The sequence below is a fragment of the Aquila chrysaetos genome, chromosome 5, assembly GCF_900496995.4.
Source record: "Aquila chrysaetos chrysaetos chromosome 5, bAquChr1.4, whole genome shotgun sequence".
Lineage (NCBI taxonomy): Eukaryota > Metazoa > Chordata > Aves > Accipitriformes > Accipitridae > Aquila > Aquila chrysaetos.
The window spans coordinates 42,049,557-42,190,079 of record NC_044008.1 but is presented as its reverse complement, the minus strand read 5'-3'; the positions used below and the strand labels follow the sequence as shown (position 1 = coordinate 42,190,079).

Genomic DNA, 140,523 nt, shown 5'->3' with positions numbered 1-140,523 from the left:
ATTTTCTAATAATTGGATTTGAGTTTTGGAGCTTACTCTCAGCTTCTGTTTCTGTTAAGAAATTTCTAATACAGGTTTCCTGGGAAGCTTCAAAATGTTGAAGAAACCTTCAAAGCCACAGCAAAGATTTTGGCAGATTGCAGTAGGCGTTGGAACAGGCCTTTTTTAAGGAGGAGATGAGAGGTAATTTGGCTGGGTGGAGCAAATTTCAGGCTGGATATCCGTCTCATCGTTTTACTTGGCTTAACAGTAGTGGTGCTAACACCACTCAATACTGTGATTCTGAATATATGTATTAGCAAATTCAAAATTACAATTTTAGAATTGCAAAAGTAAAATATTGATGCTATCATGATGGTGGTCTGCCTGTGATGTTAGAGTTGAGTGCCGCCAGCCTCCTGTTAGAGCTGTGGTGTCTAAGAGGCTGGAGGCTTGCTGTGTTCCTTTCTCCCCAGCCGGCCGAGGTTTTCTGTGCTTAGGTACTTTGCCATGCAGTCAATGTCCTTGGGCCTGGAGACCCCATCCTGCAGAGAGCTAGGGAAATGGGAGTTGCAGTTCCACATCCTCTGCTTTGCAGCATAGTCCTGAAGAACAAGATTGCAAGCTTCCCTGATGAGATCAGATTGGCTGAACAACACGGGCTTCTGACAGGAGAAGCATGCAAGCTGACCTCTGAACAGAAGTGCCCCCCCAAACAACATTGATCTTTTTGTCTGCGGATTTCAAAGTCTGAAAATCTGTGTGGCTACAGTATCTTTTGATGGATAGTGTCAGAATCTTTGGAAGACTCAGTTGGGGTTTTTTTGGCCCATCCCTACCCTAGATACAGTGCAGTTTTTTGCTACTGCTGATGTGCTAGTTTAAGCTGTTTCACTGCTTTGGGGCTTCTGTGGATGGTGGGCTTGGACAGGATAAAAATTTAATGTTACACAGAGCTCACAGGAGAGCATTTCTGCACACCCGCTGTTACTGAACTCTCTCCACATAATTCGGACTGATTAGGATCTTCTAGTTTGCATTGCCCCCTCTTGCTCGGGGTGCCTTCACTTATCTTGGAATGTGACAAGGGGAGAGAAAAACCATTTGAGTCAATACTAAGTACCTTTCTACACTGGGTCTTGTTCTTTACAAAGTATTTGTTTTGGGAGAGCTGCTGTCAAGTTTCTGTTTTCCTTTCCTGTATGAGTGGCCCCGTAAGTATAAGCCAGAGCACTAAAAGGCTATGCCTGTTTAATGAGAGGCAGGCAGAACCAAAGAACTGGCCTGCAGTGCCAGAAAACCTGGACTTTATTCCTTCCATCCACTGTTTGAGCAGCCTTTCCCTATCAGATATCTGCCTAGAGGGCAAACAGTTGCACAAAGAGGTGAAGTTTTTTCTCCCATCTCCAAAGCGACTTGGAGCTTTAGAGAATGCCATATCTGAAGTAAGCGTGTCCAGCCTTCTCGGTAAAATGAACTCCCTCACCTACAGACCTGCCAAGCACGCTGCATTTTGCTACATACCAGTCACTGCAAGGTGGTGAAAAGCAGGGCAGTGTCTCATAGGCAGGCTGTCAAAGTGCAAAGGAGTTTTTCAGTTTGAAAACCTAATTGTGGGAAAGGGCTGAAGAGGGGAGGCTTTAGGCAGATGTTTTTCTCACAAGTTATAAAGACTTCCCCTATGCCTCTTCTAATTTTTAGAAATTTTGTATCTACAGATAAAGCACAGGGATCCTTCAACAGTCATGCAAGGCAGTGCATTTCTTGCTTTGGAACATAAATGCATAGGGCTTTTTACCTCCAGCTTCATCCTATTTCGATACGGAAATTTTAATCTAGTTACTAAGATTTGAGTGTTTGTACCTCTAATTTGCTTATGAATGTGCAGTCCAAACAAGCCCTGCTGTGAGACGCCCTTCTGAAAAGACTCAGTATTTAGTTTAAATCAGGTTTGCTTACCCCACACCTTGCTTCTGTCAGTGAAGGTGAGGCAGAAGTTGTTCTGGGTGAATATAGGATTACTTAGACTCTTTGTATGAATCCATTTGATGAATCCAGCCCAGAAAAGTCACCTTGTTGCAAAAGCTCGCTCTGATATAGGGGACAAAAAAAAAGAAAAAAAAAAAAAAGTTGTTTGGTTGAGCTTTTTGTAGTCAAAACTCTTTTAATGTCTGGGTAGAAGTTGGCTGCCCTAACTTTTTTTCAGAGTGTGCTCATGCAGCTGGGCTGTCATGGGTCTTGTTGCAAAGACCCCTGAAATGGGATCCCCTTTCCTGGCAACAGACAGTACTTGCCCCTGCCAAGTCCTTCTGCTGGGCCCAGCCAGCCTGCAGCCAGCTCCTGCACTTAGGTTGCCTGTTTTCTTGATAGCCCCCACTGTTGCCAAAAGTGAACCCTAAAAGTCTGCTGATGACCCCATTTGTTAGCAGAAATGAATTTCCTGGGCAAGTCCCTGGAGTGAGCAGCCCCATGATCTTGCTGCTGTGAGATGCTGCATGCAAGAGCCATGTGCTGCATCAGGCTGTGTAGGAAGCCTACAATGTATTTCCCAGGAATGGATAAATCCAGTGATGTTCAAGATCATCTTCTTTGTACTGCTAAAACTTAGGCTGTGAAACTTCTTTGTACTGGATCCCTGATTAAAACTGTCATGTCCTTTTAGTATTTCAAAGCATTTTGTATTTACCACTGTAAAAACTACACTTCTGGAAAAATTCCTAGACAGTAGAACTGGATTTTCCCTTCTTAGTTACAAACTAGGCTGTAGCTTGAGCTTGAAATTCCTGCATTTCTTAAAGGATCTCTAGCGTTGTTCTGCTAAGCACTTAAAGAACAGTTGCCTCAGAGAAGGGGCAAGAGTTTTACTGCATTCTTTGTGAGCTGCTTAAATTCCATATAAGGTTGAGGTCAGTTTGCTAGAGGCAAGTGAAAGATTTTATTACTGATTGAAGGTGTGTGGAGTCAGACTAGAAAATAGCTTTCTTAACAAATGGTTAATTAAAAAGCAAATGTCTGATGACCTGAACAGAAAGCTGTCCCGTCCCAGTCTTTACTTTCCACTGTACTATGGTCACAGATGCTCCGTATTCAGAGAAGCTGTGCCTGGTTGCAGCTCTTCCCTTGCCCCTTATTGTAAAAAAACGCAAAACAAACCCAAAGCTGTGACATCAGGGAACTGAATCCTTGTTGCTGTTGCACACTTGATACTACCCTCCTTACCAGGTGGCCATTTGAACAAGCACTTTTCCCTTGTGCTGGGAGGTGATCTGGATGATAGCTTTAAGTACATATTCCTGTTAACAGCAGACTGTGTGTTGGCTCAGACCCGTAATATCCTTCTCAATGTATTGTCCCAAGCAAGACAAGACTGAGTTAGCAGAGTGGGCTGCGTGCAACTCTGTATCCAGTGTGCTTGTGGGTTGAGAGTATTTTTGTAGAGAAAGAGCAGCATAGCATCAGGATCTGCTGTCAGGCAAGTCACTTGATTTATTCGTCTAGGAATGAAGCCCTTTCTTTGAGTTCTGACATACCTCAAATTCAAAGAAAATGGTAAGATAACGAGATGTCCTTTTTTCTCCGTTGTCAGTTGTAGCGATTTGGTGCTGTGCACGGCTCACTGGTATATCTTGTTCTAAGCTAAGCAACATCTTCAAAAATTGTCAGCAGGGAGCAGTGATTTAGGATCTGTTTTCTTCAGCCTATGGGGAGCGTGGATTACTTCTCCAAGCAATGGCAGAGGATAAACATCACAAGGAAAGGGGAGTGGATAATATTGGCATAAGGTTACCAGCTGGAGGCAGGCCTTACTGGTAGTAGAAAAATTACCAAGATAGGCAGTATTGTTGCCTGCCTAGGAATTGTAATACTAAAAGTGAGTGGGCTGGTGAAACGGATGTGGCTCTGCAGTAAGGTATGAGTGGTGGTGGTGGTGTCTCTTCTTGGTGTGGTGACCTGGCTGCTGTACATGTACAGCACCAGCTTCAGACGTCTCTCACTGAGGAAAGAGCGGAACCTAGAATGTCATACCTAACATCTATGACACATATGAAAAGTAAGACATGGGCAGAGATGGACCTAAAATGGATCTAAATTTCCCAAATATTTCTTTGCAGAGCCTTGATTTAGCTTATAGGTAGAAGGCCAGTTGTTAACAGTTTATTAAAATGTTAAACAAGTGAAGAAAGGCAATGCACATTTGCTGAGCACAGTGGTGCCTTTAAATCCTGACAGGCATATGTTTTTGTTTACTCAGTTCACTAGTTCAATTACTCCATGCATAGATCGAAACTCCAATAAACAAATGGATGAATCAAAAATGCAATTATGCTGTTTAGAGAAATTGCAAGATGTCTTTCAAATATAATCAGCAAGACATGCTCTGCATCGAAGAGAACTTTAAATGCTGTCAGGAAGGTCTAATTCAAACCACATCAACACTGTATTGTGGAAGTTGAGAAGGATAAATGGGGAGACTTTAGGAAATCACACAAGCAACTTGAACTGCTGACACTTATAGAGGAGGCAAGGTATGTGTATTCTGATTTCCTGGGGAAAAGAATCTTAAGTTAAAACTGTTGGGCGAAACTACACAGTGAAAAATTATTAGCCTGCTTGCTGCCAATTCTTCATGCTTGGTTAGCCTCTTCTAGGTCTTCCTTGGACTGATAGGACTGATACTTTTCCTGTCCTTGAAATCCTAGGATAAGATAATTGAGTTATTTTAATGTCTATGTAGGGTACCGCTCTTTTCAAGTATCTATTGCAGTTGATTTCCTCAGATAGACATGACAAAATTCTTGTAAATCCTAGAAAGCCTATTGTAGACAGAACATCATCTGTATGACAATCTGTTCTTGGGCCCTGAGGCCGTTCCAAGACTACCATTACAAACCACAGTGAACTGAAAAAGTAACAGTGGAATAAGATACTGGACTTTATTTTTGTGCAGTATACCTGAGACTGTCATTATGAATTGGGAGCAGAGTATCTGGGGTTGCATCATAGTTCATCTGTGAATCACAGAACAGATTTTTCTTAAGGTGTGTCAGTGTTAGATTAGCTGCTTCTGTTTGTGTATAGTTCATGACAAGTCTCTATTTGAATGATTACTAATCTGCTATACTTCTAAATCCTATCACTAGGGGCTTAACAGGTCTATCCTCTTTTCAGGGGGCATATGCAATAATTCATAGCATGGTAGTAGACTCGTAAATTAAACCTCAAATTCCAGAGACATTTCTATACTTTGGCTGTAAGAACTTGAGTTGTATTCAGGGTCTTTTGCTTGGAATACTTTTTATTTGGTTATTCATGGTTCGTTTTGGATTATATGTTGAGATATATCTGTAAATTAAGGTAGTAATGATACTGGAATTTCTTCAGGGCTATGTAACAGGATAAATAAACTCTTTCGTCCTATCTTGTAATTAAGCAGTTCTCTCAATTCTTCCCTTTTTTCTTCAGGTAGAGCTTCAATTTCTTCACAAATGCATTATTTTATATGAAATGTAATCAAAGTAGAGGGCATATTAGCCATTTGAAACTGGAGCCAGCAAAGCAATCTCCTGAGTTCCCTTACAGAGATTTCTTGTTTAGTTTGGGGAAGTTGATTTAAAAAAACAACCAACCAACCAACCCCCGCCAAACCCCAAGTTTGTAACAGGCCTGTGTTGTTTTTAAGTATTTTCAAATTGAGTAGTCAAAATTTTCAAAATGCTATTTCATCCTTTTGTTAGATTTGCAAAGTATTGTTATGATATGTACATAATGGATCAAATTGAGCTGCTTCATGGATCACCACTGATTCCTCACAGGCTCTTTCTGTCCTGGAGACTCTCTCTTTTGATCTAGCCTTCGCTTCGGAAAAAGTTCTTAGATTATGTTTCACGTTTTTCCTAACTTTATATGGATTGGGTTTCCTTTCAAAGCTATAGCTTGACCACACAAATTCATTTAAAAAATAAAAGTTAATATATTAAGTTCCAGTTTGAGGCAAGAATGTTCATTTTTTCTAGAGGAAACATCTCTAGCTGTGTTTTTAGGAAAGAAGTTTTCTCTTTCTCCTCTGTCCAGAATGGTTTGCTTATAAGGATACTGTGTCTACATAGCTGCATGATTAAGCAAAAAAATCCTAGGTATTATTCACACATTTGTTTTCCTGCTCGGGACTTGAGCCAGTGGCCTTAGAGCAAACAGTGTGCTCTGTGTCATACTACAGCCAAGTTAAAGGTGTTCTGGCAAGTAAGCAGTTACCTTTCCTGCTGATTGCCTGGTTGATCTGGGCTCAGCTGTGAGCCTAGAGGGGAAGCTGGGGCTGAGGTTATCAGGAGAAGGGTGTTCCCCTTTCTTTCCAGCTCCCTAGGCAGGAAGGGCAGACAAGGGAATTTGTTGCTCTGCCCTGTGAATTGGCTTGGTTTAGATTTGAGTATGGGATTGGAAGTAGACTCCAAGGAAAGGGTTGGGAAATGGTTTGTAGTTAGGATTTTTCTTTTTCCTGCCCTGGCTAGTGAACCTTTTGAATGGCCTCCTTGGTATATCTGTTCAAGTTATGGCTGAACGTGGAAGTAAGAGAGGGTTCCCTGAGCTCAGCTCAGTGGCCATGAGGGAACAGAACTGACAGCTTTGCTAGACCACTGCCATAGAATGTAGTAGAGAATAGAATATTCTGTGCAGAATATTAGAATAGAATATAGAATATATTCTATATCACTGCTATAGAATAGAATAAAGCTTCTGATTTCCATGACTAAACTGTAAGTTCAGACAGATGATGATGGGTGCTATTCTGCTTTTCCTTTACTTCTGTGAAAGGAACCCTTGATACAGCTAAATAGGTTAGGACAGCATGTAGCCAGAGGGATAATGTGGAGTGACTTCCAGCCTCACAGTCAGTTTCGACTCTTATGGGTTTTTTTATTGTCTCTGTGTATCTCTGAAGTGCAGCATAACATTGTTAACCTGTAAGGTGTGGGTCATCAGAGAGGAACCACGTGTAATTTATTTATCAGCACAAACAGCGTCATGACATTGACCTCTATAATATGTAGACAGTAAACAATAATGGGAAAGGAAACATAGGAAAGCAGTATGTGTTACTTGAGTAAAGACAATGTCCTGTAAGATTGTCTGTAAATGTTACCAGCATAATAATTTTTGGTGTCTTGTATGACTTTTTTTTTTCTGGGTCTCCATTGTGGGTACATCTTAGAAATCTGGTGGTTGGTTTGTTGGGGTTTTTTTAACCATTTTCTCTGGCCCATCACAGATCTCCAGATATTCCCAGTTCACACCTGTTTCCTGGCCATTTTTTGAGTGCACAAATTGCTATTGTTTTCTGGGCATCTGAGTTCAGTAGTTCAAGCAATTAGCCTGCTTTGTCCCAGGAAAAGCATAAATTTTCAGGAACTCACTCAGAGTTCCACTTTACTGCCGTGACAAACATAAAAGCAGAGAAGCTCAGTGGCAATGACATTTGTAACAGTTTTCTGTCAGGTAGTTCTCCAAGATGTTTGAAAGGTTTAAATTGCCTTGTTATTTTGCTCTCAGCCAGCTTGTTTGGGAATTCCTTTTTAGGCTGATGGTGCATGATGTTGAGATGCTGATTTTCCACAATATCCCTGAAAATACTGATGAAAGAAGCTGCTGGGCTGATTTTTCTGTCTGTTACACTGCTTTTTTGCTCTGTCTGCACTTATCTTTTGAGGAGTTAATTTACAATGATACTGTGCAAGCAGAACATAGTCACAGATGCACAGAAAAATTCATGCCTAAGTAACTTTCAACTGTTCTGTGACCTTCTGTTAGGTTAGCTGGGTAGATGCAGAAAACTTCATAAATACTGTATCTATTTTCTGCCTAGAGACTGCATGGAATGTATCCTACATCTTTTTTAGCTCTTCTACAGTTCATTAATTTGCATGAATGGGGCTAGAGAGAACCTCTGCATAGTGCTAAATGCTGTACAAATCCAGACTGAAGAGATGGCTCTATAATTGTTCCAGCTTTCTGGGCATGGCCTTAGAGAAAATGTATTGCATCATTTGTTGCTTCTGCAGATTAAAGACCATGCCCCTGGAATACACAGGGAGCTACAGAACAGTTTTTCAGTGTTCAGCCTTGGAGTAAAGCAGGATGTGAAGGGTGGATATAAAAATAGAGGCATCCATAGAAAATTTAGGAAATTTGTTAACATGGATGGGTAAACAAGTTTGAATTCCTTAGGTCCAATATCTGTCAGCACAAAGGATATGTAGACCACTTTCAGTGATGTACAAACCACATCTCTGGTCCAGCTGTGTATTTTGAAAACATCAAAAAGCACAAACTTACCACATGCCAGAGATACTTAGCGGACATAAAGTCAGCACAGTTGGCCCTATGCCTTGACATTTGCAGTCTGGGGAGTAATGCATGAGAGAGGTAGACAGTACCTCCATTCTAACTACCCCTGTGATTACAGCCCTTGGGGAGTTAGCACCATCAGGCTGCTCTCAGGGCTGCTGAGGCTGTTATAAAACTGATCTTAGGACTGGGAATTTGTTCTTGGCTCCCTGCCACCTCCATGCTATTGCCCTTCTCAATAAAGCAACTGGAGGCAGAACACAGCAGTGAACATCAGTCTGTTGGGTTAACATCAGTTGTGCCAAACTACTTTTCTGTTTCTCAGGCTTCAGAAGCATCAGTATGTCAGGCATACTTTTCCCTTTTGATTTATCTTCCTAATTACCTCTTTCAGTCTTGTTTCTGCTGTAGCACTTAGTGATAACAAAGCAGGAGTGAAGAATGGCATGAGAATGCTAGTGTTTCCATGCTACTACCACTAAACCTGTGCTTGATTCTTTCATTTGTAACTAAAACAGTATTTGGAGCAGAAATTCACTCACATATGCTGAGGCAGCACCAACCATAATGCAGTATTTTGATTTCTGAACTAGTACATGTAGGCATCACTGTGCAACAGGCAATGGAGTTCAATTATGAAATAAAAACTCCTCAGAAACTGTATCTAAAACCTCAAGTCAGCCGCATTCAGTTAGCTTTCATCTTTCAGGATTTTTTGCTTCTGTGTGCTCCCAAGTTCTGACTAGGAGGTACAGAGCCATAATCGGGCATTGCTATTCTAAAAGAAGAGGAAGTAGGGGAAATGTGAAGAAGGAACTCGAGGCCTTCTCTTGAAGTTTCAGCCTTTATACTAACTGCTACTGAGCCTCTACTTGGGAGTTTGTTTCAGTAACAATCAAGCAGGAGTAGTTATATATGCCCATTCTCAACGGAGAAAGCAAAAATGTAGAACATGGGTAGGAAGGTAGCATTCTTCCTTTTAAAAGGGAGTGAGTCTTGTCCTCTAGATCCTCTAGGGAAGGCAAGTCCCAGGAGTCGTCCATATTCAGGGATGGCATCAAAGCATTGCCAGCATTTTCCTTTCTCTCAGCTCACTGTGATTTAAAGAGCTGGTGATGTCAGAGAGCTGGGATTCCAGGCAGAATTGTTGATCTTGCCTCACTGTGAGAAGTTGCATGGGTTAGCTTTTCCTTACAAGACATTGTCCAGCTTTTCTTACGTGAAGGATTTCTCATATTTCATTTGGGCTAATTATGCTGCCTCCCTTTCCTGCTCTTGTGAATTAATACCACTATGCCTGACTCTGTCCATTCTGAAAATAGCTATTGATACAGCTCACAGCTATTTATATCTGCTAGTGTCAACATGAAGCAGGCACACGTTTCCAGAAGGAATTATGACTTCTTACAGCTTCTGCATCAGCGAAGTTAAAAAGGCTCAGAATGCAGAGGTAGCTTGGACAAAGTTTGAAATGTTCTCCATTCTTGCCTCTCCCCTGAAGAAGATGTAGAAGGTTACACATTGTGATAGAATTTTGAAGTCTTATAGAATCTGGAGAATTTGCCCCCCCTTTTTTTCAGCTTTGAGAACAGGATTTTTTCAACTCATGTTGTGTTTAATGTATCCCCAGTGTTCAGCAACAGGTTAGCTTCATGTCCGGGAATGCAATAAGAAATGTTTATCATTCTGGTGTAGTAACTTCCTTCCCTAGAAGTAAGTCTTCCATATGCTTTGACACTTTGGTTCCTGAACTGCTGCTGTAATAACGCTAAGAAAACCTGAACAGGATTGAGTAACTCAGAGAGCAGTTTGTGCTCCAGAGGAGCTCACAATTTAGATGTCAGAGCATTACGAAGTAAACATACTCATGGACCGGTTAGAAAACAAGTGTGATGTTCCAAGGAGGATGTCTGAAACACTGCTGAGCAGAAAATTGACATTGTATATGTACATCTGCTGACAGGTAGCTGAAGTGGCAATACATTTTTTTCATATGTTCGTGACCCTATATTTATCATTTGAAGTATGAAGACACATTTATATCTAGGGATCTGGGCTTATGTCCAGTAGTGTTGTCCCCACAATGCTTTGTTGAGAAGCTGGAGAGAGAAGAGGATGAAGGATACTTATGAATATATTGAAACACTTTGTTCACTCTCAATTTTTTTAGATTGTGTGTTCCATTAACCTCTAGTGCAGAATGCTGATTTTGAACAAGAAGTATCAAAGCATTTCATTTCAATAGTTCAATATTATTAACATTTCATCCAAAAGAATTCAGTGCAATGCTCTTTATTTTGCTGTGTGCATTGAATTTTGACAGAATTTTTTACTCTGATGAACTGTGACTCACAGTGACTCTGCATTGGAGTGTCATGCAAAAGCAACATACCAGTTTTTTAAATATCTGCAAGAGTCAGTTCCAGGGCTGATGGAACAAGGGAAAGAGTGGGGGAATCAATTCTTCTAACTGCCTGCTCCAGAAAAGCATGAAAGTCAGTGGGAGCAGAAGCCTCTACAGGGTCCTAGCAGCCTTACCCAACTGCAAGAGACCACGTGGAGTAGGTGCTTCTTGTCTTTCAAAGCAGTGCCATATGAACAAGCTCTCTGAGATGGGGAACAGGAGAAGGGATCAATGAGTCTCTCATCTTCCTGGGTTTAAGTGACTTTTGGGGAGCTTCCCTCCCTTCAAAAGTTTCAGGAGCCAATTTTAGTGCCTAGGGGCAAGTTAGAAGCAAGAGAAACTTGACACGGGGCTTTTGGCATTTATGAATTGCAGACAGCAACAATCCTTAAATAAGCAATGACAAAGGAAATAAGTATCTCTGAATCTCACAGTGTGGGGAACTAAACCCAGTTAGCACAGCTGCAGATAAGGAGTGGTGAACAGGACAGTGTTAAAGACTAAAGAGCTATACCATCACTTGTACTTGTGGTTTGTTTTATTTTGTTTTGTTTTGTGATCATGGGTGCAGCTCTCTGGCTAATCAAAGATAAGAAGGAGTTGCATTCTGTGTTGTACTTAACAGGAAACAAAGTTGTACGCATGCATGAAAATCAGCCAGAAAGTGTTCAGACAGGAATTTCTGAGTAGCTGATGAGGTCAAAGGTGGGAGCCAGTTACAGTAGGTTTGATAATCCTACAATATCAGAGATAGTTTTGAGACTCCCTTCCCAAACAGAAGATGAGCTGGGGTTGTGAAATTTGTCACATTGGTTCTATTGTGGTAAAAACAGTCCTTAAAGGTCTTCAGACAGGCAAAATAAAGCTATATAAAGTGGTATTTTCAGGCTGGAAACCAGATCCAGAAAGAACTTAAGGAGCTGGATGTGAGTTTCCTTGTTGTCACCCTTCAAAAAATGCTGAAGGGCTTGGGATCCTTATTCTGTATGACAGGAAGAAGTATCTGACCTTGTAATATGTTTAGTATTTCTTCCTTCTGCTCTTCAAAAAACAAATGAAAATCTCACAGAACCATCACACACAAGAAAATGATGATGTTTAAGTATGGATTTGGGTAAGTATACCTCTCTGTACAATATGTATGAGGTGAAAAATCTGCCCACTCTCACTTTTCAGGTAATTTTTGGAAGCTTTCAGCTCACGCTGTGCAGTAGAGGAACTCTGCTGGAAATAACGAAACACCAGTAAGCCACTAGCTCTAACTGTTCTTGTGATATTTTAATTACAAATTCTGAATTTAAAGCTAGTCAGAGATAAGAGGACTAAGACACACATATTGTAAAAGCTCCTGAGATCCCTCTGTGGAAAACTTTAATTGTATCTGTTTGGAAACGAGTCTGAAATCTCCATCGTGTCTGAAATCTCCATCGTGACAGCCTGTGGAGAGAGGAGTGTGTCTCTACCCTTCACAGACCCCTTCCATAGGGATTTGGAATGTATTTATTTTGTGGAATGACATTCATGGTGCTCTTTAAATGCTAAGTAGCGCTAGTCACTGCAGTCAGGAAAGAAGACCGTAAGAGTTGTGGAAAAAAGTTGTAAATCCTGCAGGTGAATGAATATAACCAGGAAGCATACCTGTTTTTATTAATCTAAACCAAATGGGGCACTGTGTCCTGCAGTTATGCTACAAAGCCACAATTGTTTCATACAGTAGAAATTAAAAGTGATTCAGACACTGCAGTTTGGGTTAAAAATTTAAACACTGAAGGCAGTAATTACAAAAATCACAGTCAGTAACACTCATAATTAGTTAATACTAGCAGACTCCAGAGTAATGGTGCAAGGACTGTAGAAAACGATGAATGTGGTGACAATAAGTTTTTGTGAGGAAAGGCAGCTACACCTACACCCTGCAGAACAGGATATTAAATAAGGATCCATAAGATCATTTGATGAAAGTTTGGCCTTAATGGAGTTCGAGGGTCTTGTTTATTTACACTACTTCAAGCAAGGCTAATGCTTAGTAAAATGAACTAATAACTACTCAGAGATAAGAGTAAATATGGATAAGGGGCTTTAAGCTTCCCTTTCACACCTTTGAAAGTTACCTTTTTTTCCCTTTTTCTTTTAGTGATTAGGCTTCTGCTATTCCACACCATCCACACCAATTCCTGTTAGTACAAGAACAGTTCATTCAATAGCAAACCAGGCAGTTGAAAAGTTGAGCTAGCTAGTGATCATGTACTCATTGCTGTGACTCACTGCTGTGACTTTAGTGCATAAGGTATTTAAGAATGTTGCTTATTGTCCTTCTGGCACGTTATCTCTGCCCTACTTGATTTCTTGTGTGTGTTGGGTGGTGATGAGGCAAACTGTGTTTTGTTCAGAGTAGCAAAATGGCAAGAGTTCACACTCGCAGAAAATTGAAATTGCCCCACATATTTCCAGACATGTTCAAAGTAAATAAAGTCAATGCTGCTTTATTACTTTTGAAATCTAACCACAGTGTGTGTGTCTGACCTCAGTGAAGAGTGAGCAAACAGGTGAAACCTTGTAGCATCTTCTATTAAAAAAAACGAATATCATTGAAGAGCAAATGAAAACAGTGAATATAACAAACTGAAACATTCCTGTCAGATCTCTGTCCAAGATTTTTAAAAGGTAATCTCCGCTGGTGTTTCTCCTGCAATGCTCACAGACAAACTGTTGTTGTTTCTGAGAGAGATAAGAACAGCAATATGTAGTTCTGATGTGATAAAGCATCCTATATTTCGGAGTTCATTCAGTTGATTAGTCTGTTCAATATCCTTCATGCCTGGGATGACAAACAGCAGAATTCCCATGACCGAAAACTCCGAAACAATTACAGTGCAGGAAATAAATTGAGATGTTGGATAATGCACTTGCGTGCTCTGAATATGTCAGAAGTCCCCTCTCTGACATGGAAGTGTACAATCTGCTTGTTTCTGGGACGCCAGTTTTGTGTCTAGGTTCCATTTACAATCAGGGCAACACTCCTATTTCTTCAGTATGTAATAAACCCGTATTGAGAGATTCATAGTCTCTTGTAACTGGTAAGCAGTAAAGAGCACAGTTGAAACATAGACCCTTTCCCCCTATTGTACCAGATCTGCCAGCTTTCTCGGTTTGAGCATGGATCGTGCATTACAGGATGATTTTCAGTGAGACCCAACCGCTAGAGTAATGTAAGACCCGGCTCCTAGAGTAATGTGAGTGCGTGAGAATCTCAGATTTGTCAGGGATAGGGTAAGGGTGTTTGTTCGAATTACTATGTATGGTGAAAATCTTGGAAGTGTCATGTAAATTAAATATCTGGAGAGAAACCCAACATCAATTTATTATTTCTATGAAGTTGTAGAAATTAGGATATTAGAATATTCACCTCTTTGGGAGAGTTTGACTCATGATTTAGAAGGATCAGAAATATGCCCATAATCTCACACAATTAATTCTTTTCCATATATCCAGCCAACTCTTACTTAGGATCCATAGAGCATAGGTTCACACAAATAAAAACCCAGATAATGCAAAACATAGAAATTAAGTTAAACAAATCTGTCATGAGACTGATGTAGAAGGGAGGGGTGCATGTGCATAGCTAGTCCACAATCTAGGAAATCAGAACCGAGTTCACTTTTTTCCATTCCTTGGAAAGCCTTAGAATGTATGTCCACCAGTGAATCTGTCCTTCAGGTATGTGAGGTCATTCAAAAACAGATGAGGGGAAGAAACACACTCTACAAGTCTTGCCTTGATTTGTTTTTGCAAGGTCACTAGTCGCATTTTACTTTCTTTACAGTTATCTGCAGAGGAATTGATTACAAAGGAGAGAACCCTTTATTTCAGGGCTGTAGCAGCACTGAATCATAGAATCATTTGGGTTGGAAAAGACCTTTAAGATCCTCAAGTCCAACCGTTAACCTAGCACTCCCAAGTCCACCACTAAACTATGGCCCTAAGCACCACATCTACATGTCTTTTAAATACCTCCAGGGATGGTGACTCCACCACTTCCCTGGGCAGCCTGTTCCAATGCTTGACAACCCTTTCAGTGAAGAAATTTTTCCTAATACCCAATCTAAACCTCCCCTGGTGCAACTTGAGGCCATTTCCTCTTGTCCTATTGTTTGTTACTTGGGAGAAGAGACCAACACCCACCTCACTACAACCTCCTTTCAGGTAGTTGTAGAGCAATATGGTCTCCCCTGAGCCTCCTTTTTGCCAGGCTAAATAACGCCAGCTCCCTCGGCCGCTCCTCCTAAGACTTGTGCTCTAGACCCCTCACCAACTTGGTTGCCCTTCTTTGGACACGCTCCAGCACCTCAATGTCTTTCCTGTAGCGAGGGGCCCAAAACTGAACACAGTACTTGAGGTGCGGCCTCACCAGTGCCGAGTACAGGGGGACAATCTCTTCCCTGCTCCTGCTGGCCACACTATTTCTGATACAGGCCAGGATGCTATTGGTCTTCCTGGCCACCTGGGCACACTGCCAGCTACATAGTCAGCCGGATGTCAACCAACACCCCAGGTCCTTTTCTACCAGGCAGCTTTCCAGCCACTCTTCCCCAAGCCTGTCACGTTGCATGGGGTTGTTGTGACCCAAGTGCAGGACCTGGCACTTAACCTTGTTGAACCTTGTACGGTTGGCCTCGGCCCATCGATCCAGCCTGTCCAGATCCCTCTGTAGAGCCTTCCTACCCTCAAGCAGATCAACACTCACACCCAACTTGATGTCACCTGCAAACCTACTGAGGGTGCACTTGATCCCCTTGTCTAGATCGTTGATAAAGGTATTAAACAGAACTGGCCCCAGGACTGAGCCCTGGGGAACACCACTTGTGACCGGCCGCCAACTGGATTTAACTCCATTCACCACCACTCTTTGGGCCCGGCCATCCAGCCAGTTTTTTACCGAGCAAAGAGTACACCTGTCCAAGCCATGAGCAGCCAGTTTCTCCAGGAGAATGCTGTGGGAAACAGTGTCAAAGGCTTTACTAAAGTCCACATAAACAACATCCACAGCCTTTCCCTCATCCACTAAGCGGGTCACCTTGTCATAGAAGGAGATCAGGTTAGTCAAGCAGGACCTGCCTTTCATAAACCAATGCTGACTGGGCCTGATCACCTGGTTGTCCTGTACGTGCTGCATGATGGCACTCAAGATGATCTGCTCCATAACCTTCCCTGGCACTGAGGTCAGGCTGACCGGCCTATAGTTCCCCGGATCCTCCTTCCATCCCTTCTTGTAGATGGGCATCACATTTGCCAGCCTCCAGTCAACTGGGACCTCCCCGGTTAGCCAGGATTGCTGATAAATGATTGAAAGTGCCTTGGTGAGTGCTTCCACCAGCTCCGTCAGTACCCTTGGGTGGATCTCATCTGGCCCCATAGACTTGTGTGTGTCTAAGTGGTCTAGCAGGTTGCCTACCATTTCCCCTTGGATTATGGGGGCTTCATTCTGTTCCCCGTTCCTGCCTTCCAGCTCAGGGGGCTAGGTACCCAGAGAACAACTGGTCTTACTATTAAAGACTCAGGCAAAGGTGCCATTAAGTACCTCACCTTTTTCCTCATCCTTTGTTTCCCCCTGCATCCAATAAAGGATGAAGATTCTCCTTAGCCCTCCTTCTGTTGCTAATGTATTTATAGAAACATTTTTAATTGTCCTTTACGGCAGTAGCCAGATTAAGTTCTACTTGGGCTTTGGCCCTTCTGATTTTCTCCATGCATAACCTCAAGACATCCTTGTAGTCCTCCTGCCCCTTCTTCCAAAGGTCATAAACTCTCTTTTTTTTCCCTGAGTTCCAGCCAAAGCTCTCTGTTCAGCTAGGCCAGTCTTGTTCCCCGACGGCTCGTCTTTTGGCATGTGGGGACAGCCTGCTCCTGTGCCTTTAAGATTTCCTTCCTGAAGAATCTCCAGCCTTCCTGGACTCCTTTGCCCTTCAGGACTGCCTCCCAGGGGACTCTGTCAACCAATCTCCTAAACAGGCCAAAGTCTGCCCTCTGGAAGTCCAAGGTAGCAGTTCTGCTGACCCCCCTCTTCTCCAAATTGAAAACTCTTATCATTTCATGATCGCTGTGCCCAAGATGGCCTCCAGCCATCACATCACCCACAAGTCCTTCTCTGTTCACAAACAACAGGTCCAGCAGGGCTCCTTCCCTAGTTGGCTCACTCACCAACTGTGTCAGGAAGTTATCTTCCACACACTCCAGGAACCTCCTAGACTGTTTCCTCTTCACTGTGTTGTATTTCCAGCAGGCATCTGGTAAGTTGAAGTTCCCCACAAGAACAAGGGCTGGCAATTGTGAGACTTCTCCCAGCTGCTTATAGAATATTTCCTCTACCTTTTCATCCTGGTTGGATGGTCTGTTACAGACTCCCACCATGACATCAGCCTTGTTGGCTCTCTCCCTGATTCTTACCCATAAACCTTCAGCCCTATCATCACTATCATTAAGCTCTAGACAATCAAAACACTCCCTAACATACAGGACTACCCCACCGCCTCTCCTTCCTTGCCTGTCCCTTCTGAAGAGTTTATAGCTATCCATTGCATCACTCCAGTTGTGTGAGTCATCCCACCATGTTTCCATGATGGCAACTATATCATAGTTTTCCTGCTGCGCAATGGCTTCCAGCTCCTGGTTGTTGCCCATGCTGCGTGCATTGGTGTAGATGCACTTCAGCTGGGCTATTGATCCCACCACCTTTTTGGGGGGAGAAGCACTAATTCCTATGTGACCATTCTCAGGCACTTCCATAGTTTCTAACACATAAGTAACCCTTGCATCTTTGCTGCTGCATGGATCTCCGTCCCCTACCTCCACTGAGATGGCAGACCTAAGGACCTTGTTAGCACACTGTCCCTCAAACATTGGTGTGCTGCCCCCAGGCTTATCTCTAGGGAGCCTGGTTTTATCTCTTTCCCTCTTCAAATCTAGTTTAAAGCTCTTTCGGTGAGTAGAGGGGGTCTGCCTCAAGGAGCTTATGCAAACACCAGTAAACTTATTAATAGTCAAAAGAACTGACATCATGCAGTCCGTAAGCATGCAGTCAAGTAAGGAAGGGAGTCCAGATCTTCAGCAGCCCAGTTCAGCGCCCCATACAGTAGATGCCATATCATATACTGTCATTCTCCATGTACAGAAAGACTCAGGAATTAAGTATGCTTTCTGACTTCATCACAAATAACTATTTGTTAAAAACACGTCACAGACTGTTATGTTAGCCTTCACTTAAGATTTTTGGGTGACAAACCTTTTAAATACATTGAGGACCAAGTAAACCATAGGCTACTTGTAAATGTGGAGACACTAATTACAAACAGATTGCATTCATAACTCACAAATTATTTGTCTAGAACGTGTATTTTCATTAATTACTTGCATTGAAATAAGTACTTTCCTTTGAAATATTCAGGTATTCTTGGTATTTTGTAAGCTCATTATGGGAAATAGATGATGTTTGGATGGAGATGACATAACCCTTACAGAGGATTTTGGCAGATGAGTTTTAGGTTTTGTGGAAGCAAGCTAAGAAGCTGAGTCAGCAAGTAAAATGAATGTCAGCCTGCAAGTTCACAGGCCTGTGTGAATGGTGTTTGCTAATGCCTAATTGTAGTGGTTTCATGTTGCGCATCCCCTTTTTCCTATCTCAGTTCAGGCTGGCTCTGGGTTTTGAGGTTTAAAAAAGTACAGGTGCTTTGCAGAGGAAAATTTACTGCTCTCAACAGAGGAGCGCTATGGGATCCTCCTTGATTTCTAACAGCTACATTCTTTCAAGCTTGGTAATGTATTTAGTGATAATGAAAGTAAGTAGCTCATTGTGTTGGTATGAGCCAGGTGTAATGTAAATAGGCGTTGTGCAAACATATTCAGACTACCAAAGCAAATTATTTCAGGTTGATCCTGGCCTTCTATAAGCACAGATTGATAACCAAGGGGAAGATCCTTGTCTAAAAACTTACTACTGTTATCTATAGCCCTGGCATCTGGACATCTTCCCAGAGAGCAAAACGCATGACTGCTTCCAGGGCAGGATCCCTGCCATACTGCTTTGACAGAGCCTATGGCAAATACTAATCAATTGATTAAACCCTTGAAAACAATTGTGTTTAGAACTAAGCTTATCAGGCTGAAGACCTAGCAAACCATTACAGGAGAGCAGCTTACACATGGTGCACATATATTGTTCCCTTCCTAGACATAGAGTTCTTCAGTGGTATGGAAAAAGCATCAGAGGAGATCAAAACACTACCTGTCAATTAATGCGTTTGTGACCGGCAGGCAGGCTGTAGAAGAGCTTTCTGGAGGGGAATCACTAGCATGCTGGTACCTATGTGTTAGCTGAAAGCCATACTGTTTAAAAACATGATTGAATTGATACCAAGTCTTTAGGATTAATGTTAGCCCCAAGCAGAGAAGCATGTTGGAACGCTGGCTTCCACTTCCCTTTGGTCTCATCACTAACCCATCCTCTTGTTATCAGGGCCTGGATGCGTGGAATCCCTGGAGCTGTAATAATAAAGACCTGGTGAGCAAGTAGAACTGGGTGAAGGGGAATTACTGGAAATCTGAGACCCCTCCCTGCATTTGCAGAACAAACATCTCTTATAATTGATATGTGTATTTATTTAGTGTTGCTAGTTACAAATCTTTTGTAAATAATGCCTCGACAGGTCAAACATTTAAGGCATAATGAGTCATTCCCCAGCATTAAATGAGAAGCCTTGATCCCAAAATTTTTGATTGAGGCAAATAAGTGTTTTAAATGTGTATCTCAAGCTGCTTGTTAAAATAAATGCCTGTGGTGTGACCGGGCTGGAAGGATGAAAGAGAAAATTCACTGGGCTTTTAGACTGGAATGTACCTTGCCTGCTCCAACTTCAGGTTTTATTGCAAGGGCTCTGGTTTTACCCAAATTGACAGCAACTTGGCAGAAATTTTCCTCAGCACGTTCTTTTTGTGTAGATTTACCAGCAGTAAACTCAAAAATTGGACAAATTAAACTTGTCAGTGAGCCTGTGGTGTAAGTCTCCCTCTGTGCCCAACGCACAACATGTTATTAGTCAGCTGTTGCCCCAGCCAGAAAGTGTTAGCTCCTTAGTTCAGGTGGTGATAGTTCATGTGTTTAGCTTGGGAGACTCAAGTTCTGTGGTACCTCATGTGTTTAGGTTGGGAGACTCCAAGTTCAATACGCAGAGTGCCAGCCAACATGACTACTCTGTCAGAAACAAAAGGCCTGTCAAACAGAGTGGCCTCCTACCTCTGAAGAAAAGGTAGGTGTGTCCAAGGAAAGAAGGACACAATAGTCTTACACCTGTCTTTTTCCCATCATGTCTTCCCTCCAGCTTTTATCAAGATAACTTGGATATCACCTCAGTGGAGAACCTGCCAGGTGCTTCCTTTAATTCATTGTATGTCTGCTACCACAACATTTTAAGCTCCGTATTTCAGCATAGAATAGTTTGGGTTGGAAGGGACCTTTAAAGGTCATCCAGTCCAACCCCCCCCCCACAATGAGCAGGGACATCTGCAACTAGATTAGGTTGCTCAGAGCCCTGTCCAACCTGACCTTGAATGTTTCCAGGGATGGGGCCTATACCGCCTCTCTGGGCAACCTGTTCCAGTGTTTCACCAGCCTCATTGTAAAAAATGTCTTCCTTATGTCTAGTCTAAATCTACCTTCTTTGAGTTTAAAACCATTACCCCTTGTCTTATCACAAAAGGCCCTACTAAAAAGTTTGTCCCCGTCTTTCTTATAAGCCCCCTCTAAGTACTGAAAGTCTGCAGTAAGATCTCCCCAGAGCCTTCTCTTCTCCAGGCTGAACAACCCCAACTGTCTTAGCCTTTCCTCATAGGAGAGGTGTTCCATCCCTCTGATCATTTTTGTGGCCCTCCTCTGGACCTGCTCCAACAGGTCCATGTCTTTCCTGTGCTGAGGACCCCAGAGCTGGACGCAGTGCTCCAGGTGGGGTCTCACTAGAGCAGAGTAGAGGGAGAGAATCACCTCCCTTGGCCTGCTGGCCACACAGCTTTTGATGAAGCCCAGGATACGGTTGGCTTTCTGGGCTTTCTGTGGCACATTGTCAGCTCATGTCCATCTTTTCATTCACCAGTACCTCCCAAGTCCTTCTCTGCAGGGCTGCTCTCAATCCCTCCATCCCCCAGCGTATACTGATACCAGGGGTTGCCCCGACCCATGTGCAGGACCTTGCACTTGGCCTTGTTGAACCTCATGAGGTTCACATGGACCCACTTCTTGAGCTTGTCCAGGTCCCTCTGGATGGCTAGCATGTCCCTAAGAAATTAAGTCCACTTTCTGGAATAATCAAGATTACTAGAGCAAAAGTAGTTTGATAAATTTAGCAGGTTGTATTACACAAAAGACTTCTTTACAGGTATTTGCCTACAGTAGGGACTGTCTGTTGATTGGAGGTAGCATAATCAGAAATTGAGTTGTTTAATAGCTCTGAAATAGAAGGCCTTTTGTGCAACTGTGCATACGTGAAATTTTTGAGTGAAAAATCAATCCTTTCAACTGCTTCAGATATGACATGCATAATATTTTTACAAACGTCAAAATGTTCTTGAAAGAAAGGAACTTGGGGCCTGAGTTCTTAAAAAGCCCTGCTTTGCTGTAATTGAAAGCCACTTTGACTGCAACTCAGCAGATTTCTGTTGGCTGATACTGTCTTTCTCTGTTTTGTCCCCTAGGAAGTTTTTCTCTTTTTTTTTTTCCTACTTTGTCACTCTTTGGCAGTGTTTTGGTCACCTAAGGAGTATTTGGTTCCTTGCCACATACATGGTGTCCACAGAGGGGATTAAAACTTCAAGCTCTTGCTGGACAGTTTGATGGAAAACTGCACACACAGTTCTAATGGCCTCCTTTGTGGGTAGATGGGTGGTTACACTGTCATAGGGATTTTGGTCTCCAGGGCTAAAAGCCTCCCTGCGTTTCATATCCAGAGGAGATAAACTTGAAGATTGTTGCTCACTGTGGACAAAAGGAAATGCTTTTAACACTAAACAGTGTTTCGTAAAACCTAGGCTATGTCTATGTGTTAGTGACTTTTCTCAGTGCTGCTTGCAAAAGTAATTTCACATTCCAGGTGGAGTCCTGTGATGTGTATATGTGCAATATAATTTGAGGTTGCTTAGGCTATCCACCCTTCAGGTTAGCAAATGGAGACTCCATTAAATTTTGTGAAGACTGGAAAGATGATAGTATTATATCCAGCCAGAGCAGCGGAAGGGGCAGAGTATCATTACATATAAGGGATCTTTTCTCTATGCAGGCATTGTAGTTTAGATCTGTAATAACCAGAAGTGCTTGGAATGATTATGAAGTGGTACGAAAAAGCTTTCATCAGCATCACCTAAATTGCTGCTGTGTCCGCAAATTCTAAAATTTATTGATGCATGCTACCGAATACTGTAATCCCCCTTGCCATTTGCTGGTATCTGTCTCTTACTGCTCTCTAACAGTGACCAGATGGATGTTCAGCCAAAAAACTATCCAGTTATTTCACCTGTGAGTAAGAAGATAACTATACACGTGTGACTAAGCTGCCTGTGTCCTTTCCTTTCAAACCAGTTAGTGTGGAATTTACAGCTCCATTTCCAGGCACTTAGCTTTTATTCTTGTGCCTGCCTGTATTAGAGCCTAAAGCAGCGTGAATATAGATACTGCCAACAAATATAAACAGTTCTGTTCTCTCTCTTTGACACTTCCCAAGTACCATGTTCATAGTGTCTTTGTGTGAAGACTGAGTTAGATACATTGGTGAAAAAGCAGCAGATTTCACCTAGAAAGATAAAGGTGGTAATGTTGGAAGAAGTTAAGAAGAACCGCCACCAAATACTATGGCCCAGATCCCAAAGCACCAAGATAACCTTACAGAGCTCGATACAATGCCGATGAAAGGATAGCGGCAGTCACAATGTATTTCCGCAGTTGTTTCTTTCAGATCCAAAATATCTTCTGAGCTGTGTTGCACTGGAGACCAGAGAACTGCTGCTTTCTTGCAGAATAGATTCCAGAATGGGCTGGATCTGACAGAGTCTTCAGCCGCGGGGTTTTTTTATTACTCACTGGGCAACCATGCAACCATTTCTATTGACCATTGATCAACTGTTAGAGAGTTTGGGGGATAAGCATCAGTCTTAGTTGATCATTAGTTCAACATGATTCTTTCTGTTTCCTGGGTTTATGAAGAACAAGTAAATGGCTTAGGAAGTAGCCCTGTGTAAAAGGAGTTGGGTACGACATATGGGACAGTGGATTATAAACAGTGGTGTTTTGTTTGGGGTTTTTTTAGATCGACAGGTTTTTTTAAAAAGCACAATGAAAATGTTTAATTTAAAAAAAAAATCTATTATTTTGCAAGAAACATTGCCGTAACACACTAGTGCATGGCAATTGAGATAGAAGTGCCCTGGGCTAGAGAAGTCTGCTTTCTTTTTTCAGCTACAGGAAATATAAAAAGAAAGTACAGTTGCCAGTGCAAGAACTAACTCCAGATTTGAAAATCTTCCTGTTGAGAAATACTAGTTTCATAAGCAAGGAAATGTGTTTTTCATAATTACAATCAATTGTTCCACCTAACTCTTTCTTACTAAAGTTTAGGAAATCTAAACAACCTTCTATATAAATGGTAATGTCAGATGCTGTTATTTTTTATACTATGTAAATATGACATGAGCTGGTTTTCCATTTTTTCAAAATCAATCTTTACAATTTCTGTACAATTCCCATACATTGTCTCTCAAGCTAGAGAGTATACGGATGTGCACGTCTGCAGTACTTCTGCTCTGCCAGTTGTGTGGTTCTAATGCATCTGTTAGTGTAGAATCCAGAAATAATATTTTGCTAAGCCAGCTCCTGTTCTTTTCTTTTTTATTTTTTTTCCTCCCTCTCCCTCCTTAAAGCAGTGTGCCATTCAGCACTGGTGGAATTTCCTGAAGGCAAAGCAACGTCATATTCCATTCCAAGTCTTCCACATGTTCCATAGAACATGAAAAAGTTGTGCTGTCAAAAACCAAATTTCCACCTGTTGCCTCTGAAAATGCTGTCTTGTTTTGCCTGGGAAAGGAGGCAGGGCCCCTACTTTATGTTTCTTATGAAAATAGTAATTTGCATAGCGTGCACAGCCCATGCCTCTGATGTTCGTTGCTTCCCATGTTCGTTGACTTCTTCTGAGTTTCACATTGTAACTGTTGGCATTCAGCTTTGAAGTGATGAAAGACTCAGAAAGCATACAGAGGTGTGATAGAAATGGGAGCAGAAAGCTTGCCAGACCCTGCAGCATTTTGTACAGTTAAAAAGCCAATAGCATCCCTTTGCTCTTGGCTACGGTACTTAACTTCCACTGCCCAATGGGCATAAGAATGAGCTTGTTTCTGTTGAAAACATGTTTGAATTGAACTAAGAGTCTTCTCTGTTCTTATTTTTGTAACAATCCTTACAAGACGTCTTGCAGGAATCATATCATAACCTCAGTCAGCATGAACATGAAGAGAAATTTGAGTGTAAGACACACGTGTACAGCAAAATGGATATACTCATGCTACTTTTAGAACTGGATTTCTGAAGAGTCAGGCTAAAATTTCCTATGGTCCCTTCGTTAAAGAATGTGTATATTAAAATGTTCCAGGCCTCTTTTTTTTCTCTCCAGGTTGTTTGAATGGAAGCAACGTGCTTGCTTCAATGCGAAGTTCAGTGGGTAACACATTTCCTGCCATGTGTCCTACTGTGCTGTCTAAACACTGAAATATGAATGTCCTTCATCTGTGAATTACCCTTATGCTATTGTAGTCACAGTATGGTTTTGACCACACTAGTTAGATCCTGAGATTTGGACTTCAGAGACTGAAGTGGTTAGAGTGATGTGATCTTCCCCTGAGTTGTACAGTGCCCCTGTCACTAGATGTAATAGAAGTACCCTTCCATAGTAGTTGTGATGTGTGTTCTGAAAATCAGTGTCAGGAAAGGAGTTGAAAAAGTTAAATGTGAGGACCTGGCCAAGTGTTTTCCTGGCCAAGATCACTCAGTATTCCTGATACCATATAAATAATTTCTGTTCTTGTTGATCATAAGTACTTTTCAGGATATTGAGAAGCAGATTTTTGCATTTGCTTGATCATAGGTACAATATCATGAAGTCCATATCTTCAGACCAGCGGTAAGGTTACGTCTGTACTTTGTTGTTGATTACAAGGTTAAGAATATTTCAACAGCCCCACTAAAGACCAGAACAAGCACATTTTTCGTGAGGGAGTAGACTTCTGAAAGCAGCAGTCAGATTCTTCAGGATATAACTTCTACCCCAGAAGAGGTATAGACTGCTTTCCTGTCTCTAATACAAGACATAATTATGCATTATTGTACTTAATTATGCATTACTGTATTGGGCAGGGAGGGTATTACATCCTCTACCATGAAGCTTAACAAGGTTTACGTTGACTAGCAGTACTATTATTTTGAGACAAACAAGGGAGTAATCTTACTCATTTCCAGTCTGATGCTGTGGTATCTGAAATCAGATTCTGAATCTCTGTTATTAATCGCTTGATGTTCTAATCTCTTTTCGTTTATTGATACAGCTTTGGCTTTACTTAAGTAAGCACTGCGATTCTGAGTCCAAGCTCAGGTAGTGCCTGAAGCAATATAGGCCTTATTTCCTGTTACGTCTTCTTTTCTTGAAACAGACAAAGATTAATCCATGACTGAAGCATTAGTTAGAGGAGAAGGCAAGATGTAACATAAGATTGTTTGTGGTACAGAGTACATATGTTTGCCAACTATGTGTTATGTAGGGCAGAGCAATCATTTAATGGTGGAATTCAGACCTCAATTACAGCCTCTGTGAGGCAGTGGTTGATGGTTCAAGGTTCTTAGCTGTGCACAGGTGCAATAGGGCATCTGCTTGTCAGCATGGATGTAGGAGCTCCTGCAAGAGAAAGGGACAGGTTAGAGAGAGTCCTGCAGGCTGCCAGCTGGAGCACTCTTACCTATGGAAAAGTCTTCAGTGCTTCTTCTCTTAGATTACCATGGCTATAATCAGGCTTGAAACGCCAAAGAAAAATGTTTGTACTGATAGTCCAAAATTTCTACCAATAACATTACAGTAACAGAAAAAAATGCAGAACAAAATACTGCTTCTCTGGCACCTCTCACCATGAATCTCTTGAGTTGTATCTAAGGTGTAGGTATCTTCTACTGAGAATTGAAGGACCAATTTTAGGATCATCACTGTATCTAAGAGGCTCCAGCAATATGTGAAAGTGCAGGAGTGAATGACAGAACTACCAAACACTTAACTTCCTAATGCTGCCTCTTGGCTGTTACACCCTACAAATCTCCACAACATGGTGACAAAGACCTTTTCTTCTGCCATTTTTTAACAGTCTGCAATCCTCAGTCACACAGGTTTTATTTTTTTGCAAAACCAGACCTAAAAATAGCGAGATGGTCCTCATAGTTCTTAATCAAGTGGGATAGCACTGCATGAAAAGAATTCTGTCTCTATAGAGCAGATTATTAGCCCTTGCAATTATAGCAATTGTTCTTAACTTCCTAATGTTGCCTGCTGTCCTGGTTTCAGCTGGGATAGAGTTAATTGTCTTCCTAGTAGCTGGTATAGTGCTATGTTTTGAGTTCAGTATGCGAAAAATGTTGATAACACTGATGTTTTCAGTTGTTGCTAAGTAGTGTTCAAACTAAAGTCAAGGATTTTTCAGCTTCTCATGCCCAGCCAGCGAGAAAGCTGGAGGGGCACAAGAAGTTGGCACAGGACACAGCCAGGGCAGCTGACCCAATACCCAGGGTATTCCATACCATGGGACGTCCCATCTAGTATAGGAACTGGGAAGTGGGGGCGGGGAATCGTTGCTCGGGGACTAGCTGGGTGTCGGTCGGCAGGTGGTGAGCAATTGCACTGCGCATCATTTGTACATTCCAATCCTTTCATTATTGCTGTTGTCATTTTATTAGTGTTATCGTTATCATTATTAGTTTCTTCTTTTCTGTTCTATTAAACCGTTCTTATCTCAACCCATGGGTTTTGCTTCTTTTCCCGATTTTCTCCCCCATCCCACTGGGTGGGGGGGAGTGAGTGAGCGGCTGCGTGGTGCTTAGTTGCTGGCTGGGGTTAAACCATGACCCTGCTTTCAGCTCAGGAGGCCTTTTGTGAAAATACCTCAGTTCTGCTACCTTCTTCATAGGCAAAGCTTCCTGTGTGTCAGGATTTACAGGGTTTTTTTTAAAAGATGTGAATATGTTGGAATCTGTGACTTCTGCAACAGCAATGGCAAAATGCAGGCTAAAGAATAATTTACACTTGCTCAATCTCCTGCTTTCTCATTCTTGATCTTTCGGTGCTGCTCAAACCAGAAGTCCCCTAGCACCTAATTACAAATGTTCAAGGAGAAGTTCATGTTATTTTACTGACAGTGGGCCAGAGTGATGTCTGTGTTATCCTCTTGCACCAACTGTGAGTCTGACCCACAGTCAAGGAATTTTGTTAGTGTGAAAAGAAGAGACTTTTGTCTCATGTTCCCGGTGGTCACTTGAAGTTGTCAAATTTATCCTGCCCCGTCATCTTAAATTCTTTCCAATGAAGTGTGGAAACATAGCTTAAAAATGTCGAAGGTCATAGCTTTTTTTAAGAGTATCTGTTTCCATCTCTTAGGAGGTAATTAAAAAAAAATTAACAACAACCTTGAAAATAGAAAGGGAGCACCTGTACCATGAAAAGCAATCCCTTTTTAAAAAAAAGTACCACCAACATTTGTGTGATCCGGGATAGGGTGGGAGGGGAAGTTAAAGATGCAAATTCTCCTCCTCTCAGTTTTTCCTACTTCTTTGTAACAGAGAGATTTATGTATCTGCTGCTATGGCCACAGAGGGAAAAAGTGGATTAAAGCAAGATATCAGATTGCAGAAAATTAGTGTTCTTGCTGCAGTTACCCCTGTACAAAGACAGGACCTTGGGCCAGAGTCATGCCAAGTCTGGCTTCTCACCCAATGGATTATGTATTGCTGCAGCAGCATGTGTCCGTGCCAGTCTTTAACACACTCGGCAGTTAAATCTAGGGATTTGATTCTCACACATTACCAAGAAGCTTAAACCCATGCCATTCATGACTACAAATATATTTAGGAGCTTTCTGCTGTCAGGAACACTTGGGGAGGAATATCTGTCTGGTCATCTGTTGGGTTTTACGATAATCAATTCTGCTAATAATGGGTACTGTCTATTACTGGACTTCAAGCAGGGAACTGAAAGCATGCCCTATAATGAATAAAAACTTAGTTGGAAAGAATTCTTTTGTTCTTACATGGGTTTGCTGTCATCTCCTGAAATGTTACTAATTTCCTTTTGGAAATGGCTACAACAATCAAAGCTTGATATCCTTGCCAGTCTTTTGGTTTAAATAAACAGCTGTATTGATTTACAGAGATGCTGGGCCTTGTGCCAGTTTTTTCTTTGTGCTTCTACTAAAGTACGAAAGGATCCCTGACACAGTGTACCCTTGACTAAGCTGTATCTTGTCTGCTACATCCTACCGTATTCAGTTTCTTTCTACACGTGAAAGCCGGCTGGCTATTAAGGAATGTAATGATTTATGGTGTGAAAGCTGGAAGTAGCCAGCTAGCTCTTGGCTTGGTTCTTTTCATCCCAAACCCACATGTTTCCCAGCCCCTCTGGGGATCCCAGCATTTCCTTCTAAGCTGCTTTAAGCATGAATCTGCTTCTCCATCTCTGCTTTTTATATTTTAAAAAGAAAATGCCTAGAAAATGGCTTTCTTGGAGACATTCTTCCAGAGACTAGACCAGAGCTGAAATTATAATTAGAATGAAATGCACTGACTGACTGAAGGTTTAATACCTCTGTCCTTAAACAGGCTATTTCACCACTGGGAGTAGTACAGCTAAGGCAAAATAGACTGTAAAATCCATTTAAGAAGCTGGCTAAATACATAAGCTGTGGTCTTGAACTAGCTTTGTACTGCCATGGCAACAGCACTACCAAGCTAACTCAGATGTGTTTGTGGGAACTGATGCCATAGGAATGATGGCAGCATAGCCCAGAGGCTTCCACCCTGCCAGAGAGGCAATGTCCTTTCAGTGCATCAAACAAGACATCCCAAGAAATGGCCTGATAATTTTTGAGGCCCTTCAGCACTTTAAAACACAGTCAGGGAGTGAATAAGCCATCTGGTTTTGGACTTACATGGACATCGGAAAGGTCTGGCATGTGGGAGATGCTGAGGAAGATGTAGATTTTGATTTCTTCTGTTTGTTGTGAGTCAGGATGACTAAGGGCAGAAAGTAGCATCTGTTGAGTCTAGTGGCAGCTGCCTCTTCAGGAAACAAGTAACCTGACTTGAGATCAATGCTGTGATGCAAATGTGATCTTAAATTAGGACTTCCAGTAAATTCAGACTGGCATATAATCAGGTAGGAAAGAGCAATATAGGAATCTTTATTCTAGTGGCTTATGATTAACAGTCAGAATTATCTCAGGTTGCTGAGTTTTGTGATTAGTTGATACTACACTTGGAACTTTCTTTGCCTTACTCTTCTGGACTTTTATCTTATCAAACACTTAAGGTATGCAGGCCCGGCCTGTCTTCAGAACCTTGCAGCATCTCCAGAAGCAACAGTGTCTAAAGCAGCAGCTCCCTTTGGGGTTCTGTCAGCTGATCCAGAAGCTGATTTTTGGAGGTAGGCTATGCTACTTGCTACTCTGCCAGTGGAAACGCTAAGTCCAGTGGATGCGGCGATCTGTTTTTAAATTCCTTCTGACACCAAACTCTGATAGAAAAGGGAATTGCTCTGGAAGCCTTGAAAGTTTTCCAGGGTCTGGGTTAGCATTCATTGACTTCTGGTTCTTGGGTCACTGCAAATGTATCTATCCTTGGAAGAGAGCAGGATGTGCCAGAGCAGTGACACAAACCTCATGCTACCCTTGTTTTTATATAGTTCACCTCTACTAGTTTTATTCTAGAAAACAGGATAGGGATAGTAAGAGCATGGAACAAGTCCTAGGTCGTAGGCTTTGCTGGGAGCTTTGTGATTGGCTTCTTTTGCTAGAAACCCCAATGGAAGAGCAGTGAAATCCTACAGGCAGAAACTTCCCCTTGATCCCTCTGTCTTTCAGTGGTGAACCTCACAGCTGTAGGTGTCTAATACAGCTTGTCTGCCCTTTCTACTATGTGAATCTCCTGTCCTTTGAATAGAGATCAAGAGATCCAAACATTTTGCACTGAGAAGATTTTGTGTATTGCTTAGCTGCTAGTGAACTGAGCTGGAGAGAAAGAAAAGCTTGCAGTTTTTTTGATTCATTCATTCACTCAATCTGTAGCATACTGATACGTCATACATTATTGTTACTTATAGACTCAAATCAGAATTGCCCACCTCATCCCATTTTCTGAGACAGTTAAAAAATTATTCTTCTTCAACTTAACAGGCAGAACTGGAGTCTTAAGCATTTTCTACCAGTATTAGCAGGAAGGCTGGGGTATCCTTTTTTTGTGCAATAATGTAATATTTTATAATGTTCATAGAGCTGTTGCAGCATTTTGGTCTTTATCTGATGCTGAAGTTTGGAACCAGCAATGCTCATGCTGTGTTACATCATCATTGGTTCTTTGTGGCAACATATAAAGCGCCATCACGTCAAAATGAAGTGTTCAGTTACTCCTCTAATCTGGACAAGAGTGATGCCCAGGGGCTGGCCAAGGACAAGACTCTCCTGTACCAGGCAATATAACAGCTCCTCTTCAGAAGTTTATTGGAACAGTGGCCAAAGATGCAGGCAGTGTAAATAATAGAATGCTGACTTGCTAGGTCAAATTTTGAGATGATTAGTATTGTAGTTCAGAATTATGCCATTTTTTTCCACTTTGATCTTTCATGAATATTGGGTTTGTGGCAGACAATTAGATGCCAAGCTGCTTTGGGCTTCCATTCTTTATTGCCAGTTCATATTCTGTATTTCGTCTGAAATAATCTTCTCTAGGTGATGTAAATATTTTATTTCCAAGGTGGGTTCTATGACCATTTGCTCATTGTGCTTATAAAGCCCCCTCCCATTTTTAAAGGGGCTCTGTACTTGTTTTAATAAAGGCATAAAAATGTCCCAGCGGGATTGCAAATCCACTAACAGCTTGCCTTTATCCTTACTCTTTGTGGAAGCAGGAAAGGAAATACCTTTCAAAAGATACTGACATTCCCTGCTTTCCCTAGACTCCAGCAGGGTTGTCCTTTGTCTGTAAATGCTTTTCTGGTCAGGAATTGCAGTTTGCTGTAATGGTGGAAGAATGGCCTCACTCTTCCGACTTTGAGCATAAGGTTCTCTCCATAGTAGTGGATGCCTAGGAGAAAATGGAAGAACAAGACACAGTTGTAGAGATCCTTCCCCAGGTATTTCCCCAGTGTCCAGTAATCTGTGGTGCAAGGATCACCTTAATCAAAGACAGTGCTTTTGTGTTCAGTAACAATGGATTTTTTTTTTTTTCCCTCTGAGTTTGTCTAGTTGCTTTTGAACCCTTAAAGATTTGCTCTCCAGACTGTGTGGAAGTGAGTTCCACACTATGTCTCCATCTTTCCTGAATATGTAAGCCATGAGCAATATATAAGACTCCTCCGTGATCTTCTGTCTCCACAGCTTTAGTTTGCATCATGGTGAATTTGTTTTAATCTCCTTGGTCACACTGGGACACTGTTGCTGCAGAAAGGAATACCACAGCCTGTCTTTCCTCTGGCAAACAGCAGACAGATCCAGGCAGCAGTTGTTGTCTTTTGTGTGTAGGGCTGGAGTAAAGACTGACATCAAGCAGGTAGATGACTGGCACCTCTGCAGGGATGCAGCAGGGTCACAGCATGGCTCTACACTCCCTGGAACTGACAAAGCAAGCTATGTGCTGTGACATCACATACACTATGTACTAAGAGTACATGGTACACTTGGCTGGATCTGCCCAGCATGCTGGCAAATCCTAGAATGTAACAGTGCTCTAGGGCAGGTTTTTCTGTTTGTCCAAGGACCACCAAGTTGTTTGGAAAACAAAAGAATGACCATCTCACACACCACACACATTGTCACCATGATAAACGAGGCTAAATTTGAACTGTTCTTCTGTAGTTCATAGTGCTCATCATTTTGTTTGGTGCCTCGCTCAAGTAAGTACATGGCAATGTGCATATGCATGTTCTGTTTTGTGAGTTTTTTTCCTCCAGTTATTTTGCAGACTTTCTTCTCTTGTCTACCCCAGACTGCCAGTAGTCTGGGGAGCACAGGTTAATAAACACTGGTGTAAAAGTGTGCTTCTGTACTAACATGATAAGTAATAGAAAAGTGATATGCTTCTGAGACTTTTCGCAGTGATATTATTTCCATTCTTCTTTTTTTTTCTGAATTAACTTCTGCTTTTCTGTTCGTCTCCCTGATGCTGTCATACCTGAGTCCCTCTAGCCACCTACAAATTCCATTTGGGAATGGAGTGTGAATACTGAGGAGTTTTTCCATGTGCAGGTATGGGATTTTTATAGAGCAGTGGTTGCTCATTAACCTGAGCTTTGTCACAAGCTCTGTATGCTATAAACTATCTGAAACAGATCAGAATCTTGGTAACTGGTTCAAAAGATCCAGGTTTTCTACTTTATGTCTTCAGCAAAAAAAGTCTCTTGTTGAGGAAGTGGATAGCTAGGGAATCCTGACAGTGTAACAGAAAATTATGCGAAAAGATAAGTGATTATCCTCAAAGCCATGAATAGCTTGTAAGTTAACTTAAATACCTCAAAGGGAGTAAAGCGTGTTTTGCCACCACATTCGTGTGCCTCTATTGCTGTCACTGAGTTTAGAGAGAGACATAATAAATGGGATAATTAATCAAGCAGCTACTTTGTAGTTTTCCTAAAAGTGAATCAACTTTGTTTAGTTTCAAGACAACCAAGTTGAACAGAGGCTTCTGTCAGAGCCATTTTAATTATATTTACAAAACTGCTTAAATTCTCTCCCTCTCTTTTGACCCTGTGCATGAAGGAACAGGAGGAAATCTGCATCGCTTTCTGTGGTCTTGAGTCCTCTGCACTTGTGTTCTAGGCCTTATTCCATGTCTCTAAGGCTTAAAAATGGGGGCAGGCTGCTGCTGCTTCAAACTTGAGATTTTCTATTTTTTCAAATCTGGATTTGTGCAGTTACTGTTTCAGTGTCTTCTGCTACATTTTGGGAAATGGAGAAATTACAGAAATTATTTAGAGAATGAAATTCAGACAGTAAGCATTGAAAAAATGTGGCCTTGGCGAGTTGATTCTATACATGTAATTTTTGCCGCCTTCTTTGCATGTAGATCTCATAAGGAAGGTGACCAGTAGTCCCCATGTATGTGTTACGTATTTCTAAAGGAGCTTTCTTGTTTTTCTGATAAAGAGCACATTCCTTAAAGAACAGCAAAGGCCCACAGGGAGCTGTTTGACATCTCTGACCCTTGGTGAGGTGTTACAGAGCAAGCTAAGGTCATTCCAGAGGCTGTGTTTTGATCCTCTGTTCCTTTAGGTCAGCACTGAGTGGAGGGGATTAAGGGATTGTTTTTAGCAGTCTGTACGAGGGGTCCACTGCTGAGGATAGCCTTGAAAAGAATGTTTGTCATTCCCACTGCCTGCTGTGGGAAATTCATAGGATCACTGCATCAACTGCTGGGATTGCTAGAGAGTCTTAAGCCAGAGAGAGCCTCAGGCAAGATATATCTTTCTTATCTAGCTGTGACATTTCTACAGGAGATGCTGTTTCACAGCATTTTGATTTAAGATACCTGACTCATAGGGAATTGGCACATTTGCTGGTTTTTTTTCAAGTGATTTCTTCCATAATCTTAACTTTAGATTTGGGGGGGGGGGGGGGGTAAGTATTTGATCCCAAGTCTTCCTCTCACTGTTCTTCTTGCTCACGTGAAATTTCATATTTGGCTACCTGGATCGCAATATTTAGAGTAACAGTAGCTTGCCTTATAATTTGCTATCTGTCCCAAAGCCTGCATTAATTAACTAGCTACCGCATTCATGTGCTTAAAAGTCACTTACACAACCTACTGGTGTTAAAAAGTGATATCAAAATGTGGGTTTGGCTTGAGAGAAATCAATGCAGTGGAAACAGGAGATTCTCCTGGGGCACAGCTCTGAGTCCAAGCTCTGACATTCTTCGCCTTGTACTGTCAGCTGGGTGCGAAACCTCCTGTTCTCTCTTTCATAAGTTCAGCCTGTCCAATGCAAAGGATGCACCCACACAGCATGATGCAATATAGCCACAAGAAGGCTGCGCTCCTCCAGGTGTATTAGCTGTGGTGAGAAACACAGTTTATTAGCCGGTGTGGTTCAGGACAATGCAAGTTTTTCCACTTCCAAGATCGGAACTGGCTTATGTTTTGATGAAAGACCGTATCACAGTCCATATCCAAAAGACCCTAGGGGTAAAACCTTTTAATAATTATGGCAGGATTTTAAATATACACATTTTTGTAGCTTCTACTTTGAATGTAATACCCTGTTATTTTATACCAAGACCTCTATGCCTGAAGGTCTCTGAGTACTTTCAGATTACTAGCAAAGTTGTCCACTGTTGTCTCCTTTGTCTGTCTTCTTTCTGCTTGACTTACCTGTTATGTCTCCCAGTGGCCAACAGTACTGCAGTCAATGTCAAAGCCAATAACTTTTGATTGCATTTGCTCTACACTATACTTATATACCCAAAGAATAATGAGAAATCTTCTGAATTAATTCTGCTTACTAAATTCTGTGGTTAAGGACAACAACAGTATGGCATAAAAATCTCTGAATCCCCAAGGAGAATTTTGCACTTGAATATTTGATGAAGAGAAATGTTCTGATTAGGTCTTCAGTATATTGTGGCTTCATGATTTCACATCTTGTATTGCTCAAACCATCAGTTACTAAAAGATATTTGGCACAAAATCCCATTGATACTTCAAAATTAATTGTATTGCTTGAAAACATAGTATCACCCTCAGAACAGCCAAAATGAAAGAGTTTTGTATTTGGAAGACAAATTCAGTGGAACCTGTCTAGTTCACAGGTGGGAGGATCATTCTTGTCTTTTCATTGCTAATTGTGTTACAGAACTGGTTTCTTTCAACAGAAACTTATCATGAGATAATCTAATTATGAATAATTTTGTTTACCAGACAGTTTTTCTTTGGGAATAATCTAATTGAAGTCTCTCAAAAATTTATCACCTCAAATATAGCCCATTGTTGGTTTCCTAGCCCTTCTTCATTAGTGCTTCTTTCATGGGTTTCTCTCGCTTACCCTTGATGATTGTTCCAGAAGAATAATCTCTCATTATTTTAATCTGTCTTCCCATTGTGAAGGCCTATCAGTTTAAAGATATAATTCTATTATTCTTTCCTTATGCTTTCCAGAAGCACAAGTATTTGAAAGAATACCTGTATTCTAAAAAATATGTTTGTAAGAATGAAGGCTGGAAGGTGTTAAAAAAGATCAAATTATTAGAGGCCTATGCTGCTGCCCATCACCGCAGAATGTGAACATATTCCATGTAAAATAGCATTCCCATTGCAGACTATCTGTGATCTTCAGGGTATGTTCTGTCTTGTCCTTTCACATAATTATAAATGGGAAATAAAATTCATGTAATAAATTGGTAGCTTACGCAGTTGAACAATTACTGTATTGGGCTCATGCCTTTTAAAAAAACAGCCTTACATCTACTGGCAATGCCGTAGTCCAAGAATACTGTTCCATGACTGTTGTTTCTTTCCACATCTTCAACTAAACTGCTACTCTGCAGTTTAGTATTGCAGAAAACACAGCCCTTACTGCTGTCAGTTGTCACATTAGCTCTAGCATTGCAGAAGTGAAAGTGTGAAGTATGGGATCAAGTCGCTCTGCATTCTATTTACATCTCAAATGGATGGATGGCACCACCTCCATTGGCTAGCCTTCCTTTTTTTTCTTTTTTTTTTTTTTTTTTAAATTTCCCTCTCTCATTATTTCAAAATAAAGCCACATGAAACCTACACCCAAATAGCTGTCTGCTGACCAGAGCTGTTAAATGCTGGTGCCAGAGAAATGAGCCTGGCCTGACTGGACTAATTAAGTTGGCCAAGGCACTTAAGAATAGCTCAAAGAGGAGTCGCAGTGGGAAAGGGAGGGAGTAACACCAATTTCTTATATATGCACGTATTTAAAGGAAACCAGCTGCTCCAAAATACCCTTGGTTAGTGAATGGCTCCACAGGCAGTCTGCTAAGGGAGCAACGTCTGGAGTTTCAGTAAAACTGACTTTTTAAAAAGCAGTACTTGAAAAATGGAAGGATCGATTTTTTTTTTTTTCCTCCCCCTCTCCACCATTTATAATCAAAGTTGCTTTCACCCTAGCTTCTAACGAATGATATTTTTGGCTTCTGCAACCTTTTTTGCAAGACTGTTAAAGGGAATATGGGACCATCCTAGTAGGAGGGCCGTACACAAATTACTTTACCCTCAGGGTAAGATCTATGTGCTAAAGCCCTCTTCTGTTTTCCAGCAATTGAACTAGACTGCTTTGGCTCCAGTTTTTACTATTGCTGCTGATCTTGTGTGCTTTGTTGATTGTGCTCCACCACTTTTAATGTTTTTCTGTTTTTGTAGAAACAAAGACAGTAATAGCAATGGTTGGAAAATGGAGCCAACAGCAAATGTGAAGCTGAAATTCCTATGTCTTCCTTCCTTGGCATGTCATTACTGAAGGCTCTAAGAGACTTCTGTTTCATGTCGCATCCAATATCTCTTGTAGTATAAGCTACCTATTACTTTTTTCAAGTGATGATAACTCCTGTCTTCTAGCTGAAGTCCATTGTGAGTAACTATATTCTTCCTACTTAAAATTCCTCTACAGTTTCAGTTGAACATGTTCTTCTCTTCCTGAGTTAAATTGTGCAGCCCATAAATTACCAAATGGCAAATGCCAACTCTTAGCTCTGTTTTGGATGAGCAAATCTCTCTGAGAAGGAGGAGAGAGGGTACATTTGTCCCTATAAATTTAGTTTGTAGCACTGTTCCCTACGGCTCTTTATAGACTCCCAATACCTATCTTCATTGCAATGAGAAAGAAATACAGTGGGCAGCATCTAGTTGAGATTTGTTATGTGATCAACTGTCATGAGGAAAGAAAGCTACTGGACTCATGGTCTCATGAGAATTTGTCCTACAGCAGTTCTGTGCTGAGCTTTGTGTTGTGAAGTCCTTACAAAGAAAAATGGCTTCTCTCTTTCTTATTTTTTTTTTCTTTCCCACTACATCAAAAAGAAGTACAAAGGAAAGAGGAATGGTTATTTTTTCAATATTACATGATGTTTTTCTGTATCTGGCTGGAGTCTTCAGCTAAATAAGGAAGTCATGAAAGCAAGGTAGGGAGTGAATAGACTTCCAGGAAAAGATGTTCCAGCAACTGGATCACTATTTTCATATTTAGGAGACCTCAGTATAAGTTCCTTCTCTCAGGAGAATTTCTACAGTAGGTAAGTGGTTTCGCTTTTCTGTGCCTCAGCTCCTCAGTTCTACAGTAAGGCTAACAGCATTGCCTTGCTAGAGCTTACTGTACTGAATACCAGCTCACTCTGGTTTCAAGGGGATATACACTGGGTGGGAATCATTGAAGCGCCGGTGTTCCTCTTTTTTTGCTGAGAATGTTGGCCTGTGGTTCTAGCAAATGCTTTTCCAGACTTCACTCAATTCTCACTTCTCTGGTCAGAGAGTATAAGAAAGGGAGACCCAAGCCAGCATGGTGGTTCTTCCTCAAAGGACTGGTGAAAGAGTTAGTGAGTCTTTTGGGCAGAGTGGGAGGGTGTTTGGGTTTTTGCTTGCTATTTCTCCTTCTCCACAGAAAATGCTGAAGATTATTTGCATGTGTGTGCACAGTGGGAGAAGATGCCCAACTGAGATCCAAACACAAATGAAATAGAACTTGCAAAGTTCAAAGATGATACAATCCAAGTTCTTGCTACTAGGAGAAAAAAAGTTCATCTGTTTTTCCTTTATAAAAAAAACCAAAACACCACTCATCTTCCTTTTAAAAAATGCATGCATTTGAATCAGCACACTGATTTTGGGGAAGAGAGAGAGAGAGATTTCTGTTCCCAAAACCTGTTTTTAATCATCAGATGAATTTTGAGACAACCTCTGAACATTCAGCGCTTGTGGTCAGTTTTCCCCACCCAGAGAACTAGTGGTTTTTGCAGACATTCCATAAACACAGGAAGCTTTGACTGTGTCTCTAACAAATAGGGAGACAGAAAAGCAAAATACACACAATATAAAGGCAAAAGCTAAACTTGCCATGCTAGATCAGAGGAATGTAGTCCAGAAATCTGTCTCTATAGCCAGAGCCAGATGTTTCCAAGAAAATACCCCAAATCTGTAAAGAACAATTCTGACATAACCTGCCTGTGTTTTAGTTTTCTTTTTAATTATTGATTTTCCTCCCTGAAGCATGGGACTTCATATTCCGGGTCTTTGGTTTGATTTTGTTTCTTTGGAGGAGGGAAAGGGACAGCATAGAGGGCTAAAAAACTGCTGTGCAGAATTCCCATAGTGTTTGGATTCCTGATGATCATAACTGGTCCTAACTTGTATCTGCTGAAGAATTAGCCTCAATTTTATCTGCAGCAGTAAGTTTCATGGATTAACCATGTTTTATCCAAGTTTTCATCCATTTTAAAATTTCTGTCTTCCAGCTCTATACTGAATGTCTCATTTTTCTTTTAACATGAGTAGTCAAAAAGAAATTCCTCACTTTTTTCCTGCACTATTTATTATTTTTATATAGCCTAATGTTGTTCATCTCCTTTCTAAAATAAACTTATGTTCCTTTCATCCATGCTTTTTTTTCAAAGAGAAGTCTTTCCTTTCCTTCATCTAGTTACCTCACCAGTCTCTCTCCTCAGCTTTGCTTTTGCCCACTTGCTCACCAGAACTGAAGCCACTAATACAGGTGAAGGTACCCCTTTCACTTTCAAATAGCCTTTTAATATTGTAATTATTTTCTTTTCCACTTGAGTGTTAACCTTTTTAACCTCATCAGCCCAATGAATAGAGATTTTAAAAGAACTGTCAACAATTGGCCCACGTGAGTAGTTATACTCAGTTATTAATAGGTGAAATTCAGAAAATTTTTTCCAAAGTACATTACTTCTCTCTGAAAAGGAAAGAATTTGCCTGATGTTAGTCTGTCCACTTTTTTCATTTCTACCCGGTTAATATTACAGGAGAGAAACTTTAACTGGGAAATCTTTAACAATTTCTGATTATTTCTGTGAATAAGTTGTCATTGTTGAAGTAGCTGAATCTAAGGTCTTTTAATCATTCTGAATTTAGGATTATGAATCAGAATAATTTCACATTTTTTAGAATCAATATTCTTTGATGATGAGCTTCCTCATTTTTTTAGTCTGTTTTCTAAAATTCTGTTTTAATATGATTTCTCCCTTCACAGTCAAACTGGAACACGTCATCATTGTTTGCCTGTTTGTCAACAGAAACCCCCATTCCAGAATTTTTTGTTCTGTAGAAAAGTTTCAAAGTAAAAAAATTAATCAAATTGGACAAAAAAAAACAGATTTTGAAATTTCCAGCAGAGTGAAAAAAAAAAAAAAATAGTAAGGCTCTTTAATGGTATTGTAGAATATTGGTGGTATTAAAATAACGATGGAAAACAGGAAAAAAACAGTTTTACTTTGTAGTAATGTATATATATATTCCTGCAGACCTTTCAGATTTCAGTTGCACTGTCCTGTGGTAAACTGCTCTGTAAAAAGTTCAGTTATAATTCCACCAAGAGCAGGCTGCTTAATTTTTGCTTTGGTTTTGTTTTACCCTAACTGCTCTGTGTTAGCAAAAACAGGTTAAAATAGTGTATATTCTATTGTACTTTACAATTAGGAATTATAACATCTAAGGTATTGAATCTTTAACCCTCACTGCATCATCTATAGCTTGTGTTCAGAAAAAAATTAACTTACCATTATTGTTTTTCTGCTGGAAGCTGTTTAATGTGGTTTGGTCAAACTATCCATTAACATCCCAGATTGTTTCCAGTTAAAATCTGCCTTTGGTGTATCCCTACCCCATCCTGCTCCTGCTTTCTCATATTAGCTCAGCCTGAAATCTGGAAATTTCTATCCCCATGACTAATGGACACTGATGCAGTTCCTTCCTGCACGCTCTGCATCCCCTGCTCCTTTGGGTGTGCTTTGAAACTAGTTAATAATAAAGAATGAAAGACTCCTGGCCCTCCACATTGTTTTATTAAACTTGCTTGCATGATAGCTTTAACACTGTACACTCATTTTCCTGTTTCCAACCTTAAGCCACATATGATAAGAAATACCTTGTTTTACCAGTCAGTGTAGTTAAATGGCAACATAGTAGATAAGTTGCATATGTTAAAGCGAGTTCTAGCAATGTATGCCAAAACCTCATCTAAAAAGAACTCTGAATCAGCTATTCTCAAGAGAACTGTCAGCAACCTTGGAGAACTCCCTGCTGATAATCAAATCTCATATGACCCCACCAGCTACAGGCTAAAATTGACTTACGCTGGGTTTTTCAAATCAAAAACTTGCAGTGTCTTTGAGTCCTTTATTCTGCTGAACCGTGTTTTGAGCAGTATTTTTGCCTAATTCATATACCGCAAGCTTCTATGGGAGAGGTAATCAACACCTGTAAATGCAGGATGCTGTACTAGGTCATGTGCAGATTTTCAAAGGCAGAAATAGAGTAGTGAGGCTCCTTTTCCACTGGGATCAGCTGGCTCCCAGTGGAACAAGATGTCTCTGTGCCACCAGTGTCCCTGAACCCAAAAGGGTTTCCCCCAGTCCTGTGTTTTTGCATTGTACTGATGAAGAGCTTGGGGGTCTGTGGCCAAAGATCACCCATGTTGGTGTTACAGACAGATACTGGATCTTTTTCTTGAAAATTAATGGAGTGGGGATATATATATATTTTTTTAATTTTGGCAGGGTAATTAGACGTTCATAATTAAATACAAGATTTTAGCAACTTTGTGGAAGTAAAGGACCAGTATAAATAACTATTACAGCTGTCAACATTTCTATGCTGTTTTTAGGGGATTAATATGCAACCACAAAAATTCGTTCCAGGCAGAAACTTGGCATTAAAAGATGCAGTCCAGGATTTTTTTTTCCCCTTAAATTTGAATTTAATCCATTTGGCCATTTTTAAGTAGGAAAAAGACTTTGTGTTTTTGAAGGTAGAGATTCCTAACATAGTTCTGGTTTCAGAGGGAGTATTTAGGGAACTGACAGGGGCCACAGGACTCTGCCTTCTACTTTGCCCCCATTCTGCCTCTCTTCAGCAAATGTATTTCGTGTTGTTATGTTTTTGCACTTTATCACAGCCTATGATAAGACAGATAAAAGTGTAGTTGTAGGTTTATTCTTCCTCGTTTTTCATTCAATTAGGTATTTGCAAAAGCCCGTAACTGGTTATGGATATTGACTTTTGATAGCGGTTGAGGGTTTCTTTGGGAACTTCTGGAACATCACGTCTTGGTTATGTATTCTGTCCTCAGTGAGTGCTTTTTATGCCCATGTGTAATATAAATTAAGCACCCCATGATGTCCTGAAAGTCATCGTTTTTCTCCAGTCGTCATAACTGTCTTGTGACAGATAGGCTTTCAGCTATTTCTGGAGTAAATGACCTATTGTGAAGACGGTAGCAGGAGAAATTGATCTAGTCCCAATGCTCTTGCAGCCATGTTTCTAATGCCAAATTTTTGCTAGTCTGGGGAAGAAAAATTTAGCTTTTACATAGCAAATACTTCATGACTTAATTTAAAATAATAAGGGAACTCAGAAGAGGAGTTAGTAACTCCTTAATTTAGAGAGATTAAGAAAAAGAAAATTAGGAAATTTTCTTCCTTATAAATTAAGAACCCCCAAATAGAGGGTTCACTCAAGACGTTGTGAGCTGCAAAATGCTCGGCTCTCAGGGAAAATCACTCAGTGACTTGTTCATTTTTCTTTTTATCTTGCGTGTCTAGTTTTGCTTTAAAAATAAGCAGTGTAGGTTCTGTGCTGAATTCCAGTACCAAGTAACATAAACCCTGAGATTTTTGTGTAAGTTCAAACAAAAAATGTGCCATGAGCTAACAAAGAATCCACTATTCTGGGTCTGAGTTTTGCATCGTACATTGCCTGTGAACTTACAGTATTACTTATTACTGTATGCTGTCTGTGGTGCAAAATGGGGTTCTGTTGCCCTAAAATCTGAGAAAACAAGAGCACTGAGGGATGAGTGCTCATATTTGAATCATAAAAGAGCAAGAACAGTACTGCAATCCCTGTTTTACTGAGACCCAGAGTGAGTATGTTTGCTTTGTCAGAGATTGCTCGGATAGTCTGTGGCAAGGCTGACCAGAGTCTGGCCTGGTAGTCTAGTGCCTTGTTAGTCTAAGCCTTTTGTCACCAGCTGTATTATCTTGAAGACAAGACTGTTAAAGGAACTGGTGTGATTCTATATGGTTTCTAGTTCCAGTGATTTTGATGATACTTCATGTTGATGTTTTTAATCTTTTAGTAAAATTTTCTCCCTCTTCCCTTGATACTGATGCTAAGATGTGCTGTATAGATTGCTGGATATAATTAGGATATGTCCTTGATAGCAAGCAGTGTAGTGGAAGATGACAATATACTTAGTTTGTGTACAGTTCTCACAGTGCTTCACAAATAGCAATTTTTTAACCAGTTTCAAACTTTTTCACAATATACAGACTCAGAACTAGAGGCACAAAGCAGGTAAGTGACATGGCAGAGGCACTGACTGGGAATCTGTGACGAGCTCTGACTTACAATAGGGTTCCTTCCTTCCTTCTGATCCCTGCAAATGTTACTTGAGCTTTTATAAAACTTGTCTTTTAATTAAGAAAATTATGTACTATTTTTAGAATCCAATACATCAAAACAGTTACATTTGTCCTAGTTTACTGTATTAAAATTTAAAGAACAAGATTCAAAGCTCTTTTGAAGCTTGTCGTTGTCATTTATTGAATAAATTACTTATTTAGGGGAAAAAAGCCCAAAACATTCTCCCCCAACCATTTTGTCAGAATACTTGAGCTCAAGGTCTTCATGCTTTGAAAACCAGTTATTAAACAAAATAAACTGTGTGTAGGAAGGAGTGAAATTTAAAGTCATACAAAGTTCAAAAAGGATAAAAAGAAATACAGAGAGCTTATTCTCAACACCAAGGTCCTACACTAATACTGAGAATTAATTCACCTCAGATTGGAGGTAGAAGGATCCCATTGTTTTTGTTTTAAAATACATTTTTCACTAAAATTAAATATCCTATACATAACACTTCAGACTAAATTATCTTTTATTATTTCTATTTTTAACATACGGTGCAGGAGTATATTATCTTCCCTGTTTGTAGAGCACCTAACAGCCAGAACTTGGTATTTTTCCTATAGATTCATCCTGAGGTTGTAATTTTGCAGAACAGAGGAGGTCCTGCAGATACCCTGTTTAATTAGAGAAAACAATGGTCAGGTCTACTCTGCAGAGAAGAGCCCCATATTAGCAATCCCAGCTTTAGCTCCAAGCAACCTGCTGATTCTACATTGGGCAGCATAATATCATGCAGAGATACTAAGCAGAGTTTGGACCTGGCAGTGCTGTAAGTGCTAATTAGCCGTATACCTTGGTGTACTAGTGCAGCTAAACTTCTTTCAGTTCTGACACTAACTTGGTTAACACTCGCTTGGGGATTTTTACAGGGTGCTCATTATATGATACATACATGCCCAAAGGGTCTGCAAAGTGTAGCTGGTAATAAGTGATGCTGTGGGAAGGGAAAAAATAAATAATAACAATACCAGTAAGTTTTAAATATATCATTGCCTTGAGTACAGGAAAAGCATTTATACCCTGGAGTATTATAGGAACAGGCATCTATATCTTGCTTTATAGCAAAGTAATTTGAAAAGTACTTAGTGTGAACAAGAAGGGCTCATATGTGATGTGTACAGTGTACTTTTCTGATTTGAGCCGTTGTGGAGAACAACAGAATGACATTAATGCTCTGCTTTTGTAAGGAAAATAACGTGTGAAACAATTCTGTTTTGTGCAACAGTCCTGACAACAGCATAGTGGGTTGCTTTTCTAATAAAGTTAAGGTTTAGCTGCTCAGCATCAACCCCAACGTTTGACACAGGATTTATTTCAGCAAACCAACAGATCTTAAAACACAACTTACCTGTTATACACTCAAATTCAAATATATTGGTAAAATGTCTAAAAACTCACTATTTTTTTTTTCCTTAGTGTTTACTTGGCATCTGTGTGCACGTTACATATCTGCTCAATGTTACCAGTTTTATTAATAAAAGCAGGAGCGGATGAGTGAACGCTGGCCAGATCTTGCCTTGAAAACCATTCAGGCTATCAGGGGCAATAGCAAAAAATAAAAGCTGCCTATACAAAAGTTGAACTGGCAACTTGTCAGGGACCCAAAAACTGCCTCTGTTTTACACAACTTAAGACTTGTAGCAGTTGTCAGTTTTCAACAAGGTCTTTAGAGGGAGTAGCTGTTGGCATGCAGAATCTCATTCCGTCAGTGATGAAATGAGTCAGAATGTGCAGTCCCACTCATCTCTATAGCCCAGACGAATGAGTCCAGAATATCTAAATCTCACTAACTCTCAGCCGTTGTATTTTTGAAGCCTTTACTCTAGAGCTGCATGCTAAAGAAGAAAAGCTGTGAGCAGCCTGCAGCTTCATCAGGATTTGTGTTTGATACGCTGGTGTCAGAAGTAGAACATAAAGTCATGCAGCCTCAGTTAGAAATTATTATCCTTTCTCATAAAGAGCTGAAGTGAAATTGTAATCAACAAAGTAAAACTTCTGTAAAAAAGGCCACTGGGGAATTCTGCCGCTGCTTAAACTCACTGTTGGCTGCACTGGAAAAGTGTGCAGTTGATTCTTTGTAAAATGTTAACTTCAGCCATGAACTTTCAAGAGTCACTCTGGCAGAGGGCTCTAGCAAAAGTCCAATTGTTTGCTAAGCTTGTTGTCCCTGTAGACAAATGAATGTTAATATAGCTTCTAATGAAACTTTAGCTTCTGGCTGGCTCCTAGCCTGTTATCCAGCTGTAGCAGCTATGCCATTTGAGTGCCAGTTTTCAATTCTACTTGAGTAACAATTCATGCAGACCATGGGATGGTTGAGATGGATGTGAAACACATTGACATGCAGAGGATTACCGCTTCAAATGATTTTATTGTTGGCACCTGCAAGCTGATGTTTTGCTAACTGCTATTACAGTGCCAGTGATTAGCTGGGAGAGGTGTGACACCAGGTTCTAGACAGATTCCAGAACAGTGTGTTGCTCAGTAAAATTGATCTGGAAATTTGAAATATGGAGGCCATTTTACCTTCAGAATGAAAAGGAGCTGTGAGCTCTAATGATCTGCAATGATCTTAGTGTTTGAAATTGCCACCTGCATGCTGAAATAAGCGTGATGTGATTACTGCATCAACTATTATAGTACCTTTGCGATGGGCGTGCAGAGGCTCTTCTCTCTGCTATTACCCAAGGGCTGTTGTATGGCAATCCCATGGCAGTCTTGTATCCAACATTCTTGTGGAGCTTTCCCAAGCAAATGGAAAGCTATTCATTTTGGCATCATAGTATGTAAGATAATTTTAACTAACTAAAAGATCATTTTTCTCTGAAGAAAAATGGTATTCTTCATGGAATTCAACAACTTGTTATATTAGATACTCCCTTTGCATCTGGTAATTTTGTTCTTACATTGGGACATAAAAGTATGTCTTCTGAGGTTTGAGGAAGTACATTCAAATGAGGATTAATTCCAGGAAAATGATCTGGGAATTTATTTTTTCTATTTCATTGAGGCAGGGAGGAGCATGTAAATGTAAATTATACGGACCCATGAATTCTGTCCAAACAGCTTTCCATAGCAAAAATAGCATGAAGACTAATGGGAACATCAAGTAAGTTCTTCAACTAGAAAAGCATTAACTGCCAAGTAATTAGTGAAAGGTTTCAGAGTTACAAAGAAAAAGGATAAGGAACTAATGAGAGGACAGATGAATATGTATTTGTTATTCCAGTGCATTGGATTTATTGTGTTTACTATTGCTGAATCTCATCTGTCATGCTAATAACATGTCAAGCTGCCAGCTGAAAGATCTCAGTGGTATGAAATAAATGTTTGCTATCAGGGAGTATAGGAAAAAACAAGCTAAGGTTGTGGGATACATGGAGATAGGTGTCAGAAGGATAGAATTGGCACCTGGGCTACACTCTTATTTCCTGAACTGAGACTAAGCACTTTCACAGTTCTCTTGCTGTGGCAACAAGTTTCAGGCTGTACAAATATAAGGCCTGAAGTGAAGGGGATAAAGTATTATTTGTTCTGCTACATGATGAATGATTGTTTATAAAATAAGGCTGAATGCACCTTTCTTTCCTTTCTCTCCTCCCAGAAAAAAGACTCAGAACAGATTAGAGAAAAAAACTTCTCTAGGTTTCAGTAGACAATTTTTCTTTTCTTTTTTGATTTTTTTTTTGTTCCCCGGTGGATGTAGTCTTGATGGCAATAAGAAAACTTTGGCCAGACCTGGTAGGGTTAGCTGTTGGCAAAAATTTACACTATTTAAAGGCACAGTGAGTGAGGTTCTCAGGATCTTCCCACCAGAAGGGTGAATATTCAGATCAGATAAGAAAGTTTACTGTCTTCCAGAAGTAACCTCTGTACCTTGTAGGCTTGTATAATGCATTTTGACAATTTAATTACTCGCTTATTTTCTTGAGCTATACACAGTGTTTGACTGAAATGGAATAATTGCTGAAGATCAAGTGTGATGATAACCCTGTTTGCTATCAGAAAATAAGTTTTTCCCAGAGCCAGATTCACACAGCAGAAATTCCCCATGCTGGTATTTCTTGGTTAGGAATCTCTGAAGACTTCTATCTAGTTTCCTAGGTCATCAGTCATAGGCAGGTAGGTTGAATTTAGGCTGCATGAATGTGGACATATTTTCCTACACCCTGTCCAAATTCAGATTGATGGCTTGTTGTGTGACAACTGAGAACCTCCACAAAACAAAAACTAATTCCTGACAGGAGAGGAGTGCTCGCATATACAGCCCAGAAGCTTCTGCTGATTCACTTACCGGAACAGCTTTTTATTTTCTAGCCTTCTGTGCTGCAGGAGTTGCTACTGCTGTACTTTCCCTTCTATGAACTCTGCAATATGATTTCAGGACATTCGTAAAACACTTTCAGTTTTCTCAGTTGCAGCCAAGAGAAGGGAAATAGCTGTCTGCCCTGATATATGTCTACAGCATCTGCCTCTGTGCTGTTGTGTGAAGGGGTGGACATCAGAAATACTAGTAGGTTTTTTGTCTCCTTTCTTCCATTGCTGCTCTGTTCTACTATTTACTGTCATCACATGTTGCTGTACCAATAAGATCAGTAACATAAATCTGTTAAGGATATGTAATGGTAACTGTTCTTTGTTCTGCCAGGAAAAAAAAGAATCCCCGACAAAACTGCAAGGCTATACTTCAGTACAGCTTGTAATCGTGTAGATGCGGCAGTAGATGTTACAACGATAGTGTATTTATCTATATATAGCTCAAAGCATTGGCAAAAGAACTGCTTAACAAGGATGGAACTGTGTCTTTTGAAGGTATAGGCCGCCTTGTTGTCCAGGTCAGTGGGTCTTTCTACAACTTTTTTCTCACCTTGCAGTCAGTAGAACTGGGTCTGATATCATTTGTCATAGTGTAAATCAGAGGAGATCCATGAAATGTAATGCAATTTCTGCACCAGTGTAAGGCTATGACTGGGCTCTTTCACCAGGAGAGAGTCACTTCCTTTTGGATTTGTTGATTCACCGTTCTTTTCAGTTTGGTATCTGGGTACACTTAATTTTAGTCTTTCTTTTTTCTTCCCCCCACATTATATATTACTTGCCCTTTTTTTGTTACTTGTCTTCTTCAGTGTTTTTCTTTTCTCTTTCACAATAGCATGCTTTAAATCAAAGTGGACTGGTGGTTTTTTGCAAGACTATTTTTTTAAACACCAGATTACTCTAGTCAAATTCAAGTAAGTGACTTCAGTAGAGACTTCACTGAGTGGAACATAAATCCAACAATGTATAAATAGAAGCAAACAGTTTTAAATTATCTATTTATCTTTTTTGGCCTAAAACTCTCTGAAGCTATAAAAAGAAGGATGTGGGAAAAAAGCTTACCAAAAGTGATTTTTTTTTTGTCTTTCCATTACTTGTTTTTTGTTTATTTTTTCAGAGAATTACATTAGTAATTCATAACTACCAGCTAAAGCAAATCTGATTTAAAAAGGAAACACAATACAAAACCTTGGGAGACTTGTTTGCTCAGCTGAAAAGTAGTGAGTAACAGAAGTGTAATTAGGGTGAAAGGAGTCTTGGGGGCGGGGGGGGGGGGGGGAGACAAAAAGAAAAGACCTTCTCAGAGCTATTTTAAGATCTTAGGTCATGAGTTAGGTCATGAGCTTCTTAGCATTTGGTGTGGTATCTGAGTAGACCCTTGGATTATAGATCAGGGCAGGTGCAGAAGATTGTACTATAAATACTTTTACCCTTAAGGAGTTCACAAATTTCTTGAATGACAAACCAGACAGAAACATATTAGTTCTGAAGAGGAAAATTATTAAAATAATTTTAGAAGAATTTAAAGCTTTATTTTCCAACAAGTCATCCCATAGTTCTTAACGATAAAAGCTAAAATGCTCTTCACCGTTACCTTAGAAATGTTATAGAAAACCTTTTACAGAGTTACAGCATGTATTTATTAAACATGACTGGCATGTTCAGGGATATTTCTGTACTTATTTGCTGCCTACTGGGCTGTGCAGAGAACTGACCATCAGGATTCCTACCTTCTATTTTAGGGCCTTCTCTTGCCTTATGGCTGGTGCATATATGACCAGTTCCTTCAGGGGAAGTTCTGCCATTTATATGCTTCTCGTAGAAATATTGTCCCTCAGCTCCCTTAGCGCAAAGCTGTCAGAGATCCTTACAGGATAAAATACACTAACTGTAGTGGTAAAACCTGCCTTATTTCATCAGTATCTATTGTTTTGTTTGTCTTCCAGGTGAATACAGATGTTTTCAATTTCCTCTTTTTTGACGATAATGCCATACTTGTGTTGCTGCTCCCTTTGTCCAAAATGAACCTTCCAGTTTTACAAGGGCTGCAGACATCTCAGAGACCTTAGAGAAATTAGTTTGTATTTTATTTATATTTGCCTCCCTATGAGGGAACACTCCACTTTTCAAATGACACATACAGGCCTATGAGTTCACTCTGACCTAATTTGAATCCTTAATCATCTTTTAAGAGGCATGTTTTCATAGAACTGGCAGAACCAGTTGTAGTATAGTTAGGTGTCATTTCCTGCATATTCCTTATGAAAAAAAAAAAGAGAGAGAAGAAGAAAAAGAAAAGGAAAAGCAATTGCAAGGGTATGTTTGAAGTTTTTCCAAATTAATATATCCACCTACTCTCTTGTCTGTCACTGTTACCAGGATCAACAGTGTGAACTCCCTTTGACCAGCCCAATCCATGCAGAAAAAAATTAGGTCCTTCTCAAGGCAAATTTCTGCCCATGTCAAGGGGTATCTGACATGACAGAAGCATCATGATATAAACGGGTTCCAGCCTTGCACTGGGAAATGATACCATATTGTCAGTAAGCCTGAAGTGCAACATCACCTACTTACAGGAAGAGTAGTGAATTTCAAAATTAGTATATCCTTCTCTGGTTTGTTGTGTTGGCTGTCTTGATTTTCTAAAGAGCCTGATGAAATGAACAGAATTCAAAACAAGTGCAGTAGATACTCCCCAGAAGCAAGTAAAACTGCTGCTAGGGAGTTCCTGCACCATTTGTCAATGGGAGAGATGAGATGAGATAGCAGCTGTGGTGAAAAACAAAAAAAGCTAACAAGTAACATTACAGAATTGGTATTATGTCAGAAAAGCAAAGTTTGTGCTGCCTTCTTTCTTCAGTATGCAAAAATAATTTGTATACAGTCTTTCTTCACATATCAATTAAAGAGGGAAAGACTGTACAAGCTATTTGATTTCCAAGCCTATCTTAGCCAGCTGGAACAGAAATTTCCAAGCGATTGAAATTGTTAATGAAAGTTATAGCAAGCATGTTTACACGTGTCTGTACTTTTCATATTCTCTCTACGAGGGAGAAAAAAAAAATTACATCATCATCAGCCAGTTCAGCCCCATGGATACAGGGTCATCTTGATGTAAACAAAGCTTATTAATTGGACATTTTCATGTAAGTAGTGGAACCTCAAGATCTTGGTTTTCTGTGGAGGCAATAGTATCCTCCAGGTATTTTTTAAAAAAACTTTTTACTTCCTTTCCTTCTCCCCATATCTCATACTTTCTCACGTATCCCAGAGGCTCCCATGTCATGGCTAACATTCTTTTAGAAGAATGGAGCTGCACAGGAATTCTTTAAGAGCCTATCAGCACCACTCCTAAATTAGCCAGACAGGATACTGTTTGTTTAATTTCGCAAGACATTTGCTTTCCCCAAAGCCAGAAGAGCTACCTCAGTGAATTCCCAGCCACGACAGTCTACGCTTTTTAAGGAATTTTTTGTGGCAGAGGCTAAGTTCTCCTAAATTAGGAGCAAAACATACTGATACATTTCATAATGCAGTCAGGTTGTTGAACAACATGTAACTATTGTACTCTGTTGTCTGGTGTTTTTAAACATTCTGTGACAGTGCAATGCTGTTTATATTTTGGTGGGTTTAAATAGTATTTTTTTGGAACTGATGGATAAGGATGAATGAACAACATTGTATAGAAGAGAGATAATTTCACCCTCTAGAAATATTTTACTTCATAATTTTTACTATTCTTTTACTATTATCTTCATAGGAGTTTGGTTATGAAACCAGTGCAGTGAGAAAGGAATGAAGTGAGAAATCATCTTTTCTCTAAGTAGGCATAAGGAAAGCTTCTACTTTGCCAGTTGTCTTCTGTGCTCTCTAGTAGCAATGCACAGGAATCCCTGCGCCTAGTTGCAAGCCTCTCTGAACTTTGTGTAGTTCATAGCTGAATTCAGAGTATGGCCTTTCTCAGTAGGGGAAGGTAAGGTAACTGTTAGTCTGAACCCTGATCAGGGGGCTTCGCTATCTTGTAGAGCTGAAGCTTCGTGATGCAGCTTGTTTAAGCTCTCCAGGAGCTGGCTTCCAAGGCCTGCTTTGTCCAGCCCTTATTGCCCTGGCAAGTACAGCCGGCCGGAAGCCGTAGGACATTCCCTCCTGCTGCAAAGTAACATCAGTTCAGCTGATCCAGTGACAGCACCAGGGAGGAATTTTCTGCTGCAAGTACTGAGCGCAGACAAAGAGGCTGCTTAATTTTCTCTTTGTGCAACCCAAATCCTGTGGGGCTCGTGCACATCCATGTACTTTCTGCACTGTACAAGGGAGCGTGCGTCGTGGGGACAGAGCGTGTTGTGTCTTGCTTGCTGTGCTGATGAGACTGTGAGAGACCCGCCAGAAGCGAAAATAGGTCTCCACTTAATTATATGTTATTTTGTTAATTGTCTCTCTCTCTGCTGCCTGTCTCTCGCTGGCGTTGCAGGCAGACAGTGCAAGCTGCCTCTCCAGCCAGTTTCTCTCTCCCAGCTTCTCCTGGGCTCCATCCCTCGCAGCTCTGGCTACTCCCAGGAGGGCAGCTGACCCGCCACTGTCCCAGTTGAGGGGCACTGTAACTCTCCTCTGCTTTTTCTTTTCAGTTCAGTGTTTGCTCCCCTTGCATGTGCAGCAACGAGGCACATCTCCCTGCAAAGCCAGAAGTCCCGGCGAGGTCCTTGCAGAGGAGGGCGGTAGACATGGGAAGCGTTGGCAGCCGCTGGCAGCACTGCTCTGCCCCGGCACCGCCTGGGGAGGAGTGGAGAGCCCTCCTGTGCCCTCGATGGTCACCTGCCCCGGGGGTCTGGGTCGCACCTCAGCCCCTTGCCCCTCGGTGTGGGTCCCGGCGGAGGCTCTGCCCTGCCCGCCGCACTGCCCGCCCGGCCGAGGCCTCGCCGCCAAGTCTGGTCTTGGTGCTCGGCGCTGTACGGGCCGGCCCAGCGCCCCGCCGCCCGCACTTGCTGCAGCCTGACTGTTCAGTAGAGATACCCCCTCCTCCTCCTCCTTCCCTGCCTCTGGCTGCCGGGGGGAAGGTCTTAAAACGCGTTCGCTCCGTACGTGCATGCAGTTAACCCCTTACTGCCCTTCCAGCTGCCCCCCGCAGCCCCGCGTGTTCCCCTGCCGTCTAGTGCGGCCGGCTCCGCCACCCTCCTGCTTTAAAACAGATTCATTTCCACGGGTGGGGACGGCTCCAGCACGGGGCTGGTGTCACCCAGACTCCCTGCGCGCCCCGAGCAGCCTGCGCGGCCGTCTCCTTCGCTCCCCGGGCTCCGGCTTGCTGCTGCTTTTTTTTCTTTCTTTTTTTTTTTTTTTTTTTTTTTTTTTCCTCCCAGGAGTAGCAGCGAAACGTCCCGTCCTGCCTATTTGGAAATGGGAACAAATTGCTCCCCCGCCTTACCTCGCCCATCGCATCCCATATATAGTCATATCTACGGTCAAATGGCAGGCAGCAGCGAATGGGAGCGCTGAGCCTCCGAAAAAAGCCGGGGGGGAGTGAGAGAGGGAAAGGGGTAGGGACGAACGGAGGAGGGAGGGAAAAAAAAAAACCCTTTCCAAAAAAGTATTGGATGTCTTGAGGAATGCAGTCAGCCCCCTGGGAAAGTACATATCTGTGAGGCGCTCCCTGCCCGCCGCTTGCACTCCGCCGGCGCCCCGTCCCGCACGGATCAGCCCCGCCGCCCGGCAGCTCCGCACCGCTCCGCGCCGCTCCCTCGGGGGCCGCGGCTGGGTCTCGGACTCGGGGCTGTCCCGCAGCTTTTCAAGTTTTGCTTTCGGGTGCAATTCGCGCGGGGACGCGCCCTAGCCCACCGCCGCCATGGATGCCATCAAGAAGAAGATGCAGATGCTGAAGCTGGACAAGGAGAACGCCTTGGACAGAGCCGAGCAAGCCGAAGCGGACAAGAAGGCGGCGGAGGAGAGAAGCAAGCAGGTCTGCACCATGGGCCCGGGCGCGGCCAGCGCCGGGGCGCAAGTCTTTCCAGACGACTCCTTTCTCTCTCTTTTCTTCTTTTTTTTTTTTCCCCCCAATGTACCTTGTTGTATTCCCCCCTCTTCACCCCCTGCAGAACTGGTTGAACTTTTCCTAAGGTGGAGCTTCACCGTGGCAGCCCCTGGCTGGAGGTTCCCAGGGGTCCGGCAGGAGGTCGTTCCGCCTGCCCCCAGCACCCTAGCTAGGGAGCGGGGCCCTGGGACAGCCGCATGGCCTCTGTGCCTTTGTCGTAGGGGCATGGCTGGGAGAGGCTGCCTCAAGCACCGGGTTAGCAATGGACAGCCGTGCTGCAATTTGGCATAGGACACTTAAAACTGTGTTCGCCACCTCCAGCACCACCCAGCAGATTTGTCTGATTCCAGCTGCCCCCCTCCAGATGTGTATCCCATTTTCCTGGCCTTCTCCAACCCCCCTTCTTTACACCTGGGGCTTTATTCATTTGGGGGAGGGGGGCGCATTGGTGGCACATTTCTGGGAGATCCTGAAGGAGGAGGGAGGAAGGGAAGGGATTTAAAAATTCATTTCCCACTTTTCTAAGCCCAGGGAGAAACATATTTGTGCATTGTATTTCCTCTTGTGCACCTAGTTAGAGGATGACATTGTGCAATTGGAAAAGCAATTGCATGTGACGGAGGATGCAAGGGACCAAGTGCTGGAAGAGCTACACAAGTCTGAGGATAGTCTCCTCTCCGCAGAGGAGAATGCTGCCAAGGTATTGTGCCCTTGCCACAAGCAAAGAGAATCTAACTGTCTCTCCTTCTCTCTCTCTCTCTGTCCGTCTGTCCTTTTCTGTCTCTTCTGCACTCGCACTTCTCCGTTTGCACGATCACGTTGCCTGCTGCACCTTTTCCTGCCCGCCCTCCCCTCTCCACCACTTTCCACCCGTATCACAGCTGGAGGACGAGCTGGTGGCTCTACAAAAGAAGCTGAAGGGCACTGAGGATGAGCTGGACAAATACTCCGAGTCTCTTAAAGATGCACAGGAAAAGTTGGAACTGGCTGACAAAAAGGCCACAGATGTAAGTTATCCCCATCCCTTCCACCACCACGCCAGTACAGAAACCACACACTCCCTCTGCACAGGACAGCCAGGACTCCTACCAAGCAGCACTCCAAAGCTTTGCTGAGGGCAGAGTCCAGGCACCTCCTGGGCGGGGAGGTGGGAAACACAGCACTGCCTCCTTGCATGAGGTTTGCACACTGTCAGAGGCATTTGATTGGGTTTCTGCTCACTCGACATGTGCTTTTCATGTGTACTTGCCATTCTAGACGTGAAAGTAAAGAAAGGGTGGATTGTCGGTTCAGGTGATGGGGAAAATGGCTCAGGCTGGAACAACACTATCTTGATAGTGAAACAGAAGCAGAGAGTTAATAGCAATTAGATCTAGGAGGGGGAGATCCAGAAGAGCAAGGGCTGCTAGTTCTGTCTTCAAGAGAGCTGTTCCTTGGCATGCGTGTGTTAGAACTGCTGCTAGATACTAGTTTGGCTCACTCACTGGTCCCTGAGATAAAAGATCCTCTCCTGTTTTTTTATTTCTGGAAATCACTGGAACTGTTTCACTTGTCAAAGAAAAGTCCGGTCTCGTGTGAGAGAAAATCATCTGGAAGATGATACTTGCTAGGTTTGCAGTTCAGAGGACAGGGATCCTGGGAGCAAGCTGAGAGATATATATAGCTCAGCACTTTATATGGTAATAATGCAAGAGCTTGTGCCTCTCCCAGGCCCTCATCCCACCCACCTGTCTGCCCCTGACATGCATTTAATGTATTGCATGCATGGAACCATGCGAGTTTATTGTCTCTGCATTTAAGGTCCAGATCTCTATGGCTGCTGCTGTACAATCCAATTCTCTCTGAGTAAATCTCAGGTCTGAATTACAGGATTAGGTGAAACCACAGTATTTCCAAAGCAATGACCATCCTTTTCCTATAACTCAGCTTTAAAAATTAACCTCAAAGCCATAATAAAAAGAGGAGTTGCCACGGATGAAGCAAGCCAAGTATTTAGGGGAGGAAGAATACTTCTGGAAGGGGAAGTGTTACAAAACCAACTTTGCATGAAAGACAACATGCTTTTATCTTATTTTACTTCTAAAATGAACAAAGGATAAAAAAAGGTTTAACTTCAGTATGGCAATTAAGTTGTATAGCTTTGAAAGAACTCAAGAACTTCACAAACATAAGCGTGCATAGAAACGGGAGAGAGGGGTTCTGCGTATAATGCGGATCAGATGTCTGTCTTCTTCTGTGTATGGATGCACAGATGAGAGGCAGCTTCCTAGCAGGACATTTATTTAACTTGTTCAAAGGAGCCGCATATAGATCCAGGGGAGATATTCCTTATAAGGAAAAGTATGCAGACTATTTGGAAATAGCTCGCCTAGGATGAAGGCAGGAGAAATGCTACTAGATTCCCTTTTTGAAATGAAAGGTCTTCCTAACCAATCCCGTTTTCCTTTGCTGGAAAACAGCATTTGAAAGCTAGTTGAGGGCAATTTTATTTGCAGTCATCCCTCAGGTGGAGGGTAGGCAAGTGGCTGGCTTGTTTTCATCAAGGTAAATGCTGTATTTAATGGCATGCATCGAATATGTCTGACATTTTAAGGACGTCTTTGTTTTTTGGCAGTGCAGAGTATCTTTGGGGCACTGCAGTTGACCCAGTATTTGCCCTACTAGTTTGGATAGTTCCAAGCCTTAGGAAGAAGGCACGGGCAGGGGAGGGCGTGCCGGCTCCCTGGGGCGGACTCGCCTTCCACGGTGGGGGGGATGAGGAAACCTTAACTCGCCGGTATCGCTCACCTCGCAAAAACCGGGCACGTCCCCTGAGCCACCTCACCTGGGAGGGGGGCAGCCGCAGCTCCCTCTCCCCTCCCCGTGTCTCAGGAGCTAGGCCAGGTGCAGCAGCGGGGGGCGGGTTGCTCGGTGCCGTTTTATTACGCTCATACCGGGGCGGTTTAGGGGGGGAGAGGGGAAGGCGGCCCCCGGTCCCGTCCGCCGGCCGGCGCCTTGGGGCGCTGCGCCGCCAGGGGGCGCTGCCGCCCCAGCGCGCCCACCTGGAGACAGCCGCCGCGCCCCGGTCCCCACGGCCCGGCCCGGCCCGGCCCTGCCCCGCCCGGCTGGCCCGGCCCCGCCGCGCCGCAGAGCCCGTTCCCGGCTGGGGCCTGCCTCTCCCTGGGGCCAGCCTCCGTGCCCGCCCCGGCGGTGCGCCGCGCCGCTCCCAGCTCGGTGCCGGCAGCCCCGCCCCGGTGCGCGGTGCGTTGCGGCGCGGGGGGACTTCCGGGGCTAGGGCGGGCTGGGCGGGCGGAGAGAGGCGGTGAAGGCCGGGCGAGACGCGGCTATGGCGGCGATGAGCTCGCTGGAGGCCGTGCGGAGGAAGATCCGGAGCTTGCAGGAGCAGGCGGACGCCGCCGAGGAGCGGGCGGGTCGGCTGCAGCGGGAGGTGGACCAGGAGCGGGCCCTGCGGGAGGAGGTAGGGCCGCCGGTTCGGCTCGGCTCGGCTCGGCGGCCGCGGCCCGGTGGGAGCGGGCGGGGGGCCGCCGGGGGGCGCGGCTGACCCTCGCTGCTCCCCGGCCGGCGGGTCGGGCGGCTGCTTCCTTCGCCGTCGCCTCCCACAAAATGGTTACCTGCCGGCCGCTGCGGTGCCCCCCTCCCCGCGCTGCGGGCGGAGGCCGCCGCTCCCGGCGGGCAGGCCCGGGGCCGCAGGTGAAGAGTGGGTCACTGCGGTCTCGGCCCGGAGCGCTGTGCTCCCCGGCTCGGTAGCCTCAGTGGTGCGTGGGGCAGGCGAAGCCGCGGTGCCGGAGTAGACCGCGCTAGGTCTGCTGGCCAACAGCAGAACGCAAAGCTGGAATGAGGTTATATTTAGGCGAGATGTTTGAGACTGGATGCTTTGTGTTGGGTTCTGAGCAAGCTTTTATGATCTTTTTTTTTTTTTTTGCAAGTGCCAGTTGTCTGCTTATCCAGTCCAAACGAGTTCAGTTCTGGGAAGTCAGCATGCCGACTGTTAAAAGGTTATGTACTTAGGACTGAACCTGAGATGGCCACACCCGAGTACTTACCCACAGTACCTGAAAACACCACAATGCTGTGATCATATGGCCCCTGTCCCTATACATCTGTAGTACGTTTAGCTTGTCAAAACCCCTAGCTAAGATGGGAAAGCAACAGGAGGCATCATTTTAGGCAGAGACTCACATAGCAGAGAGGTGTAGTCACAGGTGGCAGTTACAGCAAAACACTGATAGGGCTGTTGTTTGCCTTGCCACTGACCTTGGGGAATTCTAGCAGCTGTAACTTAATGTTTCCTGCTATAAAACGCACAGTGTCCTTTGCGGTGGTTTTAGTGTCTTCAGTGGTAGCATACAAGTGACGCAAAAGAACAAATTTCTTGTTCGTGTAGTTTGTTACAATAGAAGAAATGGTGATTATTGGATTTCCTTATAATGTGGGACTTTCTGCACATTCTGGGCAGCAAGTTCAAAGGAAGAGCCTTCTGATTACTTGCAGGTGATCTTCCCAAGGAGCAAAATATGGCTCCTTACGCTTGTGTAACTACTGTATTCTTGCAAATCACTTCACATACCCTTTTTTTGTCAGTGAGGGATCATGTCACAGTCATTAACTTGTTTCATAAGGGCTTCTGTCTTTAAAAAAAACTGTACTCCTCTAAGCTTTGTGGACTAATGGAGTAAAGGACACTAATTTTTTTACTTTCAGTAACATGTGTTGTTTTAAACAATATATTAAGGGATTCCCATTAAAATGGGGAGGTTTGCCCTTACATTTTGTGGCAGAAGGAGTAGCGCTGGAAGAGTGATTACAGCTTGCTGGTAAAGTCTTCCCAATAGAGCTCGGCCACGTTGCTATAAGGCTTAGGATCCTACAGGTTAATGTTTGTCTCTTCCCTGGAGTTGGTTTATGTGGATGATATGGAATTTGCAGAGTACATTTACATGGTATTTAAGTTTTTAGAGGGGTCAGTGCTAGGGTGAATAAAGGCAGAAAACTGAACTCACAGGCAAGTGTAGACCTGTCCCACTTCTATAATGCTAGCTATGTATGGATATTTTTATTGCCACAGCTGTATTTCTGCATGCTTGAGAAGGGAGGCTTTAAGAATGTTGCAGCAAGCAAGCTGAGGTGTGAATCTGACCCTTCCCTTAGTGTAATACCTTACATGTATAGCATGTGACCAGCTAGGGTTGTTCTGGGTTTTTGGTTTTTTTTTTTTTCTTCCTGTGCAAGGTACAGATATGCAAACAATGAAAAAGCTAAAGTTGTGGTCAAAACATATCACAGGTTACAGCTTTTGATTGTTAAACCAGATCGTTAAAAGTTTCAAGACTGTGACTAGCAGCCATTGCTTTAAAAAAGAATCTCTTCTTTTTTCAGTGCATGCATCTCAAGGGGCTACTGGTAATCACATTTTCAGAATGCATTTTTCTTCCTTCTTCTGGAAAACAGAATCTCTCTTACAACAGTAATAATTAACACCCGATGGTAACTTATCCGTGTCATCGCTCATTGTGAAAATATGTGGTGTATAAGTGCTATGGCAAAAACGCAGAAGGTTATGTTTGTTAGCTGTGGGAGTGCCCCTTAATGTCACTGGGGTTTTTTCCTTCCTTACCATATAAGGAGAGAAGTCCTGCTCTGCAGAAGAATAACTTGGGCCATATAAGGCTGTTTGGTAAACCCTTATTAAGTTACTGGAGCAGGAAGTAAAAACTTGAACTTTAGTCAGCCTGTGTTTTCTAAGCATATTGTATGCTCTTATCATGATGAGGAGTCTTGACATGATAATAATTAACTTGTAACATTACAAATTTCCCAAGGGTAGCATTTATGAAAGGTGGTTTTCTTTCTCAAATCAGAATGTTCAAATTCTTACTGTTTAAAGCCAGAAGTCTGAAAATACAAGTTTGGACTACTGCTGCTTGATTACACAGCTAAAGATTTTATATTTGGGTTAATGTGGATGTCTAAAGATGAAGTCTCTTCTACTCCTGGTTCTACATGTTCACTGTCAATACTCATTAATGTTCAAATACATATTTGCTTCCCTGCTTATGTATTACTTCCAATCATTCTAGTGGGGCAATATTACTGTTACGTCAAAGGTGGTTTCACTTGTCTGGTGTGTAAGTTATTCTTTCTTGTATTACGTACAACAAAATTTTAGCTGTGGTCACCTATACCCAGCTGCTTCTGGTTAGTAAAAGCAATAAATAGCAGTTCCTTAAATTTTTATTTAAAGACAAAGTACCAAACTGATACTTCTGGTATCTACTTTTGATAGAGGGTTGGTTCTCCCCCATCCCCACCCCACCCCGACATCATAGGAAATTCAGATGTGTACTTTCTCAGATATAGTAAGATCATTTTCATTGCTAATTAAGACTAACTGTTATTCTTGGAAGTAATTAACTTTTTAGAATAATGACCTTTTATATATATTTTGAGCTTAATATAGTTTTGAAAGAAGTAAAGTTTAATAATGAGGTTACTATGACAAGGCTGTTTTAGAACTTACTTGGCAAGTGTAGGTTTGAGAATGTCAGAAGTAAAAGCTTGTAATGAAAAGAGGCAGATGAGTTGCTGCAAGTGTTATACAGAAGATTAAGTTAACAGGTAATGCAAGAAAGGCAAATCTGGGGGAAGTTTGAGGATGGTAGTATGGGAAGCGGGGGGAGAAGTTTGAAGTGATTGTTGCCTGTACCAGGGCCCTTCTGGGATGTAGCCTCTGCTGGTGCCTCCTTTGTCAGCTCTTGCATAGCTTGCCTGTAAACAAGACTTGTGAGTATTTGGGCATTTCTTAAATGTTCTCATGCTCTCTCTGTGTCAGCTGTCTCATTGCAAATGCTGATCTAGGTGTATTTTTGCATGTTTACACTGAACCCTTCTTATGGCACTTGAGGAAATTCTTATCAAAATATGGCAAAAGGTCATAAATAAGGAATTTGGGATAACATAGAAGAATGGGGTAATTAGTTTGTGTTGATTTGATTTAAAAAAAAAACGGGGTGGGTGAAGAATATAATTGGTTAATGTCTGCAAATACAATAACAGAAAATATTTGGGAAACGATGCATAATTCTTCCAGTGCAGTTCTTTCTAGTACAAATTGTACAGTCCTTAATGTGCTTCATTTAAAAGAAGCATTAATCACTTTTTCCTCCATTAAGCAATAACTTCACAATTCAATGAGGGCATGTACATCTCTGTGTATGGCCATTTTAGTGGATGAAGTCAGAAATTACTAAAGTGCTGTTAAATGGCACTAGCAGGTATGTGGGATAATCTTTCATGAGAGGTGATGTGTGCCTTATTATGAATTAATTTCTGTTTTCCCTGTGCTTAGGCTGAGAGCGAAGTAGCTTCTCTGAACAGACGCATCCAGCTGGTTGAGGAAGAGTTGGATCGGGCTCAGGAGCGCTTGGCTACTGCCCTGCAGAAGCTGGAGGAGGCCGAGAAGGCTGCAGATGAGAGTGAAAGGTGGGTGGGGCCACTCTTGAATGGGTTGTTACCCTTATGACAAAGATGATAATTGCCAGGGTGTGGGTTGGGGAAGTAAATTAAACCACTCCTATGTTTCTGAACATGTGTAATCCACTCTTCCTTTGCCTGCATGGACTTGAGTTACATCTTGTCTGTAGGGATGTCCAAAATGTGTAGGCTTGAATTCTCTTTCGTGTCTCAATTGTAAAGATAGGATTTAAGTGGGGTAGGGCTTTTGGTGTATCATGCCACGTCCTGGAAAAACTGCTTGGCCCAGCCCATCCTTCTGTATTTGGAAGACAACTTTTTGAGGGTGATCTGTACTCTTGTGTTGTTGGGTCATTCTTGATTTCATTGTGGGTAGAAAAATCTCACCTGGAGAATAGCAAAGTGCTGGAAGAGGCTTTGGTTCTTCTGTTGGTGAGGTTGGTACATGAAGGTGAGCAAAGGAGTGAGAGCATAATTCCTTCAGATTTAGGCTGTGATTTCCAGAAGTACTTAATATAAGTTAGGAACTCAAGATTTGTGGCTTTGGAAGATCATCTTTTTTACTTCTACAAATTGTATTTTATATCTGTGATAGTGCCTTTTTATTGGGAAAGAATCCTATATATTCTGCATATGTATTTCTACCTCACTAACAACACAGCCTGTTGAAGAGTACCTGAGACTTTTGTGAAATAGTTAAGAGAATTAGGGTCAAACATGCATGGAATGGGCAATACACAATGTTTCCTGTTATGAAGGAGTTAAATTTTGCTTATGCAGAGCACGGAGAGCTTCAGTGCTCTAGGGCTCTGACGTGGCAAAACTCAGAGGAATCTGTCTGGCCCGTAAACATAATGCCTGTCAGTCCTGCAGGGGTTGTAACATGCTGCTTCAGAATAAGTGTAAAAGGACAGATGTCTTTAGCCATCTTATTAGGTCTTCAGAAGCAAGACCCTTTATTTACCTTTCTGTAAGATCGGTTTTCTTTCAATTTAAAATGAAAAAGAATAGTACAGCTGAACTGTGGTAAGAGCTAAACAAATTCAATTTTCTTTCTTCCTAAGACATGCTTCTTTCCTTTGAACTTCTGAACTTCTGAAGTGTGAATGCACAGGACTAGGTCTATGGTGTGAAGAATCAAGTATCTGATGTGCTTTGTTCACCTTAATACACCTGTCTGAAAGTCGCACTCCAGTAGTAGTGGAGATGGAGATAAACTGGCAAGCCCTGAACCTTGCATTTCCTGTTTTTCACGTCTTTCAGAGGAATGAAGGTCATTGAAAATAGAGCCCAGAAGGATGAAGAGAAGATGGAAATCCAAGAGATCCAGCTTAAAGAAGCTAAGCACATTGCTGAGGAGGCTGACCGCAAGTATGAAGAGGTCAGTTCTTGAGTGCAGATCATCTGTTTCTAAAGCCTTTTAGGCTGTGCCTGTAATTCTTGGTTTTTTTCCCTTTGCCTTTTAAGTTCAAAAGGTCACAAACACCACTCTTTGCAGCTGTGGAAGGAAAAGTGGGCACCTGGATACCTCAGGGAACAAGGTGTCAGGAGATCTGTACTCATATCTTTGCATGAAAATGGTTGAGTACTCCCTGGTCTCTTAAGGAGAAAAATATTTTTAAGTTGCTTTTCGGTGAATGAAGGAGAGGTCTTGAAAACGTCAGACAACGAAGACTCCAATGAATAATGAAGATGTCGCATAATCAAAACTCATGGGTTGACCAGAAAATGTGAAGAGGCCCAACTGCCTGCTTTGTAGGTTCTAGAAACAGGTAATGCGTGCTGCAGCAACATAATATCCCTGATTGTCATTGCCTTTTCCTGTAGGTGGCTCGTAAGCTTGTGATCATTGAGAGTGACCTGGAGCGGGCTGAGGAACGTGCTGAACTATCAGAAAGGTAAGTGCCCCGAGATATGTGTGAGGTGCTACAAGACAACTGTAACAGCATGAGACATTGGCAGTACACTGTGTGTTCAGCTCAAAGCTATGTTTTCCTCATTTACTCTAATGGTTGAAATAAATGGTCAACACCAAAGTAAATGTGTTCATATGTGTGTGCGCGTGTGTTTTGTCACTGCATGCTGTACTTGCACACTGATTTTGTGAATGGCTTTTGTGCATTTCATGTGTTCACTAACAGCCAAGTCCGACAGCTGGAAGAACAGTTAAGAATAATGGATCAAACCTTGAAAGCATTAATGGCTGCAGAGGATAAGGTACTGATACTAATAAACAGTTTTTAGGTTTAACTGCAACCCAAGTCTTTCAGCTTCCATAGCCGGTTAGCTCACTCAGTAGTAACAAATCATGTCCTCACTACGCTCTCTACTCTCTTTGCATCTTGCTTTGGTGGTTTTCTTTGGTCTCTTTTTTGTTTATTCATTTTTACTTTTAAAACTGATCTCTTGTGCAGCCAAAAAGAAGCTGAACTGTCTCACGTGTAAAGGCTATGTAAATATTTCTGTGTAAGCCAAGGGCTGTAGATAACTTCTGTCTGGTCGTTATCGTAATGTACACTTGAAATGGAATTTGGCATCGTAAAGAGTTGCTTTCAATCTGTGATGGATTCAGCTGCTTTTGAGGCCGTTCTTTTGCTCTGTAATTGTTTTCATTTTTCTCTATCTTTTCCCCCTATTTTCTCCTGTTTCTTTTGCTTGACTGAATCTTCCATCCGCCCCTTTCCTGCCTTCCTTCCGAAATAACAGCAAATGTGCTGAGCTTGAAGAGGAGTTGAAAACTGTGACCAACAACCTGAAGTCGCTGGAGGCTCAGGCTGAGAAGGTAGGCTAGAGACTTATGTGAGAATGTGTCCCTTACGTTGTCACGTTGTCATCTGGATTGGCCTGTGGGGTTTTCTTTACATGCTGATCACTTTGCAGCATTTCAGCAAGGCCGTTGTCAGTAGCAGCATTTGGACTTACAACTCCATTCATATTTGGCTTTTCTTCGAATCTAGCATTCCTTCTAGTTCCAAATAGGTCAGTATTATTTGACCATGTTCTGTTAAGTAGTCTGACAGAATTAAATATTATTTATAGAATGTCCCTCAAAATGGCACTTGTGTGCTAATATTAAGTTTCTTCAAATACCACTCCTCTTTAAAACTGTAGTACTAATTTCTACTCAAAGTTCCCACCATATAGCACTGGAATATAACTCAAGGGAAGTTTGGATCTTGTAATAAACTGTGTATTACCACAGTCTGGTAAGTGGAATTAATTTAGTTATACCCATGTTAATTTCTTGTATACAGTTGATCTATTAGAAGAGAGTCTCGAATGTGGTATTTTTTCCTATATTTAGAATACTTGGTCTAATATCAGTGATCCTCTTTCTAATTACAGTACTCACAGAAGGAAGACAAATATGAAGAGGAGATTAAAGTCCTGACTGACAAACTGAAGGAGGTAAAATTAGAGCTGTTCTTTACAACGGATCTTCCAATGCAACTTTGATTCTTTTACTATAAACACTACTTCGGTGCTTTAAGGATGAACGCGTCATTTTGGAGACAATTTAATGTTAAATGTCTCTCCTAAAAATTAATATTGCCTTATTATTTGCCTCCTGTCATTGTACTTTTTCCTCATTTGAATTGTTGCTCCTCTATTCTTAAGTACTATGTGTGTGTTTCCTAAAGTAGTCTGTATTTGTCTTGACTTCAGGCTGAGACCCGTGCTGAATTTGCTGAGAGGTCAGTAACCAAGCTGGAGAAGAGCATTGATGACCTAGAAGGTATGGGGTTTTATTTTTCTCACTTACTATAGAAATACAGATTCTTTATTCTCTCTTTTTTTTTTTTTTTTTTTTTAGTACCCAATTCTACTCGCCTAACTTGTCCTGCTTATCTAAATGGGTCTGCCTAAAGAGTACAATATGCAAAATGTTTTCCAGTTGAAATGTATTGATAACTTAAATGCTTCAGGTGAACATTGCTTTGCTCTTGCCTGTTCCTTTTTCTCTCACGTTCTCAAGACTCTTTTCATTTTTTTTGCTTTATACTCTTCTACTTGGAGGTATGTAAATGTATAGGGTAAATGATCAGATGATAAGTATTATTATTATTTTACTAAAAAGCTGATGAAGAGCTGTGTTATGTTTATAATAATTAGGAATGTAGCAAGCTAACCTAATTTATTACTGCGATAAGTGTGGGTCAGGGCAGGCATTCTGTGACATAGACCAGTTGCTGTTTTTCAGTAAAGCTAATGGTTTGTATACGTAATCAGGACAGCTTATTTAACTTCAGTGAGTTTCTTTTAAGGTTTTGATAAATCTTCTAGAACTGCAGTAGAGTAGTAGAATGTGCTTTCTCCCTCTAGAGAAAATAATTCAGTAGTGCTTTGTAATTAAAAGTTACATGGAGTTTACTATTTAGATGCATTACCCTAAGTTTAGGATTTTAAGAAGCTTAATTGCTTGGCATGGCAGTCTGACTTCTGCATAAAGGGTATGAAATATCTAGGAAGCTGCTGAAAATTTATGATCACTGACTCAGGAAGGAAGCAGAGAAGAAAGGTAAGTGTTTAGAAGGAACAAAAATTGCTGTAAGAAACTGAGTTTATGACATCACACAAACCAGAGTGGTTTTAAAAAAAAAAAAAAAAAAAAAAAGGTAGTAGAAAATAAATGGTAGCATCTTCCTTGAGCCCCATTTTTGGATCTTTTCTCCCTAGCTGCTGTGTGCCCTCCTAATGTGCGTTAAAACAAAAATCCAGGGCAGTGAAACATGAATGTTGCTTCCCTGGTACACTTTCTTTCCTTTGTTTTCTCTATATCACAAGTTGCCCCATGGCAGTGTAGTTAGTGAACTTGTCACATAAAACTATTCGCTGTTCGGTTTTTTTTTTTGTTTGTTTGTTTTTATTCTTCTCTAATTTTGTAATTTTTGTTTTGTTTTGTCTGTCACAACACCTCTTTCTGTGCGCTCTTCCTCTTTTCTATGGCTTCTGGATGGTATCCCATGCCACCACCTTCACCTTCCATCCCGTGACCACGCTCCATTTCCTTGCACACCTCTGCCTTCCCTTGGGGGAATGTTAGATGAGCTATATGCTCAGAAACTGAAGTACAAAGCCATCAGTGAGGAGCTGGACCACGCTCTCAATGATATGACTTCCATGTAAATGTCTTCCCAGCTTGTGCCTGCACCTGCTTCCCTGCCCTCATTGATTGCGCGGTTCCGGCCTTGTGAAATTATGCTCCCTCTGTAGTGGGAGACGCATTCCTTTAGCAAGACTAGGTGTACAAAATACCATGAACAATTTCTTTACCGTGGCAGAGTGTGGGTGAGTGTTGTGCCTAGCCTGGTAAATACTCATGGTGATTTTGTAAGCTGCTTAATAAGCTCGTGTTTACCGTTTCATTCTGCATCTGCAATCCTTGTGTCTTGTGGTTGCCGTTTGTTTGTAGCGCTGCATTCATCCTTTCAGTTCACCTCTGTTCAAGCATTGTCTGCCAGGCCCATCATGTTCAGTTTACCGAAGAAAATTGCCTCGGTATGAGTTGCATTCAGAGTGTATTCTTCTGCTGTCACAGTTCTTCTCTGGCAGAGTTCCTACAAAAGTTTCAAAGAAATTTAGATTTAGCTGTATTCTCTATTGATGACAGTGGAAAGTGTCTATCTGAATTTCCTTAACTGCTCTGAAAATTTCAACTGTTACCACTAAATTACAAGTGTGGAAATTGATTTAAAATACTTTGTCATTTAAACCCATAAAAGTGACAACTGTAGGTTGTTTCTGCATATTTTATGGAGGGTAGTAGTAATTTAGTTTGCATATACCAAAAATGCAGTAATATCAACTTTAGTCATAAGGAGAAAAACAGTGTATTAGGCAGCAGGAAAGCAGGAGAGTGATCAATTGTAAGGTGTGACTAGTCCCTGCAGTGTTTGATACAAACTGACTCTTCTTCCCTCAACCTAAAACTCTGAACAGAGGTCAGCTATGCTAAATCCACCTTCCCATGCTCATGCCTTTCACTTGCATGAACCCAGTGCAGTTGACATGGGAAAGAGGAAGAGTTGTGGCTCTCAAGTGCTTGTGAGGGGCGATGTTTAGTCCCAGCATATCTTTTTGGAAGCTAACATGCTTTCAGCAAGGTATAAGCTTTGCTCAGAGCTTGAAATGTATTTTGCATGCACCCATGTTTTAAATGTTTTTTCTTTACTTTTTTTTTCATCCCTGTATCTGTTCATTACTTCCCTTCCTCTCTCTCCCAACTTTTTAGTAGGGGTCTAATGTTCTCTGCTTTGTATGCTTTGATTTTTTTTTTTTTTTTTTTTTTTAATATCTGCCCGCCCATTCCCCCTTCTCCCCCACTTTTGCTCAGTGGCTTATCAAGCAAATGGATTTCTTTTTTTCTCCTCTGTGTACAGAGATTACAGTATTTCTTCAATTTGGGATGTTTCTAAATGGAAAACAAACTTTCAAATGTTCTCTACTGGTACATGAGGACATTACTGTAACAATGCAGTCCCAGCATGGTGTGGTGTTTCTCTAGTAGTCATCTTGGCATGCTGGGCTCTGTTGCGCTGTTGCTGCTTTTTTGGAAGTCTTTACTGCACCTTTTTTATTTCCTACCTTATCTCACTTTTTCTTTTCATGCAGATAATTTTCTTTGCTTCACTTCTCCAAAGACATCTTCATCAGGTTGGATAAAACATCTTTCCAAGCTTTGGATGTTTCATGGGTTCACTGTCCTGTCTTCTAGCTTAGTTGACTCTATTCCTCTAGCACCTGTCTCAGAACATGCTCTCTTTGTGCTCTGCTGTACAGAAACTCTACATCTCTCAATGTAAAATAAACATCCCAGCTGTATCCCTTTTGCTATTCCCTTGCCTTTTATTTATTTAAATAACTATTTCAGTTATTAATAAAAAATTGCTTTTTTTGCCACTAGGGGTTTAAATTTTTTTGGTGTTTCCATTTTTTTTTTTTTCTGCAAACAGTTTTGCCTGAATGTTGACAATGCAAAGCCAGTGATAGCAATATATGGGATGAGGATACTACTCTTGGTATTTTGAGGTCAAAACTGACCAGTTATGATCTTAGTCTTTCTGAAAATCTGATGCAGATAAAATGACACATAGATGAAATGGAAATTTTTTCAGTTGTTGTTAGGCCAAAATCTGCAAGGACACTACTTCCTTGGGGTCACTTGGTCATAGGAGCATGGTTGAGAGAGCAATTAAGTCCTTGACACCAGATTTGTCACTTTAAAGTCTGAAATTTTCTCCTAGCTTCATGTGGAAGACTTCTTGCTTCCTGTCTTTTATATAAATGTGTGTGTTAACTTAAATATTTGAGACAGATTTAAAAGGACAATATCAAAACCTTAAATTCTTTTTTTCACCCCAAATCAGTCCTTTAAATGTATTTCAAAAAAATTTCCCCCCTCTCATACATCGATTACTCAGCAAAGACATTGCTTGCTGACTTTTTTTTTTTTAAACACAATATACTGCTCGAGTGGTATGATAGAATTGGAAGTTCAGGAGGGAGATTTCCATAGCTTTCCACTCTCTTGCTTAGCACAGACTTGTGAGTTTGAATTGCAGACTCATGAGAAATGTTTCAGAACTGGAGTAGGAAAACTCGTGATTACACTACTAATGAAATGATTCTGCTGCCAAGTAGAACATACAGATTTCAGGTTTGAAAGTGTAAACATTGGCTTTCAGCTGATTTGGCAGTGCCTAATTTGGGATGAAGCATTAAATACTGACACCTTGCTTTTTTATACTGTTATTTGCAACTGGAGAGTTTATTGCATTATTTTAACTTCACTTTCTTCACAATGAAGAAAGTTATTTTCCAGTTCACGTTAAATTGAATCAGCTTAAACTGGATTGATTTCTGATTATGCCTGTCACTGTATGTATTGGTAAAGTTCCTAAGTCACCACAGCTAAATAAACTCATCATAGCATAGCTGAGTTTTAGTTTTTAGCTGTAGAATAATGTAAATGTGGATTTCTTGTTAAACTTTAGGATTATTCAGCAGTGCAGTCTAGCCTAGATTTCCTCCTCTCCCCAAAACCTGTTTTCCAAATAAGGCTTGCAAATGGATGCATTATCTTCCCCCCGCCATCCTCAGATAACTTCTCATCCCAGTTTTTTAACCCATGACACATGTCCTAATGTTACTGGCTATGGGGAGAAGTCCAAGTACAGGATGTCTTATCAGCAGTCACAGGTAGTCCAGATAATAAAGTTCAATAACTTACTAATCAGCAATTGAGATACAATAAGTGGGTTTGTACACTGTATATATTGCAATTGAGAAGTAAAATGTTTAGTGGGAAGGTTAACCAAATATAATGGGATGGGCATTTGTAAAATGACTGAAGCTAATGTAGTTAACTTCACAAATGCAAGAGTTATGGGGAATGTGGTCAGCTGTCACTTGTCAGCTGAGCCAGGGTAACTCTATGTTACAGCAACTCCAACCCCTTAATCTATTGTGTGTTTTGGTCTATTGTGGCAGCGGTGTTGTTTTTCCCCTCAATTCCTTGCAATACTGTTGTTTCTTAAGAGAAGTAAAAAAAGCAAAATCCAACGTAGGAACCTGGTAATTTTCAACACAGTGATTTTGAACATCAGTATTTAAATTTTCCCTTTTCCTTCAAACACACATAATCATCCCTCTGCACTGTAGGGTGATGAATTGCTGGACAGAGTACTGGAAATGGGCAATGCAATGCAGACACCCAGGTAGCTGCGTACAGAATTCCTAGCTGGCCCTGCTGCACTGATCTGCTGCACAGAGCTGTTGTGGTTTCTCACTGCAGTGTGTTTCAGCAGTCTTGTCACCATTGGACCTGACCTGTGCATTATGTTGTACATCCCACAGGGTCTGGCCATGTGTAGCTAGTCATGTACATGAGGCTTGTTGACAGGAGCGCAAGGCTGGCTCTGATGTCTCATTTGCCTAGGCTCTCTGCTGTGCTTGAGGCTGAGCCTCACTGGGTCTGCACCAGAGCTTGAACTCCCTGCTTGGCCTAAGGTGGCTGCCTACAGAGCCAGCCCTTGGCTCTTATCTCTCTGATAAATCGCAACCTAGACAGACTACCTGTGGGTAGTCAAGGGCTGACTGTACGCTTGGTAAATGCTTTCCATGCTTTACCTGGGGGTTTTAGTCTCATTCTGGATGTTGAGAAATACTGTAAATCTCTGCCTCAATTAAAGAGAGGAGTTTTCTGTGATGAAGGTAAGCATCGAGTTTTTAGTTCAAATAATGTTGTCGTGTTTCAGTAACAACTAAATACACTTTGCCAAACAAAGTGAAATTTTAGTTACTCCAAGGTTTTGATGTTTTTTTCCACGTATATGTGACATTATCCTGATAAGAGAGACAAGACCCTGTTGTTACCAGTCCAGGATCAGAGGTCTGAAATGTGCCATGGTTTTACTGAGCTGGCTGTTGGAGTTTGGGCTGGGGAGGAAGCTGTGAGGCGTTGCCGCTCACCGCACAAGTATGTCCTACAGACCAGCTCACTGCACAGCTTTGCTATTGCTGTGTCCAGAGCCTGCAGGGGAGCAGGATTTCTGTGGAAGCTGTTAGGAAGCTTGTGGAAAAGAATCAGAAAGAGTAATTTCCTGTAGGGGAATAATCTGGGATCAAGAGGTCAGGAGGGCAGTTTGAATCTACACTATTGGGAATAATATGGACAATTTGAGAAAACAAGATGGTCAAAAACCGTCATGGAACGTTCTTTCACTCTGCAGAACAACTCTCACTAAATGCACTGCCACAACGTAGCTGTGGCTGTTCTCTTTGACTGTGAACCGTCCTCTCTGCTGTATTTGAGCAACACAAGTTTTCATTCTTCCATTTCATGTTCACCTAATGTTTGGGTTTGCTTTCTTACAAAGTACAACTGGATAATTTAAAGGTATTGAAGTGTGTTGATACCAGTAACAGAAGTGTGTTTCCCTACCAAAAATACCATTTCAGCTGTCAGATTCCCCAGGAAGGGAGTACGGGCTGAGTCAGACCTCGTGGTAGTTGGCTATCAGCGTCTCTCCTGCTGTTACTTACCCTGGTTGTGACGCAGTTGCTTTCCCTCCACTGACAGATGAGGTTCCACCACATCTTAAATAGTTTACAAAGAAAAATGTCATTCGAATCTCCCACACACTGTACATAAAGATTAAAGCAGAACTTGGTTCTTTTAGGAATATAGCTGCAGTTCTTCCACTTGTATTCTCACCTGTCTCACAGCTGTTCCCCACAACAGGAGTCTTAGCCAGTTCTTCGCAGGTTATAATAGGTGTTTCTTGGAGTAGCTATTTAATTACTAGCGTTCTAGAAACAAAGGTACAATGTTTCTCTGTATGTTACTGAACTGTCTGTGGTGTGACCAGTTTCTTTATTAACTCTTACTGAACTGTTTTCTCTGTCTAATCTGTCTTCATTCTGCCTCTTTTTTTCCCTTCTAACCTGCTTGCTGCCTGTACAGACCAACTCTACCAGCAACTTGAGCAAAACAGTCGCCTAACTAATGAACTAAAGCTGGCATTGAATGAGGATTAAACTTTAGTGTGACTATATTATTAACTTGTTTAAAAACTGCTTCTTCCAAATTTCATTAAGAATGAATCAGTAAATGTAGAAATAAGCAAGAAACCTAGAAATTGTTTTTTTTTCAGGCTGTTGATTCTGTGGTAAATTAATGGACGAAGTTCTCAGTTTCTGTTGGAAAAATATGAAAAAGCTTCTTCTGGATGAGGCTTTTCATAATTTGTATGCATATCTGCTTTGGAGGAGCAGTAAGCTCTTTGGCTGTGCAATAGCTCCTTTCCACTTCAGTAAACAGCTACAGCATTTAGCTAACAGTATCCAGAAAGTAACAGCCTGCCTTGTAGAGAGACAGTTTACCTGACATTGTAATTGGCCCTGAGATTTTTACTAGAACATGGATGAGAGAAAAATGTTCACAGGGTTCATATTGCCATATTTCAAAACCTACATAAAGGATACTTATAGCCGTTTTGTTTTCTGGAGACTTTAATGCAATAATTTTGCGTTACTATGAATTGGGCTTGTATTTGACTTTAAAAAAAAAAAAAAAAAAAAAAAAAAAAAAACCACCCTAAGAATGGGATCTCCATCTGAAAATACCCTGTCAGTTTAAAGGTATGCTTGCATTAGTATGAAGTTACTATTACTGGATTCTGGTAGGATGCAGCTCTAGAACATTGTGCTCATTTATTGTATCAAATAAGTGTGTTAAATGACTGTCCTATAGAAGTGTGCATGCAATATAAAGCTACTAACTTCAGTTTTATTTATTTTCTAGAAGAAATAAATTTCTTAAAGGTCACTTCACTGAAGAAGATATTAGTTTTAATTTTTTTATTCTTTGCAAGTTCTGAATTACGTGAAACTTGAAGTATGCAAAGAACTTAATTATTTTCTTTATTACCCTACTTAAAAAAAAAAAAAAAGAACCATTCACTGTCCCACATTCCTATAAGCAAAGAGCTTCCAGAACATGCAAGAATTGTGTCTCTGTTGGCAGTGCATTTTCTTAACAAATGCAGCTGTAAACAGTTCTAAACTTGCATTACTTGCCATTTGTTTTATTGATTTGGAATTCTCTCTAGTTGTGTTGTCTGGGGACATGGTATTTATGAGCATGCACATTTCTTAACTTTCTAAACCCTTCAGTAGAAGTGATGATTGCATGCCTTCATATTCTGAGAATCAGTGCCTCCAAAGAACTGCTATTCATGTTTTAATTTTCTAATTCCACAACAGAGAAAGTGGCGCATGCCAAAGAAGAAAACCTTAGTATGCATCAGATGCTGGATCAAACTTTACTGGAGTTAAACAACATGTGAAAACCTTCTTAGCAGCAACCACATTATTTGTTTTATTATTTTTACACCTGCTTGCCGTGAAACCCCATAAACATGTCTTTATTTTAGTTTCACCACAGTCACAAGAACATCTGCTAAATTATCAGGCAGGGGTCAGGGAAACACCAAAATGGGCAAGCCATATGCGGGTTAAGCTACATTACATTATGGTTTAAATGTGCCATTTCCCAATAAAAATGTTACCTACACTTTGTAGAGAGTTCAGCAATTCAGTATGCTTAGTCTTTTGAAGAATCCTAGCTGTGGCAGAAAGTGTCCCACCTCAAGTGCCAACTACAATTTTTAACAGCAAACATGATTCATATTCAGAAGAGATCAGGTGGAAATGGTGCTATTTTGAACAAAACATTCTACTGAAGTCTTTTGTTCGATATCAGACAAGTCAGAAGTTGTCCAGCACAGTAATTTATTTTTATCAGAATTTTATTGATCTGTGAGGATTTGGACTTTCTGTGCCTTCTAATTCAATAAAATGAAGGTATGTAAGTAACAGAGAAAAGTGAAGGCTTCTGGAGGTTTTAAATTGTGTTCTTGCAACTCAATACAGAAGTGTAGGTCAGCATTTCACCTTGAGTATTCATTCGATTGTATTTTTCATGTTGAAATGAAAGATTCAATAAATTCAGGAGAAAACATAAATTTGGAAGAGATTGTTTTAAAATGTATTTTATTTGTGTGGATTTGGGGGAGGGGGAGGAATTTATAAACTGATATTCGCCTCACTTTTTTTCACACTTTCTTTGAGCAGTTTTAAAAGTATACCTGTATGTAAACATTGTATAATGATATGGAATAAAATGCACATTTTAGGACATTTTTTAAATTTTGCTCTCCTGTGATTTGTTTTTCATCACATTACCTTTCTGTGTATGGCTGTGTAAAATATGCATATGTACAGTGTCTCTCATTGGGATACACTGTTAACACATTGGCTTTCGGTCTCTTCTGTGCTGTTAGGCTTATGTATAAAGAGGCAGTGAAATGTAGTGGTTTGGACTGATGTGGATCTGCAGCTAAGAGGGGCCCTTTGAGGGCTATATTGCAGAAACCTGTCACTTGATTGTATTCCCAGATGGGTGCAGAATGTAACTATCCCCTAATGGATGATAGAGCTTCCCAAAGTTATTCATTGTTGACCAAAACTGTTTTCAGTAAGATCATTGCAGAACTCACATAGACTTCTGTAGGAAGTGAGCCCTAAAGGCCATGCTCTTGGAAACGCTACCATGTATTTGTATATCTTGCCTATTAATATGTGTTAATTTACTTCAGTACAGTGATAAACCTTCCAAAATGCTGTGTCAGGTTCATGAGAGATCCTTTCACCCAGCTTTTCACTGCTGGTTGCTAATTTCTACATCCAGGTATCTTTATTTGAATTATGAGGTCTGTCAAAGAGCAACTTCAGAACTTCAGAAATAATTCTTACTCCTTTTTCTATAGTTTATTGCTGGAAGTGGATGCTGTCCATCCTTGTAGCAGCAAGGAGCTCAGTAGGAGACAGGTATAGATAACCTTCCAGATCGTCAAAGAATCTCCATTAGTTGACCCTTAGCAAGCAACTGAAAACAAGCAACTTCCTCAGCAGCTGGTGTAGTGGTGAAAGGGTAAAGTAATACATAAAAATTTCAGGTTAAATGGGAGTCATAGAGGGAAGATGTACTGGTGTGAGTCTCTGGCTTTTTTGGATTGTGTTATAAAGGGGACAACTTAGTAACATTACAAGCTTTTGCGTGATGCTGCCAAGCCATCCTGAATGGAAAGGATGAGATCCCTGGTTTCACATGTCCCTTTAAGTGTTTTTGGGAAGTAAAATATACGTTACAAGGCTCCTACAGTGCCTTAAGCTCGTACTGGAGGCCGATAGTCTAAAATTCCAAGTAACAGTTGTGCAGAGGTAAGTTATTCTCATATTTTTCTCCTTGCTTATCACAAGGATGAAATGTCAGGTAATGGGGCTCTAAGAGTTCAAGCCTTCCTACACTGCTGGCTTTGAGTGGTACTTGCAGCTGGAGTCAGTAGGGCTGCTTCCAGTAGGAAGTGCTGTGCTGGGGAGTAGTTTGTAGGGTAGGGCTCAAGGCTACCCAGAGAGTTGGAGGCTGTGCTGGGAGCCGAACAGAGGAGTTTCTAGCACTTGGCCATGAGTTTTACACAGCTGAGTGTTCTGCTTGCTCCACTGGATTGCTTTTACGAGCCCGTGGTCTGCGCTTGGGTCCTAAACAATGTGTCTGAGTGAGGTCAGGCCCTTTGTTTGCTGCTTAAAATTGCTTGCTTTCCAGGAGACCACAAACTGTTTTGTGGTTTGGGGAATCTGAATTCACCCCTTACTGTCTGTAAGGGTAAGGAGGCGGCTGTGGTTTTCATGTCTCTTAATGAGATCATGTCACCATTAATAGCGCAAGCATGTGCAAGCAAGGAGATAAGAATTAATCTGAAAAAAAATCTGCCTGTAGCATGGACTTCCCCAAAGTGCACTGTTGTAGATGAATCCATAAAGCTTCATAACAGGTAAATAAAAGCTTTCCAGTTCCAAGGAGAGCTGAAGGGAGCAGTGAACACAATGGTGAATCACATCAAGTGTCTTTTTTTGCTGACTTAACAACAGACACATAAATAAGCATATGGATGTATTTGCTGGAGCAGGAAAATCTGTTTCTACCGTTTATCATAAGCCACTACCCCTTATGGATTCTTTGCATGCAGTGCCTAATCAGACAAAACTCAGTGAAGCTAGAAAGCATTGGCTTGTAAAAATAAATAAATTGGGCTCTGATTTAACCCCATTCTGAACAAATGGGAATTTCTCCCTCTTGCAGCCACTTTGCCCAAAATGTTAACTCTAAAAATTTGTTAAATTACAGAACCCTGCATCATTCAGCATTCCTCAATATGTGTGTCTTGGTTTGGAGAGCTACTTGCCCTTTTCTTCAATGCAGAAATGCATTTGGTAGTTTGAAATATACCATTATCATGCAGCCATGCTATGTAATCGTCTTGGTGGTTTTGTGAGTTGTCCTTTCTCAGTGAAATGAGTAGTTCTGAGAGCACCAGAACTGGCAAAACCTGCCTTCTTGCAGATTCATGTCTCATGGTTGGTTGTAAACTTGCAATGAATTTTTTTCCAGATACTGAGATATTTGTGTTGTCTCTTGCTCCCTCGTGGGATTTCTCTGATGTCTAATAATACGCAAGGCATGCCTGCCTTTCCATCAGGATGCTCATAAGCATGCTCTTTCTATGTTAATGGTTCCTTACGTTGACAAAACTTGCAGAAACATAATTTTTCTTTTAGATTTCTGTGTGGTCAAAACTAGTCAATCAGTTCAAGAGTTGTTGAATGGGTTGAGAGACAGAGGTAAGAATGACATGTAAGTCCCTTTTCTTTAAGAAACAAGGCTACAGCAGTAGCCTGCACCTATAGAGCTCTGCCTCTCAGAGCTCTAGCACTTGAGTGAGAAATCTGAATCTGTAAGGTATTACGCATATTAACCAATTTCTGCTCTCATTGATGCTACTCAAAATCTGGGTTAGGTTGGCAAACTTTGCTATACTGTTAATATTTTAGGAATATCTGTTACACTGGGATGTCTATGACTGCTGTAATGTCTGTTAGTGGCAGCAAAAGAAGAAAGTGATTAGCCAACTAAAACATTTAAAAACAAGGGGGTGGGGGAAATACTTTTTACATAGCTCAGCACTTGGGAAAATAGAGTATTTTTTCCTCATGTTCATTTTGGTGTTTTGGTTTTTTTTTTAATTTCTGAGTTTTTTAATAATAAAACAGGAGCATCAGTGAAAGATTAAGTGAGAATTGCAGCAAAAAGGTCAAAGCAGTAGGGAAAAGGATAATGCTTTTTATCTTCATGGAGTTCTTTTGAAAATGCACACAGGAATAGTTCCTTGGAATAGAGGGAAGCTGTGTAACTTAGTTTCTTCAGTGTGTGTTGTATTCTTTCCAAGGTATGGAAAAATCTGTACAAGTTTGCGTAATCTTCTTGGCTTCAGTTGTGAACCTATCTAGTTTTCTGTAAGTCATAGCCCTGCCAATTTGTAAGCTGTTGCTGAGAATTGCATAAATGCAGGATACCCCTCACAATGACAGCAGCTTAGTGAGCAATCTAGATATCCCAGTTAGTTAATTTATATGAGAGCAGAAACAATGGGAAACAGAAGCAGATAAAAGTCTTACAGACACGTAAAAAACTGTTCCTTCCCATTCGTTATTTCTTGACTCATAACGCGCTGAAATGAAAGGACATTACATACTATTTTGGATTTGAATATTATGGCCTTTAAGGGCACCTCAGCACTGGTTTCTTCCTATCTCTTTGCTGGTTTGAGGAATGGCTGCATAAAGATTAAACAGCATCTTTTTAATTAAAAAAAAAAAAATAGAGCCAACACCAAAAAAAAAGTCCTGCAGACCTAGCTGTAGTTGACAGTACCACATCATAACATACTGGCGTGCATGGCTGTGGGAACATTTCTCTCATTTGTGTACAGCAAGCGTATATGGATCATGGGTGTAAAGGGATGAAGTATGTTTGGGGTATATGATCCTGCAAAGTATTTTGAATGCCTTCTGTTCCAGGGCCTGACCATGATCTGCTTCTTGGGATTATTCCTTTCATCAATGTTGTTTTCATTTTTTGCCCTGAGATTCAAACAGGAATGTCAAGGAAGTGTCCGTGGGATCTTGTCTCAGTCAAAGCTCATGGCAAATGGTGTTTCTTTGGATAAAACCTGCAAAGGCCTAACACCTAGTGATAGTTGTTCATGCCACTGAGGAAAATGATGCAGGTCTGGTGTTCCTACAGCGGAATTTGTGAAAGAATAACCAGGAAGGTGAAACTGCAAGGCTCTGGTAAGTTGTTTTAACTTGCTTAGAACACATGGGTATTGATATTAACGTGGAAATCCGTGTGAGTTTCCAGTTTAAAAATAGAGCATTTCTTTGCAGGTCCACCAGTAGTTTGCATGTTTGTCTTGACAAGAATACTAGTTAGAGAAATAGCCTGGGAAAATGCTTCGAAATCTTTCTTGGATTATGGTTTTCTGTAGCCAGCAAAGAGGAGCCTGCCAGACTTCTTTCCATGTAATCTGGATTGCTGTACTACTTCCTTATTTGTTTATTGTACACACATAGACTATAAAATAGACTAAAGGGATGATGTAATTTGTGCAGGCTGTCCAGAAAAAAGAATGTATCTAGAAGATGAACTAGGCAAGAAAGCAGCTAAAAGGGAAATGATGAGGTAGAATTGTGCGTGGGGGGCTAGAGGCCAGTCAGGAGGGTATAGACAGCATGAAGGTGATCTACAGAAGAATGAATCCTCCCCCTCTAAATGCTACTGTGTAGTTATGCCTTGTCCTGCTCCTGTAGCCTCTGCTTGTGTTCCTGGAGCCACCGCATTCCTCTGCCGCAGAGGAAGGTGGCTGGCGAAGTCCAGGTAGGAGCAAATTCTTTGTCACCCCGCATCTGGGTTTGAAGTACAATATGCAGGAGCTTTTCCCGTAAAAATCAATAACAATCCTTTCTCTCAGTGGTTCTCGCCACAACAGCAGAATCTGGGTTAAATTTCCTCTTTGCTAGGACTTTATTTTCAATTACCTTAACCAGGAAATCATGACACTTAAAAAAAAAAAAAAAAAAAGACAAAACCACCATTTTTTGCTGCTTTTCGGCAGTTAGCAAACATGTAGCAAATGTGTGTTTGCTTTTATTACATTCACATGCAGCCATGTCTGAGTGCAAGGCATTTCCTGGAGATTAACAGCTGGGTGGGAAGGATTGTGGATACAAGAGGCAGCCCAAGGGACGCAAACTGGTTGTTAATCCATGCGAGGCGCTCTGTGCTGAGAATTACTGTTGTAAATTGAAATAAAAAGTATGTGGGCCTATATGTCTCTGTGGAGGAGAAGTAGAGATTATTGCCATTTTGAGCAATTAAGTTACTGACTCCTCCCTCTGCTTCCCCATCAGTGTATGTGCTGCTAGCATTAGGAACGCTACAGCTAGCAAAAGAACTGATAGGAGGGGTTTCCTCTGGATCCATTATTTTTGTGAATCACTTGCTATTAACAGTTTGGAGTTAATTAAGGAAAAACAATAAAATCCAAGTTTAAATTGTGTGCAGATTGTATAGGGGTTTGTGTCATTTTAGCTAAGTTGTTTTAAAGGTCATTTTACCAAACCACACAAGTGCATATACAACTTTGGCCATATGCATATGTAGAGTATATACAGCTAAGGCCTGCCTGTTTGACTAAGCCTTAGTCAAACAAGCAGTTCCATTAGAGCAAAGTCTCAGTGTTGTAGAATCAAGCTGTATGGAGTCATTGCACAATGAGAAGTTCTCTCTTGCGTCAAAGCTGCTGGGTCTTTAGCTAATGTGACATTTGGTACGTAGGTTTAAAAAACAAACGGCTGTCCGCAGTAAGGATTGCAATGCTATATTTCATTTTCTAAAGAGACTGATGTTCAAAGGTGCTGAGCAGTTCTTTTTGATCTGAGTAGGACACCCGCATACTGTATTAAAGGTGGGAGATTGCAGAGTCCCTATTTAAACTACAGTAAAACCAGAAAGCGCTGAATTCTGTTTTCCCTGTTCCTCTTTTCCCCATGTCTGTTTTGCCTTTGAAGCAATAATGAAGAAATTACTACAGCGTGAACGGCAAAACTAAGTGTGTCACTTCGTTTCAGTTATAGATGCATTTCTCAGACAGCATGGGGATTTTATTCTATATTTTATTTTCCTGTTTGGGAATTTACAAGAACAACAGCTGTCCATATAAGAAATGCTTTTTACTCACACCAGTTGTTTAAATTTGACAGGCACCAAGTCAAGTAGGAACTTGTTAGCTTTCTTTACACCACTTGGAAACAATGTCGTCATCCATTAAGTGGAGCACAGCTTCCCCTCCAGCATCAATACACCTTGAGCTTGATTCTCTTCTGATGCATGCATCAATATCTTGCTTACCTTTGCACTACAAGATTGTTTTTATTAAAGGAGATGAAGGGATGAAAAGAATCCAAGCTGAGTGGCAGACATTAAGATGAGTACACAGGTAGTAAAACTGTTCTACTGAGTAATGTTAATCACACTAAAGTGTAAGTGCAAGTTAAGCGTGTGTATGTGTACCTGACATACACTGCTGTATGCCAGAAAGTATATATAGCGTCTAAAACATGGAAATGGTTTTGGTTTGGTTCAAGGTTAAAGAAATAAATGATAGTATTTCCAACTCAGGCAGTTGACGGGTTATTCCAAGTGGCAGGAGGGACAAACTGTCCCACACATAGTGCTTACTGCAGAAGTCAGTCATCCCAGGCAGTCATCTTCCCTCAGTAAGGTGTTTCAAATTTTCTTAGTCATTTCCCATCACTCTGCATGGAAAGGTACAAAAGAAATACCTACTTTAGTTTGTGCAACGATCCTATTGCAGCACAAATCTGTGTAAATGCCATTAACTTGATTTACTCTTATTTTACATGTATGGAAAGGGGATAGAGTAAAATCCCTTCTTGCTGATCAGTGTAGTATATAGTAATTGTGCACTTACACATCTTTAGAGAGGCTCTTTTAAAACATGCCTCAACTTGGGAACAATAATACGAAGCAAAGGAATGGAGTTTGTAGTATGCATGGACTCACTCCCCTAAGAATACCCAAGCCCAGTGCCAAATGCCTCCACCCAAATATTCGAGATGTTACTAATTTGATAAGAGGCCTTTTCCTGTTTTTCACTAGCCTGTGCAGTTTCTCAAGCTATCTGTGCTCAGTTCTCACGACGAGCATTTTTAGTGGCACAGAACATGTCTGCAGCGTGAAATGAAGGTATAATTGCAGCACAGGTAGGTGAAACCACACTAGAATGGATAGTCATAGCACTGAACATGTGGAAAATGGGCTGGCAACCAACATGCACATATAGCTGGATGAATATTTGGTGTGAACTGCAGAGAAGCATTTGCTTTGACAATAGTTTTCAGTAAAAACACATGCTGGAGCTTCAAATAATGTTGAATGCTTTGGAAAAATTGCTAGAAGAGATTCTTTTTATCTAGAAAAACAGATAAAGACAGTAGTAAATGCAAATCAGGACTGTATTCTTCACACAGGGATACGCCTGAAGATTCACATACAAAATCTGGAAACACATTTTTCCCACTGCTGCTGTATCTGTCAAAGCAAACGTGCCTGTGGTTTTTTTCCTGACTTGTAGACACCAGCTGTGGAGGTGGCACTCGACCCTGGCACTTCACAATGACTGAATGCAGCTGCCTGGTCCGCTTCTCTCCTGAGTAAGGCAGTCGGTGTCAGGCAGTCGAGTTCTCACTGCCGCGTTTCTTGATGCAAAGTTGTCTGGGACTTGTTCGTTTCGTTGAGCTTTGTATTTTGGGGAGAAAGGGTGGAAGGAGAGGTAGTTATCACCCAATTGTGAGGAGCTCTTCCCAGAGCAAGCCAGAAAGCTTTCCTAAGTACCTGCACTTCATAATTGTATCTTAGGGCATATGAGTTTCAGAATGATACCTTATGGTTAATATGTTTAACCTTTTAGGTGTTTTACACTTCCCGTGATTTGTTTATTTTTTTTTGAAACAACATACTTCAGTCTGAAAAGACACACTTGTAAAAGTCAAAGGCACTGATGCTGACTGGTACTTAACTGCATTGTGTGACTAGTGGTTAAGCAAGCCCTCATTTTCCATGGTATATTTTACCTCTACCCACTGAGTGGGGAGAAGAGCTGGAAAGGGTAAAAAGGTTATACACAGCAACTGAATTCTAATGATAAATGTGAAGCCGTTCTCAGGGACAAAATTGTCAGTCCTCTCTGTGCTCAGTTTTCTACCAGAAGAGATTGTTGCCTGGAGAATAACATCAGGAAAAACAGGAAATAATTCTGTATGGTTTCTTTTTGTTTGTTTCTTTTTTTTTCTTTTTTTTTTGGTGGTGGTGGTGGTGGTTTTCTTTTTTTACACTGATGTATTTCACAAATGTTCCTTCATTACTTACTTTCAGCTGGTGACAATTATGTTTCCTCTGAGTCCCAAGAGGTTTAAAGTGGGCCCTGAATTAAAAGTATGAGGAAGTCACCACTGAGAAACTGGAGTTTCAAAACTAATGCTTTTGCAAAGAAGAAAAAGATATGTGTGCACCCTTTGGCTAGTCTGTTAGCACAGCACGGTCTTTTCAGCATTCCTTTCTCTGACGTGCAAAATATTTCCCAAACTCCCATCCCGTTGTTTCTAGGAACTGTGTCAGACTGCATGCAACTTGTAAAAACTAAGGCTGTAACAATGTGGCACTTTAAAACTCTTTCATATTCTATTTTATTGAAAGTAAACAATCCCCAGGAGACACATCCTGAGTACACAGGAAAACTGAGTAAATTAAGGAGAGCTATGTTCCTTTCGTGGTGTGTGTGTGTGTGTGTGTGTGTTCGGGGCAGGGGTAAAGTTGCCAACCTGTGGTGCTGCTCAGGTCTCCAGGTATGAGCTGCTGCTTGGAGGGCAGGGCCAGCCCTGCTGGGCTCCTAGTTGAGCTTGAGGACCACCATTGCTGCCCTGTCTGTTAAACTTGTGATGGGGGGGACATGGACATGGCATGATTGTGCTGCTGGTGTAACCACAACAGAATCAGTATTCCTGTGTAGTTAGTATAGAAAAAGTATATCATGTTTAACTGAACTCCTCAAGAAGTTAAGATTAACAAATACCTGAATGATAGTTCAAGCAGAGCTGATGATAAACTTTGATCTCAGTGTCTGAAGACCCACTGTTTTTAATACTACTTTTCCTCCTGGTCCAGACATCTTACATGTTTAAAGATTTGTTCCCGATTAATGTTTCTCAGCTAAGTTGTTGGAGAATTCACCCACTCATGACCTTAGTGTAGGAAAAAAATCCCAACCAACGAACTCAGGGAAGATTTTAATCTTAAAATGAAGCTGTGAGTATGCACCGATTTAAGTACCTTTTGGGGAAGGGATGCCTGGTTTTTGGCTGGGTCTAACTGTCCTGGCATAGAATGTTGTTGGTGCACATTGGTAGGGTTAGCGCTATTACTGAAATGGCACATACACTGTAATCATGCAGGTGTTACCTTATTTGATTAAGCAAATAATAATACTCTGAGAACTGCTATACTGACCAAGACCAAAAAATGTATGTGGGTGAGGAATCTGTAGTAACAGCTCAGTTCAGTAAGACTGACAACCAAGAGAGATCCCACTGCAGTGGAACCACCCCTTCTGCTAACAACTGGTTAAACTGATAAGGTTTCTTACTGCCATCTACTGTATGAATGCTTCAGGCCAGAGCGGAATAAAAATTCTGTCTCTTGGTTCTCAAATAAATGAAATTCATTCTGAAAAGAGAGAGAAAGCAGAGCTTGATTTCTCTCTACATCTAACATTCCCTTTATTTGTCGTCTTTTTTCAAATTCAGAAGGAATTTGGGGGTTTTCTTAATTTTTCCTATACCCACAGTAGAAGCATCAGGTGTGATCAAGGGAATCATTATCCCTTTACTCTTTGCATCAACATCAGTTTCCCCTACATATATACAGAAACATAGCATGCGGAGCTTATGCTATGTGCCATAGTTTTTTCTGTTAATTATTTTCCATTAGATTCAACATTTTTAGATCCAGAAGTCTTTACAAAAGTTACAATCTTTAATTATTGGAATCCAGTTGGAATAACTGGAATCCACTGGATTAATGGAACTTTTCATTTTTTCACAATAAATCCAAACAAAGAAAACAAAGGAGTTTCCTTACACTGCTACTACCTAAATTTTTAAAAGCCCCTTCCTACAAACTCAATCTGCAAGCTTCAGTTTGGGTCTGTGGCAGTTAAAAATGGTATTTAATAGGATGAAAGAGCAGAGCTGGACTCATGATTCCAGAAGTGACCAGCCCTTTATCAGGGGAATACTAATAAGAATCTCTTGTTTCCCTGTCATTCAAACCTTAGATGTTGTTTCTTAAAAACATTACCCGTTTTTTCAATTTCAGTGGAAATGTTAAATTTAGGGGCATGTCATTGTAGAATTTTGTCACATTGGTGAGCTAGAAAAGCAAATCAGATCATCATAGAAAGAATACTGAGATCAAAGTCCAGACCTACAAGTAGGAGCAGCCATAATAACATCCGTTAAACGTTGCTGAGACATCAGGATCCACAAAAACACTTGCAGAAATGGAGGAGGACCGAGAGAAGTGATGAAATTGTTTTCAAAATGGCTTGTAGATTTATTTTTTTTTAAAGAGTCATGTTTTAGGAAATACTGGCAAAGCATCACGATTTGCAAATACCTGATATTCCCACATACTGCTGACCATCAGCAGCAGAATGAGCGTATTGCACCATTTGATGGTGGGCTACACCACTGCAGAACAGTATAAAAGATACTGCCCACCACCTTGTTCCCCAGCACACACGGTAACATTATTACGAAAAAGCCAGTGAACGCAGTAGCATACAACTACAAGGCCAAGATGACTGGGAAGATACATAAGCACTTTGTTTTGAGGTCTCATGTTATTGAGCCTTTGGTGTTTGTCATACTCAAAAGGCTGTAAAGCCTTAAAGGATTCTTGATGGCAAGAGTCTAAAGCTGGCCTGCGTTGAAGTGAGCGAGCACAGCCCTGCTTTGCTGACACCCATTGTGTCACGCTATTCTTTATCATCCGAATAAGGCATAGCTCTTCACACAGGCTTTTCAAATCTGGTAAGTACAACTTGGCAAGGAGGCAGAGCAGAGGAGAAGACAGCTGGTTTAGTGGAGTTTTTCCACCATGCCACAGGGGTCTCCAGATGAACTTCCCTGGCTGTGTTATGTAAGGAAGATGGATTACAGCTGAGAGTCTGTGCCTATATTTCTAAGTGACTGATGGATGAGGATAGAAGAAAAACACTGGGTTCCTTTGTTAAATTTAGAATTGGATTAGCCTTGTGCTTGCTGTCCTCATTTTCTATTGCTATCAGTGGGAGCAGAAAATTCTCAAAACATTGTAAGCCTGATAACTCAAAGTTAACAAAACCAGCAGCTTAGGGGAAGATAAAACAGATAACAGCAGGCCATGTTGTGCTACTGGATTTAGCACAAAGCTCTTCATTAAGGCAATCAGAGAAAAATGGCAAGATCCATTTCTGGCTTAGGCCCATTCAGAAGTGTGATGCCAAAGAGTGTTCCTGCTGAGCAGGTTAATGTAAGAACGCAGAGAATCCTGCTGCAAAACACTTCCAGAGACAATTTAACGCAGTGAAAATGAGTTACGAGAAAGTAAATAAAGCATCTTGTACCAGTTGTGTATGAAGTTGTACTGTGATAAGCAACAGAATTTTATTGAGAAAATACTCATGAGAAATAAATGCCTGCAGTGAAAAGTGTAGCATCTGGTCTACATTTGACTTCACGCATGAAAGCTATTTGGCCTGTCTTCCTGAAAAATCCTGCAGCTTTTGAGATCATGGGACATGAAGGAGATTGAACTCCCTAGGTTAGCATCTCTAAATTTTCTCCTAGCAAACCAGAGCTCTAAAAGGACAGACTCCCCACTTTTGCTTACGAGTATGGCTCGGTTTTTTGCATTTTTTAAGCTGTTGTATTCTCTGTCAACATCTATAACATTTATGGAGTGGCCATTATTAAAAGTTGTTAGCTGTTTTTCAAGAATCCTTCAACATGTATACATCGGGTTTTAAGTCATTGTCTAAAATGCCCCAGAAAATCTCCCAAGAAATCAAATGTCAGACCCCTGCACAATCCACCAAACTGGACACTGTGGGCTTTCTGCAGAAGGAGCTTCCTGCATTGCTAAGTAATGATACATCCCGCTCAATCTATTTGTGATTTGCAGGGTTTAAGGTCCTTAGAACAGTCCAGTCTAAGGCATTCCCTTGAGAGGACTGACTTTGAACAGTTAAAAAGAAAGGCTACTATGAACGTTTCTCAACTGTTTGGGCACCATCGCATTCTCCATACTATCCCAAGGGCTTTGCTGCTTTTGGCATCGCCTCTAGAATTTTCTACTTGTCTCAGACCATGGTGTGCTTAGCTCGTATAAACTAGTCCCTCCTTGTCGTCCCCTCTTGCACTTGGACTACTGGACTAGGTAGTCTGAAATCCAAAAGAAGAGCAGCAAGAGTGCTAAAAAAAAAAGAAATGAACTGTTAATGAGGGCTTTTTTTAACCTTCTTTGGACCTAACATCATCTGCTCTAGCATCATTGCAATTAGTAATTTCACAGAAATAACACATAGGAAGGGGATGATTGAGTATCTTCATACTACTGAAGATACTTTGATGCTGCTCCAGTTAGCCATAGGGACTAACAATTCTGCTGACAGCATGGAGTGGCTCTGGATTTGCCTTTGTGTTAGGCACATACAATCTCTTCATTTTAAAGGGCTGATGTGAGGATCCCAAATCTGCGGACCCATCCACTTGGCAAAGCTCACAAGAGTCCTGGTTATTGGACATATCCTTGGATGGGACTTGGATCTAGCTGACATGCTGCCTAACGGTCAATCTGAATCTGCTGATGCACTGAAAATCCTTCCTTCCTTCTGCCTTCTTGGGGAATATTATCACTTATTTGGTCACTCTTCAGTCTCTTTAGCTTGCTGCTCAGTCAAGATTCAAATCATAAAAGAGAGCTGTTGAAAGTTTATTGGAACCCGAATATGTGGAAGGTATTGAGAGAGTTTAAAAGCAGCAACTGGAGGGCATTGTCATCTCTGCATAGCCTCTGTCCACAGAGAACAACTACATGGAAAAATTCTTTCTGTGAGCAAATGCTTGCAGTGCCATCGGCGCTGCTCGAGGCTGAAACTTGACTCTAAAACCAGCATTGGGAAATTCAACCTTTGTAAGTAGTCCCTCGCTATTCTAGATCAAATATGCTCATCTTGCAGTTAGAAGGTTTTACCTTGGTGTTAGCTGAGCTTGCCCTGCTTTACTTCTGCCTGGCATACGTTTAGCAGCAGGCTTATTTCGTTCGATCCTGCAACCGTTTGCTGTGGAGTGCAGTTAAGATCAGAAATTACGTCATGGCTTGAGGTATCCTTCCTCTTCTCTCCGGCCTTTTCTTACACATCAGTGCAATGAAAGTGTTGGTTAAAACCCGCTTGTTCCGCCAGAGCCGCGCTGGTGCTGGCAGGGGTTAGGAACTTGCGTCCCTCGGGAGCAGGGGCCGGCGGTGGCTCCAGTTACCCGGCAGAGAGGAACCGTGCTTCAACATCTTTCTTTTTTCTTTTCAAGGATTCGGGAAGGGTTCGCGGAGGTTTGACTCACGTTGCCCAATACAGCCCGTAACTGCATTCGGCCACGCGGGCGGCTTTCGGTGGTTCAATAAGCAAACCGGCCCTAAATCGCCTCCGCCGGCCGGGAGGAGCCCCGGGGAAGCGGCCCGGAGGCCGCCGGCCCCGCGTCCGTCCCCTGAGCTGCCCGCCAGGCCCGGGGAGGGGCGCAGGTCACGGCACCGGCTGGCGGCTCGTCGGACCGGGCCCGTTTTTAATCCGGCCTGCGGACGAGCGAGCTGCGCCGTCCTCCTCGCCGCCGCTTTCCCCTCGCGTCCCGGCAGCGCGGCGGCCGCCCGAGCCCCGGCGTGCCGGGAGGGTCCCTCTCCCTCGGGAGAGGCCCTGCGGGGCGCCGGGCCCTGCCCGTGTCCCTGCCGGGGCTGCGTTCGCCCCGACCGGCCCCGGCCCCGGCCCCGGCCCCGGCGCCAGCGGGCGCGGAGCCGCGCTGCGCCGTGAGACGGGCGGCTGCCCCCGCTCGATGCGCTCGGAGCTCGGCCCGAGCGAGCGCTCGGGAGCGGCTGGAGGTGCCTGTCGGGCCACCCGGCGAGGAGGCGCGGCGCGGCCATGTACGGCCTGGCCGGGGCCCTGCGGCGGGCGGCGGTCGCCGGGCGGGCCGGGCGGCCCCCGGCGCACCGGCGAGGGGGCGGCGGCGGTGCCGGGGCGCGGCCCTGGGGCTGGGGGCTGGCGCTGGGGCTGGCGCTGGGGGTGAAGGCGGCGCCGACGGCGGCGGGCTGCGAGGCTGACGGCGGGCAAGAGGCGGAGGGGAAGGCGAATCCGCCGCCGCCGCCCCCTCGGGGCTTCGGCGCGGCCGTCGAGAGGAGCAGGGACCTGCTGCGGAGGATCAAGGTGCTGAGCGAGCGGGGCTGGAGGGGAGCCGGCGGCTCTCCCCGCCGCGTCTGGTGCTGTGCGAGCCGGCCCTCACCTCCGTGAGGGGGGAGGCGGGCTTGCCTCTCGTTCCCGCTGGCGAGAGATTTCGGTCAAGTGTTGGGGGGGGGGTGCCGTGCTGTGAGGAGCCGGCCTGCGCCCGGAGGAGGAGGAGGAGGAAGAGGAAGATGGCGAACCCCGCCGAGCTGCCGGGTGCTCGTTGGGTTCCCGCTCAGCCACCGCAAACGGGAGGCTTAGGCCAGGCAGAGCGTGGTGTGGGGAGCCGGTGGAAGTACGGTACGGGGTGTCGGAGAACCCGTTTGGGTTTGGGAGAAGGTGGGGTTTTTAACTGTAAAGATCCTTCTTAATGTCTCCTGTCCGTTTTTTTTTTTTTTTGACAGGATGAAGCAGGAATCCCAGGTATACTAGTTGGAGTTTCTGTAGATGGAAAGGAAGTCTGGTCAGAAGGTTAGTATGTGGGAGTAGTAGTTGTTGTGCTGTTGGGAAGCGATGAGAACGTTTTAAAGATGAACAATTCTGACACGCTGATCAGGCTGGGATTTCATCCACTTGATGTTCTATCCCTGGACAGTGGCCAGAAACAGGTGCCTAGGGAGTATGAAGTGATGCTTTCCTTAGTAAAGTTCAATAATTTCCAGGAATCAATAACTTATTAACTTCCTGAATGTGCTGGTTATCTCAACGTATATCTCAACAGTTATGTTTAAGAACCTTTCTTCCATTAATTTGTCAGACCCGTCTTTGAATATACTTATACTCTAGGCATACAGCTCTACAGTGGTCTGGTAGAATTGCGTATAGGAGGTAAAGAACTGTTCTCCTCGCAGGAACTTACTTGATCGTCAAAGTAGTAATGGCTCAGATTTGGTGATCCATCTCCCATTTGTGGGCTGAGGTGTAGATTTTTAGTGGGAAAGTACTGAGATTTAACAGGTGTCATCCTTCCAGAAATGGCAACTGCTTTTTCTGGTTACACAGTTTAGTTTTAAATGGAGTCTGTTAGTACTGCTCGTATCTTGTAGACATTTGATGTTTATTTAAAAAAAACACCAAACTGTGTGTCTCTTTTCAGGAACATTTTCATAATGTGTTTTGGGTTTTTTGGACAACTGAAATGGTAGTAGTAAATGGCAACACATTTCACTAATGTGTTAGAGAATTTGAAAAAAAAAATCTTTCTAAGATTGTTACTAACTTTCTTCTAACAGTCTGTTGTTGCATTAACTTTTATACATGTATAAAGCTGATTATAGGTTTTCATTTGTCTTTCATCATGACAGAAGTGAGTCGGAGAGCCTCTGGTACCTTTTGTAATGTGGCCTAATAAGAAAATTGTGCTAGAAACTTAATCACAAACTTTCTCAAAGCAGATAGCTTTTTCTGGTCTCAAATTACCTAGCAATGAAAGCAGAAGTTTTTATAAGACTTCTGCAGAATCGCTTCCTTGATGTGCAGGAAAGTGCCTGAGGGAACTAGTGCCAGGGTTATGGTTTGTCACCAAGACTGCCAGATCCGGTAGCAAGACAACTACATGCGGGAGGATAAGCCATGGCAGAGCTTTCTGTACCCTGCTGCATATGGATATAGAGAACAACACTGGCTTGAGTAAGGCAGCTGGGAGGTGGGTACCATCGCTCTGGCAGACGTCTGGCTCATTTTGTTGCCCTTCTTCACGGGGAGAAAAAATAGGAATGGATGTAAGATGCGTGTATTCTGTGACAATGGTACTAAACCTGCTTTCTTGCTAGACTGATGGGAGCGATTTGAGATTTGGAAGGTGGTATTTTCACTGAAGGGTACAGCATCTGTGTTCACAAGCACCGTACAAGCGCTTGAGTAGCAACTTTACGTAAAAGAAAGGTCCTTGGGCAACTGACATGTCATCTGTTTTATTTCTTATATTTTGGCAAGTTTTTTTTTTTCCCCAAGTAGTTCATTATTTAGACTACAGTTTTATGTAGACAGACGTGCATTGCTTGCAGGCCTTGCTTGTTCTGAAAACTGCAAATATGTCATTACTGCATTTCATTGCGTTTTATGCTGCAACATCACTTGCACAGTTTCTTCAAACCTAGCTCAAACTGAAGACTAGTATGGGAGCTTGATAATGCCTTATTAATTCCAGTTCTTGCTATCAGACTTGTGGGTTGGTTACACAGGAAAACAGTGGTATGGAGGCTATTAAGCCGTCTTTTAACTGAAGTCATGCTGAGTGATGTTGAAATGTAGTGTGTAACACCACTGTTTTCTGAAGCTTTACAGCTTAGGTAATTGCTATGAGTTTGGGAGTGATTTCCTTTCTCAATTTATGTATTGATAAAATAAGACGCTTTACTGTTTCAACCATTAATTTGGAACAATAAAAGGAGTATTTATGACTGTTGGTCAGTTATTTTACAGTCTAGATTTTGGTCTCTTTATATTTGACCTCAGGAGTGTAAATTTTGGTTTAATCTTCAATCTCATTTATCATTAGATTTGTTTTGTAGTCTTAATCCCAATTAACTTGGGATGCCATTGGCCAATACAATGGGCTTTGATTAACTGTTCCTACTACATAAAAATGTTATTAACTTAATTGAAGCAGGAGCAGGGATAGTCCAATGCTTCATGTCCCTGTTTAGCTAGAGGAAAAACATTTTATGGAGCCAGTAAATCTAATTCATTGCAAATAATTAATTCAGCGTGTTTCTGTGCAAAGTATTTACCACAGTGCTTTTATTTTTCTTAAAGGTTTGGGTTATGCTGATGTAGAGAATCGTGTAGTATGTAAGCCAGAGACGATCATGCGAATTGCTAGTATTAGCAAGTGTCTTACAATGATGGCTGTTGCTAAATTGTGGGAAGAGGGGAAACTGGATTTAGATGCTCCAGTGCAGAAATATGTCCCTGAATTTCCAGAAAAAGTCTACGAGGGTGAAAAGGTATGTAACTGTTTATTGGTAACACTTTTGGGGGGTTTTTGTTCCTGTCATTGCCATATGTGTACAGGTGTCTGTATCTGGAGATATTCCTGTAAAACACCAAAAATTATTTAGACAAGTACTGGTGTTCGCTGCTTGAAAAAGCAATGCTGGAAATTTGGATCTTCAGTTTTATATCAAGTGTGTAGTGTGCACATATACATATATATATATATTTTAAATGGGTTTAATACATGATATTTAAAAGGTCTTATATCTTTGTTCCTTGTCATGTTGAGTTTTACTTTTCTGGTGATTTAGTGTGCGTCATATCTTTAATGAAGAGAGCTCACGTTTAAATATTGTCCTTTCTATCTAGGTCGCTATTACTACAAGACTGTTAGTTTCACACTTGAGTGGGATTCGCCACTATGAAAAAGATATTACAAAAGTAAAGGAAGAAAAGGAAAAGGCAAACAGAGCATTTAAACTAACAAAACCCTATCAGGATAAAGAACAAAAAGAAAAAGAAGGCAAAGGAATTGAAAAGACTGATTCTGTCAAACCAAGGAAAGAACATGAAGGTGAGGTAAAAAGCCGAAATTCAAAACCTGGCAGGAGAGACAAGGAATTTGAGCAAGAAGAGTATTATTTGAAGGAAAAATTTGAAAGCGTGATTGAATCGCTGAAGATATTTAAAAATGATCCTTTATTCTTTAAACCAGGTGAGTTTCTATTCATTTAGACCAAAATGTGCTGCTCTTGTGAAACTTTGTTTCAAATTGTTTTATATGTGGTGAAGATAGTTGAATCCAGTAAAAAGTGTGTTTATGTGGGGTTTTTGTTTTGTTCTGCTTCCCCCCCGCCCTCCTTTTTTTTCCTTCTTGTGCCCCATTAAAAGCTCAACGGAGAAGTATTTAGGCTGTTCTGCACAAACCATCTGGTCGTGTAATTGCTTTAAAACTGACATAACTTTTGAAGACTGAACTGATAAGGATTTTATCAGTTCAATTTTAGATAACAGTCTTGTATAGATATCTTTAGCACTCTACTGACTTAAAGAATTATTCTTATATAGATACCTTCTAGTGGTGTATCTGCACCATAATCCAGCAGGTTCAAAATGTGGTGTAGCCAAGACTTAAAAGATAATAGAAAGAGTCCCTGATAATGCAGGGGAGAAGAGAAAGTGGGACCTCAGGTAGAAATAAGGCTTTTCTCCTAGGAGCTCCAACTAATGCAGTAAGTGCTATGAAATGTACCAGTTGCTGAATTTATAAACGCTAAAGCAGATTATAATTTTGGTAGCAAACTTGTATCTACAAAGTATTTTGTAAGCAGATACCAACTTGCTGTATTCATGCTCTGGGCCTTCTAGATATGAACCAAAAGCAAATAATTTTAGTAAGGCACTAAACCAGAGCTAAAAAAATTCTACAGAAAAACCATAGAATCACAGAACTGTTGAGGTTATTTATTGTTGGAATTATTTAACTTAATTCTAGAGAGGACTTTGAGGAACTTCAGGTGTAAGTTCTAAATGAGTTAGGTTAACAGGCAAATGATAAGCATTACTGATAAAAGTAAATAATGTGCATTAAGGTGAGAGGGGTGTAGGAAGGGAGATAAGTTAACCACTTACTATCTTGGAGAGTTCTAGGAACATTTCAAGTAGAGATCTGTCTCGACTGTAGGCAGTTTGGCAGTCGCTTGCTATGTAGATGTTTCATGAAAGGCATTAGCGCAAGAACGAGATTATAAAAAAATGAAAAATTGTTTTGTAAAAAAATTATAGTGTCTTAAATAATATGCATGTTAGTGTCCATATAATCTTTCAGGATGTTCTATAACTAGAAAACTAGAACTAGAAACACTGTAATAATAAAAGTGATGAAGACCTTTGAAAACCTTGAGCGAGTACTACCGTTGTCTGTCTCTAGGGTATTGACACACAAACAAGTCACAGTAGGTGAGCGTCTTTTAAGAAGTAATTTTGTGGTTTGCTTCAGCTTTCCAAATCCAGATATCCTTGTTAGAACCGGTATGGTAAATCTGGTGGAAAGGATGTTAAATGTTAGTCTTCACATCTTGCCATGAAACCTGGCTGTACGTGCAGATCCCTGAAAATTTTTTAGTGCTGTTCTCAGAGCAGCCTGCACTTAGCAAGCATCTGTGTCTGCTGCAGTACAGAAATTCTTAGGGGTCAGTATCATAAGCTTGTGATTCACATCATATTAAAATGGGGGTGGAAGGGGAGTCTTCTAATTGATTATTTATTGCTATATATAGTTTTATTTGCACATGTGATTACTTAAATTTTATCCTTGAGGTTCCATTTAAGCATCATGTGGCTAACTTTTTTTTTCCCCCCTTTTCTCATTGTGTTTCTTCAAGGTAGTCAGTTCTTGTATTCAACGTATGGCTTTACGCTCTTAAGCGCTGTTGTGGAGAGAGTTTCAGGACAAAAATTTACAGACTATATGCTAAAAATGTTTCATGACTTGGATATGCTGTCAACTGTACTAGATGACAATGAAGCAATGATCTATAACAGAGCAAGGTAAACAAGGATGAAACTTTTTTTTTTCCCTCCACAACAATTGTTGCTCTTTCTGTCTTTATGAAGACAACTGAATTAAGAATGTGTGATTTCTTTTTTTTTTTTTTTTTTTTCCAGACTTTTAAATGAAGTGGCTTATGTTATTTCAAAGTTAGTAATGTAACTGATTTTATGTCAGTTATGGTATTTGTTCTGTAATTAGCATGTAAAATTACAGAATAGGAAATAAGTATTTCCTGTTATAAGTATATATGGGGGGGAGTGGCAGAGGTGACCTTGAAATTTGCATTTATTTTGGGTACACATGAGCAGGTAAGTGTAAACAGAGTAAAATAAAGGAGTAACTAGGAGATTATGCTAGAATATATAGTTAACCTTGGTTTGCTTAATATACTGACTTTTTAAAAAGTTCCATAGAATTGTAATAGGCTCACAGTAACACAAGGTTTTCATAAATTAAATTGTAGTATCAATTTTAACCAGAATTAAAATTCTGGGTAATGCAGAACATGCTTTACCAATTGATTTATTTTTACTAACTTTAAAAAAAAAAAAACAACAAAAAAACCCAAAAACACCCACACCCACACACCCACACACACCCCCCCCCAGAGAAATTTATGTAACTGGGTGTAATTCATTCCAATATAGTGGATAAAGGTAGAGTTTCTTGTCTTTCTCTCCTGTCTTATTTTATGGACCTACCTGTTGGGGCTCTGAAATTGATTTATTGACTTTCCTGTTAAATTTTGATGCAGGAGAAGAATTGTAACTGAATCACAAAAGCAGGTTATGGAAAAAGTCTCATGAGAATGAGACTCAAACTTATTAAAAGTTTGGCTTCTAAAATGCTCTCAAAGAGAAGGCGATGAACATGTAGAATCCAAGGTTTATAGCACTTACATATAAGTGTATTTTTAGAGTGCTGTGTACAAACACAGCAGTTTGTAACATTTTAGGGATAGCTTTACTGCTATATGCTAAGATGCTTTGTGCTGGTATTTATTTTGCTTGCAAATTTTCAGTCTCATGTGGCAGTAGATCTGGATGCTAGTGATGTTCACATAAATTATCAAGTTTGTACAGTCAGGTTCTTTTAAATGTATGTGTGTATATTAACCCTTTTATAAACTGAAATATGGTAGGGATGAAGGAATTGCGACAGATGCTGTTTTGGGGGTCTTTTTATGGGTTACTTATTGTTAAGCAAAACTGAGATGCTAATGTGATGGTTTTGCTTCCACAAATAGCTTGCTTGGTGCCTCAAACTAGAACATATTGACGTGTTGTGGTTTGTTTAATGGTTTGGTTATACTACATTTCACTGACATGAATATGTTTAAAAATTCATGTTCTAGATCTTTTAGAGGTGTAAGTCAAGCATTTCAGCATCTTTGTAACAGGTTTTATGGTGATCAAAAAAAATTACTATAGGGACACCAAGATAATCCAGTCACTGGTAGAGCCGATGGTAGTCTTGGACCATTTATCTGTCTTCCTTTGCTTCAACCTCTGATTTTCAGTATTCTGGCTTTCAGAAGTTCCCTGCCCACTGCCACTCCCCCTCCACGCCTTTTTTTTTTTTTTTTTTTTATGGTTCCTTTTCACAGCTCTCCAAGTAGTACATGGACCTCTTGTGGTCTAAAGGCCAAAGGCTGAAATTCATCAGATTATATAGTTATTCAACACTCCTTCTCATATGTTGTATGAAGTGAATCCAGTCATGATTGGACTGTTTCTTTCAAAAGCTTAATTCAGTTTGCACTTCTGTTGCGTTGTTCCCGATAGTTCATTCTACAATTCTGGTTGGTAGTTTCTAATTTGTATTTTAGTGACAGGTTTTGCAAGACTCCACGCTTCTCACTTTTAGTAGTTCCAAAATATTCAGTTGTAGTACATGGCAACTGTAATGGGGCAGTGGGGGGGGAAATCAATCATAAATGGAAACTACTGTCTCATAGGAGTCACCTAAGACTTCAGTGAAATTTCAGCTTGGCGTCCGATAATCATGGCGTAGTTGTAGGATTCCTCTTTCTTAAAACACTTTAAATGTAGTACAGGGATTTAAGAAAAATCCTTTGCTGGCTGATCTATAGATTTCTGTCACATCTCTTATTTGCATATTGCCTTTACTCTTGGTATATCCTAAGAGTAAGTAGAAGGATTAGGACTTTCATTGAAACTAAGCTTCTAACTGAAGAAGTCACCTTAATTTTTGTTTTCCTGTCTGAGTTTATTGATTCTTCTGCAAGAAATATATTTAAGAAAAATATAACTTAAAAAAATCCTAAAGTTTCATGAGAACAGGCTATTATGTGCTCAGTTTGCTCTTTTAATGTAGGACAGCTTAAAATAGTTGTGCATAGTATCTGAGAATGACAAGTTGAATTTTCTTGAATTCTAGGTGTTACGTTTACAACAAAAAGGGACGGCTGGTAAATGCACCGTATGTGGACAACTCTTACAAGTGGGCTGGTGGTGGCTTTCTGTCATCAGTAGGTGACCTTCTGAAATTTGGAAATGCCTTGTTGTACAGTTACCAAGCCGGACAGTTTAAAAACACTAACGGCAAACTTCTTCCTGGGTACCTCAAACCAGACACAGTCGCAATGATGTGGACCCCAGTGCCAAAAACGGAAGTATCGTGGGACAGGGATGGTAAATATGCAATGGCTTGGGCTGTAGTAGAGAAAAAACAACAGTATGGCTGTTGCAGACAGCAGAGACACTATGCATCTCATACGGGTGGTGCAGTGGGGGCAAGTAGTGTCCTCCTAATTCTTCCTGAAGAGCTGGACTCTGAAGCTCTAGATACTGGGCTAGTGGCACCACCTAGAGGAGTAGTTGTTAGTATTATCTGTAATATGCAATCGGTTTCACTCAACAGCACTGCCTTAAAGATTGCAAGGGAGTTTGATAAAGAAAAATGGGTGCAATATATAGATTAAAAAGAGAGATATGTGTAACTGAACTCACCGTACTGAAACATGAAAAACAAATGGAGAAGGGTGTAAGCGGACTCCGAGATCACTAAAAATACATGAAGAAAAAGCATCAAAATTTCACTTAATTAACTTCTGCTAGTGGTGCTAAACTTATGTGTAACTGGAATTAATCTCTCAGGGAAGTTCGTAACTTACAGAAAAGGAGAATGTAACAGTCAAATTTGACTTCCTGTAGTACCTGTGTAAATTATCATTATAGTAGCAGGTTTTTTTCTCATCTAGTCAAGCACTTGACCAAGATTTAAAAAAACTAGCATTGGTTTCTTGCACTGAGAAGTACAACAACAAATTATCTACCTTAAATGTTAAACTTTTGAAAAATTTCACATCTTGATTTGAGCACACAAAGACATAATTCATTATTCTCACAGTTCCAGTCTGCCAAAACTGTTCAGTATTATTTTTTAAAGAAAAATGGTTTTACTGTTGATTTTTGTACTTTCACATAGCGCTTCTCTTATTTGCTTAAAAAGCAAAAAAACCAACAAAACCCAAATCTTGAAGCTACCTCCAGAATGCAGATTTATACCAGAAGTACGTTTTTGTCAGAGCTGTGGATTGTTAAGAATTAGAAAAGAATGAAGCTAGACTAATGTAAGTAAGAATCTTTTTGTTATTTAGATGTCCTCTCTTCCATTTTTATTGGACACAGAGAATGTGTGAAACTAGTTTACTGTGAAATAAGGGTATTATTTCCACAGTTGAATATGCCTGAATAGCGCACCATGGTGAGCTGTCAAACTGTCTCATTGTTTTTGAATGATACACGTTAACTTTGGTAGCCAGAAATGGCACTGTATTCTGTAATGTAGATATTCCTTTAGATATAGGAATTAGGAACTCAAGTAACTTGGTAAAATTTAAAGCCCATTCTTGAAGCCAGTAGTAGAAGTCTTACAGACTTTGAGAGTTTTTTTTGAAAACCATCCTTTTTTCCATTTGGAGACCTGCCTCAAGGAGTTACTTTTGCACAAGGTTGAACAAGAAATTGTGATAGAGTTCCAAAGAAGCACTTTCTAATCTTCAGTTTTACTACAGCAATACAGTAACATCTGAATATGTTAATTTTATATATTCCGTCATGGCATGGAAGGTCTCCATGATCTCCCAAGATTTACCCCCACTCCGCTTCCCTTGCAGTTACATCAGACAGTATTTCCAGGCTGAGACAAAACAAAATATCCTTCAGGAAAGGTTTGAATACTTACGTCCCTGCACTGTTTGGCAGCTCTGCTTCTCTGAATTTAAGGAGCAAGATGTCTTAGATAATAGCTAGCAGAAAATAGCCTTACCTGCCTCTTTCCCTACTTAGTGCTTTTATTATTAACTTCATAGTTATTACCTGTCCTGTGATGAAACATGCTGTCATCTCTGTTCCCAGTATGCCTATGACAACATTTATTACCTAAGACTGACAAACCAGGAAATTTACTATTTTGAGGTGTCGATGTTTTACCTACATTTTTAATTGAAGCTAGTAGGGCTAGTTTAGTGCTCTTCATAATTATAACCATTCTTGTGCCTTGAAACAGTAAAAGCTTACACCTAAACTATTTGCTTGGGTTTTCTGGTCTACTCACCAAAATTTCACTTTTTTATTCATTAATAATGGGTTGTCTTTATCTCAAGAATATCCAATCAGTAGAGACAACAGAGAGAACCTTTCTGAACAAACTTTCATTTGGTCAGGCAATAAATTATCTTCTCTTCCACTGAAGTCTTTGATATCGTTTGACAGTTCCAATACAGAAGTACTGGAGGTGACCGTCTTCTACAATAGCAACATTTTTTTTTTTTCCAGTCTTGAGCACCTATTAGCTGGGTAAACATGCAGCAGAAGTTATTGCACAGGGAACAAGAGTAAGTAGTTCCGAGTTGTTTTCATGTTGAAGAATACATTAATAGAAATAGACCAAATACAATGTTTTAAATATAGAAAAATCTCAGAAGTAACACTGTTATTTTAGGATTTATAACACATTTTTCTTTTATGATGCATCTGTTTTGCAAATGGTATTTATTATTCTTGAAAACCATTTCGCCTACTTGAGACAAAATGAGTTTCACTCACTGACCATTGTGTTTGGATTTTGACAAAGATTCAGAATGTAGAAGGCATAGCTTTACCATTATGCCTGTCTGCATATGACCAAATGCTAATAAATGTAAATATTTGAAGTATGTATGAAAGCAAATAATGGTAAGAAGTGTCTAAGGCATTTCTAACCCCAAGATATTAATGACAGTGTCTCACTCCCCCAATAGAATATGTTCAGCCACCAACCTTTTTATATGCATACCATGTTCTTCATACTGTATCTCCTGTAACTTAAGGCTTTTAAAAAAAACTGTTGTCACACATACAGTATTGGAGATGCTATGATGTCTAAATTTTATCTTCCAGTACCTGGAGCAAAATGGGTCACTGACTTTCTCTGATTTGGTATTTACTTAATCATGAGTTCTTATCTTTTAGGGTGGAAGAAGAGAAGGCAGAGATATGGGAGACTAGGAATCAATCTGCCCTTAACACATGTATTCAGGTCACAAGTGAATTAATACTGCTACTTTGATCTTTGTTCTGAAAACAGTTATTTGATGGACTGGCATTAAGTGTGGGAAACTGTCTGGTCAATTAAGAGCAGCTTTCATGATAAACTTGCTCTTAAATTAACCTTTATTGTGAAAACACAGTATGGGACTGACCTAAAACTGTACTTTTCTTAAAAGGCATGTATACTAAATTGGTGCATCTATTTCTGTATCAAACACCTACTTTTTGCATCTGGTAATTGTAAGTGTTCACTGTTTGAATTAACTGAAATAAAACTTATCTTACAAATGCAACAAATTGTAATATCAGTTTTGGTTTTTTTATTGACTAGAAATGTACAAGTTTTAAAAGTCATAAAAAGAATACAGGCTAAACAGACATTCCCAACAATAATTAGCTCACCAAGGCAACCAATACTTTGAGAGAGATGTTGATACATAACTTGATATATTATTTATTAAAATAAGATACATGTGAGACTTTGTTTGAATGTTTTCTCATGGTTTAAAAAAAAAATCCACTTTTTAACAGCCATTTAGAAAGGGATGGCTTTTAAAAACTAACTGAAAACCTGTTTCCTCATTGCAAAAAGGTAATTGTTTCATTTCAGTATTTGATACTGAAAATATGCATGCTTTTGCTGTACTAGTTTTTTTAATGACTGGATACCATTCACAGTTGTTCGTGTAGTTTGCTGACTTACTGTTGCTTATATACCATATGCCTTCTCTATACTGAATGTTTTCAGTGTTTTGCAAAAGACTCCTTTTTTGGTTTTTTTGGTATAGAAATCTTAGTATAGAATACCAAATGCAGTTTCGAGACCAGATTAGAGCAAGGGAAAAACCATGCATTCCAGAAAAACAGCTGAATATAAGTAAGTGAGTAACTTTTATATTTTTATTTATCACCACATTACTCAACATCATAAAGGGACTAAAGCAATCGATGTTGAAAGCAAATGAGCCATTTTAAATCTATCTAGCCTTTGCAACCCTTACAGTTAGGGTAACTGCAGTAATAAAAAGTATACAAAATGCATTCTTACAGCAGTTTCTGTCACCATATGCCTTACACTGCTGTAGTTGATGATTAATGAGGGGAAAGATACAGCAAGTCCAAGGTTTTTATTATTAAATGACACCACCCAATTAACAATACACTGCTTAAAAGTAAAATTATAAAAATAGAGCTCAGTTGTCTGCAAACTTGCAGGAAAAACTTGCACTTCAGATCATTTATTGAAAAAGAGATTCCAGCTCATTAGTCACTAGTAGCATGTAATTTTTACAAAAATCAATCATAATTACATTGTTGTATTAACAGGCATTTTTAAACTGGTAAGGCTTTCAGGAACACAGATGCAAAACCACATGCTGAAGTGTTCAGTGTTGCTTTCTTCTAAATGAACAGCCTGCAAAGAAATCACATGATATGGACAGTCCTCAAACTGTTAAGACTGCCTTGGAAAATTGCCCACCCAACTTAAGTAGGAAAACTCATGCAATAAATTTAAATTTCATGTACCACAAGGTGAAGACTTAGCGCTTCGAGTCTTCTCTAACACAACCAGAACAACATGGCTGTCATGTAATTAATCTTAAAATAAGGCTAAGTTGTACTATTTCTTTTCTTCCAGATGTCTTTTAAAATTTCAGTCTACTGTTCCATCCCTTAGTGATACAAACCCCAAACTGAAACAGCTGCTAGGAGTGTCGATACCTTTTCAACTGCTGAACAGCCTTACTTCAGGTATTCTGTCCTCATATAAACTACATCCGTATAGCAGCACATCGTATAAGCACTACTATATGTAATTTGCATAAATATTTACCTTTTATCCTTTAAACAAAACATGAATAAAATCTGGACTTATTCTTTAATTTTTTTTTTAAACCCTCAAGTGTTTCCAGTGTTTTTCATATACCCCAGAGACTGGATTGCATTTCAAGATACTGGTGCTATACCAGTTAGCTGTAGATAATTATCAGTGGTTATTTGTTCCCTTATAATTTATACAAAACAAATTTTGATTAAGTAACATGAGCCAGGGAACTGCCTTACAGTACTACTGTTAAAAACAAACAGGCAAGCCACCACTGACTGGCTGTAGCACAGAATTGCTTTAGCCTGGCAAAAGTACCCTAGTCCTTTAATGGTGCTTTTTAACGCTCTGAACTTAGCTCAGAACTAAATAAGCAGTATTTATTACAGATAGGGTAAAGGAGATGACCAATCAAAGCACCTAAAATCCAAGTGTGTTTGATCACAATGTAGGTGCTTAACTGCCTGGCATACCTGTATAGCCATTTAAAAACAAGAATCTGAAGAAAAATTTGCAATTCAGGGCCCATTAACATTTTTACTAGCCAATGCTAAGCAATTTGCAAAATAAGCATTCCAATATAAGTTTTCAAAATCAAAGCTAAAATTTTTGCAGGCTCTAAATACATAAATGCGTTTATGTAAGTAGAATATTTAGGCTGCTAAACGTTGCCCCTTACCTTCAGTGAGCCTGGCTTTCCCCCCAGTAGGCTGACACAGGACAGTTGAGCAACCTACACACAGAACTACTGTCTGAGCGTGGCTGAATACGGTGGTGATCTTGTAGCATCCTGGAAAACAGCATTATTAAACTTTCCATTGAGTATTTCTAGCATGACTTTTTTTATTGTATGTGTAATTGAGTCAGATGCTCTAAATACACTTGTCCAAAAATGGATCTATATTTCATTACACAGCACACCAAGTAAAACAAAACATTGTTACTGTGGTCTGAAGTACTTGCTTTTACTAACATGCATATGAAAGCAAGTTAGTTAACTGAAACTGTTATGACTCCCCGTAAGAAAATCAACACAGCCTGATGGCTGACAGGCCCTGATTTGCCTGTAGTATGTCTCCTCCAAAAAAGTCAAGGAGTTCTAGACTAGCTGCCTCTGCTGCATAGAAGAGCCCATCTAGCTAGGGAAATATTTAACTTGTAACAGTAGAACATTGCTGTTGACAAAGTCTGGCAGCTGTGAATATAAACACTGCTGTTCAAATCTGTGTTTGCTTTCTGTTTAATAATTGGTACACATAAGGCATGTGCTTGGCTGCATTCTACAAAGCTAGCATCATATTTAAACGAGAAGACTTGCGCAGAATAACTTCACTTATTCCAGATGTAAGCAGAGGCATCAGCCACACTTTGTCTACAACTTAGAAATTCTATGATTTAAGAAAGAACGAAATCACTTTTACGCATGGGTTAGACAAAGGGATTTTCACTGCTTTCATTTTTTTCTCTGTAGAGTATTTTTAATTAGCCAACAGGAATTTTTAGAGAGAGAAAAGTTGTAAAGGATTTAATCTAGATGTGGATATAGAAAATAGACAAATAGATAAAAGTGAGCATAGATTCCATTTTCAGCATGTGCGGACCAGAAAGGTAAGATAGAATATATGTTAGTGAGGAAGGTTCTCAGAAAGCTGTCTGACAAGAGAACTGGTTGGTAGAGAGAACTCCTATTAGACAGAATAACAGATTTCTGCTTTGTTTAAATCACAAATAGTAACTGCACAAATTTTTGTTTGCAAAAAACTGCCAGCAGCTAAAATTTAACCATAGCAAATGTTGGGTTTGCCCCGTGAATGTGAACTTCCATGTTGATGAGTTTTTAACTGTGGATTTTGCAGGGGAACAAACCCAATCTGTTTCAGTAACTAGGTAGCAACATCCAACACCACTGAATGATGCATAAGCCCTCTGATATTTTCGGTGCCTCATGCTTAGGACTTTGTCACTATTGAAGCTCTCCTGCTTTGGTCTATATATCCCTCAAACTCAATAACCAATTAATCCAACAATAACGAAGATAACCAATGACCTATGGGCTTATGTTGACACTAACTTTATCTTTGTATATGCATGCATGTACACTGGTTTGAAGACAGTTTAAAAAAAAAAAAAGTGGCTTAGCCTTCAACCATGTATTTTTTAAAAGTAACTACACTTTACTTTCAAACAGTTTTAATTAATTTACTTCACTTTTAGATGGAAAACAATATCTCAGAGCTGCTTAGGAATCTAAGCTACTAAGAAAGAATAAGATAAGAAAACCTGAATACACCAACAATTCCCTGCTTCTAGTCAGGATGATCATTATTGTAAGTAAGTCTATTTGTTTTCTTACTGCTATAATCTTCTTACACTGCAGTCGTTTCTAGGAGGTAAGTTACCACACTTGACAGTTTCTGTGCCTCGATATGGATGTACTTGTGCTGATCAAAGAAGCTGTTCACTGGTAGAGCATACTCCTGTAATTGTGCTAGAAAATCCCATGGTTTAGTTTATAAAAGAGAAGTTCAGTTATACAGATGTTTCTGAGCCAAAGTAATGAAGATCTGTGAAAAGCGGACACAGGCAACACCTTAAATACAACCCCTGTATATGTGAGCTGGATGGCAGCTTACTTCTTAACAGCGACATATGAAAAAGGCAGTTGTGTATGTTTTACTTTCTATGTAAAGTCCCAGTATGCCTGCGTATATCCTTGTGGCGTTTTTCTTGTTGCTCTTCCAGAATCAATCAACTTACAAAAGGAGAAAAACAATGTTGTCTTCTATTTTAAACTTGTGCCACGGATGCTTTCACGCATCCATTTCATCTCGCTTCTTATACATATATATCTGGGGGTTTTGTTTTTTCCCTACTTGCCAGGATTTCATAAAGGAAAAAAAAAACCAACAAAAATATCTCATGCAGACCACCAGAAAAGAAAATAGAAAGCTGACTGTTTAAATTAACTTTTGAGAAAGGTTGAAAACACTTTTATTGTTAAAAAAAAACCCAAAGCAATATACAGACTTTTTTTTTCCTACAGAACAGATAAACCACATTTAGATTTTAAAAAAAGATTTAAAAAAAAACCCAGACCTTTTATGAAGATGAACCGCATACGAGATTAGTTTCGTTCCTTCTGCAAGACACACACATTTTAAATAGTTACCTGGACACTTTACATCCATGAAGTAGGAGTTTGGGCTCTGCACGAGACGTTTCTTTTTGTGCTTTCTCTTCTCATCCTCCAAGGAGGGATGCACTAGATCTTTAGCCAGCTGGGTAGGGCAAGAGGAAAACGCACTGCGTGTTAAACACCCCTCGGGCTACTGGGACAGACCGGACGCCGCCCCCAGTCCGGTCCCGAGCAGGCCCGCAGCCTCCGCCGCCCCCGCAGGCCGCGGGACCGGGGTGGCTCCTCTCACGCGGTGCACACCCGGGAGCGGCCCCACGGGGACAGACCCTGGGCCGCCGGCCCGCTCTCCGCCCCGCGGAAAGGCGCGGCCGGCTCCGGTAAACAACTCACGGGCATGTCTGCGTCCGAGCGGCACCCCGCGGCTGCGGCGGCTGCTGCTGCCACCGCCGGCCCGGCCCGGCCCGGCCCGCCCCTTCCCTTCCCCGCGCGCTTCCGGCGGGTGCGAGGGCAGCGGAGCCGGAGCTGCTCTGGGCTGCCCGGCGGACTCGGGTCTATGGTGCGGGCCGGGCCGGGCGGGGAGGGCGGCGGTCTCCGCGGAGGGTTGTTGTACGGGCTGGCGTGAGGCGGCGGCGGCTTCTCGGGCGCGGTGTCACGGCGCGGCACGGGAGGCAGCAGCGTGAGAGCTTTCGTGGTGTCCGCGGCGGGGGGAGCCTCAACAGGACCGCGGTCCTCCGGGCAGAAAGCGGGTCGTGTGTCCCTCCGGCAGATTAAGAGATGGCCGGGGGGGGTCGGGTCGTAAATGGCACCCAGAAGTCCCGTCTACTTTTACGTTAGGTGCTGACTAAACCGGCGCTCCCGCGCCGCTCCGTGCTAAACGACACTTCGCTGAAGTTGTACCCGTGTTCTGCGTGTTCTTCTGCAGTCTCCCACCCCAGTCGAAATGGGAAAAATGCAGAAGAATTTCTCCTAGTCGTCAGTTATGCGTTTAAACCGATTCAGAGAACCTATAAGAAATAAAAATATTGCAGATAGCGGGAATGAAAAAAAAAAAACATTTTTCATGAACCTTTTTAGCAAGAGGTTGAGTGGTTTTTTCCGTAAGTCAATAAAAATAATCACAAATATAATCTCTAAAAACTCGGATTTAATTTAATCAAGCCCAGAACATTTAAAGGTGTAATTCACTAGAAGTCCAGCAAGTGGCACAAACAGACCTTATGAAAATTGCTTAGTGTGAAAAGTCTTCCAAAACGTACAACGGGCAGCGTGTTGAGCCACATCCTTTTTGAAAAGAGAACTGAGGCATTTAGCAGAAATTGTTTTAAAAGTTTGCCACGAGCACAAGGGAAGACCTACGTTTTATAGAGGCACATCTGTCTTTGACAACAATATTCTCAAAGCTGGGATGGCCTCTCCAGTGCTGACTCTGTACACAACTTTCAAAATACTTTCTGCCCACTCCAAAACCCTACATTATTCTGCAAGAATAGACCCATGTACTGTAGCGCTCCAAGCCATTATATTGGTTTTCCTCTTCTCAGCATCACAACTATTGTCTTGTGACATTGTAATGCTATGTTAGCCGTTTTTCCTTATGCGCTGGAGTGTGATGACGCACAGATAGAGGTATTTTGGAAGTATGTGTTGTTATATCAGGAGGAATTTAATACGAAAGGCTCTGGCTGATACTTTCCTCTGCATGCTGTCCTGTGAAGCTAGGAACATAAACCAGTTACCAGTGCAGTCAGTTCTTGAGTCTTAGCTGTTCCTACTACCTTTCAGTCTTTTTCAAATGTATGTTATTTACCTGCAAGCGGAAGGGAAAGGGGAGAATCTGTTAAGCCTGTTGATTCAGAATCTGAAGGAGAATTGCTTTTTTCTCTGTTTAAGAAAATACCTTCACAACGTGTAAAGCACCACCGACAAAAACCCAGAACTTCTGAAGTGCCGTCCTCCTTCACCTCTTCCTCCTAGCTTTCCCTTCTTAAATGTCTTTCCTGCAAGGAGCCTCTGGTGCTTGAGGAAGACTTTAGAGCCAGAGTTTACATTAAAAATTGGTTTCTGTGGAAGGAGGGGCACACAGGATGATCTGAAAACAGGATGTATTTTGGACACATTCCTCTGTTTGGTTCTCTATTTTGGTTTTACGTGGAGATTCATTTCCTTTTCATAACTGCTTGTAGTTCAGTGACCTGCTGAATGAGTCAGTTCTAATGCATTACCTTCAACCTTATGATTGAAGCTTTTTTTGAAGTATACTCTTTAGGAAGCAGAAACACAGCACTGATTTTAAGTTGTGAGTAAACGAGGAGAGAAATGCAGTCTGTACCACAGTGGCGTGGCTTACAGAGACAGAGAGAGATTCAGGTCTAAGAGAATTACTTCCCCTTTCTAGCCTTCTCCCAGCAAACAAAGACTTTGATCTCATTTTAAAGAAAAGAACAAGAAACATTATCTGTGTGCTAAAACGACAACAGAAAATTTCCAAAAGCTGATCTGAAGATGTTTAAAAACAACATAATGACAGTTGGGTTTTTTTTTCTGCATTGCGACTGGCAGTCTCTCGCTGTTTAAAAGCTGAATCTATGTCTCTGATGACATGCATCGCGGTGGTCTCCTGCCGGGCTGGTACTGCAAGGAGGAAGGCAGAGCTACTCTGTTCTGCTCCATTTGTGGCCTTCTGCAGCTGAGTTTGGGTGGGTCCTTAGGATTTGCTATCTGATGTTGTGAGAATACAGGCTTTTGGGGGGGAGTTACTACAAAACCTTGTTTAAACTGACTGTGGTCACGGAGGAAGTTAGTATTGACTGATTTAAAAAAAAAAACAAATTCACCCTAATAATGCTTATAGTGGTTTGTCTAGAATACTAAGATGTGGATGGGTGTCTCTGTAGTACAATCATTAAGACCATTTATATTTCCACACGCTAACCAGCTCTAAGCTGCACTCAGAATAAGTAGGTTCACTTCAAGTGGTATGTTTGATCTGGAACGCAGTCCGCCTGTGGTTTTGACCGTACTGCAGAATTAAGTATTACAATTTTAATTGATTATAAGCTAATGGTATAAACCATGGCGTGTAGTCATATGGTTTAAATACGCTTATGCTGAGGTAGTTCAGATTAGCACTGGAACTTGAAGAAGGTCCACTTTTAGCACTACTGTAGTAGCAAACCTTGAAATTAATGGAACTTACAGATAAGAGTCTTACAGGGCTTTTCCCTTCTGGAATTGAACTGTACATACTTTAAGTAATTTTTTTCCAATAATGGCTTGATTTAAACTCTTCTATATAAAGTTCTGCAGCATAGACATATGGAAAATTCATACATTTAGATCACTAGAGTAAAGGAGAGCACTGTTCTTTGTAAAGACAAAAAAAAATTAAACCTATGCATTGATCTTCTTAAAACTAGGACTTAAAAGCAGGACATACTGACGTATCAAACGCAGTGAGACAAAGTGTAGAATGAGCATAGAAGTATCTGCCTGCAGTGAAAGACTTATTTACTGGAACTGGGGAGTAAGTTACATTTTTTTAAAGGAGTGTCACATGATGGTCATCAAACAGTAATAAATTGCAGAGGCATCTGCCAAAACCAGAGTGGTTAAAGATACACATTAAAAATATTATTATATTAGCTAGCAGAGTCCAAAAGCTAAGGGGCAAAGCTCATCTTAATGATTTCCAGTTAAGTGGCATTCGGGGCAAGTCTGCCTCATAAGATTATCTTTTGTAGGACTTGGACCTGTGGATTCCCATTAGTGCCAAAATAACAGGCTCCTGGTTGTACCAACATGTTTTAAACTCTACTGGTTTTTTGAAATGTTGTACTTAAACAATTAAGATGTAGAATTTCCTACAATTTTGTATGCATTGAACAGAAGAGCTGAATTAAGGACAGATTTTTACACAGTTCTCTTTTTGCTTAACCAGTCTCACCCTTGAACTGAAGGGGAAAAAGGATTTTTGAAAGCTAGAAGTAATGATGATGTCTATCATTTGAGAAAGTAAAAATGAGAATGGGAATGAAGTAGCAATGTAATCTGTTTTTTTCTTAAAAATGTAGGTGTTGGTAAACTAGTCACAAGTATTTTCTGGGTTTTTTTAATGTGTATGTAAAGATTGTTGAATTTATTGCATATGAATAGAGGGAGTAATTGTGTTTTGCTATGCATATTAGTGCCTTTCTTAAACTGAGTGCTTTAACAGATGTACTTTACATACACCTCAGTGACTAATGTAATTCTGCTATATCTTGGTTGGGACTCAACAGCTGTTTATTGGATGAGCTTCAACTGTGGTATTCAGACAAAACTGTTAGGGCAGTCATTTAGTGGTTGTAAAAGGTTTTAAAATTGTGCTTTTTTTGAAATGTACAAATCAGCATCACGCTGTTATGGTGCGATCGCTTTTATATAGTGACAAAAGGTAAGCCATAGTATCAAACATTTTCTATTTCCTATATGTTCAGTGTTCCCCTCAGTGGCTCTCCCATGTCAGAAAAAAATGAAATGTTTAATTGTAGTTGATCTATTTGACTGTAATGCAATATAAACCAAATGTTGTCTTTTCCAATTTAGTGCAATAACAAAGACTGGGCTTCAAAGTATTTTCATGGAACAGGTATCGTAGCAGCTTGGTTATTGAGCCTTAACAGCTTTAATAGTGCTCCTTAAAGTTTTACTAACATATTGCAAGGTATGCAATTGTACAATTACAGTTTTTCCGTATTCTAGAAAATTAAAAAATGTAACTCTTAATTTTTATATCTTGTTTTTAAAGTTCATGGTTAAGTAAACATCTGTCCCATGAATCTGGCAAACTGGCACTTTTCCAAATCAGAACAGAACGCAATATTGCAAAGCACTAGTGTAATTAAAGAGAGAAGTAATTTGCATTATTTTTCTATAAAACTACTCTTGAGTAACAGATGGCGATCACAAACATATTGCTCCAGAGACATATGGAAGCCTATTTGTTCCATAAAACTGAAGAGTGAATATTAACCCCAAAATTACTCTCTTCAATGCTGAAATACGATTGTGTAGTAATCTTGTGTAGTATGGCCGTAATTACAGTACATAGCAACTCATGTCTCTGAAAATACAGATACAGGGAAATGTTTCAGAGATTAGTTTTTCATTTGCAGTTTCCTATAATCTGATTATTCATGCTAGTCTGAAATAATTAACCAATTTGGCTTGACTGCTTCAGTGCCAGGTTGCCATTATCATTTATAAACTTAAATCTTGTAATAAGTATCGTAACAACCCATCTTAACATCTAAACCGCCCAACTGCTAATTATACAGTACAAAAATGAACCAAGCAGCCATGTTTCCAAATTCCACCCTGAACTGGGCAGAGGTCTCCAAGTGTGTAAAAAAAAAAAAAAAAAAAAAAAAAAAGAACCGGCAATTTCCTCCCCCCCTCCCCCCCCCCGCCTTGTTTTGCTGCCTTGACACTGCTCTATCAGATGATATCCTGGTCTCCCAGAGGTCTCAATGAAACAAACAATAACATTTTTACTTGAATCACAACACAGCATCTATGATATAAAATCAGAGTTTAATACAATTCGCTGGAAGTTAGATTAGCATTCATGACAGGCTCTTACTAAATTCACCTCGTACAGAGATTTACAGCAGATCTGTCATTGGATTTTTGATGGTTTGTTGTCATGATCATATATTGGCCAGGAACACCACCAAACTGAGACCCTTAACAAGGAAGATTTGGAATAACTAGTAGCAGAATAGCTTTTGCTTTTTCAAGGTTTATAATGGCTGAAGGTAATTGTTTGGAGTGATTCCTCAGAGTAGTTTGCAGAAATACAGCAGTAGCCAGGCATTAGACCAGTTTAGCCCTATTTCACCCCATCCAATTGTAGGTTAATGTCATGGAGTGATTTTTTGTGTGCTTGGAATATGGAGGCTCACCATGTATGACAGAGCTTTAATATTCAAAACTAATTTTGTTTGATTCTGTATAGAACTCAGCATATATATTTGCCAAATTAACACCCCAAAAAAAGTGAGAAAGGACTTGTAGGCTGCGTTATGACTAGTAGATCTGGCTGCAGATGGGAGACACTTAGGAGCGGGTAGCTCTGGACTGCCGTTAGGCGGTTGAATCACATTTGCACCCCTCAATCCCGTTTAGAGAGTGCTTGAAACACTTGCAGCTAAGGAGAAATCACAGGGGCCGTCAGGGCCTCCTAACGCCGCACCTCACTCCTGCCTTACTCCGGGCAGCTGCGGAGCACGATGCCCCGCTGGGCGACTAGCGGGAGCGGTGCCCTGGCCAGCGGGTGCCAAGGGGCCATTCCTGCACGGAGGTGAGGGGAAGCCTGGAGGGACCTGAAAAGGAAGCTGGTGGCTCAGGATGACAATCCCTTAGTGGATGATTTGGGGAAAAACGGCTCTTTTTCCTTTGTTTTCCTAAGAGGGAAGTGAGAACTGTTGTAGTGATTTATAGTGTTGGATTTCTGTTTATAGCTTGTCTAAAGGCTACAGTTTTTAAATTAAATTAAAGCAATAGCTCTTCGCTGTCATTTTAAAGTGTTTCAGTAATGCTATTTATTTTTGTAGTGCCTTGTGGCATCCTGTGGGGAACCCAGCATAATGAATCCATAATGAGGCAGCCTCACACCAAGAGATAATGATCAGTGGAAAAAGATGGGGAAAAGCGTTTATCGAAGTACTCTAGAATAGCCACACGTTGTTCTAGAATACCCACGTTTTTAGTGCTGCCTGAGACTGTGCAAAAATTGTTCTTCTGTTGTGCGAACAACAGTTTCTTCCTTACTCGACGCTCCCAAAGCCACAAGTGAACATTTGGGGCCACACAGACACATTTCAGCTGTGCTTATTGGTGACGTGCAGCATTATGCCATTATTTATTGTGTCACTTGAGCCGATAAAATACACGACTCCCGTTACAAATCTAGCTAGTTTCCAAGAATCTAGGCCAGTCCCTTGTAGAGTGAGGCCACCCGACTGCTCCGCGATAGCAGTTCTCCAAGCGTCATTAAATTCCAGATGCGTGTGTTTCTCTGGAGAGGACTCGCGCGCCCGCTGCCATTTGAGCGCCAAGAATGCGAGGTCTCGGACCTCGCGGTTTGAGCGCCGGCTTCCTTGGCGTCAGCACGGGTAGGTTTTTAAAACTCAGCCTCGAGGATTACGCCCACGTTTCACGTGGAGATGCGCAGAGAAGCGGAGCGCCTGCGAGGCCGGGGAAGGGAAGGCGGGCGCCGGGCTGGCCGCTTTCGCCCGTGCGGGCCGGAGCGGCGGCGGCGGCGGCTGCCAGAGCCTTCCCGTTAAAGGCTCCGAGCTGGAAGAGACCGCGGCCCGGCCGCCGGCAGGAGCGGAGCGGAGCGGAGCGGACCACGGCGCGGGCCCGCCGCGGGACTACATCTCCCGTCGGTCGCGGGGCGCTTCCGTCGCGCCGTGAGGCAGGCGGCGCCGCGTCCCGTCAGCGGGCGCCGGGCTGGGGCGGCGCTTTGCTCCCTCCCGCCCTCCCCTCACCCGCCTCTTGCTGCTGCTGCGGCGGCGGCGGCGGCGAGCCCGAGGCCGAGGGAAGATGGCGAAGACCTACGACTATCTGTTCAAGCTGCTGCTGATCGGGGACTCGGGCGTGGGCAAGACCTGCCTGCTCTTCCGCTTCAGCGAGGACGCCTTCAACACCACCTTCATCTCCACTATCGGTGAGGGGACGCGGCCGCGGCCGGCCGCCGCCCTCCCGGGGCGGGGGGGGTGGGCGAGAGGTGTCCCGGCCGGGGCCCTCCCGCCGGGAGCGGAGCCGCCGGGCGGGAGGGAGGCCGCCCGTCTCGCCGCCCGGGGCTGGGGCCGCGCTGGGCGGCCTGTGCGTGGCCGCTGCGCGGCTGTGGGCGGGAGCCCCGCGGCCGTTACGGGCCCCGTGCGGGAGGAGGCGCCGGGGCGCCGCCGCCGCCGCCGTGCCCCGGCCGCCGCGGGGGGGAGCGGGAGCGGGAGCCCAGCCCGCCCGCGCTGGGGAGCGCCGTTCCCGCCGAGGCGGGGCGGGAGGGGGGATCGTCGGGGGCGGCTGGGTGCCGCGGCCCCTGCCGGGGACCCGCAGGGTGCGAGGCGGTCCTCCGGCGGCCCCGGCGCCTCGCTGTGCCCCGGCGGCAGCAACAGTTGGCTCGGCCTCGGCCCTCGGGCCGCTCTCGCCTGTTGTTTGTGCCGGTGGCGGAAAGGATGTTTCCGTGGGGCTGCCCGAGGAACGGCGGGCGCGGGGCTGCGTCAGGACCGAGTGCCAGGCGAAATCCAGAACGCTGGCGCTGGCTGGGTTACAGGATGGTCTTTCGGTCGGTTTTTTCTTGCTCTTCCGTTATGGTGCGGTTCGTGTTGAGATGTAAGTTTCCAGAAAGTGGAAGGGGGCTTGGGCTGCTGAAGCTAACCGTGGCTCTTGCCGGGCGGCGTAGTGGCAGTGACCAAACCGCTCTCGGCAGATAGTTTTAACTCTCTTCTCAACTCCTCAGAACGCCTGTGCGCATTCGTGTGCGGGTAGCTCACGCTTTTGAGGTTTGGAGTAGTTCTGTTCAAGCTCCTTCGTCCACTGGAGTTAGGAGCCCCTTAGTGACTAGATAGAGGAACCTGCTTGACAAGAGTTGACTTTGGTTATAAATTTGGGGGTGAAAAGGGGTTTCTAAAGCTCAAGGAGTATCTTTTAATGGTAATGAGATGTGATACATCAAAACAGACTGCTGTGACTTACGTTTCTGTAAGGTTTGTCGATCTTAAAATAACTTTCTGCTGAACTAAACGTAAGCAAAATTTTCACGTTCTTCACTGAGGTATTGCTGAACTGAAATCTCAGTCTGACAAGACTTGAGATTTATGGTTAGCTACTCGTAGTTGAGGTCACTCTTAAAATAAAATGAAGCACACTTCGGGATGAAGGGGTAAACTGTGGTGGAGGTTGCTAGCATTTAGGAGGGCAAAACTAATGCTGGCTTTGAAAAATAAGACTAAGAGAATGAGTAGACTTTATTGGAAATAAATTGATTTAAAGATGAGGTGGAGTAATGTGCGACTTGTTTTATGTTACCCAAATGCGGTATCATCTTCAGACGTTTTATCGTGCTGAACTCGGTGCACAGGGAAGAAACAAATTTTTATTTAGGCAGATGCGATTGACTAAATGAGGTATGGCTGGCATTTCTAACGCTTTAAGAACAGATTTTATGCATTTCAAAAAATATTTCTGCAGAATTAAAATGGCACATTTCTTTTCTCTCTGCAACCATTTTCAAAATGCTGTATCAGTAACACCAGCTGATCAAGGCCCAAGCAGCATTTTACCTAAAAAGGTATTTTGCTGTATCTGTGGTAGAATAAAAGGCTTAATAGACATTAATAAATGTTGTATAGTTTAAAAAAAAAAAAGCCTACATTGGTATTATGCTAAATATAAAATATCTCTTTATACTTTTAAAGAGATAGCTAACATAAATGGGTGCGTCTGTCTGCCAACCATTTTCTTGATGTTTCTTGAGCTGCTGAGCCCCTTGATATTTCTTTTTCTCACTGATTCACTTTGAAGTCTTGAGGATTGTGAATGTGATGCTGTTTTTACTTAACCTTATTCAGTAAATATAGTATTTGCTTTCACAAGGGTCTTATTTTCAGCACTGTTCAACTTGAAGAAACTTACTAATAATTGAGGCATACTTCTGATTCCATGGGTAGTATTTGTGATTCTGCAGTTATGTTTTCCTTCTTGTAATTTGTTTCTTCCAGTCCTTTTTATTTTTTAGCAAAGGACCTACAAACAGGAAAGTTGACAATGCAGGAAATAGTGAAACTGTTCATAAAGTGCTGACATCTGCTTAAATAAAAATACTTGGGTTTTTTTCAGTCTTCCTCATGTATTGCTTGTATTACTTTTAGGTCAATCATGTAGATCTAATCTGTTTGCTCTTGAAGAGGCGCGTGCTCTGGCTCGCTCTCTGTGAGTGCATGGTGGCTGCTCAGTACTAGTCGGTTTTACAATCATAACTAACACATCTGATGAGCTAAGGGGCATTCCACTTTTAACAATTCTGATTTTTTTTTTTTTTTTTTTTTCCTTGACTGGTAAAGCATAGCCAACCTGTGCTGCAGAGGGACATGCAGGGATGCAGTGCTTTTCCCAAACAGGCCCCCCTGCCAGTTGAAGTTCTAAGGTCTCCAGATTAGCATTCCTCATTGAGTACACTGAGTCTTCCTGAAGTATCAGCTGCCAGGCTGTTTTGTTTGTATGTTCTCCAAAAAGTGGATTCTGCAATATGATGGTACTTACTGTTACAATGTGTGTTCAATTCACAATGATACTAATTAGCACCCACAATATTATGTGCCCTTAGTGTGCCCTAGTTCTCCTCTGGTCTGTCTTTCTCTGAACAAGATCACAGTTGGTCTAACTGTAGAAGTCTGAGAAGGCATATATGCTTGATGTCTTGACATCAAATTTTATTGTTTAATCTTATGTATGTAAATGCTATTTGTGAATGAGGCGAGTCATTTAGAGGTTTTTCTTAACTACATGGGGTTAAACTTTTAACTGCTTCAACTTTTTTTTCTTGGATTCTACATCCAGAAATTAAAGCAAACTTTGTTCCTATGATGAAAGGACCCACATCATGCCTAACCACAAAATACCTTTCTTATAATTTCCCACTCCTCTTGTTGTTTAGTAGTTTAACCAGGGTTAAACCACAACACTTCAGTTACCAGACCAATGGAAACACTTTCCAAAAGGAAAAAAAGAAAGTAGGAGGGGGATATGGAAATACTGCTTTATTATAGAATATTTGTTTTACTTAGCCTCAATGTTCGCGTTATAGAAATGAGTCAGTAATGAATTGTCATTACTTTGTCATTTTGCATGATGTACTTGTGTTGTACTTTGCAGATTCTCTGCTCTTCTGCTGTCATGCAAAACATGCCTGTAAGGCTACCTCCTTGTAGGTTGCTTGGAGGGTTGCAAAGGGTCCTTCAACTTTTCTCCTCAAGACTTTGGTCATGCTGTAATGATGGCTGTACTGATTCAGACAGTAAGGTCTTCCAGCCTGGTGTCCTGTGGCGGATGGTTGCATCAGAAGTAGGGTAGAGGCGCAGTGCCTGTATATTTATAATTTATCAGACCATTTTTATTCTTTCTTGGGCGATTCTTGGCGCAAGAGTCTTTCTGTCTTTGTCTTGACTACCTGGCACAACTAGTATGTTCAGCAAACTTTGCTACCCATTATGAGAAGTGAACCAGCAATCTTTCTCTCAGATGATCCTCTTGGTTATTCTGAGTGATGTGGTTTCAGTGTGTGAAAACACAGATAGGCCTTCAGCAGCTTTAGGCAAGGCAGGTTCTTGGCCTTTAGCAACTTCAAATTTTTCATATAGGGCTCTGTTTGGAAAATTTCTAAAAGGATTGACAAGTCATAATACTGCTGTGAGGATCAGCTTTTCACTGTCAAAATGGGATAAAACTTTTTTTACAGCGGGAATGTGTTATATAAGGTTATGTTGTTTAGTATGTTTCCTGAGTGGAAACTTCTGCTTTTGCACAGTTCTACACAGAAAGTAAAATGCAGTTGAGTCAGCTCATTTTCACACTTCAACAGCTCCTAAAGCAAAACTTGGAGTATCTCATGTGCATTTTGCTAGTAGTTTCAGTGTGGTGTACAAGAATAAGAAGCATTAATTTAGCAGTCTCTAAGTATCTTAACTTGCTGTTCAAGTAGTGCTGTCTGGTAAAACAGGATTGGGTTTATCATTGCAAATAATAAGGTTTATTCTTTGCATTCCTTTCAACTTTTTGTTTAAACTGGTTTCTATGAGAGTAAACTCATATCTTTTAGCATTTCTGACTTAGTACAAAGGCTTGCTGACTCTGAAACAAAATTTGTCTTACTTATTTTTTTAATCCAAGATGATATTAGCATTTGGCAGGAAGTTGCCCACATGAGATAGTACTGTATCTGAGAGTTGAAACAATCTGTTGACTTTACAGAAGTAACTTTTCCTTAGTCTACATCTTGCAAAATAGGGCACTACTTGGCAATCAAGCACGTGTATGCTGACCTTTGAACACTTTGATGAAAATCCTTTGACAAGCAAAATTATCAACTTCCTTTTTGCAGTGAAATTTCCATGTCTGTAATGTGTAATGGAAATTGTTTTAGTGTAGTCATGTCAAATTATGCCTCACTGAATATCTCTACTCTTCCCCACGGTTACTTGTATGATAGACAAAAGATTGGTTGTTGGTTTGTTGTGTTTTTTCCCCCTCCCATTAAGCTTCAGCATTCCCTATCCTCATTCAATCAATTTCTTTTGGGCTTCTCCAGATGGTAGGCGCTGTAGAAGAAAACACACATCAGTGATAGATGAGCAAAGGGAGGGAAGAGTCAGAGTCAGGAAGGTGTTGTCGGTAGTACTTTATTAGTGGTCATCATAATAAATGAATTGTAAGACTGAAGTGACTGAGTCTAGTTTAAGTGTCTCGGGTGGCACCATTATTCGTGTCTATGGAGTGGGAGTGCATGTTAAAGGTTCGTACGATCTGGGACTTGGGTATCTCTTCAGTACAGTTTGAGAAGGAAGTCGAGGGTTTTCATTGGAATAGGCACAGACAGCATTATGGAGGTAAATATGAAACTGGAGGAATTACTCCGTTTTCAAGGTACGTGATGGGTGGTCAGCAAGATGTTATCCTGATGTTGATCAGAAGGTGTTGTAGTTGGAGGCGTCGTAGGTTAAAAGCATTAAGGTTTGTGTCTCCTGTGACCTTAAATTTGATACTAACACCTAGCTGGTAACAAAAGACATCTTGGACTTTGATTTTCATCTGCTGATGAGATTGTGTTACCCTACCATCTTCTACAACAGGCCAACAATGTAAGTGAAATTGTTTGGCTTTTATTAAAAAAAGCTGTTGCAGCTTTTTTGCTGCATGTTGCTCTGAAACAGTGTGACAGATGTCTAACTGTTTTATGCCTATTCCTAATTGGCAGATGGAATTCTGTCTTGGTTATGTGTTATCTGGTTATGTGAGTGACAGGAGGGCAGCTTAGAGCTGCTTTTGTGACTTGGTTTGAATGCAAAGTTAAGAACACAGACTAACGTTGAATGAATGTAGGAACAAATGTATTGATTGATTGATACAGGCTTTGAGAGAGGTATTGAAGACGTATAGCTTTTGTTTGGGAATTTTTTATTTACTTTTTTGGAAGGCTTTCCTAGTCCTCCTGAAATAGGGCATCCTTTTAGTAGAAATACATTTGAACTGACTTATTTCAGAGTTTACCTGAAATTTGTAATAGGTGATGAAGAATACATGCAGTATTTATAGTGATGCTTGATTTCACGTTTTGTGATAGAAATTAGGTGTCTGTTTGTAATTCAGAGGGTATTATATTTGCTTTTTATCTTTAATCAGATGTTATGGTAGCTTAAGTGCTTAGTCCATCAAGCTGGCCGTAGATATATAAAATAGATCTGATCCTTTTCTAATATGAATAAACTATGAATAATACTAACTTCAATGGAGTTGCACTGTGTAAGACTCTTGTACAAGCAGAGTTGATCCAGAGGCACATAGTTGCTGGATTTGCAACTCAAAACTTAAGTCGGTCTCCTGGGATAGAGTTAATTTTCTTTCTAGTAGCTGGTATACTGTTATGTCCTGGATTCAGTTTGAGAAGGATGTTGATAACACACCCGTGTTTTCAGTTGTTGCTAAGTAATGTTTAGTCTCAAGTCAAGGATTTTTCAGCTTCTCATGCCCAGCCAGCAAGAAGGCTGGAGGGGCACAAGCAGTTGGGAGAGGACACAGCCAGGGCAGCTGACCCAAACTGGCCAAAGGAATGTTCCATACTGTGTGATGTCATGCCCAGTATATAAACTGGGGGGAGTTGGCCAGGGTGGGAGGCAGATCACTGCTCAGGAACTAACTGGGCATCAGTAGGCGAGTGGTGAGGAATTGCATTGTGGGTCACTTGTTTTGTATATTCCAATTCTTCTATTTTTTTTTTTTTCATTTCTATCCTATTAAACTGTCTTTATCTCAACGCCGAGTTTTACTTTTTTTCCATTATTTTCTCCCCCATCCCACTGTGAGGGAGGTGAGCGAGTGGCTGCATGGTGCTTAGTTGCTGGCTGGGGTTGAAGCATGACAGTCAGCAACTTCCTGTCCCAACAGGGGTTGCAGTGGGATGTAATTTAGTGCTTCTTAAAGGGTTTTTGACCACTAATTGCATGTAGTATCAGTTTAATCTTGTGGTTTGCAGTAAGCTTTCCTCTTAAATGTATGCTATGATGCTTTTGATTAGATTATATGTAGTTTTAAAGGCAAGTAAAATACTGCATGTTTCAGAAGACTTCTCTTCTGCTAGGGAGAGCAAACAGTTGACCAAGTTTAAGATGATCTGCACCTGTTTTGCTGTTGCTGTGCAGACTCTACTGCTTTGGGTACCAGAGAAAAAACCTGATGCTGAATGTCAGTGGTGTTCTCTTATATGTATGGCAACATCTAAGAACGTGTAAAGCAGACTGGCCACTAATAGGAGTCTGGCACCAAATCTGGAAATTGGGAAGAAAAGGTTGAGTTTAAGAAATTGGGCAAAGCTAAAGTGGCTGCCAGCCAGGGAATACATACACTGCTCCCTGTCCGTGTCCCCCCCCCCCCCCCCCCCCCCCCGCCCCAATCCTTCTTTCTTTCATCTGCCAGAGAGAAATAGCTTTCCTTTACTGGAAAAAAAAAAATCTTGTCTGTGTGGTGTGACTTTTGATGGGATTAAAGATGAAGGAAGGTATCTGTGTCAACCCAAGCATGGAAGCAAGGCGGAAGATACAGTAAGTCAGAGTAGCTGCTGGCTGGGAGAACTTCCCTGGCTTAGCAGAAGTGACTAGAGAGCAGTACTTTGAATATGCAACACAGGAAAAGGAGATGGAAGAGGACATTAAAAGAACCTTGCATAACGTAGGAAAAGAAAACTGTTATGTGCCATAAAGACAAGTATGGCTTTCGTTAATAAGTTATGTGGTTTTGCCTGTTAATGTAGGTAGTAAAAGCCTTTCAAAAAAGGCCTATTTCTTCATTCACATAAGTTAAATAAAGCAGCCATTCCTCCCTCATGTCCTTCACTTGCAAAAAAAAAAAAAACAAACCACATACTTACTGCCATGTAAAAACATGGGTTTAAAAAAGCCTCTGATAAAAATGATGTTCCCAAAGTTTGAGAGTGCCATCTTTAAAAATAACTTCAGTAACTTTAAACCTTCTGCTTTGACTTTTGGCCTGATTTTGCTGCCTCACTAGGTACTTCACACACTTGCTTCTAAAACATGACCATATTTCAGCCTCTAATTGAAATTCCTAGATTAGATGATTTATCTTAACAAAGATAATTCTTACTGGATGAGACATTTTGATCTTCATAGATAACCAAGATCCTTTTGGCCAGAGTATCAGTTACAAAGCTAAGAACTGTATTACTACCATTGTTGACGTGCTTTTTTTTGGTGTTTTTATCTGTGTTTATGTTGCTGGCAATACCCATATTCTATGTACTTTTGCTTCCAGTTTTAGCAGGTCTGTGCCCTCTGAAGTCTCATCTGTTTAATGAGTGGTGTGTTCCTGCATTCCTATAAAACTTTCAAAAACTTCATCACTGCTCATCTTTTTTAATCACTTCTATTTTTATAGTGGTCATGTGTAATTTATACCTGCTCTGTCCAACATTATCCAATTCAGCTTTTTTTTTCCTCTGCCTCTGACCCTATCTTGATATCCCTGAATTTCTGGAGGTGCTTGGCAGCCCAAGTAGTTGGGCTATAGCAGTATTTAACTGTACATACTAACTTGTCATCAAGTCTTCCATACCTGTCTTAAGTCTGCAGCTGATGGGATCATAGGTACTGCTGGAATAGAAGATACAAAGTACATTTTTTTTGTACCATGCAAGGGGTTTTTTTTTATTTCTAAGTGATTAATGACTTACCAATTCTTCCTTTGCTTTGTGAATTCTGGGACACTGTATGCTTGCTTTTCATGTAGTAGCTCTTCTGTTGTAAACAGACAATGGAATGGTGTGGCCCACAAGTCTTTATTTCTTCAGTCTGAATAACCAATTCAGAATAGACATGCAGATCAAATGGGAGTCCGAAAACTTTAAGAGGCCTTTTTGAAAAAGAAGTGGCATCTCCATTTCTCACTGGACAGTCATATAGGTTTATCTGGACCAAAATTACTGAACAAAACCAAACCTAACCTTGTTGGCCTGTTCTCATCATCACAACTGAAGCATAGTACATGAATAGTGAACAATGAGCTTTAAATCGTGGTGGCAAGGTAGCATTGGTTACGTAGGATTTTTTTAATAAGGCATTTTTTTGACCTTTTGGATGCTTAAGATGCTAACTTTTTTGGATGAAGCGAGCTTCCCCCCACCCCCCCAACAGCAATATTCAGTTAGAATTATCTTGGTTAAAGACAGCATTTTCCATGTTTTCTACATCTACAAACATATCTGATTTACAGGCAGGAGATTCAGGATCATCTTCTGTTCTGCAGCGTTCCACTTTCAATCTTTTTGGTCTTACCTATTAAATGATGCTTTTGATAAGGACTAATCACATGTCATCTCATATGAAGCACTGGGCTTCTGAAAGAATAACCAAATATTTGTATTCCTAAGTCACCTTCTAAATGGGAAAATCTGGTGTTCTTACGCATTAAAACATGTGGCAAAGTTGTTTTTTCTTGTGCAGTAGAAAGCCATGTGCTGCACATCCCAGAGACCTGAGGGAAAGAAGAGCTTCAAAGTAGAGGACAGATGCACAAATCTCCCATTGCTGCATTACAGGTTAAGTGAGTATGGGGCTGGGTCCTTGAGAGATTGTTGCAGCTCTTTCTGTTCCGTATCTAGTCACAGCTGGAGTGGGAAATACAGAGCAATTCCTGTACTAGCATAGAGCTGCAGCTGGTCAGGTGATGTCCTGGTGTAGGGTCCACACTGGAGCTGCTCGCAAGCTATTTGTGGGCCACCTTTTGCTCTGTATTCACTAGGGCTTTAATTTAATGATCGGCTCAACGGAGTCTGTGGTCTGCTATTCAAAGGAGGAGAGCTGTGACTGTGTGTGCCTATTCCCTAAGTTACGCCATCGGTTGTCATTACAGATGATGGTAAACTGAATTATGGAACTCACCCAGATGAAAACTAACCTGATCAAAAGAGAAAAGGATTTGGTCATGACTCTTCAGTGGCAGCACCTATCCTAGTTTCAGCTAGCTGTGAAACTGTAGCCTGAACTCAAGTCTGTTGGCTGATTTTAATGTTTGCTGCTCTCCAGCTGCACATTGGCGTGAAAGGAATAAGTTCTCAAAGCAGCTAAGTTAGTGCCTTCCTCTTAGAGACAGTCAGTCTATAAATAATCCTTAAAATAAACAAAATTTGTTGTCTATCAGTAGTGCAATTTTAATCTATTACAAAATTATTTTAGATGAAACTGAGTTACCACCAATTGTAGCTTATTTTACATTCGAAATAGAACGAGAGGTAGACATAGGTTAATTTCTGTGCACTTTCATAGCGCTGTAGTACCTAGGTTGTAAACTCTAAAAGACATTCTGCAGGGACCCGTCCCTTTTAAAGTTGGGCTGTTGTTGACAATTGGTAATTTTACTCATGTCAAGCAGTAATAAGTTTCTACTATTGTGTTATTCTATAGTCTTTAAATTTGGATTGAGTATTTTGGGTGTTTAAAATCGTGCAATTCAAAGGCTGCTCAAAGCAATCTGTAAATTCTGAATTCAAAATGCTGAAAAGAGAATTTCACTTTGCAGGATCTTCTAGTGTTCACACTGAAGCACTGCAATGCATGGTTGTGGTGGCAGAACTCAAACGAGCACTGCTACAAACGAGTGGCTGAGGATCACTGGATTCAAATCTTATATGATAATCAGATTACAGTGCAGGTTACTGAGCTGTCAAACCTGGATGTTTCAAGTGTAGGTTGGTCTAATTCTGATGATTGTGAATTGTATTCTGAATCCCTTGTTCTCTTTTAAGTAGAAAGTAGTTTATCTTAAGAAAGGAAGCTTAGAGTGGTAGCTGTACGGTAGCTGAGGAGACACATGCTGAAGGAAGTGGCAGTTTGCTTAGCATTATGAGCGTGATCTGATCTTGGTAGTAAGTTTCAAGGTTTTATGAGCAGGAAACTGCCTTATGTTGTATATACACATGGCACCCGCATTCTTTATTGCCTTACCTACTTCAGCCTTTTGTATATATTTATTTTGCCAGTGTAGTGTGTTTGATGTTAAGAACGTTACTGTATTAATATCTTTCAATGTGCAAGACACTGCTCTGTGTATCATTGTATAGGACACTGGTATTAGAATCTTTGTATGTGTGAATAGTAAGATGAAGCAAGGCCAGTTAACCTGAAGGAGCCTGTTCAGCCCGCTCTGAATTTAGTAGTGTTTTATGGATTCTTGTGGGCTGTCCAGAAGGAGTAGAATACAACTTTGTCCCTTTAAGCTGTGAAAGGATGAATAAAACTGGTTGCACTTGTGTATAATTCTAAAATAAGTTTATCTTACAGCTTCTAAAAAATGTTGACCTTCACCCTGGTGTGTTGCTTCATGTTAATCTGTATTTTTGAATGGTTGCAATAAAAGACTACTGCGTCTTTAATTTACATAGTGATACAAGACATTGCTGAGATAATCTGAAAATGCCTTGCAGATGTTACTAGGGACTAAAGCCAAACGTTCAAGTTCAAAATGATTAGACTTCGTTCTTTTGCGTGAGGCTGTATGACACACTGGTGTGTTGCAAGTGTTCCCCACCCTGCCTTTTACACTGATATTGTTTCCTACTTGGTCATTTCTTATGTTTACTGAAATCCTTCAAGAAAGATCTCACATAAAAGCAAATTTCTGAGGCTTCATTGATCTACCTTTATAGATTGAGACAGTATACTGATGTAGCGCAAGAAAACATGCCCTCTAAAAAAAACATTGAAAAAAAAAAAAAGTTGTATATTTAATCCAAACCCTGCAATTCCTACTGCTGAGAACAACAAAAATAATAATCCCCGGGTAAGCTATGGGAACAAACTGATGTCCTTCAGCTGTTGGATGCATATGGAAAAAAACAGGTTTCTGGAAGAGTGTTGTCCTGTAGGTATGTCCATGCTTGGAATCTGCATGGAAGATGTTGAAACTCTAGCTCTGTTCACGTGTCCACCCAAAGCTCGTGTGTGTGATCAGTGCCGATAACTGCACATCTGTCATCTTGTGATGGGCAAGGTGTGTAAATGAGCGCTTCAGTGTCCTTCAGTACCAATCACAACTCTTCAAAATATAATGAAAAGCATGTGCACTGGCAGCAGTTGATTCTGAAACACTTACTGCTGCAGTATGTTGGAGGTAACAGGCTTGTGACAGCTCTCAAATTCAAAGCCATCCTTTGGAGAATCAGCAGAACAATACCAGCTGTTACAGCTATGCTGTAAAAGTACTACTGCTTACTAGTTCTCATGTTCATCTATGCAACTTAGTGGCTTGCTGTTCACAAGAAGCAAAGCCTATAGGTAGAAGTATTTTCCAAGTTCTCTCCCAGAATTCAAGAAACTGAAGGTCAAGTATATTGATTTTCAGTCATGTGCCTCTTCTCACTTCCTTTCTTTGAAGGTAAGTTACAAATGTGCTTGCTCATTTCTAAGTTGCTTTTAATTCAGCCGTAACTCCCAGTGACTGCAGGAAAATGTTTCCCTTTCTTTTTGTATATCTTGAAGACTCTTGTGTCTTGTGTCTTGCAGTAAAGAAGTTGTAAATTTTTCTCCCTCTCAGCTCTGCCCATTGAAAAAAATCAAAACCCCACATATAAACACAGTAGGCAAGGAAGAACCAATGCTGGGAAGTTGGGAGCAAGCCCAGCTTAAAAGTTGATGCATAAATTCCAGTTGTTCTGATGCTGTATTGTTCAAAAGGGTAACGAGACTTTGTTATCTCGACTCCTTTCGCCATCTTGGAATGAATTCCTTTTTATTGTGATCTATGTCCAATGGTGGTAAGTGCCACAAACTTTCTGTTTATCAGGGAATCCCACTGGAGAAATCTTTTATTTTCATTTAATTTTACTTCTTCCATTCTTACTTCAAAAGAGTAAGGTAAGATTTAGATAAGTAGGAAGATAACTTCCTTAAGAGCATGGGGTTTTTATTATGTGCAGGTCATGCAAAAGAGATCTCTTAATTTTTAGTTTGATAAACAAGATCTGATGCTGTGGTGCTTCTTTTATATTCTTTGATAGATGGGTCTAAAATGAGACTCTTTCTAGCAAGCAAATCAGGTATTAATTTTTTCACAGCTTCTTTGCCAATTTTTGGTGTTTAATCACTTTTTTAAATTCACTTGGCTTGTATATTTAAAAAAACCAAAACACCCACAAACAAAAGACAACTAAACCATTTAAAATGCCAGTACATTGAGTACTAATTCTTTTTTTTTCTTAAATAAAGTATTGCTTTGCCAGAGATGGAGAAATACTCTACTGTGGTAGGTATACAGGCTAGTATACACTATCAGAGATTAACATTTATTTGCATCTTGAAAGGGCTTGATTTCCTGGCTGATTTTTTGCTACATCTGCACCAGAAAAATGTTATTAAATACACAGACTCCATGAACTTAGTGAAATGGGAAATGTATTAAATCAACTTGAGTTAAAAATCAACAGAAATTGTCATGTGATCATACAGCTTTCTCATATGTAAGGTCCAGCTGCTGCAAACTAATGTTAAGCCACATGAAAAATTATCTTAAAATACTGTGGTTAACTATGTAATACAGGTAAATGTTAAGAATTCTAATACTTGCTTGCCCCTGGCTACTAAGTGATTTTTTTTTTTTATTTTTTTTTTTTACATTCATTTGTATGTGTTTTCTTTTCTGTCTGTCTTTCACTACTTGTATTCTTCAAGAACATGACCCTTCCAGTACCTTCTTGCTAAGCAGACTGAAGACCAGAGAAACTTTTTACCTTCAGGAAGTATTTGCTAGTACTATTGTTAGCAGTTTACTTACTCCAGCCAGAATACTTTGGTTTGGTTTCTTTGTGCTGTAGCGTTTTCTGCAACAGAAATTTTGTTTAAAAGAAGAAAGAAGACAACCTGTAAGTCCAAAAAGTGGTACTGTGTAGGGAAAAGTTGTAGTGGAGACCTAGCTGAAACTGATTCTGTACCATGGAAAAACCTGAGATACTGGCTCTGGTGACTATAGGGTTAAAATCACGGATGAGGGGAGAACAAAAGAGTAACAGTGATGCCTTGAAAGTAAGCTACTGTTCTAAAAACTAAAGTAGCAAAATGAACTGTTTCAGCATCTCTGCTCAGTTTGTCCTTACATTCTTGTAGGAATTGCATCAGACTAGTTTTGTTAAGGTTCATAGTAGAAAACCATTGGTACTAAAGCTGGAAAAGGAACCTCTCAATATGTACTGCTGGGCGGTCCTGTACATTTAGTATTGTAATGCAGCTCTTTGGAGCATTTCCCAATGCCTCTTTAAAATCATTGCATTACAGCTTAATTATGGGTAAAATCTGCCTAGGTTGGCTGGATAAGGAGGAACATGTAACTAGGGAGCAGAGTGGCAGAAGAAGAAGAAGTAGTGGTAGAAGAGCTTTCAGTGCATGAGACGAATGTGACTTTTTCGCTTAAACCGAAAGAGGCCTAGGTGAGGCCAGTCTCCCTTCCCTGGTCTCATATTTTGGTATGTGGCGTTGGACAATGGTATACCCTAGCTGGTGAATTTTATTAGGTTTGTGTAGTGATACAAGGTAAATAACGGCCACATGCAGCTCTCATGGTTTTTTGTGTCAGTCTTCGTGTGGCACTAATGACACTGACTTTTTCTTAGTGTGCAGATTTCTCTGCTCAGTGTATTCTTTGACAGTTTTATTGGAAGCTAAGGGAGAAAATATCCTCAGTAAAGTGAGAAGAGAGGATGCATCCCTGGCCTGTAGTTAGCAAGGATCTGAAAAGGATTTTGAAGAACAATAAGCCCTCAGCTACTTTTACCCCATGATGCAAGGGAAATGCAAGCAATTACAGTCCTAACAATGCACAGTTCAGGTCTCAACTTTGACTTCATCCTTGCAGGCTGAAAGTTTGCGATTTCTGCAGCAGATGCTCGTCTAATATGTACTGACTTGCTAGATGGACACCAGTGTGTCAGACTTGTGTGGCAACTCTGCTTTAGCAGTTAAAAATAATTATCCTGTTAGACTTTGCATTCTAAGAATTAATCTGGGTCTGCGTTTTCTAAAAGCTTCTAAAACTTAACTTCAGATGGACATCCAAATGTTTCTGGGCTTTTTCTCCCTACTGGAGAGAACAGCACTGCACGTTGCATTTTAAAACTGTGAAAGCTGTGTGATCCTTTGCAATCAAACTTTCTGATTTGCGAATGACTCTTCTTTATTAGACCCCAGTATCTTCTAACTTTCGCGTCCCGGTGTGTGACTGTGTAAAATAAGAATTAATTGATAAAGGAAACTTTACGTCAGTAATCGCTTTTGAAATGCTGTAGTCGTTGGAGTGTTTTACATGCCATAATTTAATTTTAACTGTAACCAAAACGTTGCTTGTACTTAGCCATGCAAGTGCACTTGGCAGGAAGTGGTAGCCCATGTCACCAGGCTTGCTCTACAAATGTTTGCAGCTCACCACTTCCTGTTACTGAAGTGAAAGAACAAAAGAAACAGCAGTTTCTAGTTCATTTTAGCCTCTAAAAAGTTGCAGCTGCATTGGTTAAACTTATTAGTGTCATAACAGAAATATTCGTGGCCTTCCTCTTTATATTCTTCTTTTAGCTTTGAAATTCATCTTTATTTGAGAATTTAGGTGAAGTTCCTACTAGAAATCTTAAGTTCTGAGAAGATGTTTTTTGTGCAGATCCTGAGTTTTAGAAGTGATCAAAGGAATGGTGGTGTAAATCATCTTGGTGCTGCGAGGGAAATGACTCACCACAATAAACCAGTCTGTGCAAGGCATGGATTGGTGCACATAGATATCTAACTGCAGTGTAAGCTTGCTTTCTCGGAAAACCGTCCCTACAGGAGTCTTTCACTGTTTATGCTGATGTGTCTTAGCTTCAGCAGTTGACAGTATATACAGAATTATCTTTAAACCACAGTAGTCTCTCAACCTAGTTTTCCCGATTGTTGTTATACTTAATTCTAAGACTTCAGGCCTAGACATAAAGCAGCTTTTAAAACAGGTTTAATTTGCTGTTGTCCGTGATACAATACCCTTTCCAGAAAAATCTGTATTTGTGCTTTATAACCTTTGAGGCCAAAAGAAAATCTATTGAGAGCAAAGGTACTTTGTTTTCAGACCTGAAAACAATTACCTGTGATTTCAGCAGGTGTTGCACCTACTTAAGAGAAAAACCTTTACAACAAGGGAGACACAGAATCCTATCAAATGTAAATTGAAACACTTGCCAAGCTTCTGTTACATGTAATAAGGATTTTTTTTAAAGTACACATCATTCTTATGTCATTTTTAGAGGAATGTGAATTAATGAAAGTATCTTTTTGCCTGTAAATCTACTAGTGAATCTTGGGAAATGGCAATTGTAGCAGTAGTCATAGCATTTTAAATTAATGCAATTAATTTCATACGCTGTTAAAAGTGCTGATGTGATATTTCTGCTCATAATTTGTATTCTAACTAATGGGCTAAACTACATATCCATAGCACATCAAGATCAGCTGGCTGAGACTTGGTATTTTCAGTATATTAAAATATTAATATCGCATGCGAGAAGAATGAAAGTCAAATAGTTAATGAATGTCTGTATTTCATATTCAAATACTACTCTAGTATATTTTTAAAAAATCCCATAGCTTCCTCCTTAAGTGATGGATGAATTCTTAAAGCTCGAAACAGCATTTTCCCAATTAAGATACTCTTGATAAGTGTCACTTAAATTACATCTGAAAAAAGAAGAAATTAAATAAATAAATAAACTTACCTGCCCGAAAAAATGGGCCATTAGTTTCAAAACAGATTAATTGGGGGGTACATGGAAGTGGCTGTCCTGGGATTCAAAAATCTGGCAGTCACATACTGGGACTTGAACAGTCTCAATTTGAACTATGTTATAGCATAGGTTTAGAGATGCGAAAGTTAAAATAGTCCAGGGTAAAGGCTGGTCTGTTTTGACATCTTGGCTTTGATTCATAGATCCATTTTATCCCTCTAAACCTTAAAAGACATTATTAAGCCCTTCTGAATTAATTCTTCCCCCCCACACCCCTCCAGCTTAAAATCTGTCTTCAAAATCAGTCTCAGAACTGATGGGTACCATGTGGAAGTGTAAGCAGGGGGAAAGGAGAGAGGTGTTTCTTGATACCTTTTTGGAGCTTCCTAGAAAATCGAAGTTACTCCTAAACTGGTGTTCTTAAAAAAGTCCCATGTGTCATCTATTTCAGTCACCTTCAGTAACTATCTGTATAGCTTTTCTCTCCTGTGACGCTTTACCATTTACTGTGATGTCTGATTAGACTGCATTAAACATCAGTTTTCAGAAGTAGATGCTAGTTTTGAAAAGGAACTAAGGGGTGATAGTATGTATTTTTTCCTCAGAGCCAGCAGAGGTTCCAGGGAATTGAGTTGAACTGCAGGGGCTAGTCAAAAAGTTGAGAAAAATATATATTCATACTAGTGACCTTATCAGTGTAAAATGGAAGAATTTTGAGATTAAATATTTCTCTCATAATCTTGATTAACTCTAGTAGTGAGCTTGAGTTTTTGGTCTATTTTCATTGTGCAGAATAATTTATCCTTGGCATGTTGGATGCAGCCGAAAACTTTATGCATCCTCAGCACTTCCTAGTGTTTGGAAGAAATGGCAACGTCAGAGTAATTCTTTTGCCTAAGTTTGCTCTTACCAAATTGTCAAAAGGAAACTGAATGCTTCCTTTTCATTTATTGCAAAACTTAGACTCTCTCTTTCTCTGGCAGGAATTGACTTTAAGATCAGAACAATAGAATTAGATGGAAAGAAAATCAAGCTACAAATATGGTAAGTATTCCAAAGTAATTTAAATTTTCAGTGAGTATTGAATTAATCTTTTGGGCAGGAATACTTCATAGCTTTTGAGCCTGGGTGTACCAGAAGTTTCACACCTTTTATACATTGACTGTCCATAAGGTTTATGCTTTCTTCTAGCTTGCTCTTGGAGTGGTTCTGCTTCAGTAGCACAGGAAATAGCCTGTTCATATGCAAACGTTACAGCAACTTCCCATTTTATCAAAAGCTGTCCTCTTAAATGCTCCTTTAGCTGTTCTGTGTGGAAGAGAAGTATTAACTTCATAGCTGTAAACTAAAATATGCAACCTAATAAAATGTAATCTCCTCTGATACTTTGATACCTAGTTGTACTCACAGAGGCACAGGTGAGTGATAACGCTCCCGTTCCTTTGCATGGTGGGTTAGTAGAGACTGAGTCTCCTGATAGCAGCAGATGAGTATTTTTGGTGTAGCATTATTACACATGCCAAACTCTTTAAATGCTACTGGTGAATGTAGGGAGGGCTCTTGCTGATTTCTCAGGTTCTCAAAAAGATAGTTGTGATACTTGCATGCGAGCCAGAATTCTCGTGGCTAAGGAAGTGAAGTGCCAGAAGTGGTTGGTACAAATTTTCTGTCTGTAATGTAAGTCAAAAAGCTGGTTTTTGTCAGGCCTTTGGAGTTCAGCTCCCACTAGATGTGACTAGTAGCCAAACACTTTGGTCCTCTTGTTCACTCACAGACAGATACTGCTTTGAAGTCATCTAGGATAAAGTATCAGCACACTAAGGTATAGTGGCTGATTTTAATAGCTAACTGTACATGAAAATGCACTATCCTAAAATATTTTACTGCTGCATGTGTTAATTTTTGTTTAATGCAGGACTCCGATGCATCAGAGCTGCCTTTTTTAGTTATTCTAGGGAAGGCTGTGTAGTGCTGAGTTTTATTGCTTGCATGAAAATTTAAATGCTTTTGTGCCATATTTATGATGCTGCTATAACCACTGATGTAAGCAGGGTAGCTTGGGAGTGAGGAAGATTTTGAGGGCTGAAGAACCTGTGCAAACAGCTTCTAAATGGTATTTTTTGTTAATGAGTGAGTATCCATACATTGTTACTCTGTTTAAAAAGACATATCTAAGTACAGAACAGTGTAAAGATCCCCTCCAACAAATACTTGTTTTCACTGAATTTTAGGGATACAGCAGGCCAGGAGAGATTCCGCACAATCACAACAGCTTACTACAGAGGAGCCATGGTAAGTACTCTCACTTTAAAAAAATTAGGCACAACTAATGTAACTGGTTTGCTCTTCTAAAGGTTATATCATGTAAGTCTTCAACTAGAGTATTAGATAATTGTGGCTTGAGATGTGGGGAATAAAATTTGTGATTTGGTTGGGGTTTTCTTGTTTTGTGTTTTTTCTGTACTTTGTCTGGTCCTGTTTTTGTGATGAAACTTCAAGCCTTATTGTCTTTTTTAATATAATTAATTTCTGCAGATTATAATAAGAAGCTAAGTTGCCAAGCTTTAATGAGACAAGTTTTTTTTAATGCAATCAACCCCTTTAAACATTTGAAATGTTTGAAAAATAGATAATGAATTATTTTAATATTAAAAGTGTATTTCACTGAATTGCTTTTCCTTCAGCCAGTAGAGATTGTAAAATCTGGGCTAGAAGTACAATCACCTACAAAAACTACTGTTACGTTTTCCTCCATTAAGAATGACTTGAAGTCAAATAACTGACTTAGAGCCTGCACTCTTTGTGGTACAGCTGCTTGTAATGGTCCTTAATGCTATGATTTGAGATACTTTATGTTGGGACGCTGTTAATTTCAACTTGCTGATTACTAGCTATACTGCTACTACATGTTTTTATCACTTTGTAAGAACAGATCTGTTCCATTCGTAGGCTGGCTGTGGGTCTGTTACGGAATACAGATGAGGAGAAATAGTAATGGTTGTGGCTCTGTGTTAGAGCTTCCTAGTACTTAAAAAGGTTTTGGCAGTGACATGGTCTTCTCCCCACCTCCCAGTCCATGGCCAAGGACTTTTCTTTGTCCTACGAGGAATGATTGGAAAGGCAATAAGGAATGGAGGTGAACCTGGCAATCTGTCCTTAATGCAGCTGTTGTGTCGTTTCCCATACTTTGCTAATTGTTGAGAGCCCACGCTAGTATACGTACATAACTGTCTGAAAGAGCTAAAGCTTCTGGGAGAGCACCTAGTGTCAGCTTTGCTGTAAGTATCTACTGGCCCCAGCAGATTGGATCTCACAGGTTTGTCATCTTTGACTGCTTAAAGCTGCTGCTTCTCAACTTGACTTTAACAATAGAGTCCTGATTGCTGTTGTAGTAGAATTTCTAAACTTTTCCTGACTATAGGCTAATAATTTAAAATTTCACATAGGTGGTGCGTTTGACCTCTAACAGTGGCAAAAGATGTTAAATAGTAATATTTTGGGTAAATTCTCAGCAATGGCTTAATGCTTTGAGAAAGGATTATAGGTGCATAAGTCATATGTTGAATTTCTTGGAAGTATAATCAACAGCATACGTCAAAAGTCAACCAATAGTGCTAGCTCATTTAACGAGATTTTCTTAATTTTATTTAGGGAATTATGCTGGTGTATGACATCACAAATGAAAAGTCTTTTGACAACATAAAAAACTGGATAAGAAACATAGAGGAGGTAGGTGCTTTGGAAAGTACTTCTTACTCGTTCCATCTTATGATTTCCCTGGGACAAATAATAATCAAGTAATTATTCACTTCATTATAGTAGCCAACATATATATAGCCAAGTTAGACTGTGCAGTGAATGCAACAATGATTATTAGTGGGGACAATATTATCTCGTTCGTCTAGGGATAGAAGGTAGAAAACTTAAGTTTAAGAAGTAAGCATAAAGTATTTCAAAACTGCTCTTACTATATGACTGTTATTGTTCTTTTTTGCTTTTGGGTGTGTCTAAGGAGTGGGAAGGAGCAAGATCTTAGGGTGTCTACCTTTCACTGAGATGATGACAGATCTCTCTAACTTCAGTTGTTACTGTGTTGTGTGTTTTGTCCGATTAGAGATTTTTGACCTTTTCATTTGGTCTTCGGTAAGCTTCCTTCCTGCTAACTTACTATAAATCATTTAAAGGGACATGCTGTCAAGTAGGGATAGGTCATTATGAAGTTAGAGGAGAAACCTTAATTTTAGCAAACCTGTAGTTAGGTAACAGAATCTTACTGGGTTTTTTTCCTTAAACATAAAGTCCACGGGCTTCTTGTTGAAGTTATCTTGCTGAAGTGATTATTACGTAAAAATTCTTTTATTAATAATCTATTTTAAAAATGCAAATGTACTGCGTAATGATACTTCAGCCAAATACCCTAGATGTCCATGCACCACTTGGAAGTAAAGTATGTACCGTTACATTTCCAGAATAACGAAATGCTTGTGCGCAGCCTGGTACAGAGCTCATGGTACTGTATTTGATCTGTAGTAATACCGAGGTAAATTTAATCTAGGAGTCATTATCCAACCTATTTTAATATTTAAATATTAAATTGCCTGTTTCAAAAGTTAGTTTCTTTCTCAGTAATGCCTTCACATTAGATAACTTTTTAAAAATAAAATGTTCATTTGTGGATGAGTTTGACATGTAAATTTCTTTTAAGTATGCACTTTCTGTTTCTGAGAGATTACTTTTTCTTCTTTCAGCATGCCTCTTCAGATGTAGAAAGAATGATCCTGGGTAACAAATGTGATATGAACGAAAAAAGACAGGTCTCAAAAGAAAAAGGCGAGAAGGTAAGCTTTGGTGACTTACCTTGTTCAGAAGCCTACTTTTCTTAGGACTTTGGCTGCTGGATATTTGGTATGTTTTAGGCATATGAGAGATAATGGGCCTCAAACCTCTTGTTTCAGAAACTTTTATATATTATAGGATGCTAGGTTGGTTTTTTTTGTTTAAATGGCACTTGACTATCTTCAAGCTTGACTAAACTTGATGGTACTATTGTCTTGAGGGGAAGATCCTGTAAAGAATGTTGACCTTTGCTATAGTGTGAAGTATTCTAAATTTCAATATAAAGCTATGTTTATAGTTTGATCATGTTGTACTCAATTCACCATGGTGGTTACTTATTCTTGTCGTAAGTACTGTTATTAAAGCTTAAGTAATTAGTTGTTCTGCCGAACAAACAAGCAAGTAAGAATGCTATATAATCTATCATGTACACAGCTACAGTAGTGTAGTTGCTAGTAACACAACTTATGGGATGATTGTACGTCGTTATCTGGTCCATAAATCCATATCAATGAAGATTCTATCTTAATGTTCTTTTAGGTCCTAAATAAGTCTTTTTATGAGCAATTAATCTCTCTGTTGGTTTTGAATTTACATGAGGGTATGGCTTGTTCTAATATTTTGTCTAATTGTCCAGTAACTTTAATGTTTTTGTAAGAGAAAAGCAGAAATGAAGCTTGTTTGGTTTTGTTTTCAAAGCTTGCTGTGGCATACAGCATCTATTTATTATGAACCTAGGTGAAACATTCCTTTTACAAAGGAACTTCAAAAAAACTGAAAAACTTTAACCTCTCTTCCAGTTAGCAATTGATTATGGAATCAAATTTTTGGAGACAAGTGCAAAATCCAGCATAAATGTGGAAGAGGTAAGAGATGCGTGTTATGCTTAAGTGTGTTTCTTGAACTACTACTGTGGAGGCATGTTTCATGATCTACTGGGCTTTCTGACCTGATCTGGGATCTGAAATACCAACTGTGCTCCTGGGTCACCAATCTTGTTATATTTAGAGAGCTGCTGTAAAATCCAGCATTTCTTGTTTTCTGGTAATGTCTGGAATTGTTTTTTTTAAATGGATATTAACAGACTGGTTTACTATTATTGTAGCAAACAGTTGCTTTAGACTTCTGTGCCTCACTACTTAAATTGCAAGTGCTTTTGGACAGGGAATAGGTGTAATTTTAGAACAATGCTTTGTGCAGGAAATTAGATTCAAGATTATTTACTTTCAGAATAACATGCTACTGTGTCAAGGAGCCTTCACGTTACTAATAAATATGTGCTATGCAGATGAGACCAAAGATTTGTATGTTAACCTACAACATCAGCATAGACTGTCATAAGCTGATGTTAGAGGAGGAGAAGGGCTTATAATACTCTATCTATAGACTTGCAGTCTTTTCCTGCAAATAAATTTTGTGCTAAAAACATAAGATCCCTATTTATGAGAGCATAAGGAAATAGAATCGGAAGGAAGAGTGGCTCAACTCCAGTCTATCTTACCATGAATCACTCTTGTCATCTTAGGGAGGGTGGAGGGAGGATCTTAACTCTATGAAGTGTGGACAAGAAAATAATATGATATCAAAAGGCAGTTACATTAAGATTCATTCATTCAGTTAAGGCATACTTGTTCTTAAATGTTGTTCCTGTACCTAATCATCTAAAAGCCTTTCCATGTGTATGGATGGGATACCTTTTGAAAGTCTTCCAAACGTGTACTTAATTTACATCATGCAGCTAACAAATTAACTAAAGAGGCTGCTACTTTAAAATAACATGACTGATGCCGAGCCAGCCAAATGTTTTTTTTTCTGATTGCAAGATGATTGTTATACAATATAGTTAGAATGGACTTATTTGCATTGTGCTGCATCTGGAATAGTGCTTGACGTGATTTTTGCAGTATCATTATGATTCTTACAGCAGACAATGGAAGTGTGAACATTAGCAGCTAATACCAATGGTGGATAGCAATAGTCTAATAAAAAGTACTTATCTTCATTAGTTCCTGCAGATGGTTGACTTGCTCTTTTATCACATGCTTTGCAATTTCATTTTAACTCCTGTTGGTCATTAAATGTACAACATGAGTTTGTGCTTATTCCACATGACTTTGCTATCTGAATATTTTTTTCAATTGTCACGTGAGTAGTGAAGAAAGCATTAAAAAATACAGCTGGTATAGGCATTCAGCAAGTAACGACTTAGTCTTCTTTCCACCAAATGCTTAACTTGTGAGAAATGACACAATTGTGATATTCTTGTGATCAGAAGTGAATTAATTTATTTGTTGTGATTTTATTTGCATTAAATGAGTGTCTGTGGATATAATCTGAACACAATGAGAGGGGAAGTGTTTACAGTTTTTTTACTTTGTGGAACTGTCTTTGGATTGTTGATATCTCCAGATAGCCTAAAAGTCTTACTTTTCCCTGCTTCTGGAGAATTGCAGAATTCTGCTACAGAAGTTTCTTTGCTCCTTCATACATTGAAGTCTGAGATGCTGAGAGTTGCCAGAGTGTTTTTGTTTTTTGTTTTTTTTGTTTTGTTTTGTTTTTTGTTTTTTTAATAGGGATGTTGGAAGCATAAATAACTTTATAGATAGTCCAGGAGCAAAACTTTTGGAGGACAGAAAGCAAGCTAACCTTAATGTGTCTTCTCAGGCATGCCATCCTCAAACCTCTCTGAGAGTTTCTAGTTGCGATGCACAGTACAATTTGGGGGGGGGGGGGGGGGGGGGGGGGGCGGAGGGAAGTATTAGTGTGTGTTAGTGTATGCAGCCTTCTCTTCCGCAGTTTTTTTGTTTGTGTGTTTTTGGGTTTTTTTTGGTTTTTTTGTTTTTTTTGCCCAAGAGGTATGTGATGGGAAAGTCTGTTCATTTGCTTCAAAGATTGGAGGGATGGAGACTAAAAAAAATAGTTTTTTCTTATAAAGCATGCTTACTGCAGTTTTAAGTTAACAGCTAGTGTACATAGAATGTCTTGCAACTTGAAGTGCTAGCAATGGCCTACAGAATACTGTATTGTTAATGTGTCTGGTTACTCCAAATCTATCTTGTCTTTAATGTGTCTTGTGACTAACTCTCTTTCTTTCTTTTTTTAATTTCTGTTTCTCACCAGGCATTTTTCACACTTGCACGGGACATTATGACAAAGCTCAACAGAAAAATGGTTTGTATTTCCAATTGGCATACAAACTAGATACATTGAAATGACTGCTATAATAATTGGCTGAGTAGTAGCCTTATCAAAAAACTCCTGGGGATTACAGTGAATGCTAGATGAAATTTGAGCAAACAGTGCTTTATCACACTTTATTACACATCAGTGTGTAATTGTTCTTTATTTTGCATGAACATTAACATTGGGCAGCCTGCAACTGATGTGTTCTTTTGAAATGTAACTGTGTGATCCTTGTTTTATTAAACATCAAATTATGTAGTCACTCTTTCAGCTAACACTTCAGATCTGGATTGTTGGATAAATGTTTCTTTTTAAAATAGGAAGTTTATTGAGTGATTAACAGAGTCTGGGTAATTGAGGAGCTCAAGTTGCAATAAACCTCTGCTCTCGTTATTGCTTTGTAAGATGGGGGAAGTAGGGAGGGAAACTAGGAAAACTAGACTTATTTTTTTCTGCAATTTATGGTGTTGATACTCTTTTCTTTCAGAATGACAGCAGTTCGTCAGGGGCAGGTGGGCCAGTAAAAATAACAGAAAATCGATCTAAGAAGAGCAGCTTCTTTCGATGCACGCTACTTTGATGAACTTCTAATGATAGACTGCAGCACACTTAGAACCTTTTCTGCTTCTTTGAAAGCACAGGGTCACAAAGCCTCAGAAATAATACCACCAAGCTGCTGCTGAGAGCTCCATTGAACGTAGACTGCGATACACAAAATACCAAGTGGATTTTGCTCACTAAGCCTATTGACCTGTCAGGCTCTTCTTTCTCAGATATGGAAGCTATGAAGTGGAGACACAAATGCAAGAGTTAACTTGTTTTCCTTTTTTACTTTCTGTTTTATTGCCTGTTGCAAAAGCTGCTATGTTTCTTTTAACTTTGCACATCCATATTGGCCTCTTACTGCCTGTTACAGCACAATCTTACATTTGTATTTGCACAGTTTGACTTGTAAGATTCTTAACAGATTTGTGCAGGTTTTTCTTTCTCTTTTTAAACAAATTTATTTTCAAGCAGAAGAGCCAGGGAAAAATTAAGTCTCACTTCCATTATTTTCTATGCTGTATACTTGTGGCCATGACTGCAGTATGGATGTTGACACACTAGTGATGAGAATTACTGTAACAATTGGCATTTAACAATTTGTATGGGTTTTTTCTCTTAGATGCACAAATCTGTTCATGCAGAAGCTGTGGCTTCTATTCTGAATGTAGTGTGTTGCTTTTCTTTCTTTACCAGACTTCGCAAAGTTGTGTTCTGCATTGCCAGTCACTGTCTGATTCACAGATGCACCTTTCAGTTATTTGAATAAACACAGTGTCTTTCCTCACTTAACTTCCCTTTGTTAGCTCAAACTGTCTGCACCTTTTTTTGTTTCTGATGAAGTACACTCTGGAGTTGAAATCGTCACAAATTGGCCTCATCACTATCACTTAAGTGGCTTGTGGAAGCTGAATGCATGACTTTTGAGTAATCTCTTTGTGGATTCATTTGTTCAGAAATGACTGCTTCTAAAGGTGACTTCCATTTCTACTGTAATTCTAAGGATAGTTCGTTAATGTCTGTAAGCATTGACCCTGACAACAGCGGTGTCCAAAAACTAGCTTCCTGTGCAGTTGCTGAAATTTATCAAGTTCTGGCACTAAGGGAGCGGTCACATTAGGGCTATAATGTACTATTAGTTATGGAGTTAATGCTGAATGTGTGAAGCCCTCTTTGGTCTGCTCAAGCAGTTAAGTTATTTTTTCATCAAAAACTGGTACAGTGACCTAGACTGTTAGAAGCAGAGTTGAAACATAGTTGCCTTTTTTTACTCAACTGAGCATTGTATAACCTAGTCTTTGTTCTACTACTTTTTTATTGTCTTCTGAAAAATTTCCTCAATGAACAATTAAAACAGGTGCTTTAGTTCTGTTGATGTGCCAAACTTGGACCATTGTAAGCTTTAACTACAAGTTTGTGTCCAGCATGTTTGTTATTAGGGGATAGGTGCATTCTGTCATTGTCAAAGTTACTGTCTGATGTGCTTGCTTTTGCCTCACTACATTGTCTAGAGTTGTAAACAGCGAGTTGGTTGTTACCACAGATAACTGCTTCATTTTGTGGTGTCAGGTACTGAATTTGTCATCTCTGGGTCTGTTGTAAATATTTTGAAAGAGAACGGGGGGCCAATAGCATTAGATTTAAAGACTTTTGATTTTAAAAGGTTTAACATTAGTAGCTGGCTCCATAAAGTTTTAAGTGGTTATCAACCTGTCCCCACATGTAGTTTAGTAGAAATAGTTATTGTAACTAGATGGTGAATCTCATAAACTGCTGTTGCTGCACTAAACCAGAAAAATCTTCATGGCAACAAGGTTTAGTGAAAATACAAAGCAACCCTAACTGCTCTGTTGTCTACCCTTGATGTTTTACTCGGACAGGCTGAAGCAGTTATGTTTTCTGTATGGTTTAAAAAAGTGCTTCTATACAGAAAGTGTTGTGACACCAATTATGAATGTTGTTTATTTTTAGTAATTTACCTCTGACTTATTTGGTGTCGTAATACTTTGATTTTTATCTCAGGGGTTGTCTGGAAACCAAAACTGACATGTTCTGTGTTTGGCACCGTTTACAGAATGCTTTGTATTGTTTTTCCTGTCTTCGCTGTGTGGTTAAATGTTCATTCAATATTAGTCTCCATGAACTTCCCTTTGAAAGAGCCTGTAAGTAGTAGGGTCTATGAAGTGCTTCTTGAAGCAGCAGCGAATTGGGGTATCTGCTCTGTATGGGGGGGGAGAAAAAGAACTTGCTATTTTCTTACATTTAGCTGTGCTAAACTGTACATAAATGTGAGGTAAGACCATAGGAAATTCACTTTATGCATGATAAAATAATGCAGTAAATATTTCACTTTGCTTAATGTTCATGTAAAGTTCATCTTTTTCTATTTGTAGAAGAATTTAATGCAATTTTGTTGTCCCCTGCTGAAACTGAAGAATTCTAATTTCATGTGGTCTTATGGATAAGGTAAAATGCAGATTTCGCTCTCTTTCTTTGTTGTTTTGCCCCCACCCCTCTTCTCCAGCAGTATTAAATGGCTAGTGGCTGCACTTTATCGGTGTGCTAACTTTTGGTCAGAATAGACCTTTTTCTGTGTACAGTCTGCCTTGTCAGACATTGAAAAATGTGCTGTATCTTAGCGTGCAAATCAGCTGTATGTTTTACTGCAAAGTTTTTTAGCTATATTTTCCTTTAGACAAGCAGGTGATGATAAATGGTATGTTCTGCCTATGCATCAGATGCTGGGTACTACAGGCTTTTCTAATATCACTATGATTGTTTTGTGCAGTCTCTGTTGCTACTTTGCTCAAGACTATATAATCTAAATTGTGAAGGACTCTTAACTATACCTCAGTCAACTAGTTAGTATTCTAATGTCCATTAGAATGAAAGTCATATAATTATTCATTAAGCAGCAAATGTATTTCTGTTTTGTTCCAGAAATTGCCATTAACCTTTCAGGAAAAGCAGACATTTTTTGGTGGATTTCGATACAACAAAAATGCTGCTTATGCTATGGAGTTTTATGAAATCTTTCCCTCAGCCCCATGTCTGTGCACTATATCTTGACCAATATTTTTCTAAATGGTTTAAAAAACAAAAAAAAAACCCAACTGGTCTCAGTGCTTTGCAATTTTAGCTTTCAGTCTGTGCTCAGCAAAACATGCACAAGAAGTTTTTGTTGACTGTATATAGAATATTTGATTTACTTACTGTCTGGAAGTTCTATTATTGCTAAAGCTTAAACCACTCATGAAACTTAACGCAGCTCACTTGTCTATTTGGGGGACAGTCTCAAAAATGCTAATTGACTTTTCAGACCTGTAGTTCTTTTTACAGAAAGTGTTTCCCATTGTAAGTACCTTTCCCATACTAGTCTGCTGAAGTCAAGTGAATTAAGTGGATCATTTTCACAAGTGAATAAAGGAGTCTTGAATATACATATCACATTAAGATATTGTGAATGGATAATGATTTGAAAGTACATGAATAATATGTAAAATGCATAAATGTGTTATTTGTGAAAATGCATCTGTTTGGTTATCTATTAATGTAACTGAAATTTTGCAATGTTAAACTGCTTAAGGATTGGTCTGTAGGTGATAATAGGTCTTTTTTCTCCTCCATTCACTGAACTGCTTATGCCATTCTCATTCTTATAAATAAAACTTGTATTTCTTTCCTCCACAAAAGCAGGATTTCAATTGATTTTTCTTGTTTCTGGTGAATTTAAGTATTTTAGTGCATTCCTATGGCCTTACAAACATTTTTGCAAATAAAACTTCAGTTATTTTAATGCTATATAGCTACTAAATTCAGAATAAGAAGTATAGTCCTTGAGAAAATGCTTAATTTTGAAATAGGATTGTTCTACTGTGTGTGTTTAAACACATTTTATCTCTGGTATAAAGGTGTAATGTGAAAAGCTCCTGCAGATAAAAGTGAACTTGTCATGTGGTTAACTTGTAAACCTAATCATTAATTGTGTATTGATGTGTATAGACAAAAAAACAAACCCAACCCCTAAAAAAAACCTTCACACTCCAATGGTTTTATTATTCCATGTGAACTTTTTTACAACAATGTGTGTCTCAAATAAAAGTTACATAATGAAAAGTATTGGAGTATTTTGTATGAAATATTCCATGTAGTTTTTATACAGTTGGCATTTCCACTCTATTTTCAGTACATCTGTTGTGGAAAGGTGTCCAGCTGAGTTGCACCTGTAAAGTTTTGCTGAACTTCAGTGGCAAACCACAAGGGTTTTTGTATGGCTTTGCTTGTTCCTAAACTTGACTGTTCTTTAGATTTCTCCTGCAATTCCTCT

The 140,523-nt window shown here is 40.6% G+C and overlaps 4 protein-coding genes across 20 annotated transcripts; 3 read left to right on the top strand and 1 right to left on the bottom strand.

Annotated features, from left to right (window-relative positions):
* Window positions 1–52,621: 52,621 nt before the first annotated feature.
* Window positions 52,622–73,218, top strand: TPM1 (tropomyosin 1). Of its 17 annotated transcripts, none has more exons than XR_003923324.2 (10): window positions 52,622–52,965; window positions 53,919–54,044; window positions 60,383–60,516; window positions 61,771–61,888; window positions 62,335–62,405; window positions 63,214–63,289; window positions 63,853–63,915; window positions 64,174–64,243; window positions 65,552–65,796; window positions 67,120–67,329. XR_003923324.2 is itself a non-coding variant. In XM_030013733.2 (10 exons), the coding sequence occupies exons 1-10, from the start codon at window positions 52,852–52,854 to the stop codon at window positions 67,121–67,123; spliced, it is 855 nt and encodes a 284-aa protein (XP_029869593.1). In that variant the 5' UTR covers window positions 52,622–52,851; the 3' UTR covers window positions 67,124–67,329. The 17 variants fall into 17 exon arrangements, 13 of the variants coding, with proteins under 13 accessions (XP_029869593.1, XP_029869594.1, XP_029869596.1 ...); XR_003923325.2 differs by lacking the exon at window positions 63,214–63,289 and adding an exon at window positions 62,649–62,724; XM_030013733.2 differs by having other exon boundaries at window positions 65,552–65,630.
* Window positions 73,219–87,260: 14,042 nt separating this feature from the next.
* LACTB (lactamase beta) lies at window positions 87,261–98,915 on the top strand. The gene is made up of 6 exons (XM_030014329.1): window positions 87,261–87,557; window positions 87,977–88,043; window positions 90,330–90,520; window positions 90,879–91,224; window positions 92,894–93,059; window positions 95,464–98,915. Exons 1-6 carry the CDS (start codon window positions 87,276–87,278, stop codon window positions 96,005–96,007), a joined length of 1,596 nt encoding a protein of 531 aa, XP_029870189.1. The 5' UTR covers window positions 87,261–87,275; the 3' UTR covers window positions 96,008–98,915.
* An 8-nt stretch (window positions 98,916–98,923) lies between these two features.
* RPS27L (ribosomal protein S27 like) lies at window positions 98,924–104,051 on the bottom strand. Its single transcript, XM_030014330.2, has 4 exons — window positions 103,970–104,051; window positions 103,613–103,721; window positions 101,123–101,233; window positions 98,924–100,032 (listed from the first exon to the last, which is right to left on the bottom strand). Exons 1-4 carry the CDS (start codon window positions 103,973–103,975, stop codon window positions 100,004–100,006), a joined length of 255 nt encoding a protein of 84 aa, XP_029870190.1. The 5' UTR covers window positions 103,976–104,051; the 3' UTR covers window positions 98,924–100,003.
* A 6,783-nt stretch (window positions 104,052–110,834) lies between these two features.
* On the top strand, window positions 110,835–140,312 carry RAB8B (RAB8B, member RAS oncogene family). Its single transcript, XM_030014793.2, is given in 10 exon segments — window positions 110,835–111,287; window positions 128,618–128,678; window positions 129,866–129,926; window positions 131,286–131,363; window positions 132,383–132,472; window positions 133,271–133,336; window positions 135,591–135,641; window positions 136,141–136,165; window positions 136,295–136,368; window positions 136,370–140,312. Coding segments are annotated over 10 exon segments (702 nt in total). The 5' UTR covers window positions 110,835–111,163; the 3' UTR covers window positions 136,442–140,312.
* The last annotated feature ends 211 nt before the right edge of the window (window positions 140,313–140,523 follow it).

Bases quoted from the DNA above. Each gene is read 5' to 3' on its own strand.
- TPM1 (XM_030013730.2), top strand. From the start codon at position 52,852: ATGGATGCCATCAAGAAGAAGATGCAGATGCTGAAGCTGGACAAGGAG. The intron at 54,045-60,382 runs GTAAGTTATCCC...CCCTGTGCTTAG, and splicing joins CTGACAAAAAGGCCACAGAT to GCTGAGAGCGAAGTAGCTTC. The intron at 60,517-61,770 runs GTGGGTGGGGCC...CACGTCTTTCAG, and splicing joins GCTGCAGATGAGAGTGAAAG to AGGAATGAAGGTCATTGAAA.
- LACTB (XM_030014329.1), top strand. From the start codon at position 87,276: ATGTACGGCCTGGCCGGGGCCCTGCGGCGGGCGGCGGTCGCCGGGCGG. The intron at 88,044-90,329 runs GTTAGTATGTGG...TTTTTCTTAAAG, and splicing joins AAAGGAAGTCTGGTCAGAAG to GTTTGGGTTATGCTGATGTA. The intron at 93,060-95,463 runs GTAAACAAGGAT...CTTGAATTCTAG, and splicing joins ATGATCTATAACAGAGCAAG to GTGTTACGTTTACAACAAAA.
- RPS27L (XM_030014330.2), bottom strand. The intron at 101,234-103,612 runs GTAACTATTTAA...GCTGTTTTCCAG, and splicing joins CATGGATGTAAAGTGTCCAG to GATGCTACAAGATCACCACC. The intron at 100,033-101,122 runs GTAAGGGGCAAC...ATTTCTTTGCAG, and splicing joins GAAAGCCAGGCTCACTGAAG to GCTGTTCATTTAGAAGAAAG.